The 139,941-nt window shown below is 39.4% G+C and overlaps 1 protein-coding gene and 1 non-coding gene across 13 annotated transcripts; both read right to left on the bottom strand.

Annotated features, from left to right (window-relative positions):
• Positions 1 to 18,846: 18,846 nt before the first annotated feature.
• On the bottom strand, positions 18,847 to 136,278 carry Pum2 (pumilio RNA binding family member 2). 12 transcript variants are annotated; one of them, XM_045148845.1, is made up of 23 exons: positions 136,035 to 136,099; positions 111,246 to 111,314; positions 110,235 to 110,353; positions 109,002 to 109,075; positions 103,793 to 103,901; positions 99,770 to 99,957; positions 98,699 to 98,868; positions 93,128 to 93,398; positions 90,998 to 91,091; positions 85,619 to 85,744; positions 81,691 to 81,833; positions 79,582 to 79,720; positions 71,865 to 72,008; positions 71,441 to 71,734; positions 67,792 to 68,028; positions 41,440 to 41,707; positions 39,937 to 40,066; positions 35,631 to 35,765; positions 29,290 to 29,427; positions 26,538 to 26,663; positions 24,258 to 24,379; positions 23,798 to 23,990; positions 18,847 to 21,813 (listed from the first exon to the last, which is right to left on the bottom strand). In XM_045148845.1, the coding sequence occupies exons 6-23, from the start codon at positions 99,947 to 99,949 to the stop codon at positions 21,682 to 21,684; spliced, it is 3,042 nt and encodes a 1,013-aa protein (XP_045004780.1). In that variant the 5' UTR covers positions 99,950 to 99,957; positions 103,793 to 103,901; positions 109,002 to 109,075; positions 110,235 to 110,353; positions 111,246 to 111,314; positions 136,035 to 136,099; the 3' UTR covers positions 18,847 to 21,681. The 12 variants fall into 12 exon arrangements, with proteins under 12 accessions (XP_045004780.1, XP_045004779.1, XP_045004774.1 ...); XM_045148844.1 differs by lacking the exon at positions 109,002 to 109,075; XM_045148839.1 differs by lacking the exons at positions 109,002 to 109,075; positions 110,235 to 110,353; positions 136,035 to 136,099 and adding an exon at positions 136,260 to 136,278.
• LOC123461065 lies at positions 61,086 to 61,192 on the bottom strand. Its single transcript, XR_006637383.1, has one exon. It is a non-coding gene; the product is annotated as a U6 spliceosomal RNA (small nuclear RNA).
• Positions 136,279 to 139,941: the final 3,663 nt, after the last annotated feature.

Here is a 139,941-nt window from a genome sequence, read left to right as displayed (position 1 = left end):
GCCTCCTGGTGCTTTCTGCAGCTGGTATGCATTGCTGTGAACATTGTCTACACACACACACACACACACACACACACACACACACACACATACACACCAGCCTCTGTCTGGACAGCCTGAGCCCTTCCTATGATCTGGCCATAAAGGGGTTAATGCCTGGCTCAAGGCCCTCTTTGGGGCTTCAGGCAAGACCATCTTGATTTCTGCTCTGACCAAGGGTTATTAAATATTTTCCCTGTCAGCTGGGTGTGGTGGCACATGGCAGAGGTAGGTGAATTGATATGAGTTCAAGGCCAACCTGGGGCTTCAGAGTGAGTTCCAGGTCAACCAGTGTGAGACCCTACCTCAAAAAAACATTTCCACTGTCATCCTTAGTGAATCTCTGTGTCTTTTCACTAAGGAAAAGAAAGTTCCTAGAGGGCAAGGCTAGTCTCCCCTCCCATCTTGCTCTTGTTCCTACAAACACACTGAGCTTCACTGTGAAAGAAAGGCTCACTTGGGCTGGGGAGATGGCTCCATGGAGAAAGTGTGTTTGCTACACAAGCATGAGGACCTGAATTCAGATCCCCAGAACCCATGTAAAAGCAAACAGAGTGAATGTGATTTTAGTGCAGCTACATTGGGATAGGAGGTGGAGACAAGAGACTATCCTGAAGCTCACTAGCTAGCCTGGCACATGCCACCATGAACAATGAGACCCTCGTCAACAAAGTCAAGGACCAACACCGGAGGTTGTCCTCTGACTCTATACACATACTATGGCAATGTGCATATGTACTCAAAGACATGAATGCACACACACACACCAAAAAGGGCAAAAGAAATGGCAATTCTTGGCTAGGTTGACAGCTGGTAGAGAGTGAGCAAGAAGAACAAGAGTTAGGCATCTGAAGGCAAGGCTGCCCCTGATGCAGACATTCTCCGCAGAGGTTGACAGCATCAGTCAAGCTGAAATCACACTGATCCTTTCACTTGGGAAGTCCCCTTCAGGGTGTGTCCTCTTCCCAAGTATCTTTAGTGTTCAAGAGCCTATGCCATGCCGATGGGAAAGCGACATATCCATGAGGAGTCCCACACTTGAATACTACATTATATTTTTTTTCTCGTTGCTACTTTTTCTTTTTGCTTTTTAAAAAGTATTTCTTATTATTTTGTATGTTTATTTGCGAGAGAGGGAGTGGGGCAGAAAAAGAGAGAGAGAGAGAGCAAGAGAGAGGAGATATAGACAGAGAGAGAATGGGCACGCCAGGGATTCCAGCCACTGCAACAGAACTCCAAATGCATGTGCCTCCTTGTGCATCTGGCTAATGTGGGTCCTGGGGAATCAAAGCTGGGTCCTTTGCAGGCAAACATCTTAACCACTAAGCCATCATTCCAGCCCCCACACTATACTTTTTATATGAGAACTTTTTTCAAAACCCATTTTTAAAACTTTATAGCCAGGCGTGGTGGCACGTGCCTTTAATCCTAGCACTCGGGAGGCAGAGGTAGGATTGTTGTGAGTTCAAGGGCACCCTGAGAGTACATAGCGAATTCCAGATTATTTTAGGCTAGAGTGAGACCCTACCTTGGGGGGGGGTACTTTATTTTATTTTATTTTATGTATTTGAGAGAGAGAAAGAGGTTGATAGAGAGAGTGAGAGAATGGGCATGCCAGGGCCTCAGCCACTGCAAACAAACTCTAGATGCATGCACCACCTTGTGCAACTGGCTTATGTCGGTCCTGGGGAGTCTAACCTGAGTCCTTTGGCTTTGTAGGCAAGTACCTTAACCACTAAGCCAGCTTTCCAGCCCCCTCAAACCCATTTTTAGATTAAAGTGATTGCATATATATATTCATATGTATAAGAAGTGACCTTCTTAATTGTCAACATTTTCTTGAAAACATACATGTAATATGCATACACATGAATAAAATGATCTGTAGAAGCAAGGTGAGGTGGGAACCAAGCAAGAGACGTATAATGGTTTGAATATAAAATGGCCCCCATAATCTCAAGGGTTTTGAGCACTTGGTCCCCAGCAGGTGACACTTGGGAAAGTTGTGGAGCCTTTGGGAGGTGGAGACTTACTGGAGGAGGTATGTCACTAGGGTGGACCTTAAGGTTATTTTAATCCAGCCACTTCAGAGGTAGCTCATTCTACTTCCTTTCTTTGCTGCTGTGACAAGATGTGGCACTCATCTGCTCTGTGACACTTATCTTTCCCCACCATGATGAAACTTCCCATTGAGACTGTGGGCCAAAATAAACTCTTTCTTCTCATCAGCTGTTTCTGGTCAAGTGTTTTGTCCCAGTAGTGAGAAGGCAACTGTAACAAGAGTCTTTGTGTTCATTCTATATTCTTACATGTTTATAATGAGAATGTCTATTGATAACACTGCTTTCATCTTTTTGTTTTGTATGTTTTTTAGACATAATTTTGCTATGTATCCCAGACAGGTTTTGAATTCACTGTGTAGTCTAGGCTTGCCTCAAACTCACAATAATCCTCCTGTTTGCTTCGGCCACCCAAGTGCTGAGAATACAAGTGTGTACTTATACTATGTCTAGCTTGCATTAATATTTTTTTTAATTAGATGTTCTTTTTTGAGATGGGGTTTCACTGTAGCTGAGGCTGACCTATAATTCACCATATAGTCTCAGGGTAGCCTTGAACTCATAGCAATTCTCCTACCTCTGCTTCTCAAGTGCTGGGATTAAAGGTGTGTACCACCACGCCCAGCTTAGATGTTATTTTCTGAGTCAAGATGCTTTTAGCCTTAACCAATGGATCCCCCTTATGCTTGATTAACAGGGCATTCATTGCTTGTACTATGACCTGCATTTCCCAATGTACAACCAATAGCTCAGCATTCTAGAACATCATCTTCTCTTGCCCTGAAGCTCTGCCATCGCTTGAGTGGCTTCCTCTTCAGGATGGTAACAAGATGGCATTTTTTCCAGCCGTTACAGATAACAGTCATGTCCAGATATGAGGTCATCTCCTCCTACTGTCTAGAAGTGAAGAAACAGCTCCTCCTCACTCACTTCTTTTCTCAGGCTCGCTGGCCCAAAGTGGGTCTCAAGCTTACCAGTACAGGTTTAGAGTAATACTCTCAGGCCTTGAATTTGTGGGGATATAATAATGTCCCCCCAAATAGCTTGACTTGTTATAGGACATCAGATGCAAGCAAGCATTCTGAGGTCAGACGTAAAGCATATTTCCTTTCCTTACAACTTCCTCCCATTGGGAAGCATCTTAAAAGACAGCTAGTTGTTTGAACGTGAACCACATCAAACTGATGATCAAGAACGATACAATGAACACCTGTCCAACAGCCACCAGGTTTATGAAATCCCACTGCAGCATCCTTTTCCTTTTAGTCTTTTTATGAGACAGAAGATTATAGACTGTGGTATTTAATTTCATGTGTCAACTTTGCTGAGCTAGGAAATGCCCAGAGAACTGGTAAAATACTATTTCTGGATTGTCTGTGAGGTGGCTTCCAAAAGAGCTTAGTATTCGAATTGGGAGAAAAAATAAGAATGTCTACCTTTTCAACATGGAACCAGTATACCAACAGGCCTGCCATGGCTCAGGGATCACTGCATAAGTGGGGGGTGGTGTGCAGAAAGATTGTAAGAGCCACAGAGTGGGTAAGAATATCCTGGTGCAGGTCCTCTCACTATTCCACAGGGACTGACTGAGGCCTTCATGACCCCACAGAGAATACCAAAACCCCACTGAGGAGAGATGCTAGGGTAATGGGAGCAGGGATGAGGGATACTAGAGTATAACCTGTTATATATAAAATAGTGAAAAAAACTTTTTTGTTTGTTTGTTTTTGTTTTTGTTTTTGTTTTTGTTTTTCAAGGTAACTCATAGCAATCCTCCTACCTCTGCCTCCCGAGTGCTGGGATCAAAGGTGTGCACTACCATGGCCAGCTAATCTATTTTTTTTTTTTATTAAAGATACCCATTTTATAGTCATTGTGTTAAAAAAAAAAAAAGAAAGAACATATACCTTTAACAATATGAACAGATAGCATTCAGTCCCCTGAGAATCTGACTGAATAGGGCTCCTAGGAGGAAAGGCAAATTCTCTTTCTGTTCTTGAGCTGACACATCCGTTTTATCCTGCCCTTGGACATTGACACTCCCAGTTCTTAGGCCTTTGAACTTGGACTGAATTCTAATATCAGCTTTCTTGGGTCTCCATCATACAGATGGAAAATTATGGAACTTCTTTGCTTCTACAGTCTTGTGAACAATCCTTAGTAAATGTATTCATTTACATTTCCCTATTAGTTCTGCTTTTCTAGAGAACCCTGACTAATAGAGAAAACAATTAAGTTTTCCTAGTTTGTGCTGTTTTGAGTCTTGTTCATGCTGATACATATAGCCTTGATGCATTATTACATTGTTTTTTTTTATTATTACATTGCTACATTATAGAAGTGCCACAGTTTATGGATATTTTGTTGCTTCCACTTGATTATTTTAAAATGTTTTGCACAGTGCTATAGCCAGTTATTGTTATTGTTGTTGCTGTGTGGTGCTGAGTATCCAGTATGCCAGGCAAGTGCTCTACTGCTGAACTCTGCAGTGAATCCTTGTGTCTGTCTCCTTGAATGCTTGTGTGAGACCTGTTCTAGAAATATAGTCCTGGGATTACAAGTATAAACATCTTCAGCTTTCTTAGGAATTGTTCTAAGCATTTAACTTTTTATTGACAACTTCCATACATACAGACAACGTAACATTACCATAGCCCTCTCCCCAAGTCCCCCTCCATTGAATCCCTCCTTTCCATCTAGTCTCTCTTCTATTTTGATGTCATAATTTTCCCTCCTGTTATAAAGGTCATGTGTAGGTAGCATCAACCCACTGTGAGGTCATGCATAACATAGCCACTTTGTGCCTGGAAGACAGTATTATAAGCACTCCTCCATTTACATCAGCTCTTCCGCCTTGGAGGGTATGAAAGATGTTTCACTTAGTGCTGTTTCACTGTCCCTTCTCAGCACTTTAGTGAGTTTTGAATTTTCCTCAGTGGCCACCACCATCTGAAAAAAAGAAATTTCTCTAATCAAATGTGAGAGTAGCATTAATATATGGGCATAAACTTAAGCATTTAGAGGGCAGTTTGGTGGGCATAATATATGCCTAGGGCTCATGATCTCCCCAGCCATAGGCTTTTGATTAGGTTTTCAGTACCAGACATGAATTTCTTCCTATGGAGCTGGCTTCAAATCCAATCAGAGAGCAGTTTGTTTCCCCCATAACAGGCAAGCCACCATTGCACCAGTTGACACACTTGGCTTGGCTGGCCAGCCACAAACTTACAGGGTCCACTGCTGGTTAAGATCATTGATGACTTTTCTACCCCAGCAGGCTTCATGGCTCTCTCCAGCATCCTAACAGCTGGTCAACGGGGAGGAGGTTTCCAGCTCAGCTTCAGCTTCATTTCTTAGTGACCTGCAGTCCGGACATGTAGAGTCTTCAGCAACAGAATCTTACCATCTAGTTTGGGTGGGCAATCAAGAGTCTTGGAAATAGCCTGTAATGTTTGTTGGGCATCAGGGGCCTCCCTGACCAAAATTTACAGGAAGGAATCCCACCCCTGGCACTGAAATTTCTTGTAACAATCTATGGCTTCTGGGCATAGCACTATCCAGCTCCACAGGGAACTTCTGTCCAGACTCTCTCTCTAAGCAATTTTTCTGAGCAAGTTGGTCTCCAAAAAGCTCACAGGAATACATGTTCTCAATGGCAATAAGGAGAAGTGCTATTCTGTTTATTTTGTAGGGATTGCTATGTGGTGGGACCTTTCATGTTTGCTAGTCTGGTATAAGTCAAGTGATAGCTCCCTGTTTTTGGATTTCTGATATTCTTCTCATTATCAAGCATTTAAAAATTTTTATTTATTTATTTGCAAGCAGAGAAAGACATAGAAGGGGGGCAGAGACAGACAATGGGCATGCCCAGGCATAGTGCCACTGCAAACAAACTCCAGATGCATGAGTCACTTTGTGCATCTTGCTTTACATGGGTACTGAAGAATTGATTCCAGATTTTTTAGGCTTTGCAGGCAAGTGCCTTAACTGCCCACCCCACCCCCCTTTTATGTTTTTATGAGGTAGGGTCTCATTATAAGCCAGGCTGACCTGAAACTCACTCTGTAATCCCAGGCTGGCCTCGAGTTCATGGTGATCCTCCTACCTCTGCCTTCTGAGTTCTGGGATTAAAGGCATGTGCCACCAGACCAACTTTATTATAAAGCATTTTCATAAACCAGAAGAATTTTGTTTCTGACTGGTTGCTCCCTAGTGTATTCTTCATCTCTTTCTCAGTAAAAGATCCTATAAACTTCAGCCAGATTCATAGCCATTACAGTGCACACTGCCTCTCAGAATCCATCACAGCTGTGTGTAGACATGTGATTGGGGTTTTGCCAGAGGCGCATGAGCAGAAGTGGAGGGTGCACCTTCAAGGAAGTATTAAGAGAAGGAGGCTTACTTCTTTCTTCACTTTTATCTTTTCTCCTGGCTAAAAGGCAGATATGATGGTTGTAGCTGAAGCCACAATCATGAACTATTAAGTGAACTTGGAACAAAGGCCATACAAGATAGAGGAACTCGTGAGAAGCAACATGGTTCTCTGGCCCATAGAACACAGCACCAATCCTGGACTGTCTACTCAGACTTGCACAGGATAGGAAATGTAGTTCTTTTCTTAATATTTTACTTTTAGTTATTTATTTGAGAGAAAGAGGCAGAGAGAGAGAGAGAGAAAGAGAGAGAGAGAGAGAGAGAGAGAGAGAGAGAGAGAGAGAGAGAGAGAAGAAAGAATGGGCATGGCAGGGCCTCTAGCCACTGCAAATGAACTCCAGATGCATGAACCACCTTGTGTATCTGGATTACGTGGGTCCTGGGGAATCAAATCTGGGTTCTTAGGCTTTGCAGGCAAGTACCTCAAACACTAAGCCATCTCTCCAGCTCTAGTTCTAGGTCAGCCTGAGCTAGAGTAAGACCCTACCTTGTAAAACCAATATATATAGTATTTATTTATTTATTTATTTATTTATTTGAGACACACAGAGAGAGAGAGAGAGAGAGAGAGAGAGATTGAGAGAATGTATATGTGTCAGGGTCTCTAGCCACTGCAAACAAAACAAACTCCAGACACATGTGTCACCTTATGCATCTGGCTTTATGTGGGTACTAGGGAATCAAATCTGAGCTCTTAGGCTTCTCAGGCAAGAACCTTAATTGCTAAGCCATTGTTGCAGCCCAATACACCTTTTATTGTTATTATTTATTTTTGAGAGGAGGGCAGGGAGAGAATGGGGGAAGTAAACCCTTCAGTCACTGTGAACAAACTCCAGATGTATGTGGCCCTCTGTGCACATGTGAAACATTATGAACTTGTGTCACTGTGTATCTGGCTACATGGGACCTGGAGATTCAAACATGAGTTCTTAGGCTTTACAGACAATAATCTTAACCACTAAGCCATCTCTCCAGCCCCAGAACACCTTATTTCTTTTAGGCAGGGTCTCACTGTAGCCCAAGGTGACATGGAATTTACTCTGTAGTCCAGGCTGGTCTTCAACTTAGGCAATCCTTCTACATCAGCCTCTGGAGTGCTGGAATTAAAGATGTGTGCCACCATGCCTGGCAAATGTCATTTTTTTCTTTCTTCTTGTGGTACTTCTTTTGTACATGTCACTAGAATCTACATATCCAAATCACTTTCCCAGAGTGTTCCCCTCAGGAGACCCACACTTCACCTGATATTTCCTCTGAAGTATGAAGATCTAGTAGCCTTTGCCTGTGGGTTAACTCTTTCTTACAGGATGGTGGCTTGCAGTTTATTACTTTGAAAAGCATAGTGAGAACTTCACTATTTCTCAGCTGAGGAAACACAGTTTGTAGTGTCTTCCATGCAAATGGCATTCCCTAGAGCTGTGCTCAAGTGATGTAGATACCCAAGGCATTAGCACAAATGATGGTGGTAGAGTTGGGCCACCTATTGCAGCTGCAGAAAGCCTATGGAAGCCAGGTCCAGGACTGGATGCAGGATGCTAGAGATCCACAAGTGAAAGCATATGGTTTTCATTTTCTGAGAGTTCAGTCTTTGGGGAGAAACAGATATAAACAATCTGCATAAAACAAAGAAGTGTGTATACTACTCACCTGTTTATCAGCAGCTGGAGGAAACAATGTATTCCAAATGCAGGAACACCCTTCCAAAAGGCATGGAGGAGGACAGGGTGAAGGAACTGGTAAGCCATTTGAACATGACCTTGGATGAAAAAGGAGGGTTTGGGCAGTATATGAGTTTCCTGTAGCTGCTGTAACAAAATTACAACAAATTTGGTGGCTAAAATAACACACGCTTGTTCTCTTCCAGTTCTGGAAGCCAGAAATCCCAATCAATTTCAATGGACTGCCATTAAGAGTCACCAGGCTTGCACTGCCCCTTCCAGCTCTGGGGGAGAACCTGTCTCTTTCAGCTCTCACAGCTGCTCACATACCTTGCCTGGTGGCTACATGGCTCCATACCTCATAGCTGGCATCTTCAGTTTCCTCTGCTCCATCTTCACTCTACCTCTCCTCTGTGTGTAAGAAGGTCTCCCTTTGCCTCCCTTGTGTAAGACTATAGGTGGTCAAGCTGGACCTGTAGGTTCATGCTTATAATTCCAGAATTTAGGAAGCTGAGGCAGGAGGATTACTGTGAGTTCCGGGCCAGCCTGGGCCACAGAGTGAGACCACATCACAAAGAAAAGAATGAAAGGAAAAGGAAAGATCATATGTGATCAAATGGGGTAAAGCTCAGTGGTAGAGTACTTGTCTAGCATTTACAAGGTCCTAGGCTCAATCTCTTATACCATGGAATGAATGAATGAATAAATAAATAAACAAAATAAAACACACAGTTGTATGCTTGCATTTAAAGCTCACTCAAAAATATCCAAGACAATTATCCCCATTTTAAAATGCTTAATCAGGGCTGGAGAGATTGCTTAGTGGTTAAGGCATTTGCCTGCAAAGCCAAAGGATCCCGGTTTAATTCTCCAGATGCACATGGAGGTGCATGCATCTGGAGGCCATGGCACACCCATTCTCTCTCTCTCTCTCTCTCTCTGCCTTTTTCTCTCTCTCAATAAATAAATAAATTTTAAAAATGCTTACTCATATCTGAAAATCTGTGAAGATTTTCAGTCCTCACCCCGCCCCACCCCATCCCTTATTTTTTATTTATCTATTATTTTTTAATTTTTATTATTTTTCATTTTTGAGAGAGAGAGAGAGAGAAAGGAAGAAGAGAGAAAGAAAAAATGGGCACTCCAGGGCCTTTCAGCCACTGTGAACAAACTCCAGACGTGTGGGCCCCTTGTGTGCATTGCAACATTTCATGCTTACATCACTGGAGATCTGAACATGTGTTCTTAGGCTTCACAGACAAGCACCTTAACCACTAAACCATCTTTCCAGTTCCCTGATTTATTTTAAAAGTTTTTTATAATGCCTTTTTAAAGACTTATTATTTTATTTATTTATTAGAGAGGGATAGAGAGAGAATGGGCAAGCCTGAGCCTCTAGCCACTGCAAACAAACTCCAGATGCATGCACCACCATGAGCATCTGGCTTACATGGGACTTGGAGAATTGAACCTGGATCCTTAGGCTTTGCAGACATGCACCTTAACCACGAAACCATCTCTCCAGCCCCTTTTTAAAATTTTTTGAGCCAGTCCTGGTGGCACATGCCTTTAATCCCATTACTTGGGAGGCAGAGGTAGAAGGATCACCACGAGTTCGAGGCTACCCTGAGACTCCATAGTGAATTCCAGGTCAGCCTGGGCTGGAGTGAGATCCTACCTTGAAAAACCAAAAAAAAAAAAAAAAAATTTTATTTTTTGAGATAAGGTATCGTGTATCCCAATCTGGCCTTGAACTCCCTATGTAGCCAAAAATGACCTTAAATTCTTGATTGTCCTGCTTCCACCTCCCCAGTGCTGAGATTACAGACATGCACTGCCACTTAGACCCTTCCTCTTTTTTGTTATTGTTTTGTTTTCCAACACACATAGGTTCTAGGGATTTGGATATAGTTTTATTTTATTTTGTTTGAGAGAAGGTGTCCTCATGTAGCCCAGGATGGCCTTAAACTCTAATCCTCGTGTTTTAGCCTCATAGCACTGCACCACCACACCTAGGGATCAAGTGCAGTTCTCTTTTAAGGACTGTTATACAGCCTATTATAGACAAGTAGAGCAGGGAACTTGACAAAGAGTGGCAAGAAAAACTGAAAGAACGTTAGGACATTCAGGAGCTAGGAGTCTGCTACAGCCTTGGAGCTTTGCTCTGGAGAACCTGTGTGGCTTTGTTTTCATCTTAAGCAAAAGGAACTTCTGACCTTTCAGAGCAATAGAAACACAAGTTCAGCTGTCCATTTTGGAGGGATTCTTTGTCTACTATGTGGAGAACATGCTGCAGCCTTGAACATTGGGGTGGGGGGAGCAGGCAAGGGAACAGTGGGACACAGACATCCAAAGGGTGGCAGTAAAGGTGGTGGTGGTAAGGGACAGGACAGGGGAATACAGAGGTGGTAAGATGAGATGGATGGGGGCAAGTCTGTGGGCTGGAAACCTTTGGCAAGGGCAGTCAGTGTGGGGCTTGGTGCTAAAGTCAGGTGGTGGACCTAACCCCAGGCTGGTGACTCAATCCTGGCTGTACCAAGAGGCTGACTTTGTTGGAAGCTTGGACAGGAAGCTCTCCTGAAGGTAGGTGTACCACCACCAGTCACACCTTCCCAGGTATGCCAGGCAGAGTCACCCTGAGCCATTTCCTGGGATGGAACAGCAGCTCACTTCTGGGCCCCAGCAGCCATCCTCCAACAGCTAATATCAATGACAGGTGTCTGAGAAGCCCAGGCTCCCTCTGACTCAGCCTGAACCCCTAGTAGAAAGGGGGTCAATGTAATTGCCAAGTGAGGGGACAAGTAGAGCAGTGGGTTTCTGTCAGGTTTTTACAAAGTCTTTTATATACATACATACATACATACATACATACATATATATATATATATATATATATATATATATATATATGATTTTCAATTTCCTTCTACATGCTCATAGAGCCATTCATCTTCACGGGGATGACTTTGGGCAAGTATTGTAGCTTCTTTAATTTGCTCCCGAGTTGGGTGATATCCAAATGCTTACCCTAGAGACTTAGGAGGAGTGGGTGAGGTATGACCAGCTAAGCTTGTGCCTGGCTCACACATGCTGACAGTGCCACAGGGGGGATCGGGAGGGGCAGAGAGAAGTGGGTATGCATGTCACCTTTACTGCCCTCTATCCCTGTGATTTTGAGCAAGTTCCTTCAACATTCAGGATGCCTAGAAAACTCTTAGTGCTTTAGTTTTACCATGCAGGACCCTGGAAATTAGCTCATGAGAGGAGAGTCTGGGGTAGACACTGAAGAGATTGCTGGGTTCCCTAGCAGACTGCATAAGTCACAGGACTTTGTCAATATACGTAGCTACCCTGTAGCACAGGTACAAACACTTTCACATACACACAGCAGAGCCTCATCTCCAGCCCAGGATTCATATGCAAATTCACATAACAGATAAATGGCTGAGTTCATTTAACCTCAGGCACATTCTGTTAGTTAAGGAGACAGTATGGGGCAGAGGTTACAAAGCGACCTTAGAAGGAAAGAGGACATAGAACAAAGGAGGGTTCAGGGGTGACAAGTTTTTCCTTTCAAGGTAAGGTCTCACTCTGGCCCTGGCCCAGGCTGACCTGGGATGAGATAGAGAAGAGAGAATGACCTCTTGGCCACTGCAAATAAACTCCAAATGCACACGCCACTTTGTGCATGTGGTTTTATACCTAAAAGGTAGTGGGGAATCATATTCAGGTTGTTGGCCTTTATAGGCAAGCACCTTAACCATGCCTTAACGGCTGAGCCATCTCTCCAGCCCCCCTCCCCTTTGTTTTTGGTTTTTCGAGGTAGGGTCTCACTCTGGTCCAGGCTGACCTGGAATTAACTCTGTAGTCTCAGGGTGGCCTTGAATTCACGGAGATCGATCCTCCTACCTCTGCCTCCCATGTGCTGGGATTAAAGGCGTGCGCCACCACGCCTGGCCTCCCCCCCTTTTTTTTTTCGAGGGACTCACTCTGGCCCAGGCTGACCTAGAATTTGCTATGTAGTCTCAGGGTGGCCTTGTACTCATGGCAATATTCCTACCTCTGCCTCCCAAATGCTGGGATTAAAGGCCACCATGCCCAGTACTCCAGCCCTTTTATAAGGACACCACTCCTGAGGTAATGGCAACCATGCAGTTAGGAGAGCACAGTCTTCACAAACCTAATGCCTATTAAGTGTCCCACTTCCCAATATCACATTGAGGATCAATTTACCAATGCAAGAATTTTGGGGAACACATTCTAACCACAGTCAGGTTGAAAAGAGATAACAAATGTAGCACACTTAGTGTCTGGTTCTTAAGTATCCTAGAATCTTTGGTGATTACTGTCATTATGGTTCATGGCATCAGTGTGTGACTACAGGACCAGAACTGACCTCTGAGGATTTTGGACAGGACCTTCCATGATAGGCAGAGCTTGTTCTCCTCAGATCTCACTGCTGGCAGCTGGTGATCCCAGGAAGCCTCTTCTGGAACTTGAGGTCTCTGCTTGCCCAGTGCATGTATGCATGCACACACGCACATGCACTGCAAGGCTTATGCTACAGAGGCCTCTTTGAACTCTTAGTGGGGTCATATTTGGTCATTGTTCCACCCTCCTTTGGAAGTCCTGTGGCATGGAGTATAGGTAAATCAAATAGGAATTCCCTTAGCTGTCAGAGTGGAGCTGTGGTATGCAGGGTGAGATGATCTTTGCTCTCAGGGCCTCACCTTCCACCAGAGACAGACTGATTGGATCCACACTTGCCAGGTCAGGACAGTGAGCCCACCAGGAGCCAATAGTCTGGCCTCCAGCTGAGAGGAAAGGGCATGCCAGGCACAGCCCAGGTGTGAGCCAGAGGGAGAGGCTGGCAAGAAGTCTGTTGTACCTGCACTAGTCATGGGACTCTGGTGGGAAGGGGAGGTTAGCCAAGGCCATGAAAGGCTGTAAACACCAACTCTGGAAGGGTGGCTGTCCCCCACTCCTCCAGATAAACCTTCTTAGCTGAGGAGGCAGGAGGACCTGGGCCTCATTCCAGGGCTTCCTTCATTGGTCATCTATCTCATCCGTCCATTCACTTACCCAGTCATCACAACTTCGTAGGAACACACTTTGTGGGGAGATGGCTCAGGGGATCAAGTGCTTGCTACAGAAGCATGAGGAGCAGAGTTCAGATCCCCACACCCTATATAAATTCTGGGCAGGCATCCCACCTGTCATCCTGGCACTTAGTGAGCAAAAACAGAGGATCTTCAGAGCAAGCTGGCTTGCTAGACTAGACAAATCAGCAAGCTCTGGGTTCACATACAAGACCCTGCTTTAGTAAACAAAGTGGGAAATAATCAAGGAAGATTCCCAAGGTCAACCTCTGGCCTCTACATGCATGCACACATAGGCATGCACATCTACACACACATGTGCCCACAGGCACACACACACATATACACATGCAAAAATTATATATAAAAAAGAAAACACAATTATTGTGTGTGTGTTGGGTGTCACCACCCCTGTTATGCCAGCACTCTAAAGGCTGAGGCAGGAAGCTTGCCAGCTCAAGGCTAGCCTGGCCTACATAATGAAACACTATGTCAAGAAACAAACTATTGTTTTGAGAACAAAGTTAATATTTGTAGGGCTGGAGAGATGGCTTAGCAGTTAAGCGCTTGCCTGTGAAGCCTAAGGACCCCGGTTCGAGGCTCGGTTCCCCAGGTCCCACGTTAGCCAGATGCACAAGGGGGCGCACGCGTCTGGAGTTCATTTGCAGAGGCTGGAAGCCCTGGCGCACCCATTCTCTCTCTCCCTCTATCTGTCTTTCTCTCTGTGTCTGTCACTCTCAAATAAATAAATTAATTAAAAAAATATTTGCTTGTAATAACAAATCCAAGAAGTACCAAAGCATACAACCAGAAAGTTGAAAGTTTCACTGGGCATGGTGGTGTACAACTATAATCTCAGCACTTGGTTGGCAAAGGTAGGAGGATCGGGTCATTCGAGGCCGTCTTGGAACTACATAAAGAGTGAATGCCAAATCAGCCTGGGCGAAAGTGAGACCCTACCTTGAAAAAAAACAATAAACAAACGAAAGCTAGTAAAATAAAAATACACAGGTACATTCATGATTTGAAGAATCTAATCATGGGCATGGTGGCACACACCTTTAATCCTAGCACTTGGAAGCAGAGGTAGGAGGATTGCTGAGAGTTCAAGGCCACCCTGAAAATACACGGTGAATTCATACCTCAAAAAACTTTTTTTTTCATTAAAGCTCTGGGGAGATAGCATGAGGATCTGTGTTAAATTCCCAGTACCCACACACATGGTGGGCTATCTTTATAATCCCAGTGCAGGGGAGGCCAAGACGGGCTCTCTGGCTCTGGGGCTCTCTAGCCAGCATATTTGGTGAGCTCTAGGTTAATGATAGAACCTCTCTCAAAAATGGTGAATAGTGTTTAAAAAAGAACACACCAACAACAGGCGTGGTGGCACACACAGTTTTTAATCCTAGCGTACTCACACGTAGGTAGATTGTCACCTAGGACTGCAGAGCGAGTTCCAGGTCAGTCGGGGTTGCATTGAGATCCTACCTTGAAAAACAACAAAAAACTGAAATGACACCAGAAGCCAGCTCCAGGCTGGCCTCAAACTGATGGTGATCCTCCTACTTCAGCTTCCTGAGTGCTGGGATTAAACACATGTGCTACTATGGCCGGTTTAGGAACATGGTTTGTTGTTGTTGTTGTTTGAGATAGGGTCTCTCTCTAGCTCAGGCTGACCTGAATTCACTATGTACTCTCAGGGTGGCCTTGAACTCAGTGGTCCTCATGAGTGCTGGGATTAAAGGCGTGCGCCAATATGTCCTGCTCAAAAGAAAGGCCTCTTTTTTTTTTGGAGTTTCAAGGTAGGGTTTCACTCCAGCTCAGGCTGACCTGGAATTCATTATGCAGTCTCAGGGTGGCCTCAAACTCATGATGATGATCCACCTACCTCTGGAACATGTTTTTTTTTTTTTAAACAAAATATATTTATTTATAAGGAGAAAGGGAGGGGGGAGGGAATGAGCATGAACCGATGGGTATGCCAGGGCCTCTTGCCATTGCAAGCAAACTCCAGATGCATGTACCACTTTACATGGGTACAGGAAAATTGAACCCAGGTCGTTAGGGTACATAAGCAAGTGCCTTAACATTGAGCCACCTCTTCAGCCTAGGAACACCTTTTTGAATCAAGGTTTCTCATTAGCCTGAAACTCACCAATTAGGCCATATTGGCTGGCTAGTGAGTCCTAAGGATCTGCTTGCTTGCCTTTTCAGTGCTATGATTACAGGCATATACCACATCTGGCATTTAAGAAAATTGTTTTTTTTATTTATGAGAGAGATAGAGGGAGGGAGTGTGGGTATGTCAGGGTCTCTAGCCACTGCAAACTCACTCCAGATGCATGCACCACTTTGTGCATCTGGCTTATGTGGGTGCTGGGGAATCAAACATGGGTCTTTAGGCTTCATAGGCAAATGTCTTAACCACTAAACTATCACTCCATCCCCATACCTGGCATTTTTACATAGGTTTTGGGGATCAAACTCAGGCCCTTATGTTTGCAAAGCAAGCACTTTACTGATTGAGGCAACTTCCTATCCCTTTCTTCTACTTTCTTCGTAATTTGTTATTCTATAGCTTCTTAAATTTTCTTTTCCAATTTTTTGGGTAGGTATTTTTCTGTAAATCCCTTTTGGCCTAAATTTCTGAGGTTTTATATCTATGACTTGCTATTGCTAGTTTGGAAATTAATCCAACACAGCTTATTCTATACAAGATTAGCTCATTAGAGGATGAGAAGATGGCCTGGTGGTTGGATGTGCTTGCTTGCAGGGCCTGCTAGCTGGGCTTCAGTTCTCCAGTAACCATGTGGAGCCAGATGCACATGGTGGTGCATGTATCTGGAGTTTGTTACAATAGTGGGAGGTCCTGTTGTGCTTATATTCATTCTCTCCTCATAGTTTTAAAAAGATTAGCTCATAAGCCAGGCGTGGTGGCACACGACTTTAATCCCAGCACTCAGGAGGCAGAGGTAGGAGGATCACTGTGAGGTCAAGGCCATCCTGAGATTCCATAGTGAATTCCAGGTCAGCCGAGGCTAGAGTGAGACCCTATCTCGAAAAACTAAAAAAAAAAAAAAAAAAAAAAAAAAAAAAAAAATTAGCTCATTAATGTAGAAGATATAAAGGATATTTTTAAATGTCCAAGTTGTAATGGATGTATCTCTTTTCATAAAATACAAAATTAATAGACATCTTTCATTTCTAAATATAATCCTAATTTTTAATTCTTCATTCTACTCAGACTTTTTTCATTATGGCCTAATAAACATACAGAGAAAGATTTGGAAGTTGCATACCTAACTTAGGAGTGACTAGCTAGAGTGGAGAGTGGAATTGAAGGGGGAGGCCTTTTGTTTTTCACTTATGCTTCTGATTGATTTCCCCTTTCTTTTCTAGTCCTGAGGATAGAACCCAAGTCCTTGCACATGCTAGGCAAGCATTTTCAGGGAACAATATTCCTGGCCCCAAACATACTGTTTCCAGAGTAACTTTGGGGACCTGGCAGTGTGGACCTTTGGGCACAGCAGCTGACAAACCTGACTGAAGGTCTCTGTATGACGGAAATGGTTGGCACTTCCATTTGTGAACTCGTCTAAAGTACCTAACTTTGGGTAGAGAGAGAGAAGCATCCAGCCTGGCCTCCATGAGGCTTACAGTGTGGTTGGACAAGCACAAACACAAGTGACTGCAACGAAGAACCATCAAAAGAGCATGACACTGTGCCTAAAGGAGTCATCTGTTATGTCTGAGGAAACCCTCAGAGTTCCAGGGCTGAACAGTAGAAGGAACTGGCTCATCAGAAAGAGGCCTGAAAAAGAGTTGCCAGACATAGTCAATAAACTCCAGTAAAATCTGAATTTCAGGGCTGGAGAGATGGCTTAGCGGTTAAGCGCTTGCCTGTGAAGCCTATGAACCCCGGTTTGAGGCTTGGTTCCCCAGGTCCCACGTTAGCCAGATGCACAAGGGGGCGCACGCGTCTGGAGTTCGTTTGCAGAGGCTGGAAGCCCTGGCGCGCCCATTCTCTCTCTCTCCCTCTGTCTTTCTCTCTGTGCCTGTTGCTCTCAAATAAATAATGAAAAAAAAAAAGTTAAAAAAAACCTGAATTTCAGATAATTGTTTAGTATTAGTATTTCCTGTGCACTATTTGGGATGTACTTTAATTCAGGAAGGGAAGAGACAAAGTTGGGGTAGGGGAGGTACAAGAAGATGGAATCAGTTTCAGAAATGCAAAGTAGGGGCAATAAGACATGCGATTGAAGGTGTTGGAACTCAAGAGTGAAACATTTCATGGTATAGGTGGGAGGAAAATGGCTTGGGCTTGGCCAAGATACAAAATTATATAGTTCCAAGTGTCCATACAATGGCAATTGAAGCCATGGTGAATGAGGATTCTTTCCTTATTCAAGAAGGTAAGGCGTGTATATCAAATCCTGTTTAGAGATTAACTACACCAAACTAAAGGGGCAACATTTCCAGGGCTTGAGATTCCTGCTTGACTTTGGAAGAGGCAGCATGGCCAGGCTGTAGGAGCAGAAAACCCGGACAGGTCTTCTGACTCTCAAGGTGGAGTCTGGTGTTTTGTGAAGAGCTGGGCAAAGACCCCATTGAGCTTCTTCACATATAGACACAGTTTTCTTTGAGACAGGATCTAAGAGGCTCAGATTGGCATCAAATTCTCGTCGTAAGCCCCAACTTTCTGAATGCTAGAATTACATATGCCACTGTGCCCAGCAGGCTTCAAATTTGTTTCTACTGCTTGTGGTGGTTCTTGCCACATGAACTCTATTGCCCAGGGTGATGCTAAAAATGGTTTAGATCAACACGCACATTTTTCTCAATCTTTCCTCGCTATATGCCAAATTAGTTTTTCTGAGGTTACTATGGCTCCTTCAGGTGAACCTCAAAGTTGATGCATTAGGTGGGTGAATGCCCAGAGGCTTTTCATTTGGTAGTGGCTCAGGTAACCCCAGTTGACTGCCACTAAAGCATGAGAATAAAGAATTCCCTGTAGGCTTTTGATTTTTGTTTAGGGTGCTGGGGATGGAACCCAGGCCAGACTCATACTAGGCAAGAGCTGTTCTATAGAGCCCCTTCCTGGTACAAAATTTAAAAAACAATTGTGAATGGAATCTAAACATACTGGAGTAATTCCCTGAAGGCACTAGCTCCTGTAAGTTCTTTTGGGATTTTTAGCAGCAAAACTGTGTGTGGGGGGCTGGGGGGTGATGATACTTTCTTCTGGGATCTTTGTATTTCCCTACAAAGTGGGGTAGAGGTCAACAATTCAGAAGTTTGCTCAGAACAAGACTCAAACCAAGAAAAAGAACCCTAAAGATTCAGATGAGCAATCTGCATTTTGGGTTCACTCATGGTAGTTTTTAATATATGCTTAATTCCTAAAACGAATGAGGTAAGCAGGGGTCTCCCATCAGGGAACCAAGGTTATTAAAACACTCACATTCACATAAGGCTAGAAATAGCAAGTTATACCTCATAACTTAAACTTGAATGGGAAATCCTAATTATAATGGAGGAAGAGAGGGTTATTATATCTAGAGAAAAACACAAGACCAGGTTTATTTCATACAATGTTATTCACACATTTTCATTTTCTAATTTATACATAATATACAAAGTGAAGATAACATTTCATATGAACCAATTAAGAGCCAGGACTTAGACAAACTGGTCCAGAAACAATCCTTATCAAAAGGAGACGCTCCAGAGTAAAGCTCAAGTAGTTCTGCTCAATCAAATCTCTTTATTCTGAAATGTTAAGACTACCAAAATTTCATACCAATATACTAAAAGGTGGAGTTGGGGTGGGCACCAAAAATGGTAGACCATAAAACTTTTACAACAGTTCCCCCCCCCCCTAAAATATGCCTAAAAGAATTGGGACTGGGGCTGTCAGTACTGGAAAATACAGGAACATCAGGACCACTAGAGGATTTTAGTTTCCAAGTAACATTCTCCAGAACCTGCCATTTCTTAAAAATTGCAGTGATAGCCCTCTGGGCCAACAGATGAAAGACTATTTTTGCAGGGAGTCATTACCAATATTCAACAAGGACAGCTTTGATCCTGAAACCATGGGTTGATACTAGGAAGAAAAGTTCAGCATGGGGCCAAGACACTCTGAGACTGGCAAAACAGAAGTTAGAAATGGTAGAAAAGAGCCACTGTACTTGGGTGAAGAAGTACTGCTCCTGGGACAGGGATACACTCATGAACTGGTGTGACTCTGAGAAGGAACAGTGACAAATGACTGGACATAATAGTCTCACCAAGGAATGTTGGATTAGAAAGCTGTAACTCAGTATCAAATATGAAATGAATCCCTGGCAGCCCAAACTTCATGCCATTCTTGAGGTTCATGATGTGAATAGCTACATGAAAAATCTTTACACTTAACATTGTGCTCAGAAGACTGCTTTTCTTTTGCAGACCTCTAGTAAAAAAGAAAAAAAAAAATCATTTCACATTTAACTGACAGAAATAGCATGTTCATTTTAGTTTTCAGCACTAAACTTAAGTGGGTCAACAAAAATTTTTATACAAAATACTGACTTCAACAAAATACAAAGCACTTTCTTTATCTTTCAGAAACTGAATATACAAAGCAAGTTTTTTCCAAAATATTTTCATAGGCAAAGGATTAAAAACGATTTCAATTATACATATGGTCACAATTTTGCCTTAAAAAGATTGTTGGGAAATGTACATAAGGCCGCTTGTAAATGTACATCATGTCACTGTTATAATGTCTATGTCCAGAGAAAAAAATGTTATCATACAGATTTGCTCTTACTTGGGAGTCAGCTATTCAAAAATACAGTACTCTTCTGTACAAAGAAAAAAGTCACATCACATTTAAAGATGGGAAAAGCATTGGCCTCCATGGTACTTAAATATCTCAGTCCAATACTTTCTATTATGCACAATACCCTGACTTCAATTGAAAGTGATCCAAATCCTAGCATGTCCATATTAACAGAGTCAACAACTATGTTATAAAAGAAAATGTTTTCCACAATAATAAAAAGAAAGCTGGTTCATACTTCTGAAACTATATAAAGATAAAAAATTTTTAAAAAATCACTCTCAATTTGGAGAAATAAATTTACATTATACAACACTATATTGCCAGGTTTAAGGGCAGGGACATGAATGTACACTAAAATGCAAATGTTTCCCAAAGAGAGAAAACAAATTCCATTTACAGCATGAAGGTTTACAAATGTACACCTGTACAACCAAGAGTGTCACTACGAAATTAGCAAGGCTTTTATAATAAACACTGAAACAAGATCTGCTTTCAAAGTGTAAACTTACACCTATTACTACACACACAATGCATATATTTATAGGAAGCAAAATAAGCTATCTGAATATGTAATCATGCTTAAATGTTGAGCTATCAAATTCACTTTTCAGTGTCCCCTTTTCACCTCTATCTGGTTCCTACTTTATGTATTTACTATGAAAAAGCAAAATAAAGCTCAACACTTTGCCTCAACATGTCTTTGTAATTCTATAAGAACAAAAAACAAATTCCCACTCTTTCTCATTACAAAACCAAACTGAAAAGTTAATATGGAATTCAACTTTTCATTTAGTGCACTTAACTGGATAGAAGTGCCACCATGATTTTGTTCCCTCTAATTCTTAGAACAACTACATAGGTAAGTATATACAATTCTTCTGTACATTGCCAGAGACACTGCAGAGCAATATTTGCATTAAAATCACACCCACCATAAATGTTCCTTTATCTCAAATCACTTTATTCTTGTCTTACTTGCTGAGATTTTATTTGCATGATAATTTGTGAATTATCAAAATACAACTTAACTTTCTTTTTAAAATATCAATAATATTTATGTAGTTGATTGTTAATTTGTTATAAAAGGCTTTACGCAAAGGAAAAAAAATAAGGACTATAATTCTATATACATCTCTATAAACCTGTTGTGCTATGGGGTTGTAGACCTACCAGACTGTGAGCCAGTTTATTAAAAGAATACTGTACTTTTTCCTTTAAAAACTATTTTTGTGACTTTACAAGGTAAAAATTTACAAAATATGTGACAGCATTTTTTTGTCTTTTTTTTTTTTTGATACAGTTACATCATATACAGGCATTCTGTGCTTTGCCAGCAATCCAATCTGATAGGTCTCCATTCAGGGCTGAATGTAATTTATAATTCACCACCCCCACCCCTAAATATACACAAGAACCTTAAAAATTTACAAATGGATGAAGAAAGTCAATAAATAGTTTTGCTTTAAAAAAATCAAAGATTCATAGTTGAGCTGTGTTTTGATAATTCACAAAGAAAATCCATTCTTTTCACATGGTTTAATCATCATCTTTTTCTTTTGTCTTTATAGCATTCCATTTGGTGGTCCTCCAATAGGCCCTAGATCTGGGCTGTTTTTCAAATAATACTTTTCCAATTTGGCCAGTATATGCTTCCCATATGTATATTTGCGCAGAGTAGTAATGTGAGGTCGAATCTGAAAAACAAATAGTCTGCTTAAGAAATCTAAGTAATTTTAATTTCTGATTTATTAAAAAAAAAAAACCACCCTCAAGTGTAGGTGATTTAAGGAACATGACCATTTAAATTTAAATCCAAAGACAGCCACCTTTTGCAAAAGCAATACTGATCCATTTTATCTCTCAAAATGTTTAAAATGATGAATTCATCTGCTCTCAAACTTGTTTGATAAACCACTACTATCTTAACTATCTATGTGTAGAAAAAGGGCAGCTCTACATATATAGCAGGAAAACAGCACTAGGGAGCTATGACTTTCTTCAGAAACCATGTTATCTTTCTATCTACAGTAACAAGTTCTAATGCATATTGTTATCTGTTATGAGGCTATAGTTCATAGGTACTTTTCTTACATGCATAAACTTGGAGGATTTTTTACTTTTTAGTGCATCTTGGCAGTCTATCCATATCCAGGAATCCCTTGTATCAAAATAACTATGCACAGACATATGTATAAAGTACACTTCTAACAGTTAAAAAAATGAAACAGGGCTGGAGCAATGGCTCAGTGGTTAAAGAGCTTGCCTGCAAGGCCTAACGACCTGGGTTTGGTTATCCAGTATCCATGAAATGCCAGATGCACAAAGTAGCAAATTCATCTGGCATTCACTGGCAGCAGTTAGAGGCCCTGGTGTGTCCATATTCTCTCCCTCTCTCCTTGCAAACAGATGAAATATTAAAAAAAAAAAAAAATCAGCAACAGCCATGCATGATGGTGTATACTTTTAATCCCAGCACACGGGAAGCAGAGGTAGGACTGCTGTGAGTTTGAGGCCACCTGGAGACTACATAGTGGATTCCAGATCAGCCTGGGCTAGAGCAAGACCCTACATTGAAAAACAAAACAAAATTAGAAACAACTAGAATGCAACACATATAATGTTTGCTCGACAGATACTCTACTCTGGATGTTCAAAATAAATTGAAATCCTTTTAATATATTTTTAAAAGCTGAATTTAAAAAGCAGAAAATTTAGTACATCAACTTGAAGGACAAATTAAAAAACTGAACATTGATTAATAACTTACTGTGCTCTGCTACAACACTTTTATGGCATCAAGGGCTCTCAAAGTTATTTTCTCCCAGTACAAGGAAAGACCCAAAGAGGTGACAGACTGCCCTCAGTGAGTAAAATATTAATTCTTGCAGTTTTGGCTTTTTAATTTATTTTTATTTATTTAATTTATTTGACAGAGGGAGAGGGAGAGAGAATGGGTACGCCAGGGCCTTTAGCCATTGTAAACAAACTACACATGCAAGCACCACCTTGTACATCTGCCATATGTGGGTCCTGGTGAATTGAGCCTGGGCCTTTTGGCCTTGTGGGCAAGTGCCTTGGCTGCTAAGCCATCCCTCCAGCCCAGTTTTATTATTTTGAGACAATTTTGCTACCTGTTTCCATAGGCTTCAAACTTGAAATTCTCTCACTTTAGCCTCTTGATTAGGGATTATAGCTGGGTGCCACTGTGGCTAGCTTTAGTGTTATTTTTTGTTGTTGTTGTTTTAAGTATAAAGTTTCCTATAGCAATTAATGATTTCTTAAAGAATCATTAAACTAAAGAAAAACAACTAGAAAGTAATATGAAGAATACTATACAACCTGAAAAAAATAAAACACAAAATCTTCTCTAGAGGAAATCTACTAATATTTAGAAGATCAATGATCAAATCCATATATGATGGCAAGTCAAATATATCCAAAAAACATGAAGGAAGAATAATATCAAGTGTTGATAAATGAAAGAGAAATGAACGGCTTCACTGAAGAGATTTACCCTAAGATCTACTAAAGGGCCAACATCTCTTGAATGTTATCCACAGGTTTCTAACTGTTTTCTCCAGCTACAACAATGTGGAGAAATTAGCACATAAGAGTTAAATGTGTAGTCAAAAGTCCCACACATGTTATTATTTATTTCCGTGCTAAGAACTCTGTTACCTTGTGCATGATTATCTTTCTCTGCGCAGGCTCAGCCATATCAATCATCTTCTGAACCACATAGTTGGCATACTGGTCCTTCATCATGGTGTATAAGGCACTGTGAGGACCATCATTCTGACAGCAAACCTCATCAATGAGTAAAGCTCTCTCAGCACGGGAGGCATGAGAAACACACTTTTCTACTACATTGCTAAAAATTAAAACACATACATAAACTGTCATTTTTTTCTTTACAACAAAATGTCCTTGAGTTTTAAAAGAATTTGCTCCAATGAAATAGAAAACAGGAATAAGGTTCTCTTGTCTTGCAATTATTTTTAAAACAGAAACTGTCATCAAACCACACCTCACACTTTGTCATTCATAAATTTAATTATGACACTATTAAAATATTCTCATGTATTATATAGAAAGAGGTGAAAGAAATGACTTCTACAAGTAGGAAATAAAGCAATACCTGGCAAATTTGTGTTGACTCAGGGCTAAGACCTTTCCTCTGATTTCAGAAACAATTTTACTCTTGTCTTCAGGCCGGCCATGTTCCAATACATGCTGAATAACATAATTGCCATATTGATCCTGCAGACAGACATTTCAAAATTACTTTAAATCAGAGAGTAATTCCTTAAGAATAATCATTCTTAGCCAGGCATGGTGGTACACACCTTTTATCCCAGCACTTGGGAGGTAGAGGTAGGAGGATTAGGGTGAGTTTGAGGACACCCTGAGACTACATAGGGAATTCCAGGTCAGCCTGGGCTAGAGCAAGACCCTACCTTGAAGAAAAAAAAAAATTGAGGCAAGCCCAGAAGCCTGCCCCCCCCCCTTTAAATGCAAGTGGGAGGGGGAGAAGGGAGAATTGGCACACTAGGGCCTCTAGTCACTGTAATCAATGAACACCCAATGCATGTGCCACCTTGTGGGCATATATCACCTTGTGTGTCTGGCTTATGTGGGACCGAGAAACTAGAAAATGGGTGCTTAGGTTTTACAGGCAAGTGCCTTAACCGTTAAACTATCTCTCCAGCCCAAGAATGATCTTTTTCTTTAAAGATGTGTTATTTGTTTAAAAATCCAGTAATAGAACCCAGAGAACACAGTGAGCTTTTTATTTATTTGAGAGAGAGGAAAGAATAGATGCTCCAGGGCCTTCAGTTGCAGCAAACAAACTCCAGACACAAGTGCCACTTTGTGCATGTGGCTTATGGGGATCCTGGGGAACAGAACCTGGGTCCTTTGGCTTTGCAGGCAAACGCCTTAACCAGTAAGCCATCTCTCCAGCCCAATAAGCTTTTGTTGTTGTTTTTCAAGGCAAGGTTTCCCTTTAGCCCAAGACTCACCTGTAACTCATGCTGTAGTTCCAGGCTGGCCTCAAACTGAGTATTTCTCCTTCCTTTACCTCCATAATACTAAGATTCAAGGCATGTATCATCACACTCAGCTACAATAAGCTTTTTCTTGACTGTTTCTATCATTTAACAATAAATGACTTCTTAAAAACAACTCAGGTGCCCCCAAAACATCACAGGCTATTGCTGAGGCCCTTGGTTTCCCACCAGGAAGACCCTGTTGCTGAAGACTCCACATACTTGGGCTGCAAGGCCACTAAGAAATCATGCTGGAACTGAGTTGATAACCTCCTCCATGTAGACCAGCTGACAGAAAGCTGGAAGAAGCCAATCTGCATGCAGTTCGATGGGAGAGAGAAATCACCAGTGAAGATATTCAACAGTGGACACTGCAACCCTTATATTTGGCCGGCTAGGCCAAATAAGACAACGGGTGCAATAGTGGCACATTTGTCATGGTGGAAACCAACTGCTCTCTAATTGGACTGGAGGCCTGCTCCATGGGAGGGAATACAACCCTGATACTAAAAACCTAAAACAGGGGTAGTCATGAGCCATAAGGGTGTAACGTCTGCTGCTGTCTGGCTAAATGTATACACTATGCTCATCAAACTGCCCAGTAAGCACTTCTCTTAATGGTCATCCTTATATATTAATGCTACTCTCACTTTTGGTAGTGAGCCATCTCTTTTCAGATGGCAGTGGCCTTGGGATGACTCAGAAGGCACCATGCCAGATGCACAAAGTGGCACATGCACCTGAAGTTCATTTTCAGTGGCTGGAGGCCCTGGTGTGCCCATTCTCTCTATTTGCCTTTTTCTCTCAAAGAAGTGACCAGAGTGCTCAGCACTGCAATATCTCAATCACACCTTCCAAGGCTTAGGGTCCATTGCAGAAAAGGTGGTGGAAAGAATGTAAGAGCCAAAGGAAGGGTAGTAAGTACTTCCAACGTACTCCTCAAGACACAAAATGGCCTGGATATCCATGACCTCACAGTGCCTGACACTACCTACATAAGACCATCATAATAGGAGGAAAAGATCATGACATCAAAATAAAAGAGACTGACTGAGAGGAGGAGGGGCTATGATGGAGAATGGAGTTTCAAAGGGGGAAAGTGGGGGGGAGGGAGGGCATTACCATGGGATATTATTTATAATTATGGCAGTTGTTAATAAAAAAATTAAAAAGATAAAATAATAAAAAATATATCAGGGCTGAGGAGAAGACTCTGCTTGATTAAATGCACTAAGTTGCAAAGCCTGTAGGTCTAAGCTCAATTCCCCAACACCCACAAAGCATGATGTACAAAACCAAAATTTTGAATAAGTTTTTTTTTTTGATCTAAATAATTAAAAAAAAAACAGTTCAAATTAGGGAACTCATACCTGTACCAATTGCTCTGTATGTTGGTGAAGTTCCTCTAAGATAGGTAAGGTCTGTTCTGCAGTGCAGTGCTCTAGGATACGCTGAATTACTCTGCAGCCATAAGGATGGGTTGAAAGCACAAATACCTTAAAACAAATAGAAGAATCAAAAGGTGCATTTTCTGTTATTTTTTTTTAAATAGTGCAATGACACTGACAGATATTTGATAACACGTGACAGTTAAAAATGGAAGGGAGGGGACCTGGAGAGATGGCTTAACCATTAAGGTGCTTGCCTGCGAAGCCTAAGGATGCAGGTTCAAGTCTCTAGTAGCCAGATAAGCCAGATGCACAAAGTGGCACATGCACCTGGAATTCATTTTCAGTGGCTGGAGGCCCTGGTGTGCCCATTCTCTCTATCTGCCTTTTTCTCTCAAATAAAATAAAATAAATATATGAGTAGGGGATATATTTATCAAAGACTGGGAAGTATAGGGTAGATGACTGAATTAAGCTCACTGGGAAAGTGTTTGCTCAGCATATAGAAGACCTGGAGTTTAATCCCCAAAAATGCAACAAAACATATCCCCCTCAAAGTAACCTAGTTATAAGAATAAGATACTAAGTGAGGTAACCCAGGCCCAGAAAGCCAAGCGCCACATGTTCTCCCTCATATGTGGATCCTAGCTACAGATGATTGGGCTTCTGCGTGAGAAGGAAAATACTTAGTAGCAGAGGCCAGTAAGTTAAAAAGGAGATATAAAGGGAAGAGAAAGGGAGGAGGGTACTTCATAGGTTGGTATTGTATATATGTAAGTACAATGATTGAGATGGGTAGGTAATATGATGGAGAATGGAATGTCAAAAGGGGAAAGTGTGGGGGGGGAGGGTATTACCAAAGGATTTTTTTATAATCATGGAAAATGTTAATAAAAATTAAATTAAAAATAAAAAAAATAAGACATATTATTGGAAATGAACTAGTGATGGTGGAAGTAATACCTTGGCACTGTAATTAGGAACTATTAATTATTGTGCATAAGCTATTAACTGCTAGATATTCTGTCTTTATAGTGCACACATCTAGACAGTCATTATTTTTTGCATGTGCATAATATGAATGGTATGGTGCATCTATGTATGAACGTGTACATGCTGATGTTGTCATACTTGGTGACCCCCTTTCATTACTCATCCAACTGTTTATTCCTTGTGAGGATGGGGTCTTACTGATCCCAGAGTCGGCCCTTTGCTAGCACCAGTGATTCTCCAGTCCCTGTTCCCCACAGGACTAGGATTACAGATGTGCCTGGCCATGCCCAGCTATTATGTGGGTTCTGAAGAGTGGAACTAAGGCAGATGAAGTTTAGGAAGAGCAGTTGGCCACTGAGCCATCTCTCTTGCCCTTGTACATATGGTTTTAAGTCTCCTCTTATCCTTCCAAGAATTTTGGAAGGTTTATAATTATTTAAAATAATATGACCAGGTTTATAATTATTTAAAATAATATAATATAAAATAATGTAATTATTTAATTATTATTTAATTATTTAAAATAATATGACCAGGTTTCTAATTATTTAAAATAATATGACCAGATCCTTCTACATTTTTTCAGCTTCAAAAAAGTGAAGGTATACAATAATTCTGTAAGAGGCACAAATTAATGCATACTTTAAAAACTTTTTAAAATTATTTTTAATTATTTGACAAGAGAAAGGGGTTGGGGGAGGGAGAGAGAATGGGTACGCCATGACCTCCAGCCACTGCAAACGAACTCCAGACATGTGCGCCCCCTTGTGCATCTGGCTAGCATGGGTCCTGGAGAAATGAACTTGGGTCCTTTGGTTTTGCAGGCAAACACCTTAACCACTAAGCCATCCCTCCAGACCCGTTTTGTTTTTTGAGGTAGGGTCTTACTCTAGCCCAGGCTGCAGAGTTGGGATTAAAGGTGTGCAATAGCACACCCAGCTATACTCTTTTTTTAAAAAAATATTTTATTTGTTTATTCATTTCACAGAGAAAGAGGGGGAGAGAGAGAGGCAGATAGAGAGACAGAGAGAGAATGGGCATGCCAGGGTCTCCAGCCACTTCCAACGAACTCCAGACAGATGCGTCCCCTTGTGCATCTGGCTAATGTGGGACCTGGGGGATTGAACCTGGGTCCTTTGGCTTTGCAGGCAGACGTCTTAACCGCTAAGCCATCCCTCCAGCCCTACTCTTACTTTTTAAGGTAGGAACTTGCCTATGTATCCTAGACTAGTCTTAAAGCTATGATACTCCTATCTCAGCCTCTCCAGTGTTGGGTGTGTAGTACCATACCTGTCTTACATTTACAATATTGTGGGCTGTATTTGTATGAAAGTGCTGGATATTACTGCATGATTTAAGAGGGAAAAAAATTGCCAGGCTTGGTACATGCCTTTAATCCCAGCACTTGGGAGGACCATGTGAGTCTGAGGCCAGCCCGAGACGACATAGTGATTTTAGGTCAGACCCTACCTCAAAAGAACAAAAATTAATATTCAAATTATGAAAGTTCTAACAAGGGCTGGAGAGATGGCTTTGCGATTAAGTGCTTGCCTGTGAAGCCTAAGGACCCCAGTTTGAGACTCGATTCCCCAGGACCCACGTTAGCCAAGATGCACAAGGGGGCACATGCATCTGGAATTTGCGGTGGCTGGAGGCCTTGCCCTGTTGCTCTCAAATAAGTAAAAATAAACAAAATTTTAAAAAAAGTTCCAACAAATCAGACACAATCAATCAATCTTACTTGTCCCTTGAAAGCATCAATGATGAACTGCAGCGACTGTGGCTGAACACATTCAATACATTTTTGTACAACATGGTTTCCATTCTGATCTTTCACACATTTCAGTACATGGCCATCTAGCTCCTTTACCATTTCACTCTGCAAAGAAGAACATGTATTTACTTCAATAAACAAGAGTTAAAAATACTGAGATGGGAATAAAGTATACTCAAAAGTATTTCTTGAAATTTGTTTAACACATGAAAAAATTAAAAAACACTTCTCATATATTAACAGAAATAACTGAAGATACAAATTACTGAAACACAGTGTAGGATAATAATTTTAATGATACATGCTGACATATAACCTAATGATGCTGAACTTGCCATATGTAAACTATTATTTTCCCTGGGCACATCTCCTACAAATATTTTTCAGCTGGTTATTTAATATATTTTTTTAGAACTTCATACTTCTGACCTATTTAGCATCTCTACCTTGTCTTTAAGGAATTATTTTTGTCTTTTCTTTTGAGGTAGGGTCTCACTCTAGCCTAGGCTGACCTGAAACTTACTCTGTAGTTCCAGGCTAGCCTAGAACTCAAAGTGATCCTTCTATCCCTGCTTCCTGAGTTCTGGGATTAAAGGTGTACACCACCAAGCCTGGCCTTAAGAAATCAATTTTGGGCTGGAGAGATGGCTTAGCGGTTAAGCGCTTGCCTGTGAAGCCTAAGGACCCCGGTTCGAGGCTAGATTCTCCAGGACCCACGTTAGCCAGATGCACAAGGAGCACACGCATTTGGAGTTTGTTTGCAGTTTCCAGAGGCTCTGGTGTGCCCATTCTCTTTCTATCTGCCTCTTTCTCTCAATCTGTCCATTGCTTTCAAATAAATGGAAATAAAAAGAAATCAATTTTTATGTATGGATGTACATGGAACACAGTAAGAAATGGAACAGTTAGGGCTATGTGAAGGACTCACTGATGGGCATTTTTTTTTGCTGCTTAATGTCTGTATAATACATTTACTGCATAGATTTTTCTGTATCATTATTTCAATAATTTGTGGGTCTTATTACAGTAACAAAAAAGTCATGTGGACAAAGAGGGTACACATATTCAGCCTAAAGCTATTTAAAATACCTTTCACACAAAGGACTCTCACCTACATACTAATATAATTATGGAGGGATCCTGTTAAGTCAACCTACAGCACAAAGGTTTACATCTAAACTAAAACTGATTAAATTACAAAATACAATGAGCTAAGAATCCCCTAAAGAACACATCCCATTATATAGTACCTAGTTTTCACTAAGACTTACGTATCTGCAGTATATCTAAACCTGGCCTCGAACTCACAGTGAACCTCTTATCTCTGCCTCCACAGAGAACCATCACACCTGACTCTTAAAGAGATTTTTTAAAGTTTTTATTTATTTATTTGACACAGAAAGAGGAAGAAAGAGAGAGAAATGGGCATGCCAGAGCTTCCAGCTACTGCAAACGAACTCCAGACGTGTGAGCCCCCTTGTGCATCTGGCTAACTGTGGTCCTGGGGAATCGAACCTGGGTCTTTTGGCTTTGCAGGCAAACACCTTAAGTGCTAAGCCATCCCTCCAGCCCCCTTTAGAGATTTTTTTAATGCTGTTATTAATACACGTGCACGCATGTGCACACACACACACACACCCTTGTCTTTAAAGCTCTACTTTTATAAGTCAATATGGTTCTTTTAAACTTAATTACCATTACAGCTTAGGAAGTAATTATTTCCTTCCCTTGCTTTTATTGTAATTTGTACTTTATACACATCTAAAGTCAGCTTAAGCTCATGTAAGGACAAAATAATCAGTGTTGTTTCATAGTACACATTTCAAAATACGGTGAACCAGCATTTACTTTTTTTCCCTACCATTTATTCTTACTCACTTTGTCAATATTTGTTGTCTACTTCATTTTAAAAATCATTTTAAAAGCTGGGAGTGGTGGTGCACACCTTTAATCCCAGCACTTGGGAGGCAGAGATAGGAGAATCACCACAAGCTCGAGGCCACCCTGAGGCTATATAGCAAATTCCAGGTCAGCCTGAGCTAGAGTGAGACCCTACCTTGAAAAACAAAACAAACAACAACAAAAATTATTTTGAGAGTTGGAGAGATGGTTTAGCGGTTAAACTGCATGCCTGTGAAGCCTAAGGACCCAGGTTTGATTCTCTAGGTCCCATGTAAGCCAGATGCATATTGGTGGTGCATGCGTCTGGAGTTCATTTGCAGTGGCTAGAGGCTCTGGTGCACCCATTCCCTCTCTCTAGTAAACAAATAAATAAAAATAAACCTTTAAAAAAATGTTGACAACATACAAGGAAGTTCAATGAATATACGACTAGAATTGCACTTACATTTTATCAAATTATTTAGACTTTCTATTTAAAATGTGAGGCTCATTCTCATTTATGTATTCTCTTCTCTCAAAGAAGAAAATCTTATTATAAGGATTATTTTTTCTCTAGTTAAGACTTAAAAATTATTTATCTGTTTATTTAATTTATGACAAAGAGGGGCAGATAGAGAGAATGTGCATACCAGGGTCTAGTCACTGCAAAGATCTAGATGCACATGACACTCTGTGCATCTGTCTTTATGTGTGTACTGGGGAATCAAACTTGGCTCCTTAGGCTTTGCAGGTAAGTGCCTTACCTGCGGAGCCATTCTTCCAGTCCATTAGACTTTTAAATTATATATATGGTGATGGTGGCTTAATTCAGGTGTCCCTTATAAACTTAGGTGTTCTGAATGCTGGGTTCCCAGCTGATGGAGATTTAGGAATTAACGCCTCCTGGAGGCAGTGTATTGTTGGGGGTGGGCTTATATAGACAGCTTCTTCTTGCTAGTGTTTGGCACACTCTCCTGGTGTTCACCTGATGTTGGCCAGGAGATGATGTGTACGCTCTGCTCATGCCATCGTTTTCCCTTGCTATCAGTGAGCTTCTCCTTGAGTCTGTAAGTCAAAATAAACTTTTTTATCCCCACAAGCTGCTTTTGGTTGGGTGTTTTCTGCCAGCAATGCAAACCTAACTGCAACATATATATAAGGGAATTATTATTGGTTTAAAATTTTTCTTCTTAAAATAGATATATTAGGGTCTGGAAGATGGCATAGTAGTTAAGGTACTTGGTTGGAAAGCCTAATGGCCCAGGTTTGATTCCGCAGAATCCACGTAAAGCCAGATAACAAAATGGTCCATGCATTCGGAGTTTGTATGCATTAGCAAGAGGACCTGGAATGCTTATATTACACTCTCATTTTCTTTCTTAAATAAGTAAACAATTTTATTTGTTTTTTTAAAAATAGGAAGAACTTTCCTTAATATAGGAACGGGAAAAGACTTCCTGAACAAAACCCTAGTAGCACAGGATCTTAAATAGTCACTCAATCAATGGGATCACATGAAGCTGAAAAGTTTCTTCACAAACATACAATAAGCAGAGCCAAACAGATTTCCCACAGAATGGGAGAAAATATTTGCTGAATATCCAACTGACAGAGGCCTAATTTCTATAATCTACAAAGAACTCAAAAACCTAAACAATAAAAAGTCAACCCACTCACAAAATGGGGCAAAGGGCTGGACAAGCAGTTCTCAGAGGAAGAAATACAAATGGCAAATACACACTTAAGAAAATGTTCATCATCCCTACTCATCAGGAAAATGCAAATGAAAACAACTATGAGATTCTACCTTACCCTAGTAAGGATAGCAAACATTAAAAAAATCAAATGAAATAGGAACCCTCATCCACTGTTGGTGGAAATGTAAGACGGCACAACCACTTTGGAAAGCAATATGGAGACGCCTAAAAAGGTTGACTATAGAGTTACCAACAGACCCAGTTATTCCCTTACTGGGCATTTATCCTAAAAGCTGCAAGCCTCAGTTCAGGGAGATTTGCTCAGCCATGTTTACAGCTGCTCAATTCATAATAGCTAAGAGCTGGAATCAACCCAAATGTCAATCATTAGACAAACGGATAACTAAGATGTGGTATATCCACATAATGGAATTCAATGAAATTTGAAGAAAAATCATTGAACCTGGAACAGATCATTCTCAGTGAACTCATCCAATCACAGAAAGATAAATGCTGCACGGTCTCACTAATCTATGGGTCCTAATGGTCTCACTCATCTACGGCTCCTAACCCGAATCTATCCGAGATGCCTACATAACTAACAAGCATCTCTAGGACCAGACAATAGGGTGGGTGGAGAGGGAGGGATAAGCAAGGGTGGGGGTAGGAGACACAAAAGTGGACCCAAAAGGCAATGGTACCATAAAATTGTACATCCCAAAAGACAGACTAAATGGTTGAACCTTCACTAGGTCCTTAAGGGAGCATCTGAATCACAAGGCCCTGGGGAAGGTATGATGAAGACTGACCTTAATCTTCTTCTATTTCTGTTCCTGTTTCTGTCTTTTATATTATACATCTTTTTCTTCCTTCTCTTCTTAGGCACTGACCTGTAATTCTCAGTACCAGCATGTGGCTATCATCCACAGTGAGCTCTTGATGAGAGAGAGATCTACAAGGTTTCCCAAAAGAAGACAGATTTCTGTCCAAGTACTTGATGACCCAGCAAAGGTTAGTGATAAGACCCTACTGCTGAAGACACCATATGCTGTTGGTACAGAACATGGAGTGACATGGCTCGAAGATGGAAGAGAGTCATCCCCAGTTAGCTCGTCTAGTGCCAGAAGGTGCTACATTAGCGACTGGGGGAAAATGACCAAGCAACTTGTGGTCTAAAATACTCAGCAACAAATAACCTTATGTGACACTCACGCAAGTGCAATAGTGGCACACAGCCATGGTGAGAAAACAACTGCTCTTGATTTGGCTAACTGATCTCCTCAGTGGAATGGATCCCAAAGCTGGAGCTGGGAATCAAGTCAGAGTCATACCCAAAACGAACCCACTCTCTATTACCAAGCTCCCACCAATTGCAGGCTACAAGAGGGCCTACACCTATTAAATTATCTCTAAAAAAACAAACATTACTCCATTTATCTGGCACTAACTTCACTCTCCATTGGAGACTTTGCTTCTCTTTTTCCGATGGATGCAGATTCTAAGGAGAGAACCAGCCCATCACACCTCAACAGGACCCTAGCTGAAACTAACAATAATTGGGGAAATGAGTAAGAGTGTTCTTGGTGAACCTGGTACCAGCACAGGGTGAAGGAGATAGACAAAGAGCACTCAACTCCTATCACACTGGATATCTAGAGTCACAGAGGTTCCCAACACCTCATCACTGAAGCAGAGCTAAAATGAACCCAACATGGCTCAGGGAAATCTGCAGAAGAGGGGGTGGAAAGAATGTAAGAGCCACACAGTAGGTCATGGTACACAAAGACATTGCCTCTTACCCACAACTGATAGCTAACCCCACAATGCATGACCCACATTCTCCAACGAGGAGGATCTCTGTGGAGGGGGAAGGACAGGGAGGAAGCTAATTATGGTACCAACTTGACTGTATATACTGAGTACAAAACTAATAATAATAATAATAAATAAAAAATATTGTTTTATGTATTTATGAGAGAGAGATAAAGAGAGAAAAAAATGGATGAATGGGCATGCAAGAGCCTTCAGTCTCTACAAATGAACTCCAGACATAAGCATCACCTTGTGCATCTGGCTTATGTGGATCCTTGGGAATTGAACCTGGTTGTTTGGTTTTGTAGGTAAGCAATTTAACCACTAAGCTCTCTCTCCAGCCCAACAAATAGATCTTTTTAAAAAAGAGAGAGAAAGAAATATAACCCGGGCATAGTGGTGAACACCTTTAGTCCCAGCATTCAGTAGACAGAAGTAGGAGGACCATTAAGAGTTCCAGGCCAGCCTGAGACTACACAGTGAATTCCAGGTCAGCTGGAGCTAGAGAACCTAACCTCAAAAAAAGTATTAGATACAACCCAAATAAACAGTAGAAATAGTAAAATGTAAAATTATAGATCATTTGGACCTGCTTGCCACAAAGTATGCACTCTTCCATGGAAAGCTGCATAAGGGAACAGATGACTTGATCAAAACTTTGTTACATATTTTTTTAATTAGTAATATGCTATTTTAGAAATGTACCAAGAGACTTCAGTCTATTTGTAAAAATCTGTAAATCATTTTTCTTTAAGATTCTTGCCAGATTAAAAAAAATAAAATGCCTGGGCTACAGCGAGACCCTAACTCAAAAACAAAAAGATTATTTTGAAACACATGCCTATTACATTTTAAGAAATTCTTTAAAAACTACTTAAAAATTCAATAAAGTATTACAGAACTTTTTTCTTAACTTACAATTACCTGCTGGTCAGACGAAATAGACTCCAATGCTTTCTGAATAACACGGCAACCATACATCTGCAAGGCTAATGGCAGAACATGACCACGAATACGAGTAGCCAGGGCCAACTTTTGATCCAAACTTCCAAACTGACAAAAGAAAGTAACATTAATTTAAAAAACAATGACCATAGTATTTTAGTAAACCTGAATAAAACAACATGTACAGTACTTGGTAACTATAAAAGGAACAATTACTTTTTCGGAGCTATTAAACATCACATATATCATCTAAAATTTCCTTGTTGTTCTATTAAGTATGTGTGTACACAAGTGGCGTATGCATACTGTATGCACTAACGTGGAGGTAGAGGAGGATGCTGGCTATCCTTCTCCGTCATTCTATCTTATTTCCTTGAGCAGTGTCTTACTGCACCTGGAGCTCTGCTTTTCAGTTAGATTAACTGACTAGCAAATAGCCGTGATTTTCCTGTGCCTGACCCCAGCAACTGTGGGATTATAGACATATATGATGCTAAAAATTGACTTAGGTCATCTTGTTTATGTAGGAAAGGCTCTTATCCACTGAGTCATCAAGCACCTAAATTTTGCTTATATTTCATTTTTGTGGTACTACGAACTGTAAAGCCTGGTGCATGCTGAATAAGTATGTACCAATGAAATGCATCCCTATTCCTTTGAGTGTTGTTTTGAGTTACTCAAGGCTGGCATCAAATTTATAATCCTCCTGCCACAGTGTCCTAAATAGCTGAGATTATAGGTATGTACTACTACACCTGATTCTTAGCCACCTTTTGTTTTATTAAAGTAACCATCTTCTGGCTGGAGAGATGGTTCAGTGGTTAAGGCACTTGCCTACAAAGCCTAAGGAGCCAGGTTCAATTGATTCCCCAGATGTAAGAGTGGAGCAAGTGTCTTGAGCTTATTTGCAGTGGCTGGAGGAGCGGGCATGCCCATTCCTATCTGCTTCTCTCTCTCTCTTTCTCTCTCTCTCAAGTAAATAAATAAATAATAAGGCCAGTTGTGGTGGCACATGTCTTTAATTCCAGCACTCAGGAGGCAGAGGAAGGATTGCCTTGAGTTCAAGGCATCCTGAGACTACATAGAGAATTCCAGGTCAGCCTGAGCTAGAGTGAGACCCTGCCTTGAAAAACAAAACAAAATAATAATAATAATAAATACAATTTTTTTAAAGTAACCATCTTCGTTCCTAATATCACCTCCAATGTGTATGTGTGTGCAGCATGCATAGAGATATGGTATCTGTCTATTGTTCTCATCTGATTTATTGAGACAGGGGCTCTCACTTAAGCCCAGTTCTCAATGCTTCAGCTAATCTAGCTGACCACTTTGCTCTGAGAATTCCCATCTCTGTATCCTAAGCACTGAGAATACAGTGTGCACCACCATGCCCAGCCTTTATGTGGTTGCTGGGGGTACAAGCTGAAGTCCTCATGCTTACACACACACACACTTACCCAACTGAGTTATTTCCCCAGCCCCCAATCCCATCTTTGATATATGAACTATTGGGCCATACATACAGGCTTAACTCTTTTTTTAAAATTAATTAATTAATTTATTTATTTATTTGAGAGCGACAGACACAGAGAGAAAGACACATAGAGGGAGAGAGAGAGAATGGGCGCGCCAGGGCTTCCAGCCTCTGCAAACGAACTCCAGACGTGTGCGCCCCCTTGTGCATCTGGCTAACGTGGGACCTGGGGAACCGAGCCTCGAACCGGGGTCCTTAGGCTTCACAGGCAAGCACTTAACCGCTAAGCCATCTCTCCAGCCCCAGGCTTAACTCTTAAGCATATAATTCTGAAGTTATAATGTGATACAACTGTGGAGAAAATCTGTTAGCAAGACCACAATGACAGTTTCAGTATAAAATAAAAATTACTTACTAAATGAAACATTCCTGTATATCTAAATCTAAAATGACCAAAATAGTATTAATTAATAGATTTGTCTAAGACTTATTCCCAATGCCTTGCATTACAATTATCAACCAGAGTTAATTGCAATCTTTAGTAGATTGAGGGCTGGAGGGATGGCTTAAGGGTTAAGGTGTTTGCCTGCAAAGCCAAAGGACCCAGGTTCAATTCCCCAGGACCCATGTTAGCCAGATGCACAAGGGGGCATCTGGAGTTCGTTTGCAGTGGCTGGAGGCCCTGGCATGCCCATTCTCTCTCTCTCTTTTTCTGTCAAATAAATAAAAATATTTTTAAAAGATTGAGAAGATATTCTCTCTATATATATATGTGTATACGCACACACTCTCTCTCAAAAATATGGCACTGTTATCTTTTCTGTTGTAACAGGTCTTGCTATGTAACCCAGGCTGTCCTTGAACTTATGATCTTCCCATTTTTAGCCTCCTGTGTACTGGTGTTCCAAGATTACAGGAATATACTACCATGCATGCCTGGCCATATATGATTTTTTTCCTTTATTTTATCTTTTTGAATGGGTGCATGAGGACTTACAGATACTGCAAATAAACCCCAGATACATGCGCCACCTTGCGCATCTGGCTTATGTGGGTACCAAGGAATCTAACTTGGGTCCTAAGGCTTCACAGGCAAGTGTCTTAACTGCTAAGCCATCTCTCCAGCTCTTTATGTATGTTTTTTTGAGGTAGGGTCTTGCTGTCCCAGGCTGACCTGGAGTTCACTACGTATTCTCAAGGTGGCCTCAAATTCCTACATGGGGCTCCAAGTGTTGATATTAAAAGACATGCACCACCACGCCTGGGTATTTAACTATTTAAGTGTATTATTCAAACCTAAGAGTTATGCTGACAGACATCTGGTGCTCTGACTGTTTGTGCTTGAGGATGCTGGCTGCTGTCTCTCTGATGTGGATACATGATGAGGTGAGCCAGCTTTTTTCACCATATTGAAGCTTCTCCTAGAATATGTAAGCCTGAAAGAAACCCTTCCCTTACATAAGCTGCTTCTGGTCAGGTATTTGTCCTAGGAACAACAAGGTAACTGCAACACCATGTATTGTCACATATCTTTTGAACGACTTCAATAGAAATGCTGAAACTATTCAACAATAATTGTCCATATTCTCTCTCTTCTTCTAGCCTCTGGTCAAGCCTTATCTATCTCACAGTCTTATCAATATGCTCTTGTAGGTTATTTCATATGGTTGAAACCCTGTTTGTCCTTTTTTGACTGGTTTATTTCACTCAGCTTAATATTGTAGCATGTGTCAAGAACTTAATTTTTCTGTGGTTGAATAATCATGTGCTGTGTTATGTAACATTTTTGTTTACTATCTGCTGATAAACACTTGGTTCCAATTTGTGGTTATTGTAAGTAATGGTGCAATATAATAAACAATAAATAAAATAAACACTGATGTTTCAATTCTTTTAATTTTATTAAGTATTACCAGAATGTTAGTCTTCCACAGTAGTTGCACCTACTGGCAATAAAAGAGGGTTCTAGAGCTAGACAGATGGCATAGCAGTTAAGCCACTTGCCTGCAAAGTCAAAGGACCCAGGTTTGATTCCCCAGAACTCACATAAGCCAGATGCATAAGGTGGCACATGTATCTGGAATTTGTTTGCAGTGGCTGAAGGCCCCAGTGCTCCCATTCTCTATCAAACAAATAAATAAATTTGGAAGAAAAAAAGAGTACTAACTTTTCCAAATCCTCACTTATTTTCCATGTATTAAATTGTAGTTAACAGGGTTGGGGCTGGAGCTCATGGTAGAGGGCTTCTTTACTATGCTCAAGGCTCTGAGTTAAGTTTCCAGCACCACAAAATAAATAAGACTGGAAGAACTCACTATGGTTTTGATTTGCTTTTCCCCTATCATTGAGAAAGTTTAGTAACTTTTCATGTCTTATTGGCTATTTGTATGGCCTTCTATGGAAAAATGTCTCTTTCAAATTCTTTATCCATTTTTAAACTGAGTTGTCTTTTGTTGTTGAGCTTTAGGACCTTATATATTTATACATCTGTAAAGTTTTTATAGACATTTGATCTAACTATTTTATCCAAGTTTATATATGTGTGTGTGTGCATGCATGCACACACATACTTTTTTGGTTGTTTATATAAGGCCCAATCTGGCCAGTATATTTGCAGGCTGATCTTGAATCCTGGTGATCCTCCTACCTCTGCCTCTCAAATGCTGGGGGATTAAAGGCATCCACCACCACATCCAGCAGTGTGTGTGTTTTAATGTGAAAATCACTGTTGACCAGCTTCCAGAGCTACTTCTTAGCACACGTGAATAAGCATAAAATATGGATGAGTATAAGCATGAACATTACCTCAAAAAACTTCTGTATAACATAGTTGCCAAAAACATCCGTCATTAATTGATATGCTGCCTGCAGGATTTCATTAAATACCATTTGTCGCTCAGCTGGAGTAGCTCTCTCTAGCTTTTGCTGTATGAATCTACGTGAGGAAAAAAATGTTAAATTCCATGGAAATAAGCTGAAAACTCTCTGTAAAATCACTATACAGAACAGAATAGCTTCAAATTTTGGATCCTTCTGGTTTAGTCTCTCATGGGCTGGGCTTTCAGGTGAATGTAACCATTCCCAGGAAAATCTATTTCTTGTTACACTCCTGTTTTCTCCCAAACAAAATTATGTCTAAAATTAGCATTTACTGAATTTATACATGGAAAGCTAATCTATAAGAAAAAGGACAAAGTTACAAATCATTTCTTTATAACATCTTTAAAAAGGTACTTAGAGTGACAGAAACCATGCACATATTTTATATGATGTTTAATTAATATCCTTACAAAATAGACCATTATAAATAAAATTCATCAAATATAAGTTATTACTAAGTAAGCTAGGCATTGAAGGGAATTCAAGATTCATCTGCTATTATTATGAACTTTTAGCTAGGGAAATATTTGTATGCAACTACTTAATATAAAATTACTTAGTTAAAAAATTTCATGTTATCTAAGAGACAGGTATGTAGCTAGCTCAATGATACAGCACATGCTTAGCATGCAACAGGTCCTAGGTTTGATCCCCAATACATTAAAAAAAAGGGCAAATAATAAAATGTATCTAAAGTGTCTACAAAAGAATAAAAGATTTCAGATTTAATAAATGTGCTAAATTTTGTTTTTTCTTCCCATTATCTTGAGACTGTTAATCCAGATACCACATCTAACAAATTTAACGTAAAACTGAAAAATACCCAATGTCAAATGTGAAATAATACAATTTAAATCAAGTCACATTCAAATCCAACCTATAAGCAAAACCAAAGTACTTAACTTTGTCTGTTTTTTTACCTAATAGAGTATATACCTAGGACGTTGAAGTCTACAATGTAATCGAAATAACTTGATAAAAAGGCACTTTCAATTTTTTATTATAAAGATATTCTCACCGTAGAAAACAACAAAATACAAAACAAAAAAACTTGCAGTTTTAATAATTTATTTTTTAAAAAATATATTTTTTATTTGTTTATTGGAGAGAGAGAAAGAGACAGAGAGAAAGAGAATGGGCACACCAGGGCTTCCAGTCACTGCAAATGTACTCCAGGTGCATGTGCCCCCCTGTGTATCTGGCTTACATGGGTCCTGGAGAGTTGAACAGAGATCCTTTGGCTTTGCAGGCAACCACCTTAACCACTAAGCCATCTCCCCAGGCCCCTTATAATTTATCTTAATGTAGTAAATATATTTTAAAAAGCTTCTAAAATCAATGATTAGTTGAATGTGGACAAAAACTTATAAGGTAGCAACTTTCAAAGGAAAAAGACAACGAAAACTATTATGAATCATAATCACTTACCTAGAACCATGCTGGTCTTGAGAAAACTCAACTATGTGTCCAATCAAGTCTCTAAGCTGAAGATTTGGGAAGCGGTTGTTTCTGAAATCTTCCAACAATCTACTGCGGCCAGAAGGCATAATATCAGACCTATTGTATCGAAGCCGTGAAGGAGGAAAGAGCTGGCTGCTGGAACTAAACAGACTGGAAGTGCTTGAAGCACTTCGGTATTTTGCTTCGGCTCCAGGTGCTGCAGAGATGTAGCGCCCACTACCATTTGTCAGTCCTCCTACAATAAAGCAGCCGCCATGAGCAGGTATTTTTGAAAAAGTTATTCCTTAAGTAAAAGTTACTTACATATTTGGTCATAAAAAAATATTCTCCTTGCTAAGTCCTATTGTCATAGCAGGAAATTATATTTGGAAGGGTTAATCTAACACATAAATTCAATGAATTTTGTATAAAATATACTAGAAAAAATAACTCAGAAAAATAACCCTGTATTTGTCCTTGGTACTTAAGTTTGAAATGTAATGGTAAGATCTAATCTCATACACATTCATATCAACACCAGAATTCTAAAGCCCTCAACAAAACTTTCAGTTATCTTAACAAACAAATTTGTGCATGCCCAGAAGGCACTAAGTCCTGAGTTCTATCTCTAGTACCAAAGGGGAGAAAAATCCATTTGCAGTGCTAATGGAATAACATCGAATATTAAATCTACATTTTTTGAAATAAATTAAAAACAGACTATCACATATCTATGTAAAAAACCATTCTTCAGACAACTCATTAATATTTGAAACATTTTTTAAAGATTTTTTTTTCTTTTTTTCTTTTTTGTTTTGTTTTTGAGGTAGGGTTTCACTCTAGTCCAGGCTGACCTGGAATTTACTATGCAGTCTCAGGGTGGCCTCAAACTCATTGTGATCCTCCTTACCTCTGCCTCCCGAGTGCTGGGATTAAAGGCGTGCGCCACTACGCCCGGCTTTGATTTTTTTAAACTAAACATATTAACCCTAAATGCTATACTTTGAAGATATGGAACAGTAACAAACAGCAGTTCTTCCTAGAGCATTAACCATCTAGGACAAATGAATAAAAAGCTTCTCACATGGACCATTCCACATAAGAAAATCAAGGGCACCCAATAGATACAAAAATAAATAAAGAGGAAATTTTTAAGTGTAATAATGGTTAAAAAGTACTTGACAGTGTCCTTTTAAAACAGAAAAATACAAACACAATTATAAAATGTAGAATTTAGTAGTTCAAAGAAACAATCCCCATCAGCTTTCCCTTGCTATAACCAACTCTCTACATAGAGCAATGGTACATAGTCAGTCTAGGCCACAGGATAGAGATGATCCCAAGATCACACACTGTCAGTGCAAAGTTATACAGAGACATTAGAGTCCAAAAGGAATTACAAGGACAGGGAGCCATACAAGTTTTTTTAAACCCTGGATTGTGTGCTGGGTTATTCTTTTACTCTCTGTCCCTACTACCCACCCTATTATAATTTTGCTCCATTGAACTTACCATTCTACAGTGCAATATATATTTATTTCAATCACCAGCCCCTTTATCAAATTCTACCATGATGCCTAGAATAATGTGAGATTGAGTAGGGGCACAATATTTACTAAATGACAAGGAGAGATTGTCAACATTTTATGTAACACTAAGTCCCTGAGCCTTTGTTCTAGAGTATCACATTAACATGTAATTTAAGATCCATTGTATACACCAAGTTCTCTTTTTCTCTCTTTCAGTTTCAATAATCACAGATGAAAATATTCAAAAGCAAAAATGTTATTTTAATCTGTCTTAATTTTTCATTACCATTAGCTTTCCTGACCAATCACAGATCACTAGGTCATTTTATTTTTATTGACTTATCTACTATTTTTGGTTTTTTGAGGTAGGGTTTCACTGTAGTCCAGGATGATCTGGAATTCACTATGTAGTCTCAGGGTGGCCTCGAACTCACGGTGATCCTCCTACTTCTGCCTCCCGGGTGCTAGGATTAAAGGTGTGCGCTAGCATGCCCGGCAGGTCATTTTATTTTTAAGAGGGTCTCATGTAGCCCAAGAACACTTTGAACTTTTGGTCTCCCTGCCTCTACCCCTCCAGTGCTGAGACTGTGGGTGTGTACTACCATACCCAGCTTAAGTGGTGCTGGACATAGGGCTTGTAACTAGATAAGTACTTTACCAACTGAGTAATATCTCTAGCCCATTTTACTTTTTACTAATGCAATTAGTGTGACTTTTGCAAATAATATTTTAATTGGGTACTATCATACCACCACTAGGTTTGTTCTAGCATCTGACTTTTTTGAGGCAGGATTTTCACTCTACCTCAGGCTAACCTGGAATTCACGATGTAGTCTCAGGGTGGCCTTGAACTCAAGGTGATCCTCCTACCTCTGCATCCTTTTTAGGAATCCTAACCTAAGAAACATCTATCAATGCCATACTGGGACATATAAACTAGTTCACTGGGAGGGAAAAAAAAAATTGATATTCAGTTTTTTGTCAGTAACCATAACGTAAATATTTAGGTGTTCAGTTTATTGTTCCAATCTGTTTTTGCACATGCCAAATGTATTTTTCCTTTCAAAAGCCATTTGGATGCTAATACTTGGACTACAGTACATCCCCTAATCTTTAATCTAATTTTCAAGTTATGTCAGAACTTTTTCTCAAGCAAATATCCTCTAGTTATTCACACAATACATTCATATACACATTATTCTTCACTATCTCTGAACCCTGCTTATCATTTTATTAGAGCCTAATTTTATCCTCAAAGACTGAAGACACTACTTACTACTTCTAATCACTGTCTAAAAAGGCTGTTTAGAACATGAAGACCAGCACTGTGATTTCACTGTGATTTAGGGTCCTAAAAGAAATGTGACATGCAGCTAGTGAGCTAGTGGTTAAAGATCATCACACAATACTTCCTATTTTACATAGGTATATTTCAACTTTATTCATGAAAACTTAATGAAAGCAAATATGTTACAAATTTAAGAAATGACTTTGTAAGTTATTAAATTTTGAGAATCCTAATGTTTTAAAACGCTTCCATGTTAACTACTACAAAACAAAAACATTAAAAATCCTGGGAAGAATAATGCAGCAAGTAAACAAAACACGTCTGACTAGCCTCCACTATCGTTTTCCACCTTCCTCTTTGGGACTTGGAATGACAACTCCATTATTTGTCAGGTTTTTATGCTTACTCCCTTTTCTTGAGACAGGGTTTCACAGAGCCCAGGCTTACCTCTAACTTACTACTGAGCCTAGGATAACTTTGAACTCTGGATCCTATCTTCCCTCTACTTCCCAAATGCTGTAATTAAACATGTGCACCATTATTACTCCTGGGTCTGGGTTTGTTACCCTTTTGTGATTAATAATAGCTGTTTGAAATGTAGCTATTAAAAAATGTAGCTATTTACTGGGCATTCTGTATAAGACTGATAGGATAATATAGCATTTTATTCAAAGTTTTCTAAGTCCTCCATCAGTCATTATTAAAAAAATATTTTAGGGCTGGAGAGACGGCTTAGCGGTTAAGCGCTTGCTTGTGAAGCCTAAGGACCCGGTTCGAGGCTTGATTCCCCAGTAATCATGTAAGCCAGATGCACAAGGTGGTGCATGTATCTGGAGTTCGTCTGCAGTGGCTAGAGGCCCTGGTGTGCCCATTTTTTTTTTTTTTGTCTCTCTCTCCCCCTTCCTCTTTCTCTATTGCTCTCAAATAAGTAAATAAAAATAAACAATTTTTTTAAAAAACAACTTTAAGCCATTCATTTGTGATAATTTGTTCTTTCATCTGCCTCAAGTCCATCTAGCTTCTATTTATTACCCAAATGGTTAAGACTTTCTATTAGTTGAGGACTAGGTTGAATAGTGTCCCTCCTTGCAAACTATGTTCACGTTCTAATTCTTTCTTCTTTTTTTTTTTCCGAGGTAGGGCCTCACTCTAGCCCAGGCTGATCTGGAATTCACTATGGAGTCTCAGAGTGGCCTCGAACTCATGGCAATCCTCCTACCTCTGCCTCCTGAGCGCTGGGATTAAAGGCATGCACCAGCACGCCCGGCTGCATGTTCTAATTCTTGAATGTGACATTATTTAAAATAGGACTTTGTTGCTAAGTAGGTTAGACCATGAGTTGCTTGGACAGATATTGGTCATTTTCCCCAGTCGCCCATATAGCACTGTCTGGCACCAGACATGCTGACTGTCTGGGGACTGACTCTCTCCTGGCTTCCAGCCATGCCGTTCCATTTTACATGTCAGCTGCATATGGAGTATTCAGCAATAGGGTCTTACCACTGACCTTGGGTGGGTCATCAAGTACTCTGACAGAAATCTGTCATTCTTTTAGGAAACCTTGTAGGTTTCTCTGATCAAAAGCTCACTGTGGATGATAGTCCCATGCTGGTACTGGGAGTTACAGGTCAGTGCCCACTAAGAAAATGAGGAAAAAGATAACTAATATACAAGAGTTGGGGGGGGGGAGAGGGAGGGAAGATGTACAAGATTTAGGTTAGACTTGATCCTACCCTCTCCAGTGTCTTGTGGTTCAGGTGTTTCCTGTAAGGGTCTGGTGAAGGTTCAGCCATTTGGTCTGCCTTTTAGGAAGTAGAATTTTATGGTATCATTGCCATTTGAGTCTAGATTAGTGTTTCCCACCCCTTCGATGCCCTCCCCGTCCATCTTAGTGTCTAGTTCATGAGAAGCTTGCTGGGTATATAAGGTATCTTGGGTAGATTCAGGTTAGGTGCTGTAGATGAGTGAGACTATGTGGCGATTTTTTGCCTGTGATTGGGTAACTTCACTGAGAATGACCTGTTCCAAGTTCAACCATTTTTCCTCAAATTTCTTTGTGTCATTTTTTCTTACTGCTGTATAGAATTACATAGCAACAAATAACCTGTTGTGATGCCCACACAAGTGCAATAGTGGCCCAAAGCCATGGTGGGGAGCCAACTGCTCTTGATTTGGCTAACTGATCCCCACAGTGGTACAGGACCCATAGCTGGAGCTGGGAAACAAGTCAGAACCATATCCAAACATAAGCCCACTCTCCAATATCAAGCTACCATCAGTCATGGGCTACAAGAGGGCCTACACCTATTAAACTCTCTATTAAAAAAGTAAGGGTTATCTCATTTGTCTTGGTGCTAGCTTACTCTCTGTTGGAGAATCTGCTTCTCTTTTTCAGATAGATGCAGATCCTAAGGAGAGAGCCACCCCATCATACCTCAAAAGGGCCCCAGCTGAAACTAAGAAATATTGGCGAAACAAGCACATGTGGTGTTTGTCTGATAAACCGGATACCAGCACAAGGGGGAAGAAGACCAACACAGAGAAAAATCAACTCCTACCAAATCAGACAGCCAGAGCCTCAGAGCCCCCCAACACCTCATCACTGAAGCAGATCAAAAATGAACCCAACATGGCTCAGGAAAATTTTGCAGAAGAGGGGGTGGAAAGAATGTCAGAGTCACATGTTGAGTCATGATATGCAGAGACATTTATCGTACCAATAACTGTGGGCTAACTCCACAATGCATGACCCATATACATCAACAAGGAGGGGCCATTGGGAAGGGGTAGGTCACCGATGAGCCTAATAATGGTACCAAACTGCCTGTATTTGCTGAATAGAAAACTAGTAATTTTAATCCCAGCACTCGGGAGGCAGAGGTAGGAGGATCACTGTGAGTTCGAGGCCACCCTAAGACTCCAATTCCAGGTCAGCCTGGGCTAGAGTGAGACCCTACCTCGAAAAACAAAAACAAAAACAAAAAAAGAAGAAAAAAATATGACTTTGCAGATTTAAGCTAAAGTGAAATCAGACTATAATAAGATGAGATCTAATCCAATGACATTAGAGTCCTATTAAGAAGAAACTCTAGTCAGAGATACTTAAGCAGAGACTGATGCATCTACAAGCCATAAATGACTGAGAATCGCCAGCAACCAACAGGTAAAAAGGGCCAAGTGTTGGGAATGGTGACGCATACCTTTAATCCCAGCACTCGGGAGGCTGTGGTGGGAGTTCAAGGCCTTAAGACTATGTACAAGCTAATTCCAGGTCAGCCTGGGCTAGAGCAAGACCCTACCTCATAAACCAAAAAAGGAAGGGGAGGAGCAAACAAAGTGTCCATTAGAGTCTTCAGAAATGTGAAATACATTCCATATGTTTGAAGCCACACAATTTGCACCAGTGTGATAGGGACTCTGGAACTGTAATAGAAATGCTATGTTTTTTAAATTAAGGAAAATTACTCACATATTTGTGAGAATATCTGATGTTATATATTTAAACATACAGTGCATGTATCTATCTAAATGGTAGATAACAAAACCTTTATTTATTTTAGTTGATTAATGTTGCAACATAACAGTATTTCCAGATTAATATATAAATTACTCAAAGTTTTTCAATTTCCTCAGATTTAAAAACTTTGCATGCACATATTAAAATAAATTAAATCTATAACTATTTTTATTTATGGGGGGGGGGAGAGGGAGGGAGAGAATGGGCATGCCGGGGCCTCAAGGAGCTGCAAATTAATACCAGACACATGTGCCACCAAGTTCATCTGGCTTATGTGTGTACTGGGGAATTGAACCTGGGTGGTCCATAGGCTTTGCAGACAAGTGCCTTAACTGCTAAGCCATCTCTTCAGCCTAAACTTTTAGCTATTTTTTTGAGGTAAGGTCTCACTCTAGTTTAGGTTGACCTGGAATTTACTATGTAATCTTAGGCTGGTCTTGAACTCACTCTGCCTATGGAATGCTGTGATTAAAGATGTGCATCACCAAGCCTGGCTTCAATGTTGGGTTTTGTTCTCCAGGAACATTTACCTACCTTTTCTGAAAGTCTCTCATTATGGTGAAACTCATTAAGTAGGCTAGATTGGCTAGGAAGCAAGAGCCGGGAATAATTCTGTCCCCAGTGTTGGAATTATAAGCACACACACACTTGGCAGGTTTTTGTTTGTTTGTTTGAGGTAGAGCTTCACTCTAGCCCAGACTGACCTGGAATTCACTATGTAGTCTCTGAGTGGCCTTGAACTCACATCAATCTTCCTACCTCTGCCTGGGATTAAAGGTGTGCGCCACCACGCCCAGCACATTTGGGAGTTTTTATGTGGGGATTGAGCTCTGGTACTCATGCTTATAGGAAACCTTTCCAACTGAGCTACTTCCCTAGTCCCAATTCCACTATGTTTCCAGGAAAACATTTAATATTATTTGTAATACTTAAAACTTGGGAAATGGGTGCCATTATAAATGGTATGAAGTACATAAAAATTTCCAATCATTATTAACAGCTATGATTTGCAACATAAAAATGTAAGTATTTTATTAGGGGACAGGCAGAGGCTACAATTTAAATACATGTGTCCTCAGTTATAAATATAATCTCATGATTACCTAGACAAGATGGGGCTAGTCTACATTCTGTCATGGAGTGGAGAGGGGCTCAAAGGGCCCTAACTCCTTGCTGAGGATTTATAGACAGTTAAGATAATGGTTGACAAAAGCCTATGGTGGGGGAGGTCATGAGCATTAGGAATGTAATGCCTGTTCTTGTCTGACTAAATACATAATTATCCTCACCGAACTGCCCTATAAGCACTTTACTTAATGTTCATATCCATATATTAATGCTACTCTCACTTTTGGTTATAGAAGCTTCTCTTTTCAGATGGTGGTGACCACTATGATGACCCGAAAGGCACCATCGTGCCGAGAAGACGTGCCGGAGGAATGTTCAGCACTGAATCACACCTTCCAAGATTCGGTCCATAGTGGAAGAGGTAGGGGAGGAGTAGGACTGCTTACAATGCAATTGACCAGACAGAAATTGGCCTTGATATCCTTGACCTTGCAATGCCTAACACTATCTTCACAAGACCCTCATAACAGGAGGAAAAGATGATGACATCAAAATAAAAGAGACTAATTGAGAGAGGGAAGGGAAATGATGGAATGCAGATTTGTGAAGGGGAAAGTGGGAGAGGGAAGGAAATTATCATGGTTTATCGTTTGTTAAGTATGGAAGCTGTCAATAAACAGGGGGAAAAAGATAATGGTTGATTGAGAACCATTTTCTTCAGTGGTATAAGCAACCCTAATAAAACTCACTGTGATATTACAGAAAAAAGACTGAAGGGAAGCAAGTTGGAAAGAGGAAGAGAATAAGGAAGAATGCAGTAGTGGGAGGACGAAAAGGGTAGAATATGGTCAGAGTACATTAACATGAATGCAAGCGTCATTATGAAATCCGTTATTATGTACAACATATGCTAATAAACTTAATTACCTTCCACATCATTTTAATAGGCTAACACAGAAAATATCAACATGCCAATTTTTATTTTATTTTAACTGTAGATTTTATATAGTCATTAGATGTAACTATAAGCCAGCATTACAAAATAACTTATTATTATTATTATTTTCATTTCTAATGCCCGTTAATGCTTTCTAAAATCAACGTAGAAACCTTATCTCTTAGTCTTTTAAACTAGTTGCTTAAGCTAAAAGGCATGTATGTATATGTGTGTTTATTGTCATCATAAAAGATATTTAATCACCTTTCCTCATGTGTCATAGTATTTTAAACAGACCAAATTTTAATGTATGAATTATAGCCTTCAGACTATTATTACATTATTTCCATTAAAAACCTACTACATCAGTGCTGGAGAGATAGCTCAGTAGTTATGGCACTTGCCTGTGAAGTTTAAAGACCAGGCCCTGGCACATCCATTCTTTCTTCCTCTCTCAAATAGATGAATAAAAAAATTATTTTTTTTAAAAAACCCTACACATCAACTTCCATTATGCCACCAAAAGAAGTGGTCAAAAATGGTTTTAAAAACTGCTTGAAGCCGGGCGTGGTGGCGCACACCTTTAATCCCAGCACTCAGGAGGCAGAGGTAGGAGGATCACCATGAGTTCAAGGCCACTCTGAGACTACATAGTGAATTCCATGTCAGCCTGAGCTACAGTGAGACGCTACCTCAAAAAACCAAACCAAACCAAACAAAAAACTGCTTGAACACAAATTAGCCTAATAATGGTACCAAACTGACTATATTTGCTGAATACAAAACTAATTAATTAAAAAAAAAAAAACACAACTGCTTGAAGCCTTTAATCCTAGTATTCAGGAGACAGAGGTAGGAGGATAACTGAGTTTGAGACCACCCTGAGAGTACATAATAAATTCCATGTCAGCCTGGGCTACAGTGAGATTCTACCTCAAAAAACAAACAAACAAACAAACAACAACAACAAAAAACCCACCAACCCGGCTTGAGATGGTTCAGTGAGTAAACTGCTTGTTGTTTAAGCATGAGGTTTGGACTCCAAGAACACATTTTTTTTTTTCTTTTTTAAAAGCTGGGCTTGGTGCTATGATCCTACTGCTGTGGAGGCGGACACAGGTGCTTCTCATGTCTTGTTGGCTAGTTAGTCTAGCTCAATCAGTGAGCTCTAGTTTCAGTGAGACTGTCTGAAAAAAAATATGGTAGAAAGCAACTGAGGCCATCACACACACCTGCACACACTTTCATACATAAAACATGCACATACACATAAATATTTATGAATATTTAACTTTATTTAATAAACTGAATATTGGGGAGGATAATTTGGATTCTGGACAAACATAAGTCTCTCCTGAGAGTTAACAGCTGGGGAGAGGATGGCATTGAGAAAGTACTCTGAAAAATGTACAAACCCAGAAAAATCTTAAAATCAAAAATCAAGTACATACACACATGCAGAAGCAAAACCTCTCACTTGACTGTCATAAAACATTTTAATAGTCTCATGCTTTACTGACTGAAATAGGTGGGCAATGACAAAACTACACTTAAAAATATTTTGGGATTGGAGAGATGGCTTAGAGGTTAAGGCACGTACGTGCCTGTGAAGCCTAAGGACCCAGGTTCCAGTCTCCAGGTCTCACATAAGTCAGATGCACATGGTGACACATGTGTTTGGAATTTGTTTGCAGGGGCTGGAAGCCCTGGTACACCCATCCATTCATTCCCTCCCTCCCTCCCTCCCTCTCTCTCTGACTCAAATAAATAAATAAAAATTTAAAAAATTATTTTCAAGTTTAAATTTTTTTTTTTTTTTTTTTGGTTTTTCAAGGTAGGGTCTCACTCTAGCCCAGGCTGACTTGGAATTCACTATGTAGTCTCAGGGTGGCCTCGAACTCACAGCTATCCTCTTACCTCTGCCTCCCAAGTGCTGTGATTAAAGGTATGCACTACTGTGCATGGCACAAATTTTAAATTTTATTAATCATGGGGGGGGGGCAGATAGAAAAAGAGAGAATGGGCATGTCAGGGCCTCTAGTCCCTGAAAATGAACTCCAATGTACCACCATGTGCATTTGGCTCATGTGTGTAGTGGGGAATCAAATCTAGGTCTGCTTTGCAGACAAATGCCTTAACCATTAAGCCATCTTTCCAGCCCTTAAAAAGTATTTATTTATTTATTGACAGAGAGAGAAGAAGAAAAAGAAGGAGAAGAAGAAGAAGAAGAAAGAAGAGGGGGGAGAGAGAGAGAGAAGACAGAGAAGAGAAAAGAGAGAAGAGAAAAGAGAGAAGAGAGGGGAGGGGACGGGAGGAGAGGGAAAGAAGAGACAAGACTAGATGAGAAGAGACTAGACAAGACAAAGAGAATGGGCCCACTAGGGCTTCTAGCCACTGCAAACTCCAGATGCATTTGCTACCTTGTGCATCTAGCTTTATGTGGGTATTGGGGAAGTGAATCTGGATCATTAGGCTTTGCAGGCCTTAGCCATTGAGCTGCCTCTTCAGCCCAAAGGACTTATTTTTAGTAGTTCATACTTTTATAATATTAAAAACATTTTACAATAGTAATACCATTTTACACAAAAGTCAGTTAGCCAAACAGGGACTTGAACCCTGGATCTTCAGATTAAAAAAGTCTTTGACGGCGGGCTTGAGAGATGGCTTAGCGGTTAAGTGCTTGCTTGTGAAGCTTAAGGACCTGGTTCGAGGCTCAATTCCCCAGGACCCACGTTAGCCAGATGCACAAGGGGGTGCACACATCTGGAGTTTGTTTGCAGTGGCTGTAGGCTCTGGTGGGCCCATTTTCTCTGTATCTGCCTCTGTCTGTCTGTTGTTCTCAAATAAATAAATAAAAATAACAACAACAAAGAGTCTTTGATGGCCAACATACTACCACAAATGAAAAATACATACTTGACTACATCCTCCTCTAAATTCATGTAATGGGTTGCAGTAAAAATGCAGCCAACTTGAAAATAATTATACAATTACCATCAAGCCATGTACATAAGACATATATAAAACATGAAGCAATTTTGCGTTTTAGACTTGGATCTCATTTCTGATATAACAAGTTGCATGTATGTATATTACATAATATAAACAAAATCTACCTCAGCACTTCTGGTCCCAATATTACAGATAAAGCATACTCTAGTCTAAAAAGATGTTAGTGCCATACTAAAGAGAACACACTGATTGAGGATAGTCAAATAAATAATTCAGAGGATATACATTATTTTAAAAGTGGCCAGCATCCTTATTAAGCCCCTTATTAAGCTGACCTTGAACTCATAACTCTTGTCTTGAACTTCTTTTTGAATGCTAAGATAATAGGGGCATATGCCAGCAGGCCCAAGTGAGATTTGACTACTCTTTTTTTTAAAAGATTAAAAAATCTTTTGTGTATGATTATACATGTGTGTACATGTTCATGTATGTAGTATCAGGTGGGTCCATGTGTGTCATAGCATTAAGTGGTCATCCTCAACTTCTAATTAGTTTGAGGAAGGGTCTGGTCTCTTTGTTTCTGCTGCATTCCCAGGCTAGCTGGCCCACAGTGTCTAGGGGATTCTTCTGTCTGTCTCTAATCCTTTTCTCACTATAGGTGCAATGGATTACAGACACTTGTTCTGCAGTGTCTGGCTTTACATGGATTCTGGAGATCTGAAGACAGGTACTTATGCTTGCATAGCAAGCATTTTATCCACTGAGCTATCGCTCCAGCCCCAAGATCTGACTGCTCTTTTTTAATACTTCATTTTGTTTCAAGGTAGTCTCTCACTTTAGCCTAGGCTGACCTGGAACACACTCTAGTCACAGGCTGGCCTTAAACTCACAGCAATCCTCCTATCTTTGTCTCCTGAGTGCGAGGATTAAAGGTGTGCACCACCACACCTAGATAAGATCTGACTACTCTTAAAAAGTTGTGGGGTTTCTTGTGTCTTATCTACTGGGAAAAATGAACATGGAAATAATTCATACCATAATCCAGTCAACCTCTGCACACACACAAAAGGTACATTAGGGGACAGGGTCTTGCTACTGTAGCAAAGAGTAGCCTTAAACTTTCATTCCTCCCCCATCTGCCTCCTCAGTTTTGAATTAAAGAAGAGCTGATAGCTGGGACAAACTATACAGACACGGGTTCAAAATTAATTTATTGGGCCAGGCATGGTGGCACACACTTTTAATCCCAGCACATGGGAGGCAGAGGCAGGAGGATCACTGTGAGTTCAAGGTTACCCTGAGACTGCATAAGTGAATTCCAGGTCAGCCTGGGCTAGAGGAAAACCCTACCTCAAAAACAAAACAAAACAAAACAAAACAAAACAAAACAAAACAATTTACGGTTTGACAAGTTAATACATGTCCATAATGTATTTTGATCACCTTTATGCCCCAGAACAGAACTCCATTCTCTTCCCAACTAGTTTTTCTTCCTATTTTCATGTCCACTCCCTTTTTGCAACCCATTGAGTTTAAAAAGGGTTGCTTGCACACAAGTGGATGGGGATTTATTTACTAGAGCAGGAAAATTCACCAGTAGCTCTATCACTGAGCATGACACCCCCCCTCTGCTCCAGCAGGCTCAAAACTTTTGTTGTTGCCTCTTACTAGCATGACTACAAATTCCTTCATTTATGAATGAAGTGTGTAGGTGGGTGGTATATAAGTGTAATGTGAAATACGAATCCAAATTCATTTCTCTTCATTCAGAAATACAATTGCTTCAGCCCAACTAACCGAAAAGAGCATCTTTTTCATACACAACAGAGTGGCACCATGATCACAATTCAGGTAACTAAATGAGCAGGTCTGTTCTGTTCTTCTACTGTATCTGTCCTTGTGCCAATGTCAAAATTTTAGTTACTGTAATTTTATAAGCTTTGGTATCTGGTAAAATCAAGTTTCCTTAACTAAACTCCAAATTGTCTCACCTATTCTTGATCCTGTTTTTCCAGTTACATTTTCAAAATCAAGTTGTTTTTTTTTAAAAGACTTTAAATTGAGAAAATACTAAGTATACATTAATTGGAAGAAAGTTGGTATCTTTATAAGACTCTCAACTTTTTATAAACCACTTTTAACTTTCATCTTAGTCTTCTTTAATTTCTGCCAGGTTTTATAGATTACAGGATATAGTTTTTTTAGGTTACAGTATAAAGAAATTTTCTTTTCTGGATTTATTATAAAGTACAACAAAACATCCTCTACAAGAAAGATACAAAGTCCTAATGTTATCTCACTACACTTGCCGGGCTCCTTCCCAGTCAGGTAGTGCTGAGGGAAGGACCAGGCCTGCTGGTTCCTCCCTAAGGGTTGAGGGGATGATGAGCGTCGGACAACCCAGAAAGCTCTCCTGGCCACCGGAGAAAAACCACACTGAGTTGGGAGTCTTTTTGATGCAGGAACTTGCAGAAACAACTTGCTTTATTACTCTGAGCAGTTGCCTATATCATGTTGGGGAGGAAGGCGGAGATTGTAGGATGAGGGAACAGGTAAGGGCCAATAGTAAACTTTAACTACTGAAATGGTAATTACAATTAACACACGGACGTGTCAGGCTAGAAACCATTAGGCGTCTTGCTGAGTCCTAGCTGGCCAGAGACAGGTCGCCAAACTGTAGCTAGGCTCAGGAAGTTCCACTAGGCCTCACGCCTGGGCCTTTCAGGTCCCAACATACACACGCTGCTTTTATGTTTAAAAATTACTGCGCTAGGGCTAGAGAGATGGCTTAGTGGTTAAGAGCTTACGTGTGAAGCCTAAGGACCCCGGTTCAAGGCTCCATTTCCTAGGACCCACGTTAGTCAGATACACAAGGGGGCACACGTGTCTGGAGTTCGCTTGCAGTGGCTAAGCAGCCTTGGCATGCCCACTCTCCTTCCAATCTCTCTCTCTCTGCCTCTTTCTCTTTCTGTCTGTCGCTCTCAAGTAAATACATAAAAATAAACAACCAAAAAAAAATTTTTTTTAATTACTGGGCTAAAGTTTGAAGTCTCTCCTACAGCAAACTGACTCCTAAATTACTTCTTATCCTGTATTTAGTATATACTGTAAGAATATAGCAATGATGTAAATTCTGGTGAATTCCTAGCAGATTAAAGATTTTAATAAAAATTTTACTACTTCTGAGTAATAACTACAAATCATTTCAATAAAATAAGTATTTCCTTACATCTATACTTTTTTTTTTTTTTTTTTTGGTTTTCGAGGTAGGGTCTCACTCTAGCCCAGGCTGACCTGGAATTCACTATGGAGTCTCAGGGTAGCCTCCTACCTCTGCCTCCCGAGTGCTGGGATTAAAGGCATGCGCCACCACACCTGGCTCTTACATCTATACTTTTAATAGACTCATAAAACTAAAGAAAAAACACATGCATATACATGTATTCTAGGAATACTTTAAGAAGGATAGCCCAAATAATAGATATAAGTGGTTAAAAAGTTAAAATTTCCATGTAAGACATGTAAAGACTCATTTCCTATCTTGGTGAAAATAAAAAATTGAGAAGCTGAAATGTGAAATGTGGGTCAATGAAGAAATAAAGAAATAATAAAGTGACAGTAATATAGAGAAGTAAGGTCAAGCAAAGTTAAAGAAAAATGCTATAATTTGTGAAATATACATGCATGGGGTGGGTGGATGGGTAAAGCACATTTTAAAACACATACAAAAAAAGAGATTAGAAATGGAAATTAAGATTTTCTGTTCCCTGCCCCATTTTAAATCTGTAATGGCCAACATATCAGGACCATGGCAGGTATAACCAAACTAGTAGTCAGACAAAAAGGACAAAGTAAAGGCTTACGTGAACACAAAGGGGATCTTGGAATTGAGTTTAAAACCAACTACAATGATGGAATAAAATTGCATATAAATAATGAATTATTTCTCACATTGGTCATGTAGGAACTACTCAAAATTTCGGTGCTATGGAAAGTGCAAAATCTGGCCACTGGGCACTTAATGTCCATGTAATTTTTAAGCAAATGCTTTCACCACACATTTCTAAATTGCTCACCTCCTAAGATCTAGAAAAAGAAGGGTATTCCTCATCCAAAATTCATGGCACTAAAAGTATTTCAGATATATCAAGTATTTTCTAGTCTTAAACTTGTGATTATCTTAACTAAATTAACTGGAGAAAACATTTGCAGACACAAAACTACAAAGTCACAGATAATGTAATCAAAATATTTGATGGCTTATGTTCATTGCCACTTGACTAGATTGCAATTATCTAGGAAACATACCTCTGGGTTTGTCTGTGAGGATGCTTCCAGGGAGATCTATTTAAGAAGTGAAGATTCACCCTGAATGTGCATAGCAGCATCCCACAGAGTAAGGTCTTAGACTGAAAATAGGATGCAAGATAAGCATCAGCATTCATCCTTCTGCTGCTTTTTAAAATTGACAGTTTTCATACATATACGTAATGTATTTTGATGATAATTCTTTTTTTGTAATTTTTTTTTATGACAGAGAGCAAGAGAAAGACAGACAACTGGTATGCCAGCGCTCCAGTCACTAAAATAGAACTCCAGCCGCGTGTGCCATCTTGTGTGCATGTGTGATGTTGCACACTTTCATCACTCATGCATCTGGCTTATGTGGGACTTGGAGTTAAACATGGGTCCTTAGGCGTCATGCACAAGTGCCTTAACTGCTAAGCCATCTCTCCAGCCCCTCTCTGCTCCTTGACTAGAGCAATAATGTGACCAACTCCTCACTCTGTAGATGCCATGCCTTTCCAGCCACGAGGAATTGTACCTTCAAAAACAAACTCTTACTCCCTTGTCAAGTATTTTGTCACAGCAACAAGAAAAGCAACACAGAGAATAATGAATAAAAATAAAAGAGCAGGGGGTGGAGGGATGGCTTGGAGGTTAAGGCATTTGCCTGCAAAGCCAAAGGACCCAGGTTCATGTCTCTAGGACCCACGTAAGCCAGATGCACAAGGTGGCACATGCATCTGGGGTTTCTCTGCAGTGGCTGGAGGCCCTAGCATGCCCATTCTCTCTCTCTCTCTCTCTCTCTCCCCCTCCCTCTCTCTCTCTCTCTCTCTCAAATACATAAAAATAAATAAATAAAGCAAAGATAAATCATAATGCTTTTTAAAACAAGTACAAGGACCAATAAATTAGGCAGAAAACAAATCAATATAAATATAATCTTGGAAGTTTATACTTTCTCCACTCATGAGCAAAAAATTACTTTTAGACACATTAAAGAGTTGTGATAGTGTTTTAACGTACATGAGAATCTGTACATATTATTATGGAAACTGAATGTTCTGTTGTACAGTTAGTCCCTGAACCACCTACCTATCTTAGGGTACCAGTTATGTAAATTTCAAGAATAACTAAACTGAGAAACTGAGAAAGGGTTGTAGAAATCTGGTAATCCTATACAAAAACCTTCCAGTACTTATATATTTTGTATAATTGTTCAGTTTCTCGTATATAACAGCATGATGTAAAAATGAATGGTAACTGCAAAGGCCAGAATGCTGACTTCAATTCTTTTACTTGTTTAAGATCTTTAGGCTCTTCTGATTTTTAATTTCTTTATTTGTAATGGGTCTATAACTGAGTAAACTATGTCCACAATTAACATGAAATGAGATGATGAAAATGAAGGCACTTCAGAGAACTAGCAAAAGCTATGCAGTTAAAGAAGCTATGTAACAGCAATTTCAGTGAAAGCTTCAAAATAAATTTATACTATTTTAATGCTTTCACTAACTACCATACATGAAACACAAAATGGGCACATGGCCTTACAACCACACTTGTTTTTAACTCTTAAACACTTCTACTAAGAGAAAATAGTTGAATAAATTATTATGCCCAGGGCCAGCAAGTTTAGCAAATAGCTAACAAAAAAATTATCTTAATAGTTAATAATATCCTGTCTGCTTTAAATATAAGACTTTCTAATTAGATGAAAAGTGATGAAAATTTTCCAAACAGCAAATAAACTCCTTTTTGATTAATGAATATGTGACATTACTGAATCTCATAGCCACCTTTTTGTTTTGTTTGTTTTTTGCAGTGCTGGGGATTCAACCTATGGTTTCATGAATGCTAGGCAAGTATTGTACCACTCAACTGTACACCAGAGAGCTTGGTAGCCACTTTTCTACAAATTAACTTCACTAAGTTCAATGCTCACATTGTACTTCTAAGTATCCTTTAAAGGGGAAAACCATCCCCAAAATGAAGAGATACAAGAGAAGCCATTTTAGTCTGCCACAACTGAGGTTAAATTAACAGAAATACAGAATGATGCTTTATGGCGAAGTTCCAAATCAACCTAATTGTTGTGAGCATAAAAAAGTTTATTGGTAGGAAAGAATGATACAAGAAGGAATTATGTATCTAGCTCTAGGTAAGAGAAAAACAGTAATCTATAGTTGGGTAAAATCAACACAAACCTACTTTATAAAATGAAGTACCAGACTTTTGGTTAAGATGACGGCATAGGAACCACACCAAAGCAGCCTTGGGAAGTAAAAACCCAAAAGGAACCCCACCAAAATACACTCTTCTACTAAAAAGTAAGGTGTATAAGAAATTACCAACGGGGAGGATACTTAATAGGTTGATATTGCATATATGTAAGTACAATGACTGTAATGGGGAGGTAATATGATGGAGAATGGAATTTCAAAGGGGAAAGTGTGGGGGTGGGGAAGGAAGGAATTACCATGGGATTTTTTTTATAATCATGGAAAATGTTAATAAAAATTTTAAAATTAAAAAAAAAAAAAGAAATTACCAACGGCAGCAGATAAGTAGGAGAGATCTAGAGCATACAGGGCCCATATAGGCAGGCAGAAGCGGTTCCAGCAGCGGCAGCACCAGGGCCGTGGAGCCACAGCTACAAGGCTCAGTTTGAGCCGCAGGAAAAGCCAAAGAGGGGATTTTCCACTTACACTGGAGCTCTTCGCAAACTCAAGAAAGGTGAAGGGAGAACCTCAGTGAACAACAGAGGAGCGGATCAGGTGGACCAGTGGGAAAACTAGAGTCACCACCCACAGTCTCCCCTCTCTCACCACCAGCGCAAGCACCAGCAAGCACCAGAGACCAGGGGAAGGGAGCTCACAACACCCAGCACCGATGACCAGAGCAGCGATCCAATGACCCAGCCAGCCTACTTGAACACACAGTGCACCAAAGAGGGACCCAAGTTGCGCAGAATAACTGAGACCAAAATCTCCTAAAAGGTAACTGGGATTACACCAGGTCAGTATCTGCCAAATAAGCCTGGTATATAGGCTTGAATCGGAAGTGCTAATTGCACCTTCCATATCAGGATAATTTATATGTTAAATCTAATGGATGGTAGGAGTTGCCATTCTTAAATAAGCTGTATTTTGGGCTGTTATTTGTTGCTTCTGTTGTACAATCGGGAAGGGTCTCATTTGGTCACAAGCTGACTTGGACTCCTCAACAGACAAGAAATCTTAACCTCCTAGTTGACAGGATTAAGGGTGTGGGGCAGTAATTTTGTTAGAGGATCTGGTTGTCCTAATATCTACTCTTGCATAATTACTCTGTGCTATTTTTCATTGAATGTGTACATTGTTTAGTTAAATTTTAGAATCTGCCTGTATTTTGTTCCACTCAGCCTACTTGAATACTCTCATAGCAGAAAAACCCAACACCTAGGGTCAACTTTGTAGATACTTTGAGAGTCTTAAGAGCCACACCTAGCACCTTAAGCTCCTACCCTAAAGATATATAACATCATATTGATCATCTAATAATACTGCAGCTAACTAGAAAATCCAAGCATTAATCCAAGATGCAAAAGTATATACATTATGACACAAGAAACACCAAAATCAAGACAATATAAATCTACCAAAAAGTATTAATGCATCAAAAATGACCTCCAGTGAGAATGAGTTAGAGGAAATGCCTGAGAAATATTTCAAAAGAATGATTATAAATATGCTCAAAGAAGTCAGAGGAAATCAAAGGAATCAAAGACAAAGGAAACCAATTTAATGAAATAAAGAAGCCAATACAGGGCTGGAGAGATGGCTTAGTGGTTAAGCACTTGCCTGTGACGACTAAGGACCCCAGTTCAAGATTCGACTCCCCAGGACCCACATTAGCCAGATGCTAAAAGGGGGCACACGCGTCTGGAGTTCGTTTGCAGTGGCTGGAAGCCCTGGTGCACCCCCATTCTCTCTCTCTCTCTCCCCCCTCCCTCCTTCTCTCTGTTGCTCTCAAATAAATAAATAAATAAAATCATATGGTTATATTTCTTTTTTTTTTTTAAATATGGAACGCTTCACGAATTTGCGTGTCATCCTTGCGCAGGGGCCATGCTAATCTTCTCTGTATCGTTCCAATTTTAGTATATGTGCTGCCGAAGCGAGCACGGTTATATTTCTTTTTAAAAAAACAGGTCAATACAAGGCACAAATAAGGCAATCGAAGTAATAAAGAAAAACCAGTCAGAATTAGTAGCAATAAGGAACACAGTTAATGAAATAAAAAACTCTGTAGAAAATCTCACCAGTAGAATGGATGAAGGAGAGGACAGAATATCTAAACTAGAAGACCAGGTGGCAGATCTAATACAGTCCAACAAAGAGAAAGACAAACTAATAGGAAAGTATGAGTGGGAATTTCAAGATATTCGGGACACTATGAAAAGATCAAACATAAGAATTCAGGGTATAGTAGAAGGAGAAGAAATCCACTCCAAAGGCATAGTAGGCGTCTTCAACAAAATCACAGAAGAAAACTTCCCCCAAATTGCAAAAGAGGTGCCAATGCAGATACAGGAATCCTTTAGAACACCAACCAGATAAAACCTGGAAAGAACCTCTCCTCACCATATTATAATTAAACTACCAAACACAAAAACCAAAGAAAAAACATTGAAAGCAGTTAGAGAGAAAAATCAAGTTACCTACAAAGGCAAGCCCATCAGGATCACAGCACTCAACACAAACTTTAAAAGCCAGAAGGGCTTGGGGTGATGTATTCCAAGTTTTGAAAGACAACAATTGTCAACCAAATTTACTTTATCCTGCAAAGCTATTCATTCAAATAGATGAGAAATAAGGACATTCCACAACAAAAGCAAGCTAAAGGAATATTTGAAGACAAAATCAGCACTACAGAAAATACTTGAAAGAATCCTCTATGCTGAAAAGAAAGAAAAGCACACGTATAAGGAACCTGGAAAAAACAAACAATACTCAAATACTACTTAACACAAGAGAGTAAAGGTAAAACCGGAAGAACTACAAAAAAATGGCAAAAATAAAATAAAGTATTGAATAACTCATGAATTTACTGAATATCATACTTAAAGTGATAGGTTTTTGTACTACTGTAAAAATTGAAAGTTAATCCATTACTAACGTCTGGAAACACAACTATCTTCTAACTACAATGCTATCTTCCATTAGAGAGTAGGAGTAATGAAACAACTATGGGTAGAAAATCATCTTTCTCCATCTCTTGCATTAATACAGTATCTGAAATGAATTTACATAATATTCAATGTTGAACCTGAAGCACAGAATTTTATACTGAGCCTTTAATAAAAACTAGTAAGATTCTTCTTTCTCCGTATTCCTTTTCACGTCTTTCTCTGCCTTCCAGTAATTTAAGTGCTACACTCTAAGAAAGTTACAGCCAAAAGGTGGATGTTAAGTACTTGGAAGACTGGGCGGGAGGATCACAAATTCCAGGCCAGCCTATAGTGTGCTTGAGGCCAACCTGGCTACTTAGCAAGTTCCTGTCTCCAAAGACAAACAACAAAAATATACATACATGGGAGCCAGTCTAAGGGGGAATCCGAGTAGTAAAAAAAAAAAAAAAAAGCGTAACTTTTAGATCAAAACTAGTTATAAAATTGATACTTCTTTGTATCTAACTGTCCCCCAAACCTATTAATTTGTAGATAATAATGAGACAAGCACACTTCTAGGACACTATCCTGAGAGTTAGAAAGCAAAAGAATGAAGTGTGTGTTATCCTGACTCCAGGGTAACCTCAGCAGTGATGAAGGGAAATTCTTTATAGAAAATTTCCACATAAGAAATGTAGAAGGGCAGGAGAGATGGCTTAGCAGTTAAGGCACTTGCCTGAGAAGTCTAAGGACCCAGGTTCTATTCCCCAGTACCCATGCCAGCCAGATGTACATGGCACTGCATGCATCTGGAGTTTGTTTGCAGTGGCTGGGGGCCATGGCATGTCTGTTTTCTCTCTTTACACCCCCCTCTGTTAAATAAATAAAATATTCTTTTAAATGGAGAAGGAATAACAAAATTAGAGCTATATGACTTTGTAATTTCTAAATAAATATTTGACAATGGTCAAAGGGTCACTAAAACTATCAAATGGATTATGCCAACAATCTCACAGCGGAGACATCCAGATATGTCTTTTTATGCAGCACTAAAAAAGTGCACTGCAATCACATCTTGCCAAAATTAACCACCCACCATCCACCCACTAACCATCTTCTATATAGAATTCCTTTTACAGGGGATATACAGATGTAGGAATATGCTTAACACCACCATACAGAAGCAATCTGCAAAATCCACAATATGAGAAATTTGACAGGATAAAAAGTTCTATCACAAACAAGTAAATGAGATGAAGGAAAAAAAACCGATAAAGGAGAAAAAAAAGTACATATTACAAGTTAAAGCAGGGTTGGAGGGATGGCTTAGCAGTTAAGGCATTTGCCTGCAAAGCCAAAGGACCCAGGTTCAATTCCCCAGGACCCATGTTAGCCAGATGCACAAGGAGCACATGCATCTAGAGTTCATTTGCAGTAGCTGGGGCCCTGCATGCCCATACTCTCTCTGTGTCCCTCTTTCTCTGTCAAATAAATAAATTAAAAAAAAAAATAAAAGTAGGGCTGGAGAGATGGCTTAGCGGTTAAGCGCTTGCCTGTGAAGCCTAAGGAACCCGGTTCGAGGCTCGGTTCCCCAGGTCCCACGTTAGCCAGATGCACAAGGGGGTGCAAGCGTCTGGAGTTCATTTGCAGAGGCTGGAAGCCCTGGCGTGCCCATTCCCTCTCTCTCCCTCTATCTGTCTTTCTCTCTGTGTCTGTCGCTCTCAAATAAATAAATAAAAATTAAAAAAAAAAAAAAGTATTTAAAAAAAAGGTTAAAGCAACCAGGCGAGGTGGTACATGCCTTTAATCCCAGCACTTGGGAGGCAGAAGTAGGAGGATCGCCGTGAGTTTGAGGCTACCCTGAAATTACACAGTGTATTCCTTCCAGGTCAGCCTGGGCTAAAGTAAGATCCTACCTCAAAAAACCAAAACCAAACCAAAACAAAAGTTAAAGCTGGCTGGGTCTGGTGGTACATGCCTTTAAATCCAGTACTTGGGAGACAGAGGTAAGAGGATCACCATGAGTTTGAGGCTACTCTGAGACTACATAATGAAATCTAGGCCAGCCTGGGCTACAGTGAGACCCTACTTCCAAAAAAAAAAAATGAAAAAAATTAAAGCAAACCAATATAGTGTATAGTCTTGTCTACAACATGGCTCAAAGTAAGTATAAAAAAGATATTTGGATTGGGGAGATAGCCCAGTAGTTAAAGGTGCTTGATTGCAAAGCCTTCAAGCCTGGATTAACTTCCTCAGTATCTATATAGCAAGGTGCATGTGTCTGGAATTCATTTGCAATAAAAAGAGGCCCTGACACACCAATACCACACACTCAACCTACTTTCAAAAAAACAACTTAGGAAGTAGGGAAATCAGTTAATAAGAAACTAATTTTTATAAATACAGTATTATAATAATTATGATTTTTTAGAAAAAACTTCTTAATTTTACCAATTAAACAAAAGTACTTCTCATGTTTCTAAGTTCAACGTATTAAAAATTTACAAGGGTTGCAAATCTGAAAATACTTTAATTATAAATATTTTAAATTTGCAAATTTGAATAATTGTTCTTCAGTGGAAGTGACTACTTAAGATCAGGGCATGGCAGTGCACACTTTTGATCCCAGCACTCAGAGGGTGAAGGTAGCAGGATTACCATAAATTTACAGCCAGCATGGGGCTACAAAGTGAGTTCCAGATTAGCATAGACTAGAGTGAAACCCTACTCTGTGAGGTGGGATGGGTGGTGACTACTAGCAAGACTTATGTTTATTAAATAGTATTTGAAGACAAAGACTCAAATTATCGCTTCTAGGGAATTTCTATGGATTTTAAGAAAGTAGCACAAGCAAAGGGAGAGTTCAGTTTAATAAAAATTAACTTAAGGTCTCATCGAGTACTTTGAGAATGCCAGTATCAAGGCCTACTGATAAGTATTACTGTATATTCATGATATAAAATTGCTTAAGAGACTAGCCTAGAATTTCAACCAATTCCAAGAAGGCAGAGAACTTCACTAATTTTTCCTTTACTTCAAGGATATACCATTTAAAATACACTTTTTAAGAGTACTTGGGAAGTAGAGGCAAGAGGACTGCTTCTAGTTTGAGGCTAGCTTAGTTCAGTGAGTTCCAAGTCAGCCAAGGATACACAGCAAGACACTGCCTCAACAAACAAAAACAGGCTAAAGATGGCTCAGCGGTTAAGAAGCTTTCCTGCAAAGCCTAAGGACCTGAGTTTGATTTCCCAGTACCCATTAACACCAGATGTTCAAGGTGACACATGCATCTGGAGTTCGTTTGTAGTGGCCAGAGAACCTGCCACGCCCATTCTCTCCTTCTCTTTCTATCTGCCTCTTTATCTGTTTTTTAAAATATTTTATTCACTTATTTATTTGAGGGAGGGCAGAGAAAGACAAAGAGGGACAGTGGGTGTGTCAGGGCCTCTAGCTACTGTAAAAGACATATACATCACCTTGTGAATACTGGGGAATTGAACTTGGGTCCTTAGGCTTCACTGGCAAGCACCTCAACCATTAAGCCATCTTACTTTATTTCTTTCTGTCAAATTAATAAAAGTATTTAAAAAAAAAAAACCTCCAGTGAAAGAAAAAAAATATTTTAGAATCACAGGCCATATAATCCTTGCATCATGATTCAGTCACTGGGAATTACAGGACCAGATTATTTTCATGAATAGAATATAAAAGGCAAATTCATGAAATGTGAGTCATTTTCAAACTTGTCTGGGATTAATTTCTGGTTAGCAACAGTACCAGTAAAATCACAAGTCAAGCTAAGGAAAATTGGGAGAACACAGAAGAAAACAGTACAGATAATTACTAATTCCAACCAAAAGTGTATTCAAGTGTCAGATTTCCAACTGATACTGAGTATAAAAGTACCAGACAGAAACACAGAACTACTGGCCCAAGTGTTGAATACATCCCCTAACTGACTAGAATTCCTTCTCTAGATAATTTGGCCAAAATTCTTAACAGTCAAAAGAAACGTAGGGAAGCACATACCGAGATGGTAGTTTAATTACAGATAACCTAGAACGTTATTTATATCCAATTTATAAGCAAGTTCAAGTCCATTTATATAGGCTTTAAAGTACAACACAAATGCAGTTAATAGGTAAACAGAAACCCGATCTACAACTTACCTATGAAAAGTTGACAGGACATGACAAGTATCTTAATAATAAAACATAAAACTATTATGATAGACCTTTCATGTTCTTTATGCTCCAAATTTTAGTGTTCATTTCAAAGGCATGTCTTATGGAATGGGGAAGTATAAAAGAAGGAACTGAGCATCTAAGCATCTCCTATGACTTAGTTGATAAATGTAGGTTTAGGCTAAAGTCTCTAATAAATAAGGAAATTTTTAAAAATAGGCAGGTTTGCTAAATCATCAAACTGCTACACATTTGATGTTAGGGTTCCATTTGAATAAATTAATTGGTACATATTCAACATACACAAAAGATCAGGTATCGCCCAAAGAGCAAAGGTTTAGAATTTGGAGTGTAGGACATCTTAATAAAAAACAAAACAAAACAAAACAAAACAAACCTAGTCCACAGCACAACAATATAAACTGAAATGATGATCACAGCAACAGATTTCGTTGCAATATAGACATTTACTGTATCAATGAACTTGAGGAAAACATAGTTATACCTATATATATTGTAGGTTGAGAGACAAACAGGACTACTAACTTAGTCTATCTGTTTATAATATTACTTTAAAAATAACAAGTTAAATCTTTCCAAGCACAAAAAAGTCAGCAATAGAATACTTCAGTTTCTATTGTAGTTAGAAATATAAAAATTCAACTATCTTTAATGAAAATAAAATAGGGATCATACACAGCCTCTGATATCTAAAAACCTTCCAAAAGATATTGTTATCTACACGAATAATTGTTTCCCAGAGAATTACTGAAAACTACCAATTTAATAATCTGGGTATGGGGATAATTTTAAAACATAAACAAAAAGTTCTAAATGCTTTAACTTAGCCATACAATAAGCCTCAAACACCTTTAAGCAGATTCACAAGTAGAAGTACATGGCCCAAGTCCCTCAGCTTCTCTAATGCACATATACTAAATTAATATCCTCTAACACAGTAAGTTTCTTTGCTTTGGCCAAGCATCCAAAGGCAAAAAACAAAACAAAACAAAACAAAAAAAGTACTAAGTTATTTACATTTAGTTACTGTGTAATTAATGTTTTCCATATGGTGTGCACAAACTTTTGATAGTAAAATTTCGTTTTCACTATGTAATTTATAAATAGTTGTTTTTTTCAGATGTTCTAAAACACATAAATCAAAAGCACAGACATGAAAAAAAACACACCATTGTACTTCATAAAAGGAACATAAGATACAAAAGGGGGTCTTTACCTTACTGTACATTAGACCCTCACTTTGAGTTTTCAGGAAAGTAGAACTGTTTTCAAAAGGCTAATATCTAAAAGCAAAAGCAATTTGGCATGTTTTATCCAACATTAAATATTTTACATATATTATAAACATACACACAAACACACATACATGTATACATACAAATAAAAAGGGTTTTGGGTTTTTTTTTACCTAAATGCAAACTGGATGAGGATCCATGTGATGAAAGTGATGGCGGTGGCGTAAGTGAATGTCCTGGAGTTTGGCTTGGCAGAGGCATGCCTATTGGACTTGGAGAGGAGGAAAATCCCAGACTATTGTAAAATGGTTGCCCTATGGGTGCTAGGCTGCTACTAGATCTTTTGTACAAGTCAGAGCTAGTAGATAGAGACTCTCTCCTTGTGGCACTACTACTTGCAGAACTGCCAACTGAAGAAGAAATAAAAAAAACCCTAATTACATACAGTGTTAACTGAATAAAACCTATCCCCAACTCTTGCTGGGCAATAACAGAAGTGATCACAATAATTATTTTTAGAAACATTATAGAAAAGATAATTACTGTGATAACTAATTATACTAACTTATTAATCATAATAGGGTATAAATGCACCCCAATAAAGAAACCAAATACTTCACAGAACAGTCATGTTTCATTATTTCACACATATTTTACCACGACATATGACTGTGCTTTAATACCCTGGTATGATTGATCAACCCTGGAATTGCAAATTATCTGTTTTAGGACATGGCAAAGATTAAATTCCAGTATGGTTAACTTTGGCATTATCCTAGTGACTGAAACTTGTTTCTTAGACTTCAACTCAATGCCAAGAAAAGATTGCACTAATAAATGGATTATTAACACATTTCCTTCACCATTCATATTAGATTTGGCTTCTAGCTGTGTTCAAAAGAATATCTTTTAAAGTCCATATTGGCCCGAATATTAAGTCAGTTGTGACCCAGAAATGGGAGATAACTCCTGAGCATTTTTCATTATACATGCTTGAACAAAAAATCACAAAATACATACTGAATTATCAACCCTTATTTTAGAAAATTAATACCTTTCTTGACTATTGCCAATCCAAAGACATGTTTTAACTTTCTACCCCACAGGACTCATCATTAAGATCTGAGATGGCCTTCTGAGCCCCCTATTCAAGTAAAAGACTGACAGCTTCTCTTGCATCCCCTTAGGTGACAGAATTTATCTCATGTCCCTCATTTTACTATATACCAAATTCTTTTACTTCAGTTAATCTTTTAAACCTTTTTGTGCTCCACCAAAAAAAAAATAAAAAAATAAAAAAATAAAAAAATAAAAATAAAATAAAATAATGGAATCATTCTACCATATTGGCCTTGGTGAGCTATGTATGCATGCTCTGAAGAATAACCTAAGATCTGGATGTAGAGCAGTAAGTATTCTGATAATCAAATCTTATACTGGTCAAAACTCCAAGTTCTCATGTTTCATTTAGAACTGTCACTTTCAAATAAATGCCCTTGCTATTTCTAAACATCAGCTTTTTTTTAAAATACATGCCTTTTACATCCAAGGGAATTTCATGTAACATTCCTTAACCTGCAAATAAGGACAAGCTCTATATTCGGACCAATATGGCAATTCTTTTCAAGGAATTGTAAAAGATACTATTAAATCTTGGTTTTCTATCACAAATTGAATGTAAGTAGGTCATACATGGTATGGAGTAAAGAAAACAATTAAGCAGAGTACATGATGGGTAAACCAAGTTGAGCTTGTAACACAGATAGGAACCATAAATTATACAGGTTTCTCAAATTAAAAAATCTATAAAGAAAAAACAAAACTAGGCTTATGCTAGTACTGTATTGGCCCCAAAACTGTGCTATTTAACATTTTATACCAGCCAATGCAATTTCTAGAAAAAAGTCATTTCAAGATTTCATATAATCAAAATTTGTACGATAGCTAATACGCACTTTAACAGCAAAACAAATTAACAGTAATGTAATAAACAGCTTTTCTTGAGTTGGTTTTGGTAAAATTGCCAATGTATGCTATATATTAACTATGCTAATTTAAAAGGACACTGTCAACATGATTGAAAACATGTATCATACACTGTATTTAAAATTCTTATTTATTTAAAAAAAAAACTTTGCTGATAAGAAAAAAATAGCTCTCCAATGAGAGCAGCAGTATTATCACTCTCCTGGCAAGTAACTAAAGAAATTGGTTTTGATACGTCTAGTACTTTCCTCCAAAATGGAAGTCAAGACAAACCTTCAAAAATAATAAGTTACTTTAAAATATAAACAAGCTGGTTCATTAAATTTTATTTTATATCTAAAAACTTGCAACTTTATGACTGAAATATGCAACAAAATGTACCTAAAATATCAAGAAGGTAGACAAACCAGAGAATCACACTGCTCATTCATCAACTGTGTATAAAATATCAAATCATAAACTTTCAATTATAATAGCACTTTTAAATAATAGGTCATAGAAAGGATTGTTTAGTTATTGTATTACAGTGGCTATCACTTCCTGGCCAATAAACTGAAGTATTCACCACAGTTAAAACAACAAAACATACAGGTAAGAGAATGTATATGTAAAAACGCATATTACTATATAGTTTAACTTTCCTGTAAGTATGCAATTACCAGTGTGAAAAGGTAGTGCACAGGCTTGATATGATAATACATATGTGTGGAACTTGAATGGACTCTAACAAAACATCCAAAGGGAAGATGATGACACACTTTTTGGTGGCAATGTGCTAATGTTGCCTAGTTTTTATTATTTTTATTTTATGTGGTACTGAGGATTGAACCCAGACACTCACACATTAGGGGAGTACTCTACCACTGAACTATATCCCCAGCCCTAATGCCCCCTGAAACAAGGTAAAATGGATGCTTCCCCAAGTAGACATCAGAATTGTATGATGCTTGTAAGAAGGCATGAAGGTCAGTTTCTGAGGTCAGGTCCTTAATGGAGAGGGAAAGATCTTAACTGAACTACAAATGGGAATCTGAAAGAAGAACTGGAAAGGAGAACCTACTAATCTGCATCAGACCATCCATAATATACATTAGGAAAGAGAATAGAGTTTAGAATCAACAAGCGATAGTTTAGAAACTGCTTATGTCCATGAACTAGATGCTCTTTCAATTCTGCTCAAAATATTTAGGACTCTTTGGGGAAAATGTCTAAACTGGGTTAGAATGAAAGAGTAAATCTTACAGGAGTACAGGAGCTGGTCTTAAAACTACTTAACTCTGAAAGATATAGCAAAACAAATTTTAAAAAACTGAAAAAAAATTAAAAACTTCCAAATTCTGCAGACTTTCTCTCTCATCCTTTATGATTCCTTAAGTTATATAAGCTAAGAGACATTTTATTCAATAAATATATAGTGACAAAGGCTAAATATTTAACCTAAAAATTTTAGTATATGGGTAGTCTCTTATGGGTATTAGAATGTATCAATATATGTATTTATTTAGACACTGTGCCAAATAAATAATATCAAAACTACTAGCATTTAGTGAGAATGACCCATCTGATAAAAATAATTACACATTTCAAAATTACCCAAATTTTAAGATGGCAAAGTATTTACCTCTTACATATTAACAGTATAGGGACTAAGGAAGAGCTAGTAATTAGAATATACTGTGCCAAACAAACCTTAAGAAAACAAAAATTATAGTAACAAATCCTTAAAGTAGGAAAATTTGTCAAGAGTAGACTGCTAGAAAATGAGCCCAACATTTATAAAATTCAAAGTACCACATGTGCACTTAGCAGGGATACTCATTTTTAAAACAAACGTACCTGATGAACCAAATCCACTGAGGGCTGAGCCTATGGCAGCTCCCAAAGAGCTACCACTTCCAAAGCCAAGAGATGTACTCCCAGGCTGACCAGGTCCATGAGAAAATAAAGAACTGCTCTGGGAGCTATTAGTCAAAGAACTGCTCCCATAAAATGAATTAGACTGCAGATTAGTGCTCGGCTGCTGCTGCTGCTGCTGTGGTGGTGGAGGCTGAGTGCCAATTGGCCGGAAGAGACCATTTGTGCTGCCTGTAAGACTATTTGCAGTTCCTCCTGCCGCTGCTGCTGCTGCTGCTGTAAAATAAATTTTAGAATCATCTTAAAACTACATCCAGAAAACTACTTTGTAACTGAATACATTTAGAGAATAAAATATTGAACAACACCAGAAAAATATTATCCACAAAATGTTGGTTACACTTACCAGCTTGTGCTGCTGCTGAACTAATTAAAACAGGTGTTGGAGCCATTAATCGAACTGGAGCTCCAAGGCCAGTTCTTGCTCCAGGGCCAACCACTAAGGCACCAGTCTGATCATAATAGGCAGTTGGAGCTAGTACTTGATAGCCTAAATAACATTAAAATAAATATTTACCAAATAAGACAGTTACTATAGAAAAATTCATGGTTATTTTCCCTTAAACTTTTGCTTTTGCCAACTCAAACCATGCCATTTTATGTAACTGTAAAATGCTATTATACAAATAGCAATATTTGAAGGTGTCACTAAATATGTAAAAAGTAGGTAAACATTTTTTTCACTAAATTTTAGCAATGATACCTTTAATAGAAATGTCTTTTACTTATGAACTACAAAGAGAATTATTTTCCTTAATAGAGAAACTGTAAGCTGATAGTGGAAAAACAAAATCACCATTTAATTGTGAGAGAGTGGTAGGAAGACTAGAGGGAGTTATTTAGAACACTATAAACAAGCTTTTTATATAATTTCTGCCAGTAAAATTTTAAACTAACTGCTTCATTACTCATGCTCCTTTAGGTTTGCACTAATAAGCACCTCTTTAAACACTTAAATTATGATCTAAACAGATAATTTGAAATCCTGGGTATTGTGTGTGGTGGCACATGCCTTTAATCTCAGCACTTGGGAAGCAGAGGTAGGAGGACTGCTGTGAGTTCAAGGCCAGCTTGAGACCTCATAGTGAATTCCAGGTTAGCCTGAGCTACAGTGACATCCTATTTCCAACAAACAAACAAACAACAAAAAAACCCCAGAAACCTGCAGGTATTAGTGCATTAGTTTCATTGTACATTTGAGCACAAGCAGGTAATGATTTTGTATTATTCTGAACTATGTGAAGTACTACTATAGGGGCACAGGAGAGAGAAATTAAATACTTTAAATAGGGCTGGAGAGATGGCTTAGTGGTTAAACGCTTGCCTGTGACGCTGAAGGACCCTGGTTTGAGGCTTGATTCCCCAGGACCCACATTAGCCAGATGCACAAGGGGGCGCACGCATCTGGAGTTTGTTTTCAGTGACTAGAAGCCCTGGCACACCCATTTTCTCTCTCTTCCTCTCTCTGACTCTTTCTTTCTCTCTGCCTGTATCTCTCAAGTAAATAAATAAAAATAAAATAAACAAAAAAAAATTTAAAAAATACTTTTAACTTTCTCCTGGAATTCAGATGAAATACGCTGCATTCATTATACAGTGACAAGAACATAGGCCCAATAGTTTGACAATTATCTGTTAAAATCTATCAGCAGAGCCGGGCGTGGTGGCGCACGCCTTTAATCCCAGCACTCAGGAGGCAGAGGTAGGAGGATTGTCATGAGTTCAAGGCCACCCTGAGATGACAGAGTTATTCCAGGTCAGCCTGGACCAGAGTGAGATCCTACCTCAAAAAAAAAAAAAAAAAAAAATCTATCAGCATTTTTCATACTGCAAACAAACTGCAGATGCATGTGTCACCTTGTGCATCTGGCTTACATGGGACTTGGAGAATCAAACATCAATCCTTAGGCTTCGTAGGCAGTGCCTTAACTGCAAAACCATCACTCCAGCCCTTGTTTGGTTTTATTTATTTATTTATTTATATTTTTTGGTTTTTCAAGGTAGGGTCTCACTCTAGTCCAGGCTGACCTGGAATTCACTCTGTTGTCTCAAGGTGGCCTCGAACTCATGGCAATCCTACCTCTAGCTCCCAAGTGCTGGGTTTAAAGGTGTGCGCCACCACGCCTGGCTTTGTTTTGCTTTGTTTTGAGGTAGGGTCTCACTCTAGCCCAGGCTAATCTGGATGGAATTCACTATGTAGTCCCAGGCTGGCCTCGAACTTCTACCTCAGCCTTCCCAGTGCTGGGATTAAAGCCATGCACCACCACGCCCAGCCTAGCCAATAGCTTTAACTGGTGGCTCATGATAGTCCTAAACAGAAAATATTGCTGCTCAAAAGTATTGCTACTGGAAGCTGGGCGTGGTGGCTCAAGCCTTTAATCCCAGAACTAGGGAGGCAGAGGTAGGAGGATTACCGTGAATTCGAGGCCACCCTGAGACTATACAGTGAATTCCAGGTAAGCCTGGGCCAGAGTGAGACCCTACCTCAAAAACCAAAAAGTATTGCTACTGGGATAAATAAATGGCTCAGTGGCTAACAATGCTTCCCAGAAGTATGGGGGCCTGAGATTATCTGTGTATAATTCCCCAGCATCCACATAAAGACGGACATAGTCCCACATGCCTGCAACCCCAGCTCTGGAAAAGCAGAACTGCTGGGGCTGGCAAAAACTGCAGCTCAGACTCAGGAAGAAGAGGACATGCAACCCTCTCTTCTGGCCTCCATATGTGCATACAGGGTATATGCATTGACACATATGTACATGCCTGTGCAGTTCCATTCTGTGTTCTATTTTAAATTTCTTGTTTACTTTTATTTATTTGAAAGCGACAGAGAGAGTGAAAGAGGCACATAGAGAAAGAATGGGTGCGCCAGGGCCTCCGGCCACTGCAAATGAACTCCAGACATATGCGCCCCTTGTGCATCTGGCTAAAGTGGGTCCTGGGGAATCGAGCCTTGAACCAGAGTCCTTAGGATTCACAGGCAAGTGCTTAACCACTAAGCCATCTCTCCAGCCCATGTGTTCTATTTTAGATGCAGAACATACGTATTAATATGTAGCAGTATTTTTACTATAATTCTGTTGAAAAAGTTTTTAAAATCTTCTAATTTCCATTGTATTATCTTTCTGTTACTGAGAAAGTTTGAGTGTTTGGGGATAGGTAAGGGGGGAAGGTAAAAGTATATAAAACTATACAAACTATACTAAACTGTGGTTCATATAATATATACTGAAGAATAGTACCACCTACTAATAGAGAAAATGCACCACTATATATTTTTCATTTTAGATGTCATTTACTTTAAGATGTAAAATTAGTCTAATAAATTCTCCTTAAACAAAACTTTCTGCTTAATTTTTAGACATCCCATCCTCCCACCTTTTTTAAAAAAAAAAATCTTTCATGCATTTGAGAAAGAGAGAGACAGATAGACAGAATGGGCACACCAGAGTCTACAGCCACTGCAAATGAATTCCAGATGCATGCACCACCTTGTGCATCTAGCTTACATGGGTCCTGGAAAACCGGACAGCCCTAATCACTAAGCCATCTCTCCAGCCCATCCTCCCACCTTTTGTTTTGAGATACTGTCTCACTGTTACCCAAGCTGACCTCAAACTTGTGGCAAGGATTCCCAAGTACTAGGATAAGCCACCATGCCAGCTGACTTTCTCATCTGTAAACATGCTATAATCAGTGTTGTAGAAAATAAACCCTTAACAAGGTTATGAAACCCAAGGCAGAAAGAAGTACTAAATAGAGGTGCAATTTAGTGTGCAACAAAAAGGTGGAAGAAAATGAAGTTATGAAATTTGCAGAAAAATGGATGGACCTGGAAAGGATTATACAAACTAAGTGAGGTAACCCAGGCCCAGAAAGCCAAGCGCCACATGTTCTCTCTCATATGTGGATCCTAGCTACAGATGATTGGGCTTCTGCATGAGAAGGAAAATACTTAGTAGCAGAGGCCAGTAAGTTAAAAAGGAGACATAAAGGGAAGAGAAAGGAAGGGAGGAGGGTACTTAATAGGTTGATATTGTATATATGTAAGTACAATGATTGAGATGGGGAAGTAATATGATGGAGAATGGAATTTCAAAGGGGAAAGTGTGGGGGGAGGAGGGAATTACCATGGGATTTTTTTTGTAATCATGGAAAAGGCTAATAAAAGTTTTTTAAAAATATGGAAGAGCCATTAAGAATGAATACTGGGAAGGGGTTATAATAACAGTTGAGATGAAGTTTGTTTGCAGCAGCTGGAGGCCCTGGAGCACCCATTCTCTTATTATGTGTTGAGGCCAGAGTATATACACCAGTGTGAGCAAGTATTAGATGAAAAAGGTAGTTTGGGGCTAAATCATGTAAAGCATTAAGAACAAGAATAGTGTAGCTGGGTGTGGTGGCACACACCTGTAATCCCAGCTCTTGGAAGACAAAGGTAGGAGAATCACCATGAGTTCGAGGCCACCCTGAGACTACATAGTAAACTTCAGGTCAGCCTGGGCTAGGGTGAGACCCTATCTCAATAAACAAACAAACAAACAAACAAACCAAAAAAAAAAAAAAAAAAAAACAGAAGAGGTAGTAGGGCTGGGAACATGGCTCAGCAGTTAAAGGTGTTTGCTTGTCAACTTGCTGGCTCAGGTTCAATTCCCCAGGATGCAAAGTAGCGCAAGCATCTGTGATACCAACAACAGACATACAATAATGGAAGGTAGGCCCAAGAGAATGCCACGCTCATGAGCCAGCAAGTCTAACTGCAGAGACAAGAGACCCCGTCTTCAAGAAAGCAAAGCAAGGTAGGAGCACAGACACCTCAAGGTAGCCCTGGCTTCTACACATGCAACAGTAAGGCCCACACTCATCCACCTACCCATGCACAATATATAATTTCAAAATGTAAATATGATCGCCTAATATATATTTTTGACAAGGTAATACAAAGATGAGCCAAAGAGAAGGGAGCAGCAGAAAAACCCCAGGAGACATAAAAGAAACAAACACAAGTTATAATGATCATAAAATGACAAGTCAGTACAATGATTGAGATGGGGAGGTAATATGATGGAGAATGGAATTTCAAAGGGGAGTGTGTGGAGGTGGGGAGGGAGGGAATTACCATGGGATTTTTTTTATAATCATGGAAAATGTTAATAAAAATTAAAAAATTTAAAAAAAAAAGTTAAAAAAATAAATTGACAGGTCATGAAAATGGTTTTGTTCAATTAATACATGCTTTAAAACAAATGAACAAGGGGCAGGAGAGATGAGCAGTTGAAGCACTTGCCTACAAGGCCTGGGGACCCAGGTTTGAATCCCCAGTGCCCATCTCTCTCAAATAAATAAATTAAAACAACCAACCAACAAAAAACAAACAAACAAACAAAAACCCAAACCAAAACAACAACAAAAAAACAAAAACCCATGCCTTTTATTCCAGCACTGGAAAGGCAGAGGTAGGAGGAGGATCACCATGAACTTGAGGTCACCCTGCGACTACACAGTGAATTCCAGGTCAGCCTGGACTAGAGTGAAACACTACCTCCAAAAACAAAAACAAAGAACAAAATAACAAAACCATCAAGTTGGGAGGCGGGAGGGAGATGCTAAACAGACTAAATGCAAAGCAAATTTAATTGAAATAATTTTTTGACACTCATTTCCAGGAGTAGCTGGAATACAAATGATAGTATCTGGTACAAAGGCAGAAATATAACTGTTCAGGAAAGAATAAATGGTGATATACTCTCCTACAGAAAGAGAGTAAAATGTTTCTACTCTTCTACTACTAAAGTTCTAAGAGGAAAGTAGCCTGTCTAAGGTCACAGGCCTATAAAAGAAGATGGAGAGAGAGCTCAGTGCTTAAGGTGCTTTCTTGCAATGCCTAACAATCCAGGTTTGAATCCCCAGTATCCGTGTGAAGCCAGATGCACAAAGTAGTGCACGCATCTGGAGTTCATTTGCAGTAGCTAGAGGGCCTGGTGCACCCATTCATATACTCTCTGTCTTTCCTCTATCTGCTTACAAATAAATTATTTTTTAAAAAAATAGATGCTGACTCTGAAACATGTGGTCATTAAGTCAGACTATTTTCTCTACCTAAGGACATACATACATGGAGGAGATGCAAACTAGCAAAAAGCAACAACAGAAAAAACAAGGCAGGAACACAAAGAGTCAAAATGGTGATTGTGGAAAGAACTTAAATGTTAGACATAGTCAACCAGGTGAAATATAGCCAAAAAGTAGTAATATTAGAGCTATTCCAAAGAAATTATGCAGACAGGGCTTGAAAGTGTAGGAGAGATGGCTTCGTGGTTAAGGAGTTTGCCTTCAAAGCCTAACGACTCAGCACAACTGATTCTCCACAACCCACCAGAACTCATTTAAAGCCAGAGGCATAAAGTAGCACACGCTTCTGGTCTTCATTTGCAGTGGCTGGAGGCCCTGGCATGCCTATTCTCACTCTATGCTTGCAATGAAATAAACTTTTAAAAACAAGTATGTGACAGCTATGCTAATCACTATAACACCAATGCCTTAGAGAAATCACCTGTGAGGATACTCAACAGTGGACACTGCAAGCCTTATATTTGGCCAGCCAGGGTAAATGAGCCAACAGGTGCAATAGTGGCACGTATGTTATGTCCTCTAATTGGACTGGAGGCCTGCTTGCTCCATGGGAGGGAATATGTCCCTGATACTGAAAACCTACAACAGGGGTAAGTCATGAGCCCTAGGGTTGTAACGTCTGTTGGTTTCTGGCTACACTATGCTCACCAAACTGCCCAGTAAGCACTTCTCTTAATGTTGATACCCATATATTAATGCTACTTTCATTTTTGGTTAGAGAAGCTTCTCTTTTCAGATGGCAGTGACCTTGGGATGACTCAGAAGGCACCATGGTGCTGAGAAGAAGTGACAGAGGAGTGCTCAGCACTGCAATATCTCAATCACAGCTTCCACGGCACAGGGTCTATGGTGGGAGAGGTGGCGGAAAGAATGTAAGCCAAAGGAAGGGTAAGACTCCTTACAACGTGCTCCTCCAAACATAAAATGACCTGGCTATCCATGACCTTACAGGGCATGACACAACCTACACAAAACCATCATAATGGGAAGAAAAGATCATGAAATCAAAATAAAAGAGAGATTGATTGAGAGGGGGTGGGGATATGATGGAGAGTGGAGTTTCAAAAGTGGGGGGGGGGAATTACCATGGGACATTGTTTACAATTATGGAAGTTGTCCCCCCCCCAAAAAAAAAGAGAAAAGAAAAAGAAAAGAAAAGGAAGAAACCAAAAAAAAAAAAAAAAAAAAAAACTGTGTGGGATAGAGTTTAAGAAGTTCACAAGGAAAGTACAACAGAACTTGTTGAAAAAGTTAAAAGTTGAAAAGAAGCAAGAGAGATGACTTAGATATTAAGACAGTTGTCTGCAAAGCCTAAGGACCCAGGCTGAATTCCCTAGTAACCCCACACTATGCCAGATATACAAAGTGGCACATGTATCTGGAGTTTATTTGCAGTGGCTAGAGGTCCTGGCATGGGACCCCCTCTCTGAAATGAATAAACAAAAATTTAAAAAATCTAATGTGATATTACAAAGAGCTCACTTGAGAAAACTGATGTTATTTCAAGTCTCATTCGTTAATTCTTTTTCTTCAGTGCTCATTAATACATTCCTGTCCATTTTAAAGTCAATCTTTCTGCTTAATTCTATGCTATATATTTCTTTGAGTAAAAAAGGGAGAGAAAGAGAAGGCAGGTACAAAGAATAGGTGAGCCAGGGCCTCTAGCCACTGCAAATGAACTCCACATGCACACGCTACCTTGTGCATCTGGCTCACATGGGTACTAGGGATGTGGATGTGTCCTTAGACTTCACAAGCAAGTGCCTTAACCGTTAAGCCATTTCTCCAGCCCACACATCGCTTTTATAATATGTAATTAGTTGGATGCTGAAATCAGAGTTGAGTATGATGTATACACATAATCCTACAAATCCATACCTACTCCAAACAAACAATCTACCAAACTCCTCTATTAACCATTCATATACCTGGCATGCCTGCAGCAAGACCCTGACCAAAAGCCAAAGGTGGATTTGCAGCTGCAGCTGCTGCAAGTGATTCTGCTTGCTGCCCTTGCTGGCCCTGACTAGGAGTAAGAGGACGCTGACCTGCTCCAGCACGAAGAACCTGCAAGGAACAGAAGACTATCTTAGAAGCAATACAATAAAAGCACAAATTTATCTGAACAGGCATGTGTATTTCACATGTAGACTTTGGTTATTCTTTGAAAAATGTCGATTTAGTATGAAAAAAATCACTAAATACTTAATTAAACATTTCAAACCACTGGCTCTTGACATTTATAGCATGGACACTTCAAAAGATCTCTGGGTGCCGGGCGTAGTGGCGCACGCCTTTAATACCAGCACTTGGGAGGCAGAGGTAGGAGGATCACTGTGAGTTCGAGGACACCCTGAGTCTACATAGTTAATTCTAGGTCAGCCTGAGCCAGGGTGAGACCCTACTTTGAAAAACCAAAAAAGATCTCTGGGTAAAAAATATATATCTAAGGGCCAGAGAGATGGCTTAGCAGTTAAAGGCACTTGCTTATAAAGTGTGATTGCCTAGGTTTAAATTCCCTAGTACACACGTGAAACCAGATGCACAAAATAGTACAGGTGCTTAGAGTTCATTTGCAGTGGCAGGTGGCTCTGATATGCCTATATTTATGTTTCTCTCTGTGCCTTTCCCTCAAATAAATAAGAAAATTATATATAAAAATATAATATTTATGTTCTCAGAAACAGGAGTAGAGGAAAATGCCAAAATCTTAAAGGAGCACTTAAAAATTAAACTCTGGGGCTAGAGAGATGGCTTAGCGGTTAAGCGCTTGCCTGTGAAGCCTAAGGACCCCAGTTCAAGGCTCGATTCCCCAGGACCCACGTTAGCCAGATGCAAAGGGGGCGCACGCATCTGGAGTTCGTTTGCAGCGGCTGGAGGCCCTGGCGCGCCCATTCTCTCTCTCTCTCTCTGCCTCTTTCTGTCTGCCTGTCACTCTCAAATAAATAATAAAAATATTTAAAAAAATACATCTTTAAACTCTGGATTTTTTGGTTTTTGTTGTTTGTTTTTAGGTAGGATCTCACTCTAGCCCAGGTTGACCTGGAATTAACTATGCAGTCTCAGGCTGGCCTTGAACTCGCAAAGACCCTCTTATCTCTGCCTCCCGAGTGCTAGGATTAAAGGCATACAATAGCATGGCCAGCTTTAAGATTATTTTTATGTCTGAACACTACAATACAAGAAGCTTAAGGGAAGAAAAATTATTACTTATTTTCTCTATGAGACTATCATGCAGAGAAAAATTTAAACCACAATTTTGGAATTCAGGTAACTTTAACAAAAGGGAGGCCTTTGACCTTAAGTCTTCCTTTTGATATAAAATCTTGAGTTAAAAAAAAAATGCAAGCTACTTCAAAAGAAGTATCTTAAGACTGGTAAGTTTAATTACTTTGTACTTATAGCTTAAACAGAACATCCAATATAGCATTAAAATATACTAATGAGAGTTCAGAATAAAGACTAGCTAGCTACCAAGTAAGCAGCACCATATTTATTAAGTTGCTTCTTTATGATAAATGAGATATCTAGAATTCTGACAGCTATCAAATGTTTGTAAGATAACTGTGTATGGGTACATATGTGCATGTATGAGAAAATAACCTCAGCATGCCTTCTCCTTTTCACCTTCTTTTGAGACAGGATCGCTCATTTTGAACTGGATAGACCAGTGAGCTTCTGGATTCTTCTGGCTCTACCTCATGAAGCTGTGGATTTGATCCCCAACACCACAGAAACTGAGCATGGTGGTGCAAGGACCATCAAAACGTCAAGGATAAGCTTGTTTATATAAGTTCAAGACTAGCTCCCACTATATTAAACCCCATTTCAAAAAAGAAAGATTGCTAGATATTTTAATAAAGCAAAATAGTAAGAAATGAAACAATGAAATCTTTATGGAAAAACAAAAACAAAACAAACAATAAGTAGTTGTGCATCAACTAGAAACGAGACAGTCTGTTGCAGACTGAGAATATAAACACCAGGAGCTGATGGAATTTAAAAGGAACCTTAGATACTGCAGAATAAAGGCCTACCTGTTGCTGTCCAGGCTGAGCTTGTGATGCTGCTTGCTGGCTGGCTGTGTTGTTTGCCGCAGCTGCAGCTTGTTGCTGAAATAAATTGGCTGGATACACCCCCCACGGAACACCATAATACTGAGGTGGAACCACTGCTGGACCTAAACTCCATACACCACACCCAAAAAAAGAAAAGCCATTAGATTTTTATATTTGAGGCCTGTTACCATTATAAAGAGGGACAAGCATAAAGACATAGGAGCTAACCATATCCTTGTAATCTTCTACCTACTCATGCTTGCCATATGCTTTCTACTTTTTTTGTTTGTTGTTCAAGGTAGGGTTTCACTCTAGCTCAGCTGACCTCGAACTCATGGCAAACCTCCTACCTCTGCCTCCCAAATGCTGGGATTAAAGGCATGCCACCATGCCCATCCCTACTTTCTACTTAAAAAAAAAAATTATATTAAGATGTATAAATAGGGCTGGAGAGATGGTTTAGCGGTTAGGCGCTTGCCTGTGAAGCCTAAGGACCCTGGTTCAAGGCTCGAGTCCCCAGGACCCATGTTAGCCAGATGCATAAGGGGTGAACGCATCTGGAGTTTGTTTGCAGTGGCTAGAGGCCCTGGCATGCCCATTCTCTCTCTCTGTTGCTCTCAAATAAATAAATAATTAAAAAAAATAAAAAAAGATGTATAAATATCATTCATTTTTTTCATTCAATATTTAATTGATACTTGTTTTATTGAAACAAGTCCTATTTGTAGCTCAGACTGGCCTCAAACTCACAATCACCCTGCCTTAGTCTCTAACTGCTGGGATTAGAGGCACATGCCACTATGCCTGGTTTAGGATGGATTATTAAAAAAACATAGTGTTACCCAGGCATGGTAGTGCATGTGCATGCCTTTAATCCCAGCAGTCAGGAGGCAGAAATAGGAGACAGAGATAGGAGACTATAGTTAATTCCAGGTCAGCCTGAGCTACGGGGAGACCCTACCACAAAAAATTAAAAAAAAAAAAAAAAAAAAAAAAAAAAAGCCGGGCATGGTGGCGCACATCTTTAATCCCAGAATTTGGGAGGCATAGGAAGGAGGATTTCCGTGAGTTCAAGGCCACCCTGAGATTACCTAGTGAATTCCAGGCCAGTGTGGGCTACAGTGAGACCCTACCTGGAAAAATGGAAGGAAGGAAGGAGGGAGGGAAAGAAAGAAAGGAAAAGAAAAGAAAGAAAGAAAAGAAAGAGAAGACAATAGAAGAGAAGAGAAGAGAAGAGAAGAGAAGAGAAGGAAAGAAAGACAGACAGAAAAGAAAAGAAAAGAAAAGAAAAGAAAAGAAAAGAAAAGAAAAGAAAAGAAAAGAAAAGAAAAGAACACAAGGAATAGTAGTGGTCTTACTAGATTCAAAATTCAAGGCTACCAATGAATTGGCAGGGCACTTACCCAACTATTCAATATATACTGACCACAATTTATGGTTAAGACAGACACTGACAATATATTTAGGGAGTGTCAAACAACATAAAACTACTAGTTCTTAAGATAAATTCATCACCTGAAGAATTTTCTGATAATAAAAACAATTTTGTAACAAAACTAAGAAACAAACTTGCTTTAACATTATCTGAATTGCAAACCTTGAGTTTCAAGATATTTTTCATATGAAAACAAATCAGTGTTTATAAGTTAGCAAATACATATAGTTACATAGTGAATTACACACAAGAATGAGCCAGATGATAAAAGCAGAAGAAAACTAGGAAGAACAAAATGAACTGTTTCAGCTCTACTTGTTTTGAAGATAATATCTAAAGCCAGGCGTGGTGGCACAGGTCTTTAATCCCAGCAGTCGTGAGGCTGACGTAGGAGGATAACTGTGAGTTCAAGGCTAGCCTGAGACTACATAGTGACTTCCAGGTAATCCTGGACTAGAGTGAGACCTTGAAAAACAACAAAAAATAAAAATACCTGGGTGTGGTGGCACACACCTTTAAACCCAGCACTTGGGAGGCAGAAGTAGGAGGATCACTGTGAGGTCAAGGCCACCCTAAGACTACAAAGTGATTAGGTCAGCCTGGCCTAGAATGAAACTCTACCTTGAAGGAGAGGGGGGAAAAAAAAGTGATGTTTGTTTGGCTCCTGAGAAGTAAAGACCTATGACCTATGCACAATAAGCTACATTAATGAGTAAAATGTCATGATTCTTGATTGATTCGAGCATTCTATAATCTTATTAAGTCAAATATTAGAACAATTTAATTTGCTATTTTAGCAGTCCATTGCCTTAACCACTTGCCCACCTTATCCTATCAAAAAAAAAAGGTTTATTTATTTATTTACTTTTTGGTTTTGCTTTTGGCCTGGCTTAATTTGTGTATTTAAAAAGTAAAACTTGGACAAGGAGACATAAAGGGAAGAGAAAGGAAGGGAGGAGGGTACTTAATAGGTTGATTTTGTATATATGTAAGTACAATGATTGAGATGGGGAGGTAATATGATGGAGAATGGAATTTCAAAGGGGAAAGTGTGGGAGGGTAGAGAGGGAATTACCATGGGATTTGTTTTATAATCATGGAAAATGCTAATAAAAATTTTTTAAAAAGTCAAACTTGGTTTTATTTTGCTTTGAAAGAAAATGAAGATAACAATAAACTATCAAAACACGAAAATGAAAAGCTTTTATAAAATATAAGGCAAAATATATTCCCTTAAGATAGTCTATAATGAAGAATGTTTAAAACACAAGAGTTTATGAAGGGATACATTTGGAAAACAAAGTCAAATTACCAAGAAACTATCCAGAAACCACTTGTGGCTCTAAGCAATTAAAATGCACAGCCCCAACTGAGGTGTACTGTAAGAACAGACTCCACATAAGATTTTGTAAGAAAGATTTATCACTTTAAAAATAGATTAGAAAGCCGGGCATGGTGGCACATGCCTTTAATCCCAGCACTCAGGAGGCAGAGGTAGGAGGATAGCCCTGAGTTCTAGGCCACCCTGAGACTCCATAGTGAATTCCAGGTCAGCCTGGTCTAGAGTGAGACCCTACCTCGAAAAATAAAAAAATAAAAAAATAAAAATTAAAAGATTAGATATTTACATAATGTTTTGGATACACCAGGCTATATCAAACACTACTGAAATAACATTCAATTATTTCTTTACTTTTATATTGTGGCCAACAGAAAATATTAAATTTTATCTTTGGCTGAACAGCAATAATTCTTTTAAGAACCCAAGACCAGAATGTGGACTGTGTTTATCCTTACACTAAATAACTTCTTAAAGTGGCTTCTCTGTCCCATAAAGAAATAGTTTTCTGTTTTATATCCTAATAGTCAGTTAAATAGCTCAGGAAATCTCATATTCTTATGCAATCACATGGTATAGATTTCTATACCAAAAGCTAGTGATTGTACATATTCATTTTAATCTACTAGCTTAAAGTATTAAACAAAAAATCTGCAATCAGCTTTTCCCTTTTAATCTCTTTGTACCAGCTTACTTTGCACATTTGACACTGCTTTTTAAGAAACTGTTTAGACATACATTTTCTCCAGATTTCTGAATATCTCTTCACACTATCCCTTATGTGGGTATTCTTATTACCACTTTCCAAGCCTATTTTTTGGAAAAAGTAATTTTACTTTGCATTGCTTATAAGTATTTAAATAAAGATGTACGGTCAAGAGTATAACATTTCTAAACTACAACATGGAAATATAAACCATCTGTATACAGGAAGGAAAAATAGTTTCTGCTTAGACATTATCCTGTAACAGTACAGTTGGAAAAAAAACTTAATCTCTGGAAACTTCAATTCATTCTGGACAGTGTTTTAGTTTTGTCTAGGAATTTCATATTGCCCAAAGAGATAAAAATAAAGATTACACCAAAATCAAATCTAGTTCCACAATAAGCAACAAGGATGAACAATAAGTTACCTGCTAATGTTGCTGCTGCAGCCAATCCTGCTGCAGTATACGGATCGGTCCCTGGAGGAGCAGCACTAATAATGTATGGATTTGGCACAAATGCAGCTGGAGCAAGGCCTGCTGAAAACACACCAGCTATATTTAAAAGGGGGAGAAATAATGAATAAAAATGTGAAGTACTGTTGTCTTCACTACACAAAAACATTTCTATTCTGAATCTGGGGTGGAGAAAGCATAGTATGATAATGGTATGTTTTTTTTTGTTTTTTTTTTTTTAGTATTTATGTGCATGCAGAAAGAGAATAGAGACAGAGAGAGAATGGGCACGCCAGGGTCTCCAGAAGCTGCAAATGCATTCCAGATGCACGTGCCACTTTGTGCATCTGGCTTTATTTACATGGGTTTTGGAGAACTGAACTTGGGTTGTTAGGCTTGGCAGGCAACAGTCTTAACTGCTGAGCCATCTCTCCAATCTATGGTTCAAATTTCTGCTAAATAACTACTTAGGAAATCAGTTAATACCAGCAGCTTTACAAGACCTCTGCAAGAACCAAATGTGGCATTAAATGACTACGTAAGCACTTAAGTGTTTAGATATACAACTATTAATGCTCAATATTTCTCAATTCAATCTTTATTACGCCATATTACGAGCTTCAATACTATTCAACAGTACAGAAAAAGGATACAGAAAAACAAGTAAATCAACAATTAGAATGTAGTGAAGTTCTGTAGACCCAGAGGAGAGATAATTAACAAACTCTGGTAGTGGTTGTTGGGATTAATGAATGACAGGTAGAGAAAATGAAATAAAACAGTGACTGTACTCAGAATAAAGACCCATGCTAAGTAGTCTACACTCTGTCTTCAAAGCATTAAAGAGAGGAGTTAAAAGGAGAGTAACTTTAGGTCTACTTCTGAGGGTAGTATACATCCTTATCTAAAGGGATGGTAGAAGCTAAGCAAGATTTTAAAATATATATTCCAGTATAAGAGAAGGACTTGCATATATTAAGTAATCACCATACACACTTTCACCAGTTTCTACTATGTAAAAATCAATTTTTAATCTTTTTGGGGGGGTTGTTTTTCTTTACTTTTTAGAGAGAGATTGAGATTGAGGGAGAGAAAATTGGCAGACGAGGGCCTCTCAGCTGCTGCAATCAAACTTCAGACATTTTCACCTCCTAGTGGGCATGTGGGACCTTGCGCTTGCCTCTGGAGAGCTGAACATGGATCCTTAGGCTTCACAGGCAAGCAAGCACCTTAACCGCTAAGCCACCTTTCCAGCTCTTGTTTGTTTCTTGAAGCAGGGTCTATCTCTAGCCATGGCTAACCTGGAACTCACTGTAGCTCCAGGCTGCCTGGTGAACCTCCCACCTCAGCCTCTACATTGCTAAGACTAAAGGTGTGCACCATTGTACCCAGATAAAACTTTTTTTTTTAATTTTTTTTTGTTTTATGTTTATTTATTTGAAAGTGACAGACAGAGAAAGAGGCAGAGAGAGAGAGAGAGAGAGAGAGAGAGAGAGAGAGAGAGAGAGAGAGAGAGAGAGAATGGGCACGCCAGGGCCTCCAGCCACTGCAAACGAACTCCAGACACATGTGCCCCCTTGTGCATCTGGCTAACGTGGGTCCTGGGGAGTCGAGCCTTGAACCGGAGTCCTTAGGCTTCACAGGCAAGCACTTAACCGCTAAGCCATCTCTCCAGCCCCAGATAAAACTTTTAAAAGAAAGATAATAAAAAAATCTAGAGACAGGGCTAGAGAGATACCTTAGCAGAGATACCTTAGCAGTTAACCATGCAAAGCCAAAGACCCCATGTTTGATTCCCCAGGGCCAACATAAGCCAGATGCAAGATGGTACATGTGTCTGGAGTTCGTTTTCATTAGCTGAAGGCACTGGCGTGCCCATTCCCTCCCTCCCTCTAATAAATTGGACAGATACAGATAGAGTGTGGGTGCACCAGGGCTACTGAAATGAATTCCTGTCATATAAAACACTTTGTGCATTTGGCTTTACATGGGTATTGGGGAATTAAACCTGGGCCAAGCTTTTCAAGCAAGCATCTTTAACTGCTGAGCCATCTCTACAGGCCTAAAACTTCAAAACTTCTATTTCTACACAATATTAACTTTCAACATATTTGACTGAAATCCACAGTATAAAGTATATTTCAAACAACTCAAGAGTCCATATACAAATACAGTATATTCCACTAAAAATAAGCCCAATCCAAACAACCTAAAAGATTTACCCTTACAAGTTGCAATTACTCCATATGTTTTTGCACTCAATTTTTCCATTTATTTTCTGTAATCTACTTAACTTTTAAACACACAGAACAATACAATTTCAGAACCTGCTTTTTTTTTGGTTTTTCGAGGTAGGGTCTCACTCTAGCCCAGGCTGACCTGGAATTCACTATGGAGTCTCAGGGTGGCCTCGAACTCACAGCGATCCTCCTACCTCTGCCTCCCGAGTGCTGGGATTAAAGGCGTGCGCCACCACGCCCGGCAGAACCTGCTTTTAGCAAAAGAATTAAGAATGAAATTGTGGGGCTAGAGAGATGGCTCAGCAGTTAAAGTGCCAACACTATAACACCTTTAATCACTGAAAAGTAATTATGCTAAAATATAGTTGACCAAGTCCCCATCCATCATTATTTTCCATTAATTTTCTGATTTTACTTTCCTGAGACAAACACTAAAACCAAAATTTAAAGTTCCAATCAAACAAAACCCTATAGGAATTCTGGCCAATAGTATACTAAATTCACATCCTACATAAGGAAAGAACTGACATGTTTTGCAAAATAGCATGTTATCTCCATTTATTCAAGAATTTAGAAAAACTTGTTTTTTGTCTATTTGTTTGTTTTTAAGTCAATCTCTGTGTGATGGAAGGTAGCCTGCACCTCACTGTGTAGTTCAAAGTGACTTCAAACTCATTCTTCAGCTACAGCACTTGCAGTCCTGAAATTATATGTGTATGCCAGCTTGCAATTTTCTTTAAAACTGTCTTCTGTATATTCACTCCTTACACTCCACTCTACAGCTTTTCATTTCTTATGTCCTGATTACAATGGATTATTTTGGTGTTTCAGGTTTTCTAATTCAGTTAGTCTTGGGTGGTAGTCAGCCAGTTACTTATATGGCTAAACTTAGAATATTTTTTCATTTGATTTTTACTTAACTACTTTATAAAATCTGCAAGCACTTTCATGCCTACATGTTCTGTGTTGAACATAAACTCTTCTAAGACTGCTTTTGATTATCATTCTTATTGGACCTTCATATTTGTTTCAAACATATGTGAAGTTTCCTTTCACCTGCCTTCAGATGCTATCAAGACTATCTTAACTATAATCTATTGAGCCAAACCTCCTAAGTCTTTTGTTAGTGGTCTGGGGAACTCTTTTCAATCTCCCAAAGAAGGGAAAAATAAACTCTGTGCTAGGAGTAATGGGCATGCTTGTAATCCCAGCACCTAAAGAGACTTAAAACAGGACAACTGCTACGAGTTCAAGGTCATCCTGAGCTACATAGTAAGTGACAGGCCAGCAAAAGCTATATAGCAAGACCAGCATAACTCAAAAAACAAACAAAAAAGTCTGACTGAACATAAATATAATCCAACAACTATGAGTAAAGAATGTGGTGGTACATGCCTGCAAAAATAGGTGGATGGAACTAGGCATGGTAGCACATGCCTTCAACCCCAGCAACTGGGAGGCATAAATTGGATTATCACTGGCTTCATAGTGAATTCCAGGTCAGCCTGAAATAGAGTAAAGCCCTACTTCCAAAAAGGAAAAAAAAAGGTGGATGGGGAGAGGGCAGAAAAAAACAAAAAGGGAAGTAGAAATGCAGGCATCTTCAATAAGCACTAAAAATAAAATGTGGGGCCCATGAAACCTTACTGCACAAATACAGAACAATGCAAACTTAAGGAAAGAGAACCAATTTACCTGCCAAATCCTACCCTTTAGGTTCTGATGCTAAAATATATTTGTAATTTTTCCAAATCTATACAGGTAATAAAATGACCTAAAACTCAATGTATAGTTTATCATGTCATATTACTGGGATTGATACTGTACTAGCATTATGTAAAGAAACTGGATAGAGGTGTGGAGAACTTGTCTGGACTATTTGCAATTTCCTATGAATCTATAGTAATTTAAAAATAAAAAGCAAAGTTGTATTTCATTCAACTCAAGCCACATCCTACTATTAGAAAGGTCAGAACCAGGGAATTGAGAAGAGAAAAAACTAAAGTGGCTAATGGAAATAAGATAAATAATAATTGTTTGTACTTGATGAGGATAAAATTTTTTTTCCACAAAAGCAACCTCAACCCCTATAGACAATATAATGCTCCAACACAGACCTTAAATAGTAGTAATGTCAATTGAATATTAGATGTCAAAGAAAAATAAAGTGGATTTATTTAAAAATTTTCTTAAGAGGCCAGGAATGGTGGCTCATGCCTTTAATCCCAAGCACTCGGGAGGCAGAGGATCACCATGAGGTCAAGGCCAGCCTGAGACTACATAGTGAATTTCAGGTCAGCCAGACTACAGCAAGACTACCTAAAACAAACAAAATTTCTTAGGATTTTTCCCAACAATTTAACAAACAAATTTACTGACTAGACAACAGACACAAATAACTACATCTGACTTTCTAGACAATTGATTCCCTCAACTTCATATTGAGAAAAAACTTTGGTACCAACAACTCTGACAATGTTCCAATTGTTTAATCTGTAAAAATTATAATTTGGAGAGAGAAAATATGTGAGCGGCAAAGGGCCTCCAAACACACAAATGAACTCCAGATGAATGTGCCACATTGTCCATCTGGCTTTCCATGGGTACTGGGGAATGAAACCTGGGTCCTTAGGCTTTGCAGGCAAGGGCCTTAATTGCTAAATTATCTCATAGCCAATTAAAAAAAACTTAATAGGGCTGGAGAGATGGCTTAGCGGTTAAATGCTTGCCTGTGAAGCCTAAGGACCCCGGTTCGAGGCTCGGTTCCCCAGGTCCCACGTTAGCCAGATGCACAAGGGGGTGCATGCGTCTGGAGTTCATTTGCAGAGGCTGGAAGCCCTGGTGCGCCCATTCTCTCTCTCCCTCTATCTGTCTTTCTCTCTGTGTCTGTCGCTCTCAATTAAATAAATAAAATTTAAAAAAAACTTAACATGCAAATAAGTCAGAAATAATTATTTTTACCATTGATACCTTTACCATGTAATTGTTACTATTGATATAAAACATTTCAAAGAGTAATGTCACCAAATCAAAACAGTTGAAACAAAAATTTTCTCAGCATCTGAAAATGGTTACTTGTAGCATCTGAAAATGGTCACTTGTAAAGACTCACCTATATGTGGCTGCTGAGCTGCTGCTAATGCGTATTGCTGCTGCTGAGCTGCAGTTAACTGCTGAACTGTCAGTGTGTTTGTTCTCTGAAAGAGCTGTTGGGAAATATTTAACCCAAAATTAGTACCAGAAATTTCATTTCCAATTAGAAAGTTATGAACAAAGGCAGAAGAGATGGCTTAGGGGTTAATGCACTTGTCTGAGAAGCCTAAGGACACACATTCCATTCCCTAGCACCCACGAAAGCTAGATGCACATGGCACATGCACCTGGAGTTTGTAGTGGCAAGAGGCCCTGGGCGACCCATCTTCTCTATTTGCCTTTCTCTCTCAAACATATTTTAAAAAACAAGATTTTAAAAAGGGTTGGCGGGCTGGAGAGATGGCTTAGAGGTTAAGGTGCTTGCCTGCAAAGCCAAAGGACTCAGGTTCAATTCCCCAGGATCCCCATAAGCCAGATGCACAAGAGGGCGCCCACATCTGTAGTTCATTTGCTGTGGCTGGAGGCCCTAGTGTGCCCATTCTCTCTCTCTCTGCCTATTTCTCTCTCTCAAATAAATAAATAAAAGTAAAATATATTTAAAATAAATACATGTGCATCACCATGCTCTAAAACAAAACAAAACAAAACCGCACACTTTTAGTCCCAGTATTTGGGAGACTGAGGTAGGAGAATCACTGAGTTCAAAGGCCATCCTGAAACTACACAGTAAGTTCCAGGTTAGCGTGGGCTACAGCGAGACTCCACCATGAAAAATGAAAAAGAAAAAAAAAAAAAAAGGCTGCGCGTGGTGGCACGTGCCTTTAATCCTAGCACTCAGGAAGCAGATAGGAGGATTGTTGTGAGTTCGAGGCCACTCTTGAGACTACAGAGTGAATTCTAGGTCAGCTTGTGAGACCTTACCTCAAAAAAAAACAAAATAAACTGGGCGTGGTGGCGCATGCCTTTAATCCCAGCACTTGGGAGGCAGAGGTAGGAGGATCGCCGAGAGTTCAAGGCCACCCTGAGACTACACAGTTAATTCCAGACCAGCCTGGACCAAAGTTAGACCCTACCTCGAAAAACCAAAAAAATTAAAAAATAAAAAAAATAATAAAAAGGGAAGGGCTGGACAGATAACTTAGCAGTTAACATGCTTGCCTATGAAGCCTAAGTACCCAGGTTCAATTTCCCAGGACCCAATTCAGCCAGCACTAACTGCCACATGCATCTGGCGTTTGTGTGCAGTGGCTTGGAGGTCTGAAACGCCTTTTTTTCTCTCTCTCTCAAAAAAATAAGATGTTAAGAAAAAAGAAAAAGAAAGAAAGTAATGGGACGGAGAGATGGCTTAGCAGTTAGGGTGCTTGCCTGCAAAGCAGGACCCAGGTACAATTCCCAAGTTCCCACATAAGCCACATGCACAAGGTGGCATATACACCTGGAATTTGTTTGCAATGGCTAGAGCCCCTGGAGTGCCATTTTCTCTCTCTCTCTGTCTCTCAAATATTTTTGAATATATTTTATTTACTAAAGAGGAAGAAGCTGGAGGACCTGGCATCCCCATTCTCTCACTCCCTCTTTACCTGGCAAATAAATAAATATACTTAAAATAAAAAGGTTATGAGCCAAATATTCTAAACATTTATTTTCTTATATTATTCACATATTTATTTACTAGAGAGAGAAAGTGAATGGACACGCCAGGGCCTCAAACGAACTCCAGACATGTGTCACCTTCTGCTTCTGGCTTACATGGGTCCTGGGGAATCGAACATGGGACCTTTGGCTTTGCAGGCAAGCATCTAACTGCTAAACCATTTCTCCAACCCTAAACAATTACTTGAACTTTAACTACAAAGACCAATAAACAAATGTTAAATGTTCAAGAACTATCATTCACAGTTTCACAGTAATGATTCAGCATTACAAGTTACACCAGTGTATACATGTGAAAGATTTTTTTGGGGGGGGTAGGGCTTTTTTTTGAGGTAGGGTCTCACTCTAGGTCAGGCTGACCTGGAATTCACTATGTAGTCTCAGGCTGGCCTTGAACTCACAACGATTCGCCTACCTCTGCCTCCCGAGTGCTGGGATTTAAAGGCATGTACACTTGGCTTTATGATTTAAGATTTCTTAAGGAAGTATGTTTTACCTGCTGTTGGGAATTGTAGTCAAAAAGGCCTACAGTGGCTCCTGAAGAGTCCATGGGTACCTGATTACCAGGATAGTCAAACTGTAAGGAATCCAGACCAACTTGTTCCATGGCATCTAGATTCTGAGTTTCGGGGTTTGAAAATTCTTCAACAAGTGGTTTATTTGCTGTAGGATTAGGAAGAGGACCCAATCCTTCTGGGGGATTAGTATTGGTGCCAAGGCGCTCAACTATTTCAGTTGGAGAGGCTTGACGACTTCCAGGAGTACGACTAAATAAAGATAGTAAAAAAGTATTATGAGTGAAAGTAACAAGTCAAAAAGTAAAATAGTATTAAATGAAAAACAAATAGTCATAAAATATAAGGAGCAAGTAAGGCATTCTGATTTATGAATTATTCTATTTTCTTAAGTGTTGAAGAGTTGACATAGTTTTGGTATTTTTAATATTATTAATAATTTACTTTCTTCAATTTAAATAGTTTAATTATATAACTCAATTTTACAGCTAAGAAAAACTTTCCTTCAGTTTAGAATTATACTACCTAAAACCTTTATTTCCAAATGTGGACAAAACGAACAATAAGTGTGAAAGACAAACAAATACTCTATTAAGTAGTAGCTACTAAGTAATATAAGAAGGCTCAAAACTAACTGATTCATCTAATAAAAGTCAAAGAAGGACCATGAATAATGGAATGGTTTTCTTGACTTAAACGAGTAAACTATGAGACACCACAAAAACTGTTTCTAAAAATGTTGACTCCTGACCCTTGCTTTTTTGTTTTGTTTTATTTATTTATATTTTTTGAAGTAGGCCCTCACTCTAGTCCAGGCTAGCTTCAAACTCATAGCAACCCTCCTACCTCTGCTTCCTGAGTGCTGGGATTAAAGGTGTATGCAATCACATCTGTTTTTGTTTTTTTCCTTCAAGGTAGGCTCGCTCTCTCACCCAGGCTGAACTGAGTTTTACTTACTATGCAGTCTCAGGGCGGCCTAAATTTACAATAATCCCCCTATATCTGCCTCCCAAGTGCTGGAATTCAAAGGTTTGCAACACCAAGCCTGGCTGACCCTTGTTTTTAAATATGGCTTTTGAGCTAATCATTTTCATCTTTTTTAGAGTGCTTCTAACAATATACTACATATGTAACAAACAGCACATAATTATATACTATGGCCTCCATAATTTTTCCAAGAAATTCATAAATGCTGGACTGCTTATAAAGCGCTGGATTTCTTAATGACACCGTTCACATTCATTTTTTTTTTCAAGGAACTGTGGATTCATACCATTTTATTCATTTTTATTTATTTATTTGAGAGTGACAGAGAGAGAAAGAGGCAGAGAGAGAGAGAGAGAGAGAATGGGCACGCCAGGGCTTCCAGCCACTGAAAATGAACTCCAGACACGTGCGCCCCTTGTGCATCTGGCTAACGTTGGTCCTGGAGAACCAACCCTTGAACCCGTCCTTTGGCTTCACAGGCAAGCGCTTAACTGCTAAGCCATCTCTCTAGCTCCCGTTCACGTTCTTAACTTTATTTTTACCTTATGTCTAATTTTACTGTACAATCTCTTTTCTTCTACTTATTCTGAATCCTCATCCTTACTTTAAAAAAAAAAAGACACTTCTCTTTGGAGCTATGCACTTATAGTATATTCAACCCTAAGTACATCAACCTAATGGTAATAAGTGTTTTATCTGCCTTTTAATTCCAGTTGCCATATTCACCTAACTCTGCCTTACTTCAAGTACTTCACATTGGCATAATTTCCTAACATACATAGAAGTGTGCAAAGCAATTCTTAATGATAAGAACTGTTCTCCAGATACTTAAGTAGACATATTTTATTTCAAGGTTAATCATTGCTTTTGTAACATTAGAAGATTTTAAAGTCATCTCACCATTAACTACATCTAGCTTGTATAGGAAAATTCCAAAGGCTTATTTTTTTTAATTTGAAGAAACATGAGAAAAAACAAAATGGGTTTTCTTTAAAACCAGCCTAATAAAGCCGGGTGTGGTGGCGCACGCCTTTAATCACAGTACTTGGGAAGCAGAGGTAGGAGGATCGCTGTGAGTTCGAGGCCATTCAGACTACATACTGAATTCCAGGTCAGCCTGGGCTTGAGTGAAACATACCTCGAAAAACTAGAAAAAAAAAAAAAAGGAAACACACTATTAAAAGAAAATTTCTATACTTCATTCATTTCCATTCTACTCTACAGTGTGTGTACACATTCTACATATATATATGTAACTATACATCTTAATGATAAGCAACATAGAGAGCATATGGTCAGAGCTATTCATTTGAAATGTTTTACACCATCAAGCAGTGACTGATACTATCTGTGGCTAAAATAATTTCAAATATCCAAATAAAATTAAGACTCCTAACACAGTTCATATTGATGCTTAAGGGGAAATCTTTAAAATAAACAAAAATGGATACAAAAGCAGAGGACACATAAGAAAATACTGTTTACAGTTTTACAGTTGAGTTTTGAATGATTGCCATTATAAAACTTGGGGAACAACAGAACAGGTAAATCAAGAAAACGTTCTAAAAGGTAAAATAAAGAACATTAAATTTACTTCTTATTGAAGGAAGGCTTATTGGTTTGGGAAGCTTTCTTTTGCACTCAGAACAGACAAAAATAGCACTGTTTCAACATCATTGTTCCTCTGCTAAAAGAAAACACTTAGGCTGGAAAATAAATGGGTTAGCAGGTTAAGGAGCTTGCCTACGAAGCCTAAGGACCCCAGGTTTAAATCCCCAGTACCCATGTAAGCCAGGTGCACAACATGGAGCATGTGCCTGAAGTTCATTTGAAGTACCGCCATTCTCTCTCTAGCTTGGCCCCCCTCAAAAATATTAAAGAAAGAAAATACTTATTTTACAGCATAAAGAGTTAAAAAGCAAAAGTATTAGCTTAAGGAATTCTGAGAGCTGGAGTGATGACTTAGTTGTTAAGGTACTTGTCTGGGAAACCTAAGGACCTAGGTTTGATTCCCCAGTACCCATATAAGCCAGATGCACAAGGTGGAGCATGCATCTCGAGTTTGTTTACAGTAGCTATAGGCCCTAGCGTACCCTCTTCTCTCTAGCTGCCTCTCTCAAATAAATACATAAATATTTTTTTAAAAAATATTTCTGAGTTGGAGGGATGGCTTAGCAGTTAAGGCTCTTTCCTGTGAAGCCCAAGGACACATGTTCAACTCTCCAGATCCCATGTAGGCCAGACACACAAGGTGACGCAAGCACACCAGGCAGTGCATGTGTATGGATATCCTGGCATGCCAATCTCTCCTTAAAATATATGTGCGTGTGTGTGTGTACATACATACATATATATGTATATATGTTTCCATGAAGCCAGGCATAGTGGCGCGTGCCTTTAATCCCAGCACTCGGGGAGGCAAAGGTAGGAGGATTGCCATGAGTTCAAGGCCACCCTGAGATGACAGGGTTAATTCCAGGTCAGCCTGGACCAGAGTGAGACCCCACCTCGGAGGGAAAAAAAAAAAAAAAAAAACCCGAAAAACAAAAAACAAACAAACAAACAAACAACAACAACAAAAAAACCCTAATGTTTCCTACTTCCTTTGTGAAGGCCCTTGGCTTCCCACCAGGAATAGATGGTAAGATGGTACTGTAGAAGACTCCAGATACTTGGTCTACAAGGTCACTGAGAAATCCTGTTAGAGCTGAGCTGAAAACCTTCTCCATGTAGACCAGCTGACAAAAAGCTATGCTGCATCAAGTTCAATGGGAGAGAGAGAAATCACCAGTAGTGAAGATACTCAACCGTGAACACCGCAAGCCTTATATTTGGCCAGCTAGGCCAAATGAGCCAACAGGTGCAATGGTGGCACATTTGTCATGGCAGAAACCAACTGCCCTCTAATTGGACTGGAGACCTGCTCCATGGGAGGGAATACATCCCTGATACTGAAATTCTACAACAGGGGCCATCATGAGACCTAGGGTTATAACATCTGCTGGTGTCTGGCTACACTATGCTCACCAAGGGCCCAGGAAGCACTTCTCTTAATATTCATACCCTTATATTAGTGCTACTCTCACTTTGGGTTAGAGAAGCTTCTCTTTTCAGATGGCAGTGACCTTGGGATGACTCAAAAGGCACCATGGTGCTGAGAAGTGACAGAGGAGTGCTCAGCACTGCAGTATCTCTACCACACCTTCCAAGGCTCAGGGTCTAATGTGGAAGAGGTGGTGGAAAGAATGTAAGAGCCAAAGGAAGGGTAGGACTCCTTGCAATGTGCTCCTCCAGACGCAAAATGGCCTGGATATCCATGATCTCACATTGTCTGACACTAACTACACAAGACCATCATAATAGGAAGAAAAGATCGTGACATCAAAACAAAAGAGAGAATGACTGAGGAGGGGAGGGGATATGATGGAGTGGAGTTTCAAAGGGGAAAGTGAGGGGAGACAGGGAAAAATAAATACTTTTTAAAAGTATTTTATTTTTATTTCTTTATTTGACAGAGAAAGAGGGAGAGAGGGAGGGGGGAGAGAGAGAGAGAGAGAGAGAGAGAGATAATGGACATGCCAAGGCCTCCAGCCACTGCAAACAAACTCCAGATGCATGTGCCTGCCCCCTTGTGCATTTGGCTAATGTGGGTTCTGGGGAATCGAACTTGGGTCCTTTGGTTTTGCAGGCAAATGCCTTAACCGCAAAGCCATTCCTCCAGTCCTAAATAAATTTTTAAAAAGGAGAGAAGAGAATAAAATTAAAGAATTCTGAGCTTAAAACTAATGTATCCCACTCCTTTTGTGAAGGAATGATATTCAATATTAGCACAAACTCATTTTAAGAAAGACAATTAATTTTGCCTCCTCATATTGAAGAGTAAAATCTAAATGGGGAATGAGGATGTATTTTAGTTAGTAGAGTGCCTGCCTAGCATATGTGAAAGCCCTCACGCTTGAACCCCCAAACACTAACTACATACACCAGACATGGCGGCAAGCCCTCTAATTCCAGCAACTTAGTAGATAGAGGCAGGAGGATCAGAAGTTTAAGGCCATCCTTGGTTACATGGCAAATTCAAGGCCAGCCTAAAGTACGTAAGACTGACTCAAAAAAACAAACAAACAAAAAAAAAAAACCCAAAGCTGGGTGTGGTGGCGCACGCCTTTAATCCTAGCACTCAGGAGGCAGAGGTAGGCAGATCACCGTGAGTTCGAGGCCACCCTGAGACTCAATAGTGAATTCCAGGTCAGCCTGGACTAGTGTGAGACCCTACCTTGAAAAAACCAAAAGAAAAAAATTAAGATAGGGATGAACACAAAGACAGAATAGGATCATTCCAACAGAAGGGTATTCAAACCATAATCTCAAAAGAAAAAAACTGTCAGATTGGTGCACAATTCACTAACTGAAACAGTGCTCTGTTTTATAATACTGTTTTAAGATAACAAAAGATACAAAGGAAATAATATAAACTCAAATTAGAAAATGTCTAAATCACATTGACTACTTGTAATGATCCCTAAATAAATACAATTTTCTTCTTGAGAAAATTAAAGTCTTACTTAAAATCTTTGCAATCAGCATCCATTCCATTTGGCAAACCTCTGCCAGTTATTTTAGAATCATTATCATCTCCTTGTTTAAGATCTCTGTTTTGGTCCTCTTCAAATGGAGAAGCCTTGCCTTTTTGATCTCCTTTCTCGGGTCCATCTGTTTCAGCATCTCTAGTACCCTGAAGAAAAGGAATCTTGTTTTGCTCTTGAATATTTAATAGAAAACACACACACACAAAATAAATAAATAAATAACAGGTACTATTTACAGTGACCTAAACTACACTATAATGCATTTAAACAATGAAAGTAGTTTTAATTTCATCATCAACTCATTAGCAAAGGCCAAAACACTGAGAATAACTAATGACTTGTAAGGCAAGGGTTAAGGAAACTTAACTATCAACAATGCTGGAAAAGTAGTGACATCACAAGCCAAGTTCAATAGTTAATGCATAGTTAATTTTATTTAGTAACAGATCAAGTGCTATCAGGAATAAGATATTTCATTTTGTAAGTGTTTTAAAGAAAATGTGATGTGATTTTACTAACTCAGTTAAGAAAAAGTAATTCCAACTGTTCTGTAATTTCATGTATTTCAAAAAGTAGACAAGTAAAGAAAAAGTGCATATAGCTACAAAACTTTTTTCAGCTCAAAGAAGGGAACAATAAACTCTGCTAGGAGTGGTGGACATGCTTGTAAGCCCAGCACTTAAGAACAGGACAACTTCTATGAGTTCATTGCCATCCTGGGCTACATAAGTAACAGGCCAGCCAATGCTATACAGCAAGACCAGCATGACTCAGGGAAAAAAAACAAAAAAACAAAAAACCAGATGTGGTGGCAAATGCCTTTAATGTTGGCATTCAGCAGGCAGAGGTAGGAGTATCACTGTGAGTTTGAGGCCACCCTCACACTACCTGGTGAACTCAAAGTCAATATGGGTTAGAGTCAAACCCTACCTCAATGACACACACACACACACACACACACACACACACACACCCCACAAGAAAAATTACCACCAAATAAAAGAACAAAAATAAAGTATTAAATTGATATTTTTTCAAACTACTTACAAAAGTTCCCTTCCTAAATCGAGAATCCAATTTATCAGCAGGAGAAGAACTTAATACATATTCTACCATGCTCACACCAAGGCCTCCACTTTCTGAGCGCGGAGAAAGAATTGCATTTACTTCACTGTTTCCATGAAAACCCTGTCCAGATCTTCTCTGCACCATAATAGGCTGGGACATTGAATGATCTGTTTGGAAAAAGAATACAACCACGTTATTAGTACTGTTTTTTGGGGGGGAGGGGTTCAAGGTAAGGTCTCGCTCTAGCCCAGGCTGACCTGGAATTCACTATGGAATCTCAGGGTGGCCTCCAACTCACAGCGATCCTCCTACCTCTGCCTCCCGAGTGCTGGGATTAAAGGCGTGCACCACCATGCCTGGCTACAAGTTAATATATTAAGGTAAGAAAATCAGCACTCCCTTTTAGTATAATATTGTTATCATGCTCTTATAATATATTTTTTCTGTTGAGATTAACAACTGGGACATCTTTCTTAAAAATACAGGAGAGCCGGGTGTGGTGGCGCACACCTTTAATCCCAGCACTTGGGAGGCAGAGGTAGGAGGATCGCTGTGAGTTCAAGGCCACCCTGAGACTTCATAGTGAATTCCAGGTCAGCCTGGGCTAGAGTGAGACCCTACCTTGAAAAACCAAAAAAAAAAAAAATACAGGAGAGTCATTGGGTGCTCAGTAAAAGCTTATGCCAAGAGTCAAAATAAGCAGGAAAACTTAGTGCTGATGGCTGAATTGAATATTAAGCCTTTAGGAATAGAAACAAGTCCTAGTTCTTGAGCTCAGTTTTATATATATGACTCAGAACACAGTGCTATAAAACAATAACCAGAAATGAATTAAGTCTAGTAAAACCAGTTATATAAAAATCTATTCTTGGTGAAAAACCTAAGTATCAGGTAAAGATTGTTTCAAGGGCTGGGGAGATGGCTTAGTGGTTAAGGCACTTGCCTGGAAAACCTGGGATCCAAGTTCAATTCCTAGTACCCATGTAATCAAGCTATACAAAGTGGAGCACGCATCTTGAGTTTTTCTTGCAGTGACTAGAAGTCCCAGTGTGCCCATTCTCTCTCTCTCTAGTAAACTTTTTTTACAAAGACTGTACTTAATATTACATCTAGCGTAGTAAGCAAATGGAAGAAGAGTGAGAACACTTCAGCTACAGAAACCAACATGATCCAAGCTCTAATGTGCTACCTGCCTATCAAATATGTCACTTTAGTGGCAAAGAAGCAATGCATAAGCTTCCTGCAGCCATGAAATGTGTTTTACCTAAAAATGATAATTCCTTTGGGAAGCAAGAAATGTATTATTCATACTTATATATGTATGACATCAAATAAATGTTACTAAGACAAGATTCTGTTCACTTCTATTTTCTCATGATTTCTAGCAAAATTAGTACTCATCATTAAAATTTTATCTGTATACCTAAAGTTGGGCAAAGGAATACATAGGAACTGACTAAAATTATAATCCTGAAATTTTCTCTGCCATCCATCATGAATATTGCTATGATGTACACAAAATGGACAGCTTATGAAAACTTTAAAATGCTCCAGGAGGGCTGAAGAGATGGCTCAACGGATAAAGTCACTTGCTTGCAAAGAATGAATGATGATGGGGTTTAGGTTCAAATCCCCAGTACCCACGTAAAGCCAGATGCACAATGTGGCACATGTGCCTGGAGTTTGTTTGCAATGGCAAGAGACCCTGGCATGCCTATTCCCATTCTATCTTCTTGTAAAAAATAAATATTTTTAAGTGCTCCAGTAATTATCCTATTCAACGTTTAAAATACTTATTTGTAGGGTTGGAGAGATGGTTTAGCTATTTAAGATGTCTGCCTGCAAAGCCAAAGGATCTTGGTTTGATTCTCCAGGACCCACATAAGCCAGATGCACAAGGTAGCACATGCATCTGGAGTTCATCTGCAGTGGTTGGAGGCCCTGGTGCGCCCATTCTCTCTCTCTCTCTCTCTGCCACTTTCTCCATCAGATAAATAAAATATATTAAAAAAATATTTATTTGCAAGGAGAGAGAATGGAGATGGAGAGAGGGAATGGGTGCCCCAAGGCCACTAGGTACTGCAAATAAACTCCAGATGCATTCACCACTTTGTGCATCTATCTGGTTTTACATGGGTACTCAGGAACTGAACTTAAATCATTAGGCATTGCAGGCAAGCACCTTTAACTCCTGAGCCATCTCCCCAGCCCCCTATTTAACTTTTAAAATGTCCATCAATCAAGTTACCAAGCACACAGGCTTTTAGTTAAGGATGTACTATTTGTAGGGAACATGAATCCCAGCACAAATTAGTGAATGTTTTAAATTGTGCAACTAATCTTGAGCAACTAACCGTGGAGTAAGGTTCTTAGCATGTACATCCTTTCTAGTCTCCAAATCTCCTAATCATATTGGTCAAACTCCAAGAAAATTCCCAGTAATTAAGGGAAATAACCTAAATCAGCTGTTAATAAAATTTTCAATCCAATAAAATTTTCCACCACTTCTTAGCCTTTTGGGTTTTAGATTTTTGGCAATTTATGGTTTTTTTTCCTCGAGACAGGGTCTCACTCTAGCTCAGGCTGACCTGGGATTCACTATGGAGTCTCAGGGTGGCCTCTAACTCACGGCAATCCTCCTACCTCTACCTCCCAAGTGCTGGGATTAAAGGCATGCGCCACCACACCCAGCTTGGCAATTACTTTGTGACAAAAAAAAGTTTTAAACTTCAAAGAAGTTTTAAAGCTTTTAATATATAAATGAGTTGAAGAATTTATAAATACTACTTAAACTCTCAAAACATAAGGTTGGGCTGGAAAGATGGTTTAGCAGTTAAAGGTACATGCTTGCAAGCCTGAGGGCCTGGGTTCAATTTCCCAGTAACCAAGGTCATACCTATGAAGGGGTACTTGCAACTGGAGCTCATTTGCATAGGCAATAATCCCTGGGGGGATCCCACAAATATATGCAATTAAACAAACAAACAAATAAATAAATAAATAGATTCCTACAAATTATAGTCCGTCCTTACTTTTTCCTTACTACTTATGAAAATCAAACACTTATCTCTCACTTTCTTCAGAGAGGTAGAAAGAAGACAAAATGAGTGAGAATAAGCACACCAAGGCCTCTTGCCACTGAAAATGAACTCCAGATGCACGTGCCACTGTGCATCTGTCTTTATTTGGGTACTGGGGAACTGAACCCAGGTTGTCAGGCTTAGCAAGTAAGCAAGAACCTTTAACTGCTGAGCTATCTCTCCAGCCCTCCTACTTGTACTTTTTATTTATTTTAGTTTTTGGGTTTTTTGAGCTAGCAGCTCACTCTCAAACAGACAGTGATCCTCCTACCTCTGCCTCCTAAGTGCTGGGATTAAAGACGTGTGCCACCCATGCTCAGTATTGTACTTGTGTAATCAAAGAGAGAGAATCAGAAAAGGAGAGGGAATGGGCATGCTTAAGGCCTCCTGCTACTGCAAATGAACTCGAAATGCATGTGTCACTTTGTTCATCCAGCTTTACCGAGGACTTGAGCATGGGCTGTCAGGCTCTGCAAGCAACTGTAACCACTGAAGTTTCTTTCCAACCCCATGACTGCTCTCTTTCTAGGAAATCTGTATCACTAAGACAATTTACTATCTTTCTGAGAGTGGTTAATGTCTAGACTGAGGTATGGTTAATCAATCTCAAGACAAAATATTCATACTATTCAGTTAATGAGTCTTCTATCTTACAAGATTTTTATCAATGTTTATTCAGAATCTTATCAAATTAAAAATGTTTTTAAAACTCTTGTGATCAATACATTTAATCAATAAAATATTCTAATCAAATAAGGATACTACAAAGTAAGGGTTAATTACCATAAGAAATCTGAATTATAATGGTTTAGATATCCTGAGTAAAGATATCACAAATTTCCTCCCCAATTTTCCAAGGATATGCAAGGCTTAAAAAAATTTGAGTTTGTTCATAATTCTCACCCCAATAGCAGTAACTTACGAGAAGTTCCCCATGCAGTCTCTCTCCATTCATCATCCCCAAGAAATATGCCTTTTTGTCCATCTTTTGCTGAATCATCAGGTTCCCAAAACTTTTTCGTAGGCAAAAGCTATTTGGGAGGAAAAACATTTACTTTTAAAATGTTATCCTATTTACAAAGAATTAATATATAAGGAAATGCAAACATGTACATGTTAGTTTTTGATCCTAATAAAAATTCAAAACAATCTATTTTCTAATCTGCCTCATTAAATATCAAAGTAACTCTTTACTTATATACTCTATCTAATAACTTGAGACCTTTAACTTTTGTACTGTTTTTTCTACCACTTTTATTATGACTTTCTTTACATGTAATTTTCTTCAAAAAGCTTACTAAATTTATTGCTTGAGATAATAAAAATACCTAAGAATGATTAAAATTTTTCTTTCACTTCCAGTAGCTGCTTCTGAGCAACCTATGATAGAGATTACAGAACAGAAAATAACTCCTCACTTACTTCAGTTATTCAATGAAAGTGAAATTCCCAACTCTTACTAGCTCCTGAATATTACTTTGTCAATCCTAAACAGGAAGCTATGAACAAGAAAAGCCACACAAAGAGAAAAACAAAAATCTTATCAATATTTCTTAAATGATAATCTCAAGGCTCCTTTGCTCTATCTTATATGGTATATTCAAATTCTGTTGGTAGAGCCATTCATGCATTATCAAAACACACAAATGTATAAAAAGTTTCTATTTTTAATCAATTGTTACTCTATATCACAGACACTCAAAAGAGACTGAGTTATGTTTGTCTGAATAGATGAGTTTTCTTTGACATACGTTTTAAATAAGCATATTGTTAAGCCTACAGTTAAGATGTCCAACTGCTCAGCACTGTATATACTTTTATTACTATATTTATCACACTAAACTCCTATGTTTTTCCTTCTTTAAAGGCAGAGTGATCGCATCTTCAGAGAGTTCACATAGACTATAATAAAAGATAACTTAGTAATACCTCATTAATGATCTGAGAGATAATATAGCATTGGGAGGTAATGAAGGATGCATGAGGGTGATAGTAAAGCATGATCAAGATAAATCTTGAGAAACTGGAGTGTGCATATCCAGCAATGTATAAACTAGCCATCTAGAAAGAGCCAAAGTTACTTGTAAAGCTACCAGGTTACTTACAAGCCTTTAAAGACATGTTAAGGAAACTGAATGTTTTACTAAAGCAACAGGTTAGTTAGCAAGAGTGACAGTGTGTTTTAGAAAACAACTCAGGCTGTAGTAACATAAGGGAGAGGAGACCAGTTTAGGACTATCACAACAGAACCAAGATAACAGGGAATCAACAACACAGTAGCGGCAGAAAAAGACTGAGAAAATAAAATGGATTTGACAGACATTTCGAAGGGTCAAAAGAAGCTGACTAAAAATTGGTAGAAGATGTGGATATAATGCATGAAAACCTTATAACTTAAGAAATAGTAAATGACAGAGTTATTAACCAGAGGGTGGATAGGTGGAGGCAACTAGAAGCAGCAGGTTTTATTTTTTATTTTTTTGGTTTTCAACATAGAGTCTCCTGGAAATTTACTATATGGTCTCAGGGTGGACTTGATCTAACTCATGGTGATCCTCCTACCTTTGCCTCCTGAGTGCTGGGATTAAAGGCATGCACCACTAAGTCCAGCTTAGAAGAAGCAGTTTTGAAAGAAGGGGAGCATTCCTAATTTACCCATCTTTTACAAAATAGATAGAAGTTAAAAATACAATTTTCCCACTAAAAAAGTAGTTTTTGCAGGTTAGGATCTCTCTTATTTATAGATAACTTATTTTAACAATAATCTATTCTTACAAAGATCTCAGTAAATAAACTACAACAACCTCTATTATTTCAGTTTGAAAAAAATATGTCTATAAAAGATTCATGTAAATATTCAGGGCTAGAGAGATGGCTTAGCGGTTAAGCGCCTGCCTGTGAAGCCTAAGGATTCCCACTGGAGGCTCGATTCCCCAAGGACCCACGTTAGCCAGATGCACAAGGGGCACATGAGTCTGGAGTTCGTTTGCAGTGGCTGGAGGCCCTGGCACGCCCATTCTCTATCTGCCTCTTTCTCTCTGTTGCTCTCAAATAAATAAAAATAAACAAAATTTTTTTTTAAAGATTCATATAAATATTCAAGCAAAATATGAAGCTGACAGCACTATTAAACATATTTTATATATTTAAATAATCTAAAATAAAATGTTAATTAACAGAAGACACACTAACCACAGAGCACAGAAGTAACTTAGGTATTCATCTTCTGAGGTAGGAGAACCAACAGAACCTATGGTGAAGTTACTGCTATCTTCTGAGATAATATTCTGCATGTACCTTTATAAACTACTGGCTGTAAATTGCAAACTGTAGGACTGGGGATTAGCCTAATGGCAAAGCATTGCCTAGCAAGCATAAGGCAAGTTCCATACTACTACCATAAAAAAATGAAATACAAACTGCATAACTAGGGTAGAAAAATTCACATCAACCACCCAGATTTTTGACCTACTTTTTGCCAATCACTGCACTATAATAATATAAGCATTCATTTTGCAAGCACTTTCAAGTAAGAATATGCAGAGGACAACAACTTAAAGTTAACACTTCTACCAATGGCCTTCAAAAACATTCTAGAAACTACTTTCTTTGGCAATATGCCCAGTAATTCAAATATTTTCACTATCATGTGACTAAGAATAGGTTAAAATGAACTAACTAAAAGGAATGGCAACAACTGAGAAAACAAGATTACAACAAACGTTTTATAAGTGATGAATTGAAACAAAAGGAAGATTTGCCCCTGGAGACTCTTTTACTATATTAAAATAAAGACAATACAGAACAAGGTTAAGAAAAATAAGGAGCAGGAGAACATGGCTTAGCAGTTAAGGCATTTGCCTGCAAAGCCAAAGGATCCTAGTTAGATTCCCTAGGGCCCAGATGCACAAGGAGGCACATGTGTCTGGAGTTCGTTTGCAGTGGATGGAGGCTCTGGCGGGCCCATTCTCTCTCTTTCTGTCAAATAAATAAATAAAATATAAAAAAAAAAATAAGGTTAACACGGGGGCTGGAGAGATGGCTTGGCGGAGAAGGTGCTTGCCTGTGAAGCCAAAGATCCAAGACTTGATTCCCCAGTAACCACGTAGCCAGATGCACAAGGTGGCACGTGCATCTGGATTTCATTTACAGTGGCTAGAGGCCCTAGCTCACCCATTCTCACTTTCTCTCTCTCTGCCTCTATATATCTCTAATAAATAAAAAATAAATATTTTTTAAAGTATAAAAAAATAAGGTTAAGAATCTTTATGTATCTATAAAAATATTATTTAGTATCACTTCATACTAGTTCCCTAACCCATGTTCCATGGTCAGGACACTCAGTATTTCTTTGTCAACCTACCCTCCTATCTGTCTAACTCAGGTAAGATTAAGTGGATATGTGATACACTTTAAGTTTATATAGCTTGCCATCAAGTCTGAGAAATTTTTGAGAAAAGGCATGTTATAATTACCTCATACCAACAGATACATTAACTGAACAAGACAAATCAAGAATGTAAAGATACTCTATTTTAATGGAATTTCATAAAAGATTTTTAAAAAGATACTGAAAAAAAAAGTTATATAGACAATAGCATACCAACAACAATAATAACAAAACAACCACAAAGGAATTCCCTAAAGCCCTAGAATGATGGAGCTTTTCTATAAATAAAAGCTACTTGTTAACTTTTCAACTTAGTCCACTTTCCCCATTTTTCCTTTTCCTGATAGTCCTTGTTATCAACAAGAAAGCACTGAATGTAACCATTTCCAAAGAGAAGTATTATAAAGATAACAATAGAGTTCCTGTCACAGGCTGAGACGCAAATGAAATAAACTACTTCGCCTATCACCTAGCTTCTCAAAGTACAAATCCTCTAATAAAGATACAAGTTAACACACTGATCTGCAACATTTAACTAGCTGCTTTATTTCATTATTATCAAGATCTTGTATACAGCTGTTTCACCTTCCCTCTTTTTCCTTTCCTTCAATTTGAATACCCTAGGAAAATGATAAAACTCCTATTACTTAGGAAGGACAGTTACCTAATATACTCACTCTGCATAAATAAACAAGTAGAGGTTAAAATATCCAGTTACACACAGTTGTTAAAAGAGCACCAGAATTTCAACCCACATGTCTTCATTGGAAGCCTTTTCTTTTTCTATTTAACTACTGCAGATTGTTCTTTTCAAGCCTAGCTAATCAGTAAATTTTCCCATATTCGAGTAGCACTAGGTAAAATAAAAAATAGGAAATTTAAGTGATTGATACTCTTCCACCACAGAACACAAAACTTTTAAGATAGAATTTTCTATTGAAATAGTGACTATAATTAGCTATTGAAATACTATCTTAAATATATTGTTTCCATTCCAACTATCCCTAACAGCTCAAAGTCTGAGTACTTATTGAGTCTTATTCCTGTTTTATAAGAAATCAGTCTTACTCAATGGTATCATAAGTGAGATTTCTGAGAAAACAGAAGCCACCTTACTCCCTCCAGTATTTTTCCACTTAAGCACACTACATGAGATCTTGAAATAGAAATTTTTTAATGTTTTTTCTGAAATATGATTGCATCAGGAAAGAACACTATCATAAGCTATGAAACAATTCCCAAAGATAAAATGTATTAACTCACATTTAAAGTTAAATTATATGTATGTATATACATATAATAACAAGTGTCTCCTCTATGGCTAAGACATGTTCTTTGTAAGCCACATGACATAATACAAATCAGTACGTCTTTGGGGAAAAAGTTAAGTTTATGAGCAGATGGATATAGATTGATTTTTTTTATAGAGGAACAACCAAAGAGACTGGCCTTCTGATGATGGTCCAATAACACATCAAGAACTACAAAGCAGCCTGTTTGAAATGAGTCCTATATGTAAGTGTAATCCTTCTTCATACATTACAGAGATTACAACACTTAAGACAGAGTAAGCAAAAGTTATTGTAAAAAGTCAAGAATAGGGCAAGCCATTAAAAAAGTATTTTACAGTACAAAAACAAAAAAGAACAAGCAATTTTAGAAAACTCAAGAGCCAGAAATTGAAGGCTGCCTTAATTTATTCCAACGAATGAATTCTGGGATAAAACATAAAACACCTCACCTGTCAGGAAAGGAGGAGAAGACTGGTGAGAGAGAGACAGGCAAAGAAGGAAATCCCAGAAGGTTCCCTGCTGCCTGTGAGATGAGGAAAGATAGAAAGGCTTGTGGGAGAGAACCCAGAGACAGAAATTTGAGTAGGTTTCTTAGCCATCTTTTAGAGGTAACAATATTAATTGGCAAACTATTAAAAAATATTTTTACTGGATGAAGGTCACAAACTGATTGCAGCTACCCAATACGTAGCAAACAGTCTAAGCCCTAAGTTTGGCACATCTGACATGTCTATTAAGAAAACCTTGATTTAAGCTTATTTCATTTAATGTACTATTCAATCCATCTCTTCTCATAAAACCCAGAAAAGTAACTTAACCACTTCTTTTAAACATGACAATTTTGTAATGCAAAGGTATGTTCAGATTTATCCAATATTTTTAAATGGAAAAAAGGCTATCTGTAAATAAACACATGATACACAAGCTAAGTAAGGATAGTCTAGAAATAATGTGGGAGTCTGACTTTTTTCTTTTCCTTTGTGTGTATGTGGTATGAATCCATGCATGTGTTCATATGGATCACTCTCTTCTTACTTACTGAGGGAGGGTCTTTTACTTGAGCCTAAAGCACACCAGATTTTGAGAGTCTAGTTAGGCAGCTTGCCCAGGGGATTCCTTGTCTCTGCCTCCCAAGTGGTATGATTACCAGCAGCTACCACACCCAGCTGGGGATCTGAACCCTTGTCCTTATATGTGCATGACAAGCACTTTATCCCGTCATTCCCCACAACCCTGACTCACTTTTCAAAGAATAAAGTTCAAGTCTGTCATAGAAGGCAAAAACACTTCAAATTTTGTTATTTTATCTACAGACAGGATCTCGCTAATATAGTCTAGGTTGTCCTTGAACTAATTATCTTCCTGCCTCAGCTACCCATGAGCTGAGTTTACAAGCATGCACCAGGCCTGACTCCTCAACCTGCTTTTATGATAAGCTATTCTTTCTTAAAACCAAAGAAAACAAATGGCAGGGAAAGACTTTCAACTGCCTCTTTTTAGTCTACCATAATGTAAATAATGCCCAAGTTGCCATGGCACTACAATGAAGTTATAGGTTTTTTTTTTTTTTAAACAAAAGAATTACTCCTTCTCTCAAATTTTCTTAGGGTCCAGATTTTACTTTATGCACTAGACTAACAAGTTTATTTTGGTAATACTTAAGCTTAAGCACCTTAACTCACCCTTAAATCAGTCCTCTGAAAATGACAAACTCTTTGGAAAACGCTGTTCTGAAGAAAGGGAGGGTTAGCTAGCTGCAGGGTGCCCTCTTGTGGCCCAAAGGAGTGACTGGACTCTGCATCTGAAGAGCACAGCATTGGATGGAGTGAGTCTCATGAAGGTCTCTAATCTACCAAAGTAAAATAATCTCCAGGAGCAAGCAATTAATCACACATCTTAGGTCTGTTTATCATTATTTTGTATTATCAAAGTCCACACTTTATGTGTAGCACAGAACATAGCAAAGATATGATCACAAGAGTTTTCATAATCAAAGTTGTCTAAAATTCATTAGGAATATGGAAAACCAAGTATTTTAGATGCCTTAAAATATGTAATGGTAAGGTTAAATTGGGTGACTCCAAGAAAATCATAGAAAAAATAAAATCCACTCAAATATATGGGACACCTAGTATGCTAAGCATTCAAAGCTAGCCATTTATAGGAGACAAATATAAAACAAAAGTGTAACCAGTAATATGATAAAAGTACTTATAAGAATTAAAGGAGAAGTCAGATGAGGAAGTAATTAATTCTACTGCAGATAGCAATGGGACAACAGAGTGAGTGTTTCCAATAGCCTTGTAGAGGATTAGAAGTTTATTAAGCAAACAGTTTTGGGTGAAAGATTTTTGGGAGAGAGAATAGTGAACAATCAAGTATAGCTAAAGCAAACAGCATACATATATAAAATGGCAGAACAAAGAGGTTTTCTTTTGAGCAAAGCTAATAACATATGATTCATTGTTGACAAGTAAGACATTATTTAATCAAGTCAATCAATTCTCCCAGACACAGAAAAGCACACTAAAAATTACTTACCACTATTAAAAAAAAAAAAAAAACTGAAAATCAAAACTATGTAAGTATAAAATTTCAAATTATATAGTTTGGAAACTATGACTACTATTTTCAAGATTTACAGTCAAAGAATTAAAGTGAAGTATAAATATTTAGTATTGATGAGTATTTACCTCTCCCATTCCCCGAGATTCTAATGCAAGAGCTTGAAAATCATGATTCATTTCATCCACAGATTAAACCTGTTGAATAACAAAAATGAAAATTAGCACTTTTTAGTATTTATTATATCATATTGCTATTAATACTAGCATGTCTTGAGACAGACAAGAACAGATTTTTCTACAAAGCCACATTTTCCCCAAAGAGTACATGAATGAAATCTCCATTAAAACTTGTGGGAAGGGCTGGAGAGATGGCTTAGCGGTTAAGCGCTTGCCTGTGAAGCCTAAGGACCCTGGTTCGAGGCTCGGTTCCCCAGGTCCCACGTTAGCCAGATGCACAAGGGGGCGCACGCGTCTGGAGTTTGTTTGCAGAGGCTGGAAGCCCTGGCGCGCCCATTCTCTCTCTCTCCCTCTATCTGTCTTTCTCTCTGTGCCTGTCGCTCTCAAATAAATAAATAAATAACAATAAAAAAAAACTTGTGGGAAAACATGGGGTCAAGAGTCCTTGAATTATTTTATTCTGTGTTAAGAGTCGACTATAAGTTCCTGAGCAAAAAGAAAAAAATAAAGAACAAAAAAAGTGAGCTCAAATACTAACATAGTTAACTTTTCACTGCGTATTACAAAATTGTTTTGAATTGCTTAATGCTTCTGTTAAAATTTGTGGGTGGTATTTATGTATATGTGTGTACATGTACATATGGAGATGAGGTTGACATCAGGTGTCTTCCTCAATTGCTCCCTTTTCTTTTGCATGTATGCATGCACAGAGGTCAGAGAATGTCAGGTTGTCTTTCTCTATTCACGTTTCTTTGAGATGAGATGGGGGTCTATCATTGAAACTGTAGTTACTGGCTGTTTCCAGCCAGACTGAATGACCAGTAAGCTGTAACATTTCTCTGTTATCTTCTTCTCATAGGACTGGAGTTACAGACAGCAGCCAGCTATTTATGTCAGTGCTGGGATTGAACTGAGGGTGAACCTGGATCTCTTAGATCCTACTTAGGTGGCAAGCACTCTTATTCACTGAGCCGACCCTTTAGTTCCTGTCTCCCTTTATGTTTTCCCCTCTGGTATTTTTCTTTTTTCGAGATAGGGTCTCACTCTAGCCCAGGCTGGCCTTGAACTCATGATGATTCTCCTACCTCTTCCTCCCAAGTTGCACAAAGGAGCACAAGCATCTGGAGTTTGTTTGCAGTGACTGGAGGCCTCAGCATGCCCATTCTCTCTCTCTCTCAAATAAATAAGTAAAATATATTTTTTAAAAAATGCTAGGAGGTATTGATCATCACGATTCTCCACCACGAAAGGTTAGTGCTCAGAAAGCGCCAGCTGAGAGGGAAACTCGCCCTGAAAGTGGTGGGTTCAAAGAAGCACTTCCCACTGAAGTCGCCAAGTTTCTCCACCATTCCCTGGCCTCTCTTCTTGTGTGGTGGGTGCCGACTGACACCTGGACCCGGGAAGAGGAGGGGCATCTCCAGCCAGGCCTGTACAGTTGGTGCAATCAGATTTCAGACTCTTGGTTAACATGCAAATTCGTTTCACCAGCTCTGAAACTATGTCAGGTCTTGAAAAATGTCCAAGTAATACAAGTTGAATGAAAATAACCCACCTACTAATGGCTAAAATTAACCACACATACCATCAGATGATCCACTCTCCCCCTCCCCAAATAAAAAGAACTTTGATCTTGGGTTTCTGTTTCCTGTTTAAATTTCCAATTCAATGCCAACACAGGTGAGAATAGGAGTGTGTGTAGGATGTATCGCGCCTGGAGAATCTGTAGGTTTTAAACATAGCTGACACCTCTTGGATCGCTTCAAATGTATGCTGCGAGACACATAATAAAGATGTAGTTCCTGGCTACACTGGGAACACAAGCCCTAAAAAGCACAAAAAAAAAAAAATGCGAGGGGGAGCTGGAGAGATGCTTAGCGGTTAAGCGCTTGCCTGTGAAGCCTAAGGACCCCAGTTCAAGGCTTGATTCCCCAGGACCCACATTAGCCAGATGCACAAGGGGACGCACGCGGCTGGAATTCGTTTGCAGTGGCTGGAGGCCCTGGCGTGCCCATTCTCTCTCTCCCTCCCTCCCCCTTTCTCTGTCTGTCGCTGTTAAATAAATAAATAAAAATAAACAAAAAAAAATTTTTTAATGCTAGGAGGGAACCGGGAGTGGTGGTGCACACCTTTAATCCCAGCACTTGGGAGGCAGAGGTAGGAAGAGCAGTTTGAGGTCAGCCTGGGACTCTAAGAGTGAGTTTCTTTCTGGTCAGCCTAGGCTACAGTGAGACCCTACCCTGAAAACACAAACAAAGCAAAACAAACCAAAAATGCTTAGAGGGGACAACAAAGAAAAAAGAAATGTAAACCTAAATATTTTCCACAGTTCTCTCCCTCTAAAAACTCATGTTTGAAAGTTGAAAAGATTCTTTCCCTCTTGTAGTTCTATTCTTTGTTCTGAATTTGTCTTTTATGACAATTATTCTTTTTACTTTTCTCAACTTCTAGCTGCTTCTTCACCTCAAGCATTAGTGAGGATAGCTTTACAAATCTAAATGACAAAACCTACTGCTTCTAGGCTACCAACTTGAACCTGAATATCATGTTGTTTACTGAATACTGAAGGCAAATAACACAGTTTATCTAAACAAATCAAAACACACAAAAGACAGTAGTAACAGTAAGGTGCAAAAAGTGGTGCATTCACTAGCAGGAGTACAAGATACCAAATGAAGATGAAGTGAATATGAAGACATTAGACATTACCTGTAGTACTATATACTATAAACTTTCTACACTTAAGCTACATTTTTTTTTCCAATAACAAACCATCCTTAGCTTACTGTAACTTACAATCTTTTGCTTATAAATTTTAATTTTTTAGTTTCTCCATTGTATTAACATTTAGCTGGAAACACTGTATATCTGTTAGTAAAATTTTTCATTATATTCTTATTTTATAAACTTGTCAACTTTCAGGATTTACTTAATTTTTTAAAACCTTTTGGTTAAAAGCTAAGACACACAGACATTTTATTCTCAAGCCTACACAGGATCAGAACCATCACTATTTTCCACTTCCAGATCTTATCCTACTAGAAGGTCTCTACTGGCAGTAACAAGTATGAACAGTCACCTACTTTCATATCAATGCCTTTCTTCTGGAGCACTTCCTAAAAAGCCTGAGAATGTTTTACAGAAACCATTTTGTTTTTTTATATAAATCAGTAACATGGTTACTTATTAAAAAGCACTATGTAGTACACATAACTGTACATGCTGCAACTTCTGTCATAGCACAGATCTGTCTACATCAGACACCATCAACACTTAAGACGCATAGCTAGGCTCCTACTAGGCAAGAAATTTTTCAGCTCCTTTAATTTTATGGGACCACCACTTAACATTTGGCCTATGTAATGCTCCTTATTAGTTTTATAACTGTACTGTAATATGCATTTATACAGTACACTTAATATCATCAAGAAAACTAGTTTTCCTCAGTCATCTAATCAGGTTCTTTACCTATGCTTACTATAAAAGATGGGGGCTGGAGAGATGGCTTAGTGGTTAAGGCGCTTGCCTACAAAGCCAAAAGATGTAATTTCGATTCCCCAGGACCCATGTAAGCCAGATGCACAAGGTAGCTCATGTGTCTGGAGGCCCTGGTACCCATTCTCTACCTACCTTTCTCTCTCAAATAATTAAAAAGTAAAATATTAAGACGGGCATGATGGCGCACGCCTTTAATCCCAGCACTCGGGAGGCAGAGGTAAGAGGACAGCCATGAGTTCGAGGCCACCCTGAGACTCCATAGTAAATTCCAGGTCAGCCTGGGCTAGAGTGAGACCCTATCTCGAAAAACCAAAAAAAAAATTTAAAAAAGTAAAATTTTGTTGGTTTTTTTAAGAAAAAAAAAAAAAGAGGGCCGGGCATAGTGGCACACGCCTTTAATCCCAGCACTTGGGAGGCAGAGGTAGGAGGATCACTGTGAGTTCAAGGCCACTGTGAGACTACACAGTGAATTCCAGGTCAGCCTGGGCTAGAGTGAAAACCTACCTAGAAAACAAAAAAAAAGGAGTACAGTGGAGATTGGAAAGATGGCTAAGCACTTAAGGCATTTGCCTGCAAAGCCTAACAACCTGTGTTTGATTTCCCAGTACCCACATAAAGCCAGATACACATGCATCTAGTGTTCATTTGCAGCAGCTAGATGACTGAGGCATGCCATTCTCTCCCTCCCAACCTACCTCTCTCCTTTTCTCAACTTACAATAAATGTTGGTTTTTTTTTTTTTTTGGGGGGGGGCGGTGTTCTGAGGTAGGGTCTCACCCTAGCTCAAGCTGACCTGGAATTCACTATGTAGTCTCAGGGTGTCCTAGAACTCTCAGCAACCCTCCTACCTCTGCCTCCCAAATGTTGGGATTAAAGGTGTGCGCCACCATGCCTGGACCAAATGTTGTGTTTTAAGGTCACAGCAGAAATCAAATTCCAGGGGCAAAAGGGCTAAGGACTCCTATCTTAGCTATCTAAATAAATGTCCAATGATCTAAAAATTGCTTTGGGGTTAGAGACATGGCTTAGTGGATGCCATGCTTGCCTGCAAAGTCTAAAAACCCAGGTTCAATTCCCCAAGTACCCACATAAAACCAGATGCAGAGTGGCGTATACATCTAGAGTTAATTTGCAAGTGACTAAAGGCCTGGACATGCCCATTCTCTCTCTCTACTTGCAAATAAATAAAATTAAAAATTGCTTCATTTTATAAAATATGTATTCAGATCACAGAAACAATTCATATCTAGTGACTATAAATGCCTTATATACAAATATACAATGATCATTTAATATTAAAAAGTTTCTACCTCATGGAAAATGTTAATAAAAATTGTGAAAATAAAAAAATTAATTAAATAAATAAGAAAAAAAAAGTTTCTACCAATCACTATGATCAATCTGTTACTTTTCTGGGAACATATACTCAACTATATACTTTTCTAGGTCACTGCAACAAATCACTTACTGCTATAGCTCTAGAATGTCCCCAAAGTCCAAAGACTTGGTTCCTAGCCCAGACATCATTGGAGCCACTGAACCTCTAAGGGGTGAAGTCCACTAGAAGAAGTTAGGTCATCAGAGATGTGCCCTTGAAGAGTATATGGGGATCTTACCTACTCTTCTTTGTGCTTCCTAGCTGCCATCAAATGTGCAGCTTTCAAGCTGGGCGTGGTGTTGCACACCTTTAATCCCAGTACTTGGGAAGCACAGGTAGCAGGATTGCTCAGTTTTAGGCCACTCTGAAACTACATAGTGAATTTCAGGTCGGCCTGGGCTACAGCAAGACCCTGCCTCAAAAAAAAAAAAAAAAAAAAAAAAAAAAAAGTGCAGCTCTCTGTAGACTTCCTCAGTGATATGCCGCCTTGTCACAGGCCCAAAGCAACAGGGTCAACTGTACAAGAACTGAAAGATACAAAACTGCGAGTCAAAATAACCTTAAAATATTTTTATTAGACAGACAGACAGAGAGAGAGAGTTGTGTAAGAGAGAGAATGCCATGGCCTTCTTCTGTTGTTAACAAACTGCAGACCCATGTACCACTTTGTGCATCTAGATCTATGTGGGAAGTAGGGAACTGAACCCAGACTTTCACTCTTTAAGCAAGTGCCTCTAACCACTGAACCATCTCTCCAGCTGTTGATTCTTTTAAATTAATTAAAATCTTGCATGTACCCTGTTTTAGATGACCCCCAAGTGTTCTATTCCCCGTTCCTATTTATGCTCTTAACTCCAATGTTTCCCCTTTGACTTTCATATCACTTATATTTTATATAACCTTACCTACTCCTCTTTTGAAACCTCTTCCTCAACTCCCAGGGTCCCTTTCTAGTTTTCTGGCATGAACACACTCTCACTTCCATATAAACACACATAAAGATTCTAAGCTAGGAAAAAAATGCACATATAAAAAAACATGGTTTTTGTCTTTCTGTGTCTGGGTAACCACACATAATATAATTTCCTGGGGCTAGAGAGATTGCACATAAGTTAAGGCATGTGCCTGCAAAGCCTGCCGACCTAGGCTCAATTCCCCGTACCCACATAAAGCCAAAAAGTGGTGAATGCATCTAGAATTCGTTTGCAAAGGCTGAAGGCCCTGGCATGCCTATTCTCTCTTCTGTGTGCATGCAAATTAAAAAAATACAATTTTTTTTCTAGTGCCCATCCATTTTCCTACAAATAATGTAATTTTATTTTTCTTTATGGCTGAATATAATTCTATTATATAAATATTGTATTTTCATTACACATTCATCCACTGATGGGCTTCTGAGATGATCCCATTTCCTTACCATCCCTAGGAAAGCAGCAATAAATACGGATGAGCCAAGTATCCCCACAGTACAGTAAAGAGTCCTTTATACCTTCCTCTTTTCAAGTCACTGCAGGTATGTTGTTATAGCAACAGAAAACTAACATATTAATCAGTGGATTCTCATCCTTAAGATGCTCAATAATTTTTTTTTCTTTTTTAAAATATTACCTGTTTGGGCCGGGAGTGGTGACACACACCTTTAATCCTAGCACTCAGGAGGCTGAGAAAGGAGGATCAATGCAAGTTCAAGGCCAGTCTGAGACTACAGAGTGAGTACCAAGTGAGTCTGGTCTACAGTGAGACCCTATCTCAAAGGAAAGAAAGGAAGAAGGAAGGAAGGACAGACAGATAGGCAGAAAGACAGAAAGCAAGAAAGACAAGACAGAAAGGAAGGAAATTAAATATTATAGATATAAAAAACCCATTTGGCTCTCCTTGGACTTAATGGAGACATATACTCATTTTGAACATGTTATACCTGCCAAGCTGCCTTCTAAATACTTACATTTATGCCTATAGATTAGTGTTATTAAATGCTTTGGTCAGGAACTTTACAGTATGCAGCAGCTACTGTAAAAACTCATACCGTTTCAAAATGCTGAGAATAAATGACTGTATAATACTCATCCCTAAATGGAACATCTATATCACCCCCTCCAAGGCTGAGAACATATCACAGAAGAGGTGGTGGAAAGAATTTAAGTTCCAGAGGCTTGGCTAGGGTGAAACCCTGTCTTTTAAAATAAGAAAACAAAACAAAAAAAAAGGCTAGAGAGATGGCTTGGCAGTTAAGGAACTTACCTGCGAAGCCTAAGGATGGGGGTGTCAGTTCCCCAGTACCCACATAAGCCATCTAGATGCACAAGGTGATGCATGAGTCTGGAGTTTGTTTGCAGGTGCTGAAGGCCATAGTTGTGCCCATTCTCTACCTGCCTCTGCCCCTCCCTCCCTCCCTCTCTCTCTCTCTCTCTCAAAAATAAATATTCTTCAAAAACAAAACAAAACAAAACAAAACAGCCAGGCGTGGTGGCGCACACCTTTAATCCCAGCACTTGGGAGGCAGAGGTAGGAGGATCGCCATGAGTTCGAGGCCACCCTGAGACTACAGAGTTAATTCCAGGTCAGCCTCAACCAGAGTGAGACCCTACCTTGAAAAACCAAAAAAATAAATAAAGAAATAAAATAAAATAATTAAAAAAAACATAAGTAATTTTCTTAGTTGTGTTATGAGCAAGGTATTTTCTAAGTTCCCTAGTAAGAGACCCTTTTTTTTGGAGGTAGGGTCTTACTTTAGCATAGGCTAACCTGGAATTTACTATGTAGTCACAAGGTAGTCTCAACCTTACAGCAATTCTCTTACCTCTGCCTCTTAAGTGCTGAGATTAAAGGTGTACACCACCATGCCCAGTTGAAAACTTATTCATTAAAAAATCCTTTAAAGGTAAAAAATGTATACATACAAGATTTAACACAATGTTGAATATGGATATTAGATGTCTAGGAGTTCACTGTTATAAGTTTCCATACTAAAGTTCAATAAAATACAAGTAACAGTATTACAAAAAGTCATATGAAGCAGAAAGTATTATAAATAATATATGAAGAAAAGTATTTAAGCTAAGGCTGGAGAGATGGCTTAGTGGTTAAGCGCTTGCCTGTGAAGCCTAAGGACCCCTGTTCGAGGCTCGGTTCCCCAGGTCCCACGTTAGCCAGATGCACAAGAGGGCGCACGCGTCTGGAGTTCGTTTGCAGAGGCTGGAAGCCCTGGCGCGCCCATTCTCTCTCTCTCCCTCTGTCTTTCTGTGTCTGTCGCTCTCAAATAAATGAAAAATTTAAAAAATTTGAAAAAAAAAAGTAAGCTAGTTCTTATAGAGAAGGTAAATAATTTGGACATAATAAAAAGAAATTTATAGGGGCTGAGGATGGCTCAGCATTTAATGCACATGCCTGCAAAAGCCTAACAACCTAGGTTTGATTCCCTATTATCCATGTAAAGCCAGATTCACAAAGTTGCACAAGCATCTGGAGTTCGTTTGCAGTGGCCAAAGGCCCTAGAGTGCCCATTCTTTCTCTTCTCCACTAATTAAAAAAAAAAAAAAAAAAGGAAAAGGAAAAAGAAAATTATAGCAGCTTATAAAGAAGACGTTCTCCAAAGTTAACTGACTCAAGGTACAAGCCACTGTATGATATGAGTGACTAATACTTCCTTGATCAATGTTGACATGAAAATAATGAAAAAACTCTTTTTTAAATTAAAGGAAATCTCATTGGTATGGTTGGTATGGTATGTATCTCCTCCCCTACCACTTCCTACTATGTTCTCCTTGGCTTCCTTGCTGCCAAGAGTTCAACTGTGCTGTACCACCTCTTCCACCATCATCACAGGTCCAGCAACATAGAACCAGCCCATCATTGTCTGAATCCTCTTGAAACTGAGCCAAAATCTTTCTTCCCTTAAATTGCTTCTCTTGGATATTTTTCCCCCTTAGATTTTTTTAAGGTAGTGTCTTGTTCGAGCCCAGGCTGACCTGAAATTAACTATGTAGTCTCACAGTGGACTCGAACTCACAGTGATCCTCCTACCTCTGCCTCCCGAGTGCTGGGATTAAAGGTGTGCATGCCCGGCTTCTCTTGGATATTTATCACAGCTATGGAAAGCACTGATCCTCTAAAAATAGCTTATACTACCATTCTGCAGCTTATACTATTCAGCCACCCAGTTCTCTTTATGTGCAAACTCCACAGATCCCTCAAGAATGATTCAAATGCTGCTTTTCTCTATAAAGCATACCATACAAACAATCTTCTTAAATTTTGATGCTTTTTTTTTTTTAAGGTAAGCCCAACAGGTAAGGTGGCCTTTTATTAGAGAGAGAGAGAGAATTGGCATGCCAGGGCCTCTAGTCACTGTAATTGAACTCCAGATGCATGTGCCACCTTGTGCGCATGTGTGACCTTGCGCATGTCACCTTGTGCCGTCTAGTTTACATAGAATCTGGGAAGTTGAACATGTGTCCTTAGGCTTAGCAGGTCAACACCTTAACCACTAAGCCATCTCTCCAGACCAGGTTTGATGCCACTTAATTGCTTTTCAACATTAACAATACAAATTACCCATTAGATTGCTGAAATTCTCCAAATCAGAATTAGGTTTGTTTCTTAATCTACCATAATTTCAACACTGTTCTAGTGATATCAATGTTCATGAAATGTTATCAAGGGAAAAGGCCAAAAGGATAGTAAGGATAGTCTCATAGGGGATATTAAAAACATTAAAGGAAAAAGCAAGCTGTACAGGTCAGCCTGGGCTAGACCAAGACCCTACCTCGAAAAACCAAAAAAAGAAAGAAAAAAAGTATTTGAAACCAGGCATGGTGGCACATGCCTCTAATCCCAGCACTTAGGAGGTAGAGGTAGTATGATCGTCATGACTTTGAGGCTCCCCTGAGACTACATAGTAAATTCCAGGTCAGCCTGGGCTAGAGAGAGAGACCTTCCATTGAAAAATAAAAATTAAAAAAACATAAAGAAAGAAAAGGCCAGCTGAAAACTTTGCCTATTTTCCCAGCTTAATAAAACCAGGACATAAGCAAATGTATACATGAAACATTAACAAAACTTTAACTTTTTTATATATTTTTAAAATGTTTATTTTTATTTGTTTGAGAGCGACAGAGAAAGATGCAGATATATAGAGAGAATGGGTGCACCAGGGCCTCCAGCCACTGCAAACGAACTCCAGACAGGTGTGCCCCCTTGTGCATCTGGCCAACATGGGTCCTGGGGAATCGAACCTCCAACCAGGGTCCTTAGGCATTTCACAGGCAAGCGCTTAACCACTAAGCCATCTCCCCAGCCCCAAAACTTTAACTTTTAAAATTCATAGTTATTTGTGCTCCTAGAGTATTCCCATACACTGCTTGTGTTTTGAAAAAGAACATTTAAAATACATATATGCTAAAATCAGTAAACACACATAGTCATTATCGTCATATGACTTCATACATTTATTAACAATATGCTATACCGATGACTAAAATTAAGTGATTTCTGTAGTTGTCTCAGTGGGATATGTTTACCATGTGAGCAAGACTAGATTTTTTTCCCTAAAATACGTCCAAATACCAACTGTATACCACTACTTATAAAGAAATGACAGTAAATCATATTTTTGATAAACTTAGTATCACTTAGAAAAACTCCTATTTTAGTCTTGTCAGTGTCCAACAGTTTTAAAGGCAATATAAAAGAATTACCATATATACTAGGCATTTCTTATGGTAAATATTTATTACTAGCCATACCTTTATGACCCCTTAGGATTGAGATCTAAATATTCTCTCTTTTTTTTTTAATCTCTCTTGGTTTTTCAAAGTAGGTTCTCACTCTAGCCCAAGCTGGCCTGGAATTCACTATGTAGTCTCGGGCTGGCCTTGAACTAACAGCAATTCTCCCATTTCTGGGATTAAAGGCATGTGCCACCATGCCTGGAACTTCTCTCTTTTTTAATTAATTTATTTATTTATTTGAGGGAGAGGGAGAAGGGGAGAGAGAGAGAGAGAGAGAGAATGAATGGGCATAATAAGGCCTTCAGCTACTGTTTAAAAAAAAAAAAAAAAAACCTCCAGACACATGTGCCATCTTGTGCATCTGACTTACATGGGTTGTGAGGAATCAAACTTGAGTCCTTTGGCTTCACAGGCAAACGCCTAACATGCTAAGCCATCTCGCCAGCCCTAAATATTCTTTCTTCATCTACTTTAGAGGAATAGTACACTTGTTAGTTCTTACCTGTTTTGCTAAATCCTAAAATGACAAGTAGGTCGTATATTTTAAATAAAAATAATTGACAGAATGCTACCACAAATTTGACTTACATATATTTTAGCTGCCAACATACTCTGGTATTGTTCTTCACTTTATATTCTTTAAAAGTAAGTCAAGAGAAAGAAGAGGTTAACTGCTTAAAAAGTCATTTGGGGCTGGAGAGATACCTCAATAGGTAAGACTACTTGCCACACAAGCACAAAGGCCTGAGAACAGCTGTGTTCAATTCAGCAGCAATCATGTAAAAAAGCAATAGCCATGCTTTTCTTAAACCCTGGTTCTGTAGAGAGAAGAGACTGGAGAATCACTGCAGCTCTGAAAATGGTAGCTCTATGTTCAAAGAGACTTGGTGTCAAAGGAAAAACACCAAAATGATTCCCAAGGCTCTCCGATAACTTCCACCCACACATTTCCACACATGCACATATACTACACAAACCACACACACGTACAAAAAAGTATTATTCCTTCCACACAAAAGTATCGATCTAAATTCAAATTACCAATGGAGGCCCAAGTAATCTCAGTTCTAATGCTTTGCAATGCACATACAATAGGATTAATTACTAAGAGTGCTACTAATTCTTTAGTACTCAGATTTAACCAAGTAGAGTAAAATATACAATAAGATGAAATGGGGGGGGCTAGAGAGCTAGACTGGATCAATGTACTCAATAAGTCAACTAAACAGACAATAGTGAAAAGTAGAAAAAGGAAATTCATTCAAAGTGGCCACACTGAAAAGAACAGAGAGGTCCAATACCGCCCTCCACCTTCCTGGTCCTGTCATGAGGCCTAGGTTTAAACAGAAGGCAAGAGATATGCCTCACTAAGCAGTACTGGTCAAGGTGCACTCCACTCATCATTATTGTCTTGGCTCTAATCTCTGGTCTTCCAAGGTGGTCTGAGAAGTTGTCAGAACCATATAAAATCTCCCTATCTGGCTGGCACCACAGCCCCAGTCTTTTCCTTCAGATATCATAAGACTTCTCAGGAAATTCCAATTTCTTGGAAGTTCACTGTCTTAATTGTCTAACAGGCAGATGGAGGGACCACAAGTGTCTCTTTAGAATATCTTCTCCATTCCTACTAGGATGGTGATATGGGCAAACAGGCATACATCTTTATTAGTATTTTTTTAACTCTCCAGGTAGTATTTTCCTGTGCAGATAGGGTCACAATTCTTCTGTATTATCATATGAATAAGGAATATATTAACAGTCTATGTAGGTTTTCCAACTAGGAAAAATTTTATCACCATTATGATATAACAAAATCCAAAAATCAAGACCTAGAATATATGAATACATGAACTTTGAATATTACCTACAATGAGTGAATTTTTTGTTGTTTAAAAATCAAGCCGAAAGCCGGGCATGGTAATGCACGCCTTTAATCCCAGCACTCAGGAGGCAGAGGTAGGAGGATTGCCATGAGTTCAAGGCTACCCTGAGAATACATAGTGAATTTCAGGTCAGCCTGAGCTAGAGTGAGACTCTACCTCAAAAAAACAAAAAAAAAGGGGCAGGGGTTAAGTGCTTGCCTGTGAAACCTGATGACCCCGGTTCGAGGTTCCATTCCCCAGGACCCACATAAGCTAGATGCACAAGGGGGTGCACATGTCTGGAGTTCATTTGCAGTGACTAGAGGCCCTGGCGCACCCATTCTCATTCTCTCTCTCTCTCTCTCTCTCTCTGTTGCTCTCAAATAAATAAAAATAAAAAAGTTAAACAGAGCCAGGCATGGTGGCACATACTTCATAAAAAAAATTCAAGCAGAAGCAAGGTGTGGCAGCACATACCTTTAATCCCCAGCACTTAAGAGGCAGAGGTGGGAGGATCGCAGTGAGTTCAAGGCCACCCCAAAACTACATAGTAAATTTCAGGTAAGCCTGAGCTAGAGTCAGACCCTACCTTGAAAAAATAAAATAACATTTTTATGTAAAATATACATATACGTATATTTATATACATACATACATATATATATATATATGAAACCAATATAAAATCCTCTCACCTAAGTTTCTCTTCTGGGACTTTACCTCACAATCAGCAGCATCACAATTAACTATGTAAGGGTATCTGCGCAATACTGCTTACACAGTGACTCAAAAACAAACTAAACCCACACTCAGTAACAAAAATAGTTTAGTAACAAAAAGCCATGCACTAAGCCAAGCATGGTGGCACATGCCTTTAATCCTAGCACTCAGGAGGCAGAGGTAGGAGGGTTGCCATGAGTTTGAGGTTACCCTGAGATGACAGTTAATTCCAGGCCAGCCTAAACTAGAGTGAGACCCTACCTCAAAAAAAAAAAAAAAAAAAAAAAAAAGGGCGAGGCATGATGGTGCACGCCTTTAATCCCAGCACTCAGGAGGCAGAGGTAGGAGGATCATCGTGATTTCAAGGCCACCCTGAGACTACATAGTGAATTCCAGGTCAGCCTGGACTAGAATGAAACCCTTCCTCAAAAAAAAAAAAAATCCATGCACTAAAAATTGCAAGCTATTAAAACTTATATATGCTAACACCCATAACATCAACAAAAATACCAAGTTATCTCATGTGTATATGTGCCATTTTGTTCAAAAAAGGAGAACAATATATATATATATATGACTAAAGAGATTTGTGCCCAGTATGAAAAAAATAAAGGAGGTACAATATTTTATTTTGGGATGCTGGAGGGATAGCTTAGCAGTTAAGGTGTTTGCCTGGAAAGCCAAAGGACTCAGGTTCTGTTCCCCAGGACTGATGTTAGCCAGATGCACAAGGAGGCGCAGGTTTTCAGTGGTCAGAGGCCCTTGTGTGCCCATTCTATCTCCCTCCCTCTTTTTCTGTCAAATAAATAAAAATAAAAACAAGATATTTTATTTATTTTGGAGAGAATACGGGCACACCAGGGCCTCCAGCCACTGTAAGTAAATCCCAGACTCATGCCACATAGTGTGTCTGTCTGCTTTATGTGGGTCCTAGGGAAATGAACCTAGATCCTTTGGCTTTGCTGGAAAGCACCTTAACCGTTAAGCCGTCTGTCCAGACCCTGTACAACTTATTAAAGTGAGCAAACCCTCCCCCATTTTTGAGATAAGTTGTTACATATCCAAGGATGGCCTTGAAAACTCACTGTGACACCAAACAGGAATTCTAATTCTCCTGCCTCCAGGAGGGCTAGGATTATAGGCATGTTGCCACCACACCAGGTTTATGCTGGACTGAGGGCTTCCTACATACTAGACACTCTACCAACTCAGCTACATCCCAAACCCAACATTTTCTTTCTAAAAAGTTCCTATGTAAATAAGTTTTAAATGCATCATAGTCAGAAGGCTCTATTACAGGTTAAGAATCCTAAAGACTCTTGTGCTACTTTTAGTTCATGTTACACTAGGTGGAATACCAAAAACAAATGAAGTCTTATCTCAAATGGCTATCTGGTAATGCTCAATGATTAAAACTCTGTCAACTAGAAAATAATACCAAGAAAAAAATATTCCAAATAATGTTAATTAGGTTGTAATAGAAAACAGAACTAAAGTTATCTGAACACATGGTCTGAAATAACTGGGGGAAAAAAAAAAAAAAACCAAAGCAAAACAAAACAGACCTAGCAGTTTTCTTCCTCCAGCAGCCCCAGTAATTGAATCCAGGACCTTGGGCATGCTAGGCAAGACAGCTCCATTAAACTTCATCCCCAGTCCTGTAATTTAAAAACCCTTTCCTTCAGATTTTTTTTTTGATGCTTCTTTTGTCTTTTTGAGACAGGGGTCTCACATAGTTAGATTAATCTCAAAATGAACTATGTAGCTGAGAATGATTATGAGCTACTGATCCTCCTATCTATACCGGTGTGAGCCACTACATGGGGCTCAATGTGTTTCTTCCTCACCTGCTCATAGTCTTCCCTGGTTCAGTAATGTATGTTGTTCCCAACACACACTAGCTATGTAACAAACTGAGCACATGCTTCATCTCAGTTAGCATGGTAGCAAAGTCCTACACTCTGACCCAGTATCCATCACAATGTTTTATGTTAACACAAAAAGACATCCCAAGAAATAATATTTCTAGTCATTTCCAAGATTACTTAAAAATGAATGAGTTATGTATTTCAATATTTTCAATAGACTGGATAAGTGGGGTTTTTTCTGCTTCTAATATGACAACTCAAAGCTTTAAAATGTCTATTATGACTTACACAAAGTCTAGAAATGGTTTGTATCAATCTTTCAATTAAATAAAAGTCCTAAAATTTACTTAAATTCATCATCTTGCAAAATTTTTATTTGTGAGCAGAGAGAAAATAGGCACACCAAGGCCTCTTGCCACTGCCAATGAATTTCAGATGGGTGTGCTTTACATGGGTACTGGGGAACTGAACCCAAGCCAGCAGGCTTTGCAAGCAAGCTACCTTTAACAGCTGAGCCATCTTGCCAGCCCTACATTTACCATTTTTAAAGTCCTGCACATATTTACTTAAACCATGAGTTGGTGATGATTTAATTTCCTACTAACTGTGAGACGAATAAGCTATATCCTAAAGAAACTTTTTAAAAATTTCTTTAAAAAAAAAAAAAAAAGGATAGCCGGGTGTGGTGACACACGCCTTCAATCCCAGCACTCAGGAGGTAGAGGTAGGAGGATGGCCGTGAGTTCGAGGCCACCCTGAGACTCCATAGTGAATTCCAGGTCAGCCTGGGCTAGAGTGAGACCCTACCTCGAAACCCCCCCCCCAAAAAAAAGGAAAACTTGCTTACAGGAAAAAAAGCATGGGGGTATATATATCTGCAATAACCAGCATCAGTATGGGAAGTTCACTAGATCCTTTCTCTAAAAGATAGGAAAGGGAAGGCTAAAAGCTACATCTCACTTGCCTTTAATATCTGAATAAAACCAAGTGCATCTTAGGTAAGATTCTCTCTCACTTACGATCCCTAGTAAGTCTTTGAGAAACAGTGCCTAAAACCAGGGAACAACACTTTAAGATCTAAAACTTCTACTCTTAACATATCTACCACTACACTACAAATCACAAATACCCATCCTCAAGCCAGGTTTCCTATACGTTGTTGGGAGAAGGAAGAAAACACCAAGATAGCAATGTCTAAAGAGAAATCAAACAAGCCTGTTTTAGTTTCATGAACTAAGTATAAAATTAGGTATTTTTAAAAGGATCTAGGGTAGGAAAACATTCTTTAGCACATAGAGGTACTTGCCTCAAAACCTGCTAACCCAGGTTTGATCCCCCAGTTCCCATGTAAGGACAGATGCACCAAGTGGCACCTGTGTCTGGTATTTATTAAAGCGGCAAGAGGCCCTGGTATGCCCATACTCACTCACTCACTCTCTCAAATAAATAAATATTAAAAAAAAAAACCAACTTACTGTATATTCACTTAAACAGAAAGTTGAATAAAACTAGTTTAACCCGAGTATGACAGGTGGTGCACGCCTTTAATTTCAGCATCAGGAGGCAGACGCAGAAGGATTACTGTGAATTTGAGGCCAGCTTGAGATGACAGTGAATTCCAGGTCAGCCTGGGCCAGAGCAAAAAAAAAAAGTTAAGAAAAAAAAAAACTCTTACGTTTACTAAGTGTTGCTGACCTAACAGGAGAAAAACACAGAATATAAACAACCCTCACTGACCATAAAAAGAAATCGTACTTATTCCCTAGAGGAGACCTTATCATTACAGTTTAAGAGCAATTTTTCTTTTAAAGTGTGTTTAAATTTGTGAGTGTATGGGGTATTCTTACACATGCTTGTGCCACTTTTTGCAGCCAGCCTCCATGGGAGGCTTAGGAATTGAATTCAGGACAGCTTGTAAGCAAGCACCTTTAACCACTAAGCTGTCTTCCCGGACCCCCAAAATAATTTCTTAATGTAGTATCAGAGAAGGGACAGAATCGTAACAGGTCATATCTTCAGTAACATTCCAGTGACCCATAATACCAGGTTTCATCAGTTTCCCAGTCAGCCCCTCAAGACTATATACCTAAATCCTATAATCTAGGGAAAACAATTCCATAACAGTCATGCTAAGGGCTTCAGGACAATGCAGTTTAAATTTTCCTAAATGATAATCTTGGATTTCCAAACTCTGCAAGAAATGTCCGTATCAAAGGAATCTCTTTATTCTGGGGCCTCTTATTACTGGTCCTATCTTTTGCCAATTCTCCTTTCTAAGAGTCACTAACCATATAATCCTTCATTCACCTCAGTGGATTTTTCTTAATCTTTCAAAAATTCAGCTTATACCACTTGTGGGAAGCTTTTCCTGACCCCTGCATTCTCTACCTAGCAATCTTTACTAAAATCACAAGTTTAATCCTCTTCCTCTACACTATAAATTTCTTAAGACCAAGAACTACTAATTACCAACATCTAAGGGAGTGTAGCACATGACAAGCCTGCAACCCTCAAAAAAGAGTGGCTTTTGATAGTCTAACGTGATGAAATATAGAATATACAAATTACAAATATACTATTAAAACAAGACTCTATAATTTCACAACAATAAAATGGCCATTTAACTTTAGCAAGAGCCTAAAGTACTCCTAGTTTTTCTGGTATAGGAGTCACAGAATTCACAAATTAAATGAAGCACCTAAGATTCTCCATTTACTGAAAATCAATGTTCAGACAAAAGGTCCAAGCAGGCTAGTGAGATGTCTCAAGAGGATAAAGACCCCACATAAAAAGCTGAAGCCAGCTGGGCTTAATCCCAGCATTCGGGAGGCAAAGGTAGGACTGCCGTGAGTTCAAGGCCACCCTGAGACTGCATAGTGAATTCCAAGTCAGCCTAGGCTAGAGTGAGACCCTACCTCAAATAAACAAAACAGCTGAAGTCATGGTGGGCTTCTATTATCTCAGCATGCATGCTCAGGTGAGCCCAACAAAGAACAGCAGAAGAATCTACAGTAACTCTGCCTCAAATGACATGGACAAGAGACAACCAACTTAAAAGTTGTCCTCAGACCTGTACATGCACACACCTGCACTCACACACACAAGCATGCATGCGCACACACACAAAATATTTTTACAAGCCGGGCGTGGTGGCGCACGCCTTTAATCCCAGCACTCGGGAGGCAGAGGTAGGAGGATTGCCGTGAGTTCGAGGCCACCCTGAGACTCCATAGTGAATCCCAGGTCAGCCTGGGCTAGAGTGAGACCCTACCTTGAAAAACCAAAAAAAAAAAAAAAAATTTTACAAAGTCCACACTCAGCATTTGGGAAGTGGAAGCAGGAGAATCAAAAATTCAAGGTCTTCATCAACTACATGAATCCCAGGCTAGACAGGGGTACATAACACTATCACACACCGCCCCACCCCCTCCCGCCCAAAAAAAGCCTCTTTAGGTAAAACCTGAAACTATCATTCCCCTCAGCTTCAAAATTCTGAATTAACTTGTGGGTAAATGGCTGGAGAGATGGCTCAGCGGTTAAGGTGCTTGTCTACAAAGCCCAGTGACCCAGGTTCAAGTCCCCAGTACCCATGTGAAGCCATATGCACATGCATCTGGAATTCGTTTGCAGTGGTTGGAGGCCCTGGCATGCCCATTCTGTCTATCTCTGCTTGCAAATAAATAAAAATACTTTTTAAAAAATTGTGGGTAGGGTTGGAGAAATGGTTTAGCACTTAAGCACTTGCCTGTAAAGCCTAAGGACCCCAATTCAAGGCTCGATTCCCCAGGTTAGCCACATGCACAATGGGGCGTATGCATCTGGAGTTCGTTTGCAGTGGCTGGAGGCCCTGACACACCCATTTTCTTTCTCTCTCTCCTGCCTCATTCTCTCTTTGTCTGTCACTCTCAAATAAATAAAAATAAATAAATAATTTTTTTAAATTGTGGGCAGTCTTCGGGTTTTATGAGAAAACATAAATGTCTTACACTTATTCAGTGAGCTGATAAAATATTACAATGTTCAAGTATCTTCTATCTGTAATATTTTGATAATTTAAAAATATCACACAATTTTTTTTTTTTTTTTTTTTTTGGTTTTTCGAGGTAAGGTCTCACTCTAGCCCAGGCTGACCTGGAATTCACTATGGAGTCTCAGGGTGGCCTTGAACTCACAGCGATCCTCTTACCTCTGCCTCCCGAGTGCTGGGATTAAAGCTATTTTTTTTAAAGTTTTTTTTAATTAATTATTTATTTATTTGAGAGTGACAGACACAGAGAGAGAGAGAGATAGAGGGAGAGAGAGAATGGGCGCACCAGGGCTTCCAGCCTCTGCAAACGAACTCCAGACGCGTGCGCCCCCTTGTGCATCTGGCTAACATGGGACCTGGGGAATCGAGCCTCGAACCGGGGTCCTTAGGCTTCACAGGCAAGCGCTTAACCACTAAGCCATCTCTCCAGCCCTAAAGCTATTTTTAATATTTATATGTTTATGACACAGTCAGAGAATGGGTACACCAGGGCCTCTAACTACTGCAAACAAATTCCCGATGCATGTGAGACCATATACATCTGATTTATGTAGGTCTGGAGAAACTGAACCTGGGTCCTTAAGCTTCAAAGGCAAGCACCTTTAACCACTAAGCCACCTCTCCAGCCCTCTGTCCATATTATTTTCTGCATGGTACAGGTATACTTAGGACAACTCACTTTTAATATCTTAATAAAACCAACCATCTCTCATTATTTCCTAATAATCATAAACAGTTCTTAAAACTTTAAGAAACCAGAATGTCTACTCTCAAAGTATCTACTACTCCATTGATGAATGGCTAATATCTCCCCACCACCCGCCCGGGCTAAAAATACGTAGATAGTACTTTCCTACTTCCCTAACCCTACACCACACTGTATGCTGGCAATCAGCTGAGGTTCTTCTTCTAGTGCTAATCTAGGCAGTGTTGAATATATGGTTTTGTAGCGTCACTGTATAGTCAAGGATTCCAAAACCCTTCTAGGTAACAAATTTGGGAGTATTAATAAAGCCCAAGAATATATTCAGCCAGAAAGCAGGTGAAAATGTTCTCTGCTTGTTCCTGTCCTCCTTGCAGTCCACTGAAACATTCTGACACTTTACCCTTCTTTTACATTTCAAGCTACTTCCCTGTTTATGTACTTGGCAGCTATAATAAAATGCACATAAGATGTGCAAAACTGGATGTTTCTCAGTTCTCAAATTTTTTTTATCCCTGCACAAGAGAACAAAAGAAGATAGGCTAAAATCATTGACATGTAAGTTCAATAAACTACAACAGCTAAAATCTTATAGTGAGCTGGGCGTGGTGGTGCATGCCTATAATCCCAGCACTCAGGAGGCAGAGTTAGGAAGATCACCATGATTTCAAGGCCACCCTGAGACTCCATAGTGAATTCTAGGTCAGTCTGGGCTAGAGTGAGACCCTACCTCGAAAAACAAAAACAAAACAAATAAAATCTTACAGAGTGGAACAAACGAAAGAAACTGTCCTTTTGTTATATGCTTAAATAACTAGTCATTTAGAATACTTTAAACAATGTTAGACTAAAGAAAGGAGCCAGGCAAGGGTCAAATAAAACTCATTAAAAAAAAGACAAATATGTCTACAGTTTCCTTAAAAATTAAAATGCCTCTCTGGAAGGTACTACTTGTTAACTATGCAACTCTTTAATTTTCATTAATAAAGAAGTTCAAATTAAAACTTTAACCAGGTGTGGTGGCGCACGCCTTTAATCCCAGCAGAGGCAGATAGGAGGATTGCCATGAGTTCCAGGCCACCCTAAGACTAGAGTGAATTCCAGGTCAGCCTGAGCTAGAGTGAGGGGGGGGGGGGTTGTTCAAGAGCTGAAGAGATGGCTTAGCAATTAAGGCACTTGCCTGCAAAGCCAAAGGACCCAGGTGCAATTCTCCAGGACCCAGATTCACAAGGTGACACATGCATCTAGAGTTTATTTGCAGTGGCTGGAGGCCAACTCGGGCTCGGGAGACAGCTTGGAGGTCAAAGGCACTTGCTTGCAAAATTTGCGAAGCCAGGTTCAATTTCCCAGCACCCATGTAAAACTGGCCTAAAAATGTATTTTATTCATTTGGTGTTCATTTGCAGTGACTAGAGACCACTGAGTGCCCATATATTACAAATGCCCAAGTGCATGTGTACTAGCAAATAAATAAAAAGAAACAAAAAAGAAATTAGGAAGCTAGGGATGTAGTAGCTCAGCTGGTGGGAGTTTACCTAGCATGCACAAAGCCCTTGGTTCCATCCCCAGCATAAAATACAAGTGGTGGTGATGATGGTTCTTGCCTGTACTGAGGAGGTGGCAGAAGCTCAAGGTCATCCTTAGTGATATAGAGCACTGAAGGTCAGCCTGGATTAGAGACCCTGTCTCAAAATAAAAAAAAAATTCAACCTTTTGATTTATTATTAGAAGAAAAATTATCTTTGTCCCTAAATAGTGAGAAGAAAAAGCATTTATCGGCTGGGCGTAGTGGCACACGCCTGTAATCCCAGGCAGGTAGGAGGATCGCCATGGGTTTGTGGCCACCCCTGAGACTACAGAGTGAATTCCAAGTCAGCCTGGGCTAGAGTGAGAACCTAACTTGGAACTTAAAAAAAAAAAAAAAAAGCATTTATCATAAGCCTACTTAGATAGTAATTCCACAGTATTTCCCTGAAAATTCACATTTCAAGCACAAAAGCAGTAAATTTTAAAGAAAATTGAATTGCTCATAGCAGCAATATAAAAATCACTACTAAAACATTTGTCTTCTAATTAATAGGGTTTAAGGGAATGTTTTCTAACACCCCAAATTCAGAACATACTGAGTCATGAGCTAGAATGATGGTAATTCAAGATCTGCTTTTCTATTAGATAACACTATGGTGAAGGGTTCCATTTAAGCCTAGGCCAAGGGGGCTGGTTCCCTAGTACCATAGTCTGTAATTAACCTAACCCAGTCACAGGTATCACAGGCAGGTTGACAGTGTATCCCTGGAGGTCTCATGTACAACAAATTGTTTTCTGCAGAGGGCCGGCTCTCAGTTTCTCTGCAAAAAAGGGCTCAACATATTTACTGATTCCCTCTTACAAATTCACCAAATGGAAGAACAAGGAAGGACAACAGGTGCAAGTCAGAAATCCATTTAATATGCCACAAACCAATTTACTCAGCTGTGAGTGCAATTTTTATCTTAACCTGTTAGTAAAATAGCCCCAGGCTGTAAATGCAAGTCAGACAAAGCCAAGTAAGACTGGTGTATTCAGACAGTATTTTAAGCATCTGTAAGGATGCGGGAAATGTAGAATTATGTTCGTACCTTAAGAGACAAATCTCCAGTGAGTTACTACAGTAATCCCAGAGACATGAACAAACCCCCATTTCAAAGTATGAAGATCATAGCCAGGCCTGATGGCCCACGCCTTTAATTCCAGCATTCAGGAGGCAAAGGTAAGAGAATCATTGTGAGTTCAAGGCCAACCTGAGACTACATAGTGAATTCCAAATCTAGAGCAAGACCCTACCTCGAAAACCAAAACATACATACACACACACACACACACACACACACACACACACACACACACACACACACACGGGGCAGTATTGGGTTTCTAGTTCAGTGGTAAATCACATACCCAAACTCCTGGATTCCAACCCAGTACAGCCTTCACTCCCAAATGGCACTCTGTTCTGAGAAGAGTTTTTGGGCTTTAGATGTTACACCTGGTCTAAATGTCACTTAATTACTTCTGCTAACATGGATAGACAAATTATCGCTGAACAAGAGATTTATGAACAAGAACAAAAAGTTTAAGAGAAATATTTAAAACCAAGTATTAATATAAGACTGCATTTTATGTATTTGAAATGCCTAAGAAATTTGAGCTAAAGTGGCAGCTTTGTAAGATCAATTTTAAAAATGTAAGCTTCTTTAAAAAGTTGCCTTATAACATTATTAAATTATTGACCAGAGCCACAGATGGTGGTTTATAATCCCAGCATTCTGAGGGTTGAGGCAGGATGGCCTTGAGTTCCAAGTCAGCCTGGGCTAAAGACTCTGCCTCAAAAACAAAACAAAAAAAAACCCAACACCCACAAAAACTGTGAACTCAGGATAAGTAAGAAAACTGCATTAAAACAAAAGTTTTAAATCATTTGAAAATGTTTAAATTTGTTAATATCAAATCTAGCTGTAAGGCACACATAACTAAGCTTGATGTTTACAGAATAACAAAACAAAAACTGGATACTGTTTCTGAAATAAAACTAAATTTTATCTGGGTGTGGTGAAGCACGCCTTTTAATCCCAGCATTCGGTAGGCAGAGGATCGCCGAGAGTTCGAGGCCACCCTTGAGACTACAGAGTGAATTCCAGGTCAGCCTGGGCTACAGTGAAACTCGACATCAAAAATAAATAAACAAATAAATAAATAAATAAATAAATAAACTAAAATTTTTAAGTTACTGTAACTTTTTCTATGTACAATGACTGACTTCAAATGCACAAGGCCGCCCTTCAAAACCCAATGACACCAAAAAAGTATTTATTATATACATTCTTGCAATAAAGGAAAATGCCATCAATTATTTGACTGTTCATATGGTGTAAATCAGTCATAAGCAGGATACTAAAAACAGAAGCTCATTATTAAGCAATTAAAAATATTCACCCTTGTATTTTTAGGATACCGAGCCAGAAGTTAAATGCTCCAACAATACTGCAAGTCACATGGTGAAAAGTCACGAATCAAAACAGTACACAAGCTTTTAAACAAATAAGGTAACTAACTCCTTTTATTAAACCTGCTTTCTTAACATAGTATTTATATAGATATTACGACCCTGTAAAAGCATTTCAAAGTACATCCCAAAAACCATTTACGGAAAACTTCCGCCTCTAGGTTTCTTGAAAATCTGAAGGTACAGTCTTATCATTTGTCTAATTATTGCACCAAAATGTCGGCAATCCATCCTCATCCCCAAAAGTTTAACATGTTTAGAACGAAAAGCTAAGAAAACTGGTTTCTACAGCTCAGTTCTCGGGCTCTAGCACTAACTTGTACATGTTCAGGCATACACCGTAACCAGTTCCTTTTCCCAAAATTTGATCTAACTCAAAAACTCCTTAACTACTAGAAGGCGCTCCTTTGGCCTCCGGCTTTCGGCGAGTATCGAAAAGATGTTTCCCTAACAAATCCACGATCCCGACCCACTGCACCGAGGAAGGTCGAAGCCAGGTCCCCGTTTTTTCACACCCACTTCAGTCTACGCAAGGTTTTCCTCGACACCCTTGGGCCCCCGAGGAGCCCCCACTCTCTATTCCTTCCGCTTCACCCTCTGCCACCTGGCGCGCTTCCTGGGCATCCACCGGCCTGCCATGCCCCGCGCGGGCCCCGTGGCGAGGAGCAGGGCGCACACCCCTTTCCGGGCAGCTCCTACCCCTCCCCAGTCCTCCCCTCCCCTCCCCTCCCCTCCCCCGGCATTGTGCGGGCGGGCGGGCGGCTGCAGGCCGAAGCCGCTCGGGGCCCCCGCCAGGCCTCCCGCAGGCCTGCTCCCGCCGAGGCGGCCACACAAAGCCCGAAGCCCGCCCTGCGGCGCCCGGGCCCGGGAGGGCGGGCGGGCGGGCAGGCGAACGAGCGCGCGGGCAGACTTACGGGCTGCTGCGGCCGCGCTGCCTCAGCCGGAGACACCGACCGTCGGGCACCGGCGGCGACGCTCTAGGCCGTCCTCCCCCTCCTCCTCCGCCTTCGGTGGCGGCAATGTCTTCTTTCTCCTCCTACCTCCCTCCCCCCCACCCCACCGCCTTCCTCTCCTCCTCCCCCTCCTCCTCCTCCTCCTCCGAACCACCGAAGTACCGAGGGTGAGACACAGAGACTCACAACAACATGGCTGCCACCGCCGCCTCCCTCCCCTCCCACCGCCCCCCGGGCGCGCGCAAGGCACTCCGGGAAAAGGAAAGGGGAGGGGAGCGCTCGCCGGCGCGCAGGCGCCACTCAGAGGCTGGCCTAGGCTCTCCCGCGCTCCCGGCGCCAGCCAGCCGGTGGAGGCTCTGCGCGTGCGCAGTCTCCCGGGCGCTCCCGCCGCGTCCCCGCCCTTACGGTGCGGGCCTCGGCTGCCCCGGCTCTTCAGCTGGGCTAGACCTGGACTCCCAGTGGGAGCGCGCTCAGGCTGTGGCGTGGTGCTGTGTTCCCTTGTCTTTCTAGCTGGTTCCTTAATTCGTTATCCCTCCCCCTCTTCGCTGGTAGTTTATTGTAATCTCCCGACCGCTTGGGTAGGTATTGATGCCCTCGCCCCCAAATTTAGGGTGTTCCTCTCACTTCAAAGCCTTCCGTAATGCTGGTATCTAAGGAAGCCGGACCGTAATCCACGAGTTTACGGTTTATCTCCCTCTCCGCCCAGGTGTTCTTGGATGCTTTTGGGGAGTGGACTGTCACTCTCTTGGCGATGTCAGCTCTGTCGGTTACTGGTCCCAGGTGTTTCTTAGCCCGGTAAGCACCTACTAACACGATGCTCTCTGTATCGAGGGCTGGATACATTCTCCTTCCCAGGTGACAGGAGGTGCAGTCTTTGTCCTGGCTTGGAATCTCTCCCGTGAACAGTAATGAGTCCAATATTTGGACTTAGTATGTGGGACACTGCCTGTGACAGTTCTCAAGGAGTGTGAGCACAGGTGAGACTAGTTATGGCTTTCACAATGGGTTCGGAAAATCTACTTCATAAGCATCCAGCGCCATAATTGCCTAATGTGTATCTTCTGTAAACAACTGTGAGCTTTACCAAGGCAGAGACCACTTGTGTTTTGTTTTGTTATGTCCCCTGTTAAACTATAAACCCTTCGAGTTTTCTCTATTATCAAAAGCACTAGCCGGACGTGGTGCTTCACCCCTATAATCCCAGCACTCAGGAGGCAGAGGTAGGAGGACCGCCATGACTTCAAGGCCACCCTGAGACTACATAGTGAATTCCAGCCTGAGCTACAGTGAGACCCTACTTCAGAAAAAGGAAAAAAATAATAACAATTGGCACTGAGATCCTTCTATCTTTGTCAGTCAGATTTTTAAAGATTTTGTCAGATTTAAAAAGATTTTGCTAGGTTAAGTAGTTTATAAAGAAATTTTGGAACTATAAAACAAAAGCAAACAAAAATGCAGGGCGTGGTGGCGCACGCCTTTAATGCCTTTAATCTCAGCACTCGGGCAGAGGAGGATCATCTTGAGTTCAAGGCCACCCTGAGACTACATAGTGAATTCCAGGTTAGCCTATGCTACAGTGAGACCCTACCTTGAAAAAACTAAAAAAACAAAAACAAAGAAATTTTGGGCTGGAGAAATGGCTTAGGGCTTAAGGTGCAGGCCTACAAAAACCAAAAGACCTAGGCTCAATTCCCCAAGACCCACATAAGCCAGAAGCACAAGGTGGCACATGCGTCTGGAATTGGATTCCCTGGTGTGCCCATTCTCTCTGTCTCCCCACCTCTCTCCCTCCCTCTTTCTCTTTCCCTCTCTCAAAGAAATAAAATATTTTTTTAAAAATTACTTCACAGTTCTGGAGGCTAGGAAGTCCAATACTGAGGTGTCACTGTCTAGCAAGATCCTTGGCAATACATAATTGTAATGTGGAATGACAAAGGAAAAAGAGTAGGCGGGGCTGAGCTTGCTTTTATGACAACCCACTCTCAAAATAACTTAATCCCTTGATAATGATATCAGTTCATGATAGCAGAGCCCTTTGACCTAATCTCACCTCTTATTAGTTTCCTCCCCCCACTTCCCAACACAGTTGCACTGAGGATTAAGTTTTCAACAATCAACATTTGGAAACATCCAAATCATAGGACCACCGAGTCTTTACCTCCTGACCAAATTTTGAGGCTTCCAGATTCCACCTGAATATTATTCTTATTACCATACATGTTAAGAACTGATGCCATTCCTCCCCCACACCCTAGCCCTTGCTTTATCTCCGCAATTAGCAATGTCACCATGAATCCATTCCCAAATTACTCTTCACCATCTTTGTTTCTCCTCACTCCTCACATAAGTAACTTGTCAAGCTGTTCAGATTTTAACTTCCTAAATATTTCTGCAAAAAAGTTCCTTCTCCTAGCTCCTCACTACACTAATACAAGTCTTAGGTCCCAAGTTGGGATTCCTGTAGCTGGCTCATTATCAGGGTTCCTATTTCTGTTCTCACTACCTCCAATCGGTTTGGCTTACTACCATCTGTAATACAAACCCAACTCATGGCACTGAGATCTCTGTGTCAACTATCTCTCTTCCCATCAATAGCAAGTGTGCTCTGTCAGTGTTAATAGTCATTCCTTTAAGAAGTAGTCCACACTGCAGTTACAAGACAATGAAGTACCATGCTGGAACTGAGGGAAGCCAGTTTTCTCCTGGCTAGCCCTCATAGTGTTGGAAACCAACAGCGTGAATAAGCAGGGGATCCTGTGAGCTACTAAATCAAACAGCCAGGCAAGAAGTACACACTTGTGCAAAAGTGGCACATAGCCTTTGAGGTTAATCAGCTGTTCTCCAATTGGACATGAGGCCCACTCAGTGAAGGAGAATTCATATCTGCTACTGGAAACCAAGTCAGAATCCAAAAGTCAGGAAAGTTTTGGATTCCAGAGAGAAGCCCCCACTGTTCTCTGAACAAGAGTGGATTTACATGCCGAAAACTCAATAACTAAACATATCCCTTTAACCTAAGCTGCTTTCACCCTTAGTTGGAAAATCTGTTTTATTTGACTGATTGCAGAGAAAACCAAGATCCATAAACATAACAAGAAAAGATAGCTGACTGCTTATCATAAGATGTGCCACATATCTGCTGGGACCCAAGAGAAATTGCAGAGGAAGCAGTGACACAGGTATTGCTCCTACTACTAGCCAATCAGCTCTAGGGGAAAGGTGACAGACACTGCGGTCAATCAAAACACATCAAATCAAAAACTCAGGAGGCTACCTACAGAGAACTCAACACCAGACTGCGAAAAGACCCACCAGGGCTCAGGGACCATTGTGGGAGAAGGGGGCAGGAAGATAATAAAAGCCACAGGGTGGGTAGAAAAAGCCTGAGGCACAACCCCACCCCCAAAGCAAATGCGACCTTACCAACAGTGAACACCAAGAAACCCACCATGGAGAGCCCTCCCTTAGGGAAAAGGGTATGGGAGAGGGGATATAAAACTATAACCTTCGTTAAAAATAATAAGCCAGGTATGGTGGCACACATCTTTAATCCCAGCACTTGGGAGGCAGAGGTAGGAGGATCGTTGTGAGTTCAAGGCCACTGTGTGACTCCATAGTGAATTCCAGGTTAGCCTGGGCTAGAGTGAAACTCTACCTTGAAAAACAAAAAAAAAATAAATAAGTAGCCCACAGCCATGCATGATGGCCCACACTTGTAATCCCAGCACTAAACAGGTTGAAGTAGGAGGATCACTATGACTTTAAGGCCAGCCTGGGCTATAGAGTACATTTCAGATCAACCTGGGCTAGATTGAAACCATGCCTCAAACAACAACAACAAAAAAAAAAGGTGCTGAAGAGATGGCTT

The sequence above is a fragment of the Jaculus jaculus genome, chromosome 5, assembly GCF_020740685.1.
Source record: "Jaculus jaculus isolate mJacJac1 chromosome 5, mJacJac1.mat.Y.cur, whole genome shotgun sequence".
In the NCBI taxonomy this organism is placed as follows: domain Eukaryota; kingdom Metazoa; phylum Chordata; class Mammalia; order Rodentia; family Dipodidae; genus Jaculus; species Jaculus jaculus.
This window is presented reverse-complemented; position numbering and strand designations above follow the sequence as displayed.

Coding starts and splice junctions, on each gene's coding strand:
- Pum2 (XM_045148839.1), bottom strand. CDS start 111,296: ATGAATCATGATTTTCAAGCTCTTGCATTAGAATCTCGGGGAATGGGA. Junction 35,766..39,936: donor TTATACAGAAGTTTTTTGAG/GTAATGTTCATG, acceptor TTCTTTTGTCAG/TTTGGAAGTTTGGATCAAAA. Junction 21,814..23,797: donor GAAAGATAATCATGCACAAG/GTAACAGAGTTC, acceptor TTTGTTTTTCAG/ATTCGACCTCACATTACTAC.